Source organism: Taudactylus pleione, unplaced genomic scaffold (genome assembly GCF_031769625.1).
Source record: "Taudactylus pleione unplaced genomic scaffold, aTauple2 ptg000642l, whole genome shotgun sequence".
NCBI lineage: Eukaryota > Metazoa > Chordata > Amphibia > Anura > Myobatrachidae > Taudactylus > Taudactylus pleione.
In genome coordinates, this window is record NW_028285044.1 from 4,172,840 (window position 1) to 4,317,018 (window position 144,179).

Below are 144,179 nucleotides of genomic sequence, written 5' to 3' on the forward strand. Positions count from 1 at the left end.
CCTCCCATACTCCAAAAATATACTAGTAAGTTAATTGGCTCCCACCAAAAATTAACCCGAGTGTGTATGTGTGTGCATGTACATGTGGTAGGGAATATAGATTGTAAGCTCCACTGGGGCAGGGACTGATGTGAGTGGGCAAATACGCTCTGTAAAGCACTGCGGATTATGTGTGCACTATATAAATAGCTGGTAATAAATAAATAATAAATACTGTCTAATTTCATATTTTTAGGTCTATGCAGACCCTGGATACTGTCGAGGGCATGGCCTAATTGTGCTGGCATAGACACGCTCCTATTAATAAAAAAAAGTATGAAAATGATTAATTGTGGTGCCATACAGCAGCGCCGTGCTCCAAACAGGTGGGGCAACGTGTGGAGAACTGGATGGGGGGGCTCGATCTGTGCAATCGCTATCCCCCTTCCACCTGTACTTAAGTTGCAGGGCAGGCAGAGGAGACTGCAGCTGAGTTCAGCATGTTTCAGTATTTTACTATGTAATTTTACAGGTTGAGTCTCCCATATCCAAATATTCCGAAATACGGAATATTCCGAATTACGGAATATTTTTAGTCTGACTGAGAAAGTGAAACCTTTTCTTTCTGATGGTTCAATGTACACAAACTTTTTTTGAAGCACAAAATCATTAAAATAAAGTATAAAATGACCGTCAGGCTGTGTGTATAAGGTGTATATGAAACATAAATGAATTTCATGTATGTACACAAACTTTTTTTGATGCTCTAAATTATTAAAAATATTATATAAAATGACCTGCAGGCTGTGTGTATAAGGTGCATATAGAACATAAATGCATTCTGTGTTTAGATTTGGGTCCCATACCCAAGATATCTCATTATGGTATGCAAATATTCCAAAATACAGATTATTCCGATATCCAAAATACCCCTGGTCCCAAGCATTTTGGATATGGGAGACTCAACCTGTATATACTTTACTGTGAATAAATGTATATAATGTGCATGACTGTATTACCGTGCAATACTATGTTGCTATGTACAACTTCCTATTTCTATATGTAAGTGTATAGCCTATTTTTAAGTATTACTGTCTATAACTGTTCATTAATGTGTATGGCTATGTATTCCAGTGTTCAGCTGTATATATTGTACATGGCTATGTATTCCAGTGTATTACTATCTATAACTATGTATTAATCTATAGATATATAGAGAGAGAGCAGATGAAGAAGGCCACACTCTGAGACTTGAAAAGTTATCTACTTTGCATTCGGGAAACTCTCTCCTAAGGAAGGCACCAGAGCAGTTTACCTGTATGTAAAGCCATGGGAGTGCCGGGTCATCTGCTATATTATTCTAATAATATATAACTGTATTTTCCATAGTATGAATACTATGTGTTAATGTGTACATATGTATATTTTTGTGCATGACTGTATTATTGGATATAATTGTATTACTTTACAAAACTTATATAAGTGTATGCAACAGTGTTTGGTAATGTATTAAGGTGCCTACACACTTGGCGATGTGCTCACGATCCGACATCGTGTACGATTTCTCTTGAACTCTCCCCAGCAGCCATGCACACGATTTGGTGTAAAAAGCCGCCAATTTGATACACGATCTCACGATCCATAGTGCATCGTGTACGATGTCCAAATCGTAAGATTGTGCACGATAAATCGTGAGCTTACCAAACAACACACAAGGATCTTCACGACTGGATGGAAATTTAAATAATGGGCGGGGCTAGCTAGGGGGTATAAAAAGCAGGCGCCATTTTAACTCTGTGCACATTCTGCTCTGCTACTAGTGAGGCTAGCTGTATTACCTGCTGAACCCTGTACATGGCTACTGTGCTCTGCTTTGTATTTGGCTTGCCTTTTACAAAGTGTGTGCTACCTGCAAGTGTGTGCTACCTGCATTCTATCCTGTTCCTGAAATCTGTGCTGATGGATCCCTATCGGTATAGAGTGTTGGGCGACCTATGCTGGGGTCAAGGTGATAAAAGGAGAGGGCCCAGCGAAGGAGGAGAGCATGCTGGACCAAGGAGTAGCTGCTGCAAAGGGATACTTGCTCTCACATGTCCCTGCTGATGGAGATCAAGGAGAACAACCCGGATGACTATTGCAACTACCTGCACATGGATGACACCACCTTCCAGGAGTTGCTGAGTATGGTGACCCCTCCCCCACATCCGGAGGCAGGACACAAGGCTGCGGAGGGCAATCCCTGCTGAAGAGAGGCTGGTGGCTACCCTGAGGTACCTGGCTACAGCAAGGTCACTGGAAGACCTGAAGTTTGGGACCCTCATCTCCCCTCAGTCCTTGGGGGTCATCATCCCGGAGACCTGCAAGGCTATTGTTAAAGTTCTGCAGTACCAGTATTGCAATGTAAGAAAAATAAAACACCCTACACATTTCTTTCTTGTGAAAGAAAAACTTTTTATATTTTTTTTAACTCTTTAAATAACAATATTGTCAGCCAATAAGGCTGCATTAACAACACTGCGCAGTAATAAATACATTTTTTTTGTTTTTTTCTATATAAATTTTAAACTATGCATATAAAATGTAGAAAACAGCATTATCACCAAATGTTATCAGTCCCAATAGCTAGGCTGCTGTATGGTATACGGTGGGTCAGATGCCAGACTGAACAGGCCAATACACACATGGCACAAGTACAGATTGTGGCCCCGGCTTCCATCAATCTCTACTTGCACCATGTGTTTAGTGACCTTGTCCAATCAGCGTCATCACCACCGTATACCATACAGTAGCTATTGGGAGTGATAACATTTGGTGATAGTAAAGGCAACAATAATAAAAAAAAAAAGACATTACATCTTATAAAAATCGGGCAAATCATCTTTTGCCTCCTGCATGGCACTGTAAATTTCCTGGCTTGTGGATGGGGTACTGGGTGGGGTAGTAGCTTCCAACTGGGCTGGGGTGGCCTTACAGAGGCAGTTGGGGCAGGTGAGCACATAAGAGGGTCTGCTATATATGTATATTCAGATTTGAATTTAGAGCCCTAATCAGCAGCTCATAGACCAACCTTCTGTGTTTGGCCTATCATTTTGCACACTGCGCTATTTATATGTGACATAAAGTCATCAATGTGGTCAGGTTTTCTGTTGAGGATTCGTTCCACTTGCTGCAGGAATATGACCTCCAGCTCGGTGGGTTGATGATGCTGCTGCTTTCTCCCCTGGCGTTTTTCTTTCCTTTGGGGAGATGCGGAAGATGTTGGGGAGGGGGGGGTGAATGGTCTGTGGGCATGGGGATAAGGTATCCACCTCGCTGTACCCGATCAGACTGATGTCCGGAGTTGTGGACAATTCAGGGTTTGGGTGGGAGTCTGTATAGGAAAAAATAATATTATGGTCCTGTTTTAACCCCTTTTTTAATATTGTTCCAGTTTCCAAACACCGCGGATGAGTGGAAATCTATGGCTGAAGTGTTTGAACAATGTTGGAATTTCTCTAACTGCGGAGGAGCCATTGATGGAAAACATATACGCATCAACCCACCTGCCAACAGCGGATCATATTACTACAACTATAAAGACTTCTTCAGCATCATTTTCATAACAGTGGTGAATGCCAACTATGAATTTTTGTTTGTGGATGTTGCCAAGAATGACCGTGCTTCGGATGGTGGGTCCCTCAAACAGACGGCATTCTATCAGAGACTCACCAACAAAACCCTCAACTTGCCATCACATGACGAGACAAAGCACCGCCTAAATTACGTTTTTGTCACAGACGAGGCTTTTACTTTACATGACCATGTGATGAAGTAATTTGCACAGAGGGGCCTGACTAGACAGAAGAAGATCGACAACTATCTTCGAACCCGGGCACGGCTCATTGTGGAAAATGCGTTTGGAATACTGAGTAACTGATTCCACATTTTCCACACCACCATAAACCTACGTGTAGACAAGATAGACTGGGTTGTGATGGCGTGTTGTGTGCTGCATAACTTTTTGCGAAGAAAAACTACACAACGGGGACCAGTCACGGCTAGGCCAGAAGATGCACGACATCCGGAGGAGATTGCCCAGTTTACATCAGTGTCTGCACCACCAATTCAAACAACATCGACAGCACGTGCCAAAGAAGTGAGGGAGGAGTAAATAGCCTATTTCAGTGGACCAGGTGCGGTGCCATGGCAGAAGGACTGTCTGAGATTACTGACTAAAGTGGACATTTCTGAGTTTTCTAAAATGTTTTGTTTTAAAAAAAAAAGTTTTGGTGTATGAACTGTGTCTCTACTTATCAAAACAGCCTCAGACGGTCCACTCACTTCTGCCGCCTCCTTTTCTCCTTCTCGCTCGGCCATCAACACCAGAGACTGATGTTGTGGTCCCTGCTCACTTATGAAGGACATCAGGTGGTAGTACCACAGCGTGGGCTGATATCGTCGGTGGCTGCTCTGGAATGCTTGGATTCCTCCACCTTCTTCTGTTCCTTCACGTACACCATGCACAAATTATGGATCTTGGTGTGGACCGTATTTATGCTAGCATCAGAGCAATACTTCTTGCTGTACTTCAGCAATTCCTCCAATGCTGCCATTTTTGTGGACTTATTGGAGTAGTCTCTACAGCTTATCCGCCATAGACATTCTTTGGAGCTCCAGGAATCCAGTGACAAATTCTTTCTCCTTATCCATAGACATTCAAAGGAAGAAGAAAAATATGGACATATACAGTTTTAGCAATAATTCTAAATAGTTTTGTGATTTTTAACATTGATATGTTTGGTTGTATTGTGATGTATATATTTTAATTTTTAGGTACATTTTTAAGTGTGTTTGTTCATGTTATGGTGTTGTAATATGTTTGTTATGGTGTTTTAATATGGTTTTTATGGTGTATTAATATATTTGGTATGGTGTTTTAATGTTTGTTATGGTATTTTAATTAGGGATGTGCAGGCTCGGATAGGTTCGAGTTTGCACGTGGAGTTCGGATTTTTCCCTCCAAAAAAACGGAACTCAGAAAGAGGCAAAACGTCATCTTGCATGGACGAACATCATCATTCCTGGACAAAAGTCCAGGAATGATGATGTTCATCCATGCAAGATGACGTTTTGCCTCTTTCTGAGTTCCGTTTTTTTGGAGGGAAAAATCCGAACTCCACGTGCAAACTCGAACCTATCCGAGCCTGCACATCCCTAATTTTAATATTTTCTAGGTAATTAATAGGAGGACAGTGGGTGGTTGGTGTACAATGCATGACCCAGCCATCGACCACCTCATATAGGCGGGCGGTGACTGGGTCATGCTTTATACTTTTAGGAGGACAGAGGGTGGGTGACATTGGTGGACAGTGGGTAGGCAGTGTCTTACATAGGTGGACAGGGTGTATAACGCATGACCCAGATGGTGATTGGACGTGTACAGGGATCTGTCAGTCAAGTTATGGAAAGTGCTATAGGTCGGGAGTAGATCTGCACCACATTGTGTACGAAATCTGCCCTACAGCACAACAGATCTGAAGATGTGATTTACGACCTGCGGGGACACGCATCCGCATCGTGAGTGGACCCACTAACGATTTCGGCATATTTTACACAATTTGTCGTCACGATGCATCGGATTTGGGCAAACTGCTTAAAATACCGTTAAGTGTGTAGGCACCTTTAGTGTGTATAACTGCATATATTGTTTACTAGTATGCATTGATGTGTATAATTGATTATTACTTTGTATAGTTATGTAACTATATGTTTTTGTAATATTGTCTCTAATTGTATATTACTCTGTATGACTTTTTATTACTTTGTAAAAAATGTATGTTATTGTTTGACTATATATTACTGTTTGCAATATTATTTAACAGTGTATGATTGTATAGCTATGGATAATTGTATATACTATTTTTAGCTATGTTTTATTCTCTAAGTAAATAGTATGTATGACTATGGGCGGTATCCAATTAGCCCAGAACATTGTTCGGGCACTAATAAATCTCCCAGGGCTATTCAATTAACCCCGACCTCCAGCTCGACGCCTGCACTTATCTGAGATTTTTTTCCGGGACCCGATGTGTCCAGAAAAAAATCCCTGAAACGTGCAATTTTTTACCAGCGCAATGGCGAAAACACATGGGTCCATGAAATTATCACGGATACTATGTGTTTTTGGGCAAATTATCCTATTTGTTCACCGGAATCAAATAGGAAAGGGTGAAAAAAATTGTTGAAAGGCTGATGATCGGCGAAAAATCCCTGTTTGGGGCTAATTGGATACCGCCCTATGTATTCCAGTGTATAACTATACTGTTATGTATAACTATGTGTAATATTATATACTGTATATGACAATGATACGTAGTGTATAACTGTATGTACTGAGTATGACTACTATGTATAATTGGAAATACTGTACATGTCTATGTATTACTTTGTGTAAATGTAGAACTGTGTATTTCTGTAAACAAATATATTACTGTGATTTACCACTGTTTATAGTTGTAAGTTACTTTATGTATTATATATTACTGTGTATAACTGGTACTCACACCTGGTGGAGTGGTTCTTTGTAAGGAAAGAGTGTCATGAGCAGTGCTTAAAGTGGTCCTAGAGAAGTGGTGGAACTCATCCCTCCCCAATCGGCGCTTTTAAAAAAAAATAAAAAGACAGCGCACACCATAGACGCGTGCTAAAAAAAAGGGGGCATGGTCTCAAAAGAAAGGGGCGTGGTCACACAATAGTATTCCCAATTCAAATTACACCACACAATAGCACCATCTTCATTCACCCAATTCACACTACATCACATAGTATGTCCCTTATTCATGTATGACAAACAGCAGTGTCCCTTTTACACAATGCCCACATATGTGTCCCTTATACACAATGCCCACAGTAGTAGTGCCCCTATATAATGCCCACAGCAGTAGTGCCCCTTAAACATAATGCCCACAGCAGTAGTGCCCCTTATGCAAATGCAATACCCATTGTAGTGGTGCCCCTTATGCAGTGCCCCCAGTAGTGGTAGTGCCCCTTATGCAGTGTCCCCAGTAGTGGTGCCCTTTATGCAGAGCCCACAGTAGTGGTAGTGTCTCTTATGCAGAGCCCACAGTAGTGGTAGTGCCTCTTATGCAGTGCCCCCAGGAGTGGTGCCCCCAGTAGTAATGCCCCCTATAGTAGTGGCCCCTGAGTAATGTCCCCAGTAGTATTGCCCCAGAAGTTAGGCCCCCTATAATGCCACTTACACAAAAAAAAAAACCAAAAACAACAATTACCTTAAGCCCCACTCCTGCATGCTGGTCCGCCTGGCTGCTCTGAGTCCTCTGAACTATGGGAGAGACGTCATGATGTCTCTCCTATAGTGCCCGTAGGGGAAGCGGAGCTGGAGCTCAAGAGTAGCTGTCACTGGAGCTGCGGGGAGGGAGCCAGGCGCCTGCCAACAAAATTTCAGCGGATGCCCGGAAAATGTAGCCTCCCTGCGGCTCTGGGCTAAGATGGGTCGGTGGAGGCAGAACTGGTTCCATCTGCAAATAGAAGTGATGGAACGTAGTTCCGTCCCTTGTTCAAGCCCACTTTAACCCCTGGGCATGAGGCATAACTAGGGTATTTGGCGCCCAGGGTAAGATGAAAAATAGTGCTTCCCTAACTGTGTGTGCACATCTTTGACGTGGGGGTCATAAATGAGTGTGGCCACATGCCACAGGGAGTGTGGCCACTGGAAATGGGGGCGTGTCAACATGACACACCATCATTTCTCATCACTCTGGGAACATTCCTTTCCATTCCAGTAGGAATCCCAGGTATGACTGTATTTTAGATTAATAAGAATGTGTAGTAGCTTGATATAGTTAGAATTCACAGGCTTTCACTGTAGTAGCAGGTGGTTCCATTGGTAAGGTGACTGACTGAAAAGCATGAAGGTGCTAAGTTCCAAACCTAGCTATGACTGCCACGACGCCCGCTAGTTATGCCACTGGTCATGAGTACAGCAGATCCATAGGCTAAACAGAGTGTCTGGCAAAGCCATAACCAGCCACACAGAAAGGAGGGCGTACCACCATTCCCAGCACGGGCAGACAGCTTGGCACTGAGTTAATCTGCATCAAAAGAGAGCATTCAAAATTATGCTGAGTTCTGAGTGGCCTGTAAGCCAAAATATTCTCAGTTTGTCACCATATATAGTTCATCCTCATGCCCTGTTACAGGGAACTCTTTTACTTTTGGATACTATTGTCAGTTTCTCTTTGATAAGACGGTGGATTCCGGACTCCACTGATTCGTTTACATCAGATCAATACCTTCTTTTTATTTATTTTTTTGTATATGTAATCAGTTTGTTTTGTATTTGTCCATAAAAAGTTTTTTTGAGTTACACACACCACTCTTCTCCTTTTGTACAAGGATGGACTATATATGGTGACAAACTAAGAATATTTTGGAATATATAAAAGAAACCTTTATGAGCAGACCACTACATACACTGAATGTAAGTAGGGTACGCAATATTTTCATCTTTTCCTCAAAAATCCCTATCCAGTGAGTGATCTGTGTGGGAATTTAATGGGCGGAAGCATTAAAGAAACCTATATGAGAATATCCTCACACTATAATATGTGAGTTCGGGTACGCATATACTGCATACATCCTATTTGCGGGATCAATACTTCTTTCTCAATCCATCATATAGAATTGACATTTAACAGTGTTCATAAAACCATTAAGGAATCCTTTTGTATTATATTTTTCTTTTTATACGTACCATATGGAGAACATCAGGAATCATTGAAATTCTAAAAAAAGTGACGAGAGTCGAATTTACCTCTGTGAAAAGGACTGTATTTTCCTTTATTCTTCTGTATATGTTCTGCCATTTTAACCCTAGTTGATGATAATGGTTCCTTGCAAAATGATGGTCAAGCCACCCTAGACCTACTCTATACTTTTTAGTCCAAATTATATTCCCAAGAACATATAGGGCCATATTCAATTTGGAGCGAAAAGCTGTTCTCGGCAAAACTTTTTCGCTGATGACGTAATATTCGCATTTCTCACTTATCCCCATATTCAATTGTAGCGTCTTTTCGCCGGTGCGAAAACGCAATGCAATGTACTGTAATAGGTGAAAAGTTTTGCCTATGAATACCCGGCAGAAAAAAGTGCAGAATTGCGGTTTTGGGGTGCAGAGGTGCGGAAACCACAGCCCCCCTTGATGCTAACTGCGTAAAAAACACAAAGGACACCCAAAAAAGGTACTTTCATTTTGGGGGCAAAAAATAAACATTGGGGGACAATCTTCTAAACTAGCAAAATAGACTCGGGGGGTCCCCAATGTGTTTTTTTTTATTGCAGGTGGTTGCGGCAGATGGATTTTTCATGATTTTTAAAACTTCAGATTAGCTACTTTAAAATGTGCTAGTACCCATTTTCATATACCCCAAATTTGATGGGACTACTTATTTAAAAAAAAAAAAATTGCGAAATGCTATTCTTCACCACTTTCCCAAAGATGCTAAATAGCACCTATTGAGACCATTTAAAGACCCCCAAATACCTTTAGCAGAGCTATTTGGGGGTACCCATAGTGAACCCCCATGTCAGAGCATCTTTTGGGGGGCGTCAGTCTGATTTCCCCAAAAATGACAGGACTTGTTGCTGATTTCGTGTTTGCCGGGTCACGTTTTCGCCAATTTGGAATTGAATACGGGGATATGCAGGGACAGGCGCGATAACTTTTCGACCCTGAAACCTGCGATGACGGCAAAAAGCCTGGCAATGGACTTTTCGCTCCAAATTGAATATGCTCCATAGAGTCGGCAAACAAGCCAGCCTTCTAGAATACAGTTTCTCTCCCATTTATCAGATGAGCAACCTATTACTGACCTAGAAGTCACCTCTGCTATCAAAAGCCTCAAACCTGACAAATTTCTGGGTCCTGGTGACTACCAGTCCTTTTTAGTTACCCCTCTCACAAACCGTTATAATTCTATCTTTTTGGTAATCCTCTTCCTGTCTATTTTAATGGCGCTATTATAAAAGTACTACCTAAACCAGGCAGAGATCCTACTTATCCTGCTTTATACTGTCTAATATCATTATTAAATGTAGACTACAAACTCTTCATGAAAATAAAATCAGGTTTAAGCTGCTGGTACCCTCACTGGTGCATCCAGATGAAACTGGCTTTATACGGGGACGCAGTGCAGTCTCTAACATTCGTAAAGTTCTAGCTGTACTAGAACACTTAGGAGAATGTGAAGGTTATCATCATGGATTTTCTCTATCACTTAATGCGGAAAAGGCGTTTGACTTAGTAGTGTGGGATCACCTGTATGAATATTTAGGTAGATATGGATATTCTTCTTAAATTATAACCCTTGTTCAATTACTAAATTCGACCTCCTGATCTCGCATCATGGTAAAGAACTGTATTTCACCTCTCTTTTCAATTCAAGGAGGTACCCGGCAAGGATGTCCTCTCTCCCCACTACTGTTTGCCCTTGTTTTAGAACCTCTGGCTATTGCCCTTAGAGCCAAAGCTATACAGATAGGCACAGTTGATTTAAAAATCTCTGTTTACCGCTTCTTTTTATTTCTCAACTCACATTATCTATACCTACAATTTTGAAGGAAATTTCCAGCTTTGGTTCTTTTGCTGGATACAAAAATCAACATTATGAAATCTAAAGTTTTGCCATTAACTAGACCTGATCTGCTGCACCAATGCCCAATTCTTTCTTCTACTTTCCCTATTACCATTTCCAGATGAAAATTTCTGGGTATATTCATAACTCTTTGAATACACCATACCTATGCGGCTCATTTCCCCCAAATTATCCATAAATTCCAACATTGGATGTCCCTACCACTTTCCTTATTAGGAAGAGTTGTGGTTATTAAGAGTGTATGTTTCCAAAACTGGCCTATCCCCTTCAGATGATTCCTATATTTTTCGATAGCAGATACAAAAATTTGTATGTCTATCTTTCAAAGCAATTATCTGGAATTGTAAAAAATCAAGAATAGCGAGAAATGTACTAAATTACGCTAAAGATAAGAGGGGTCTGGGGCTGCCAGACATTCACACCTACTCTTGTGCAGCTGCATTTTGGTACATCTCCAACTGGTGCATGAATCAATCTCTTTTTGCTAACCTTCAGCTTGAGGAGGCATTATTTTCTCCCTTTTCCCCCATAGCTTATTTACACTTGCCCCGCTGACAACATCCAGAGGGAATCATCCATAACCTATTTTATTATGGACACCTATAGGGTTTGGTCTGTTCTACACAAATGTCTTGTCTCAAATCCTCATGTTACTAAGTATATTCCATTGTGGACAATCCAGATTTTCCCCAACAATTTCAATAGCCCTCTATAAGAAATGGAAACAAAAAGGGTTTATGGCAATTAGAAATATATTCGATCCTGGATGCACTCTCTACTCCTTCCAGCAACTAATAGGAAATACATAATATACCTAAGACACTATACTAATAGCAAGATACCTTCTGGTTCCTATGACTCATTATTAGAACCTTCCACTCTATCTCACTTGAACTCACTTTTTACATTAGTTTACAATGCGAAGTATAAATTTAGATATCTATACAACGATTTTTACCTAATGATGAAATGGGACTATGGAAAAAAGTAATGGAATCAGGATTTCCCAGACTTTGATTTTCCAGAGCGCATTATGGGTAAGCTCAGCTAAATTACAGGAAATTCATATTAAGTTTCTAAACAGGGTATTCATATCACAAGCCCAGTGAAGTCGCATGATGCCAAATGAACCCTTTCTCACAATGATGGTCAATTTAGAAAAATTATCCTACAAAGATAGATCTCTAAAGGAGCTCCTTCCCTAGAAATGCTTAAGTTAGAATTACTTAACGTACTTTATTTTGATAGACGTACAGCAAAGTATGACATTGAAAAGGGTGTAATTAAATTCCATAATAAATGGGAATCTCTCGCCTATCTACCTAGTAAAACTTCCGCACAGATTATGAAAATATTTGAAAACAGCACTTGGGTCTTTATTAAGAAATATCACCTAGATATATGTAACCAATATGAAATAGTCCTATAACTAGGACATAGTCAACTCACCCAGCACACTCTCCATGGTAACCCCCTCTAATACCTCCTCCCCACCCCCCTTTAATTAAAAATAGAATTCTTAGGAAACAACTGGAACATATAATCCCCAAATAAATACCCAGATTGTATGAACTCAGGGCCTGATTCAGACCCGGTCGCCAGCACTGTGCGCTCGCAACTGGGTCAATGGTAGGCCAGTGCGCAAGCGCACGACGAAGCCGGCTCCGTCGTGCGCATGCGCGAGACCCGGACAGCGACGGCCAAGCCGTCGCTATGGGTCTCGCACCAAAGGGGGCGTGCTGTCGATGTTGAGTGACAGCACACCCCCTTTGGAGGGCGGGCCGGGGGCGTGGCTGCCCAGACGGAGGCTTTCCCAGGTCAGTGGGAGAGCTTTCGGCTCAGTTAGAGCCGAAAGCTCTCTGGGGCTTGCGGCAACAAGACCCTACCACAAGGGTCTCGTCGCAAGCCCGATGGTCGCGATGGTCAAGACCATCGTGACCATCATCATGGCCGCTCGCTATAGCTGTGGGTGGTCACCCACAGCTATGCAAGCGGCCAGGAGGAGTGTCCGGCTCTGAATCAGGCCCTCAGTCAATTTGAAAGGTTTTCATCATCTACACCAGACTCACATGATAACATATGTTACAGTTCCTATGTTCCTATTTTGCTTCCTTAATTTTATACTTATTATTTTCTGTTTCCATGGTAACTATTGTATGTTACTTGTTGTATTTGTCTGACAATGGAATGTACCATATATTTTTCTATGATTTATGTAATCTTGAATTAAAAAAAAATAGTTTTTCTAATGGACAAGAAAATGAAGAAAAGGCACAAGGTTTGTCCATTCTTGCTTTTCAATGTATACGAGCCCCTAAGAGAATTAGTCCCTCCAAATGTACCATTTTGTTTTTTTAATGGTCTATACCAGCGGTGGCCAACCTGTGGCTCTTGAGCCACGTGCGGCTCTTCCGTTGTTCTGATGCGGCTCCCCTGCCGTCTCCTTTGACTGATACTGACTGGGCCACCTCTGATAGGCACGCAGCTGTTTAGAGGAGGCTCGTCCTTTGTTGCAGCAGTCTACTCCACTCTAGAGGCATGTATGGGCGATGTGGTGATATAACACCACAAACAGGAGGCGGAGCTCAACTTGTGACAACCACGAGGACGACGCAGTTTATTTGTTTTTTCATTTTATTTGTGACATGTGGGGGGGCTGGAGGGGAAGGGAGCAAGACTAGAGTGGCCTGGGGAAAGAGGGAGGGGGGAGCTGGAAGGGCACATGAGGGTCTGCTTGAGTGATACATGGGGGGCTGAAGTGACATGATGGGGGACTGAAGTGACACATGGAGGGGCTGGAGTGACACCAGTGGTGGTTGGATTGTATTATGTTAATCTGTTTTTTTTTTTTCAATATATTTTTTGGTGAATGTGGCTTTCAGTGTATTTTATGTGGATGTGGCTTTTTCAGTGTATTATTTGTGCATGTGGCTTTTTCACTGTATTTTATGTGGCTCTGGCTTGTTTTAGTGTATTTTATGTGGATCTGTTTTTTTCAATGTTTTTTTATATTGTTCTGGCTTTTTCTTTCCCTTTAATAGTTACCTCCGTGGTAACATTTTCGTATGCGTCTTTGGCGTGCGCATGATCTCGGCTCTTTGACATACCTACAGATATCTTTGCCTCTGACTGGTTGGCCACCCCTGGTCTATACCGACAAAAGGGCTGCAATACAATCAACTTTGGTGTTGGTTCCGTCTACAGTTGATTTTCCAGGGCCACTTTTAGTTTCCAATCCGCCCCTGATTGGAGGTACCTGGTAGGAACTGAAATTTCGCCTCCCTGGTTGCCCCATGGAAAGAACTGCGTAGAAAGTTGTTTGTTCTTTTAAAACTTAATCTTTTTCCATGAGGAAGTGACACCCCTGGGTATGAGCTCAAAGCCCTAGGCCCTGGTATTGGGCACCTAAATAAAGGGAATGATTACTGAACAGTTAGTGAATCTGTCATTTCCCCTATGACTCCTAATGTTTATGGGTCCAAAATGTCTAGCAAAATCCCCTCTGGAACATTGCTCACTCCATGTTGACAAGGGGTGTTGGCAATTTAACCCTGACAAAAGAGAGGTCCTTATGATAGGTCATAGGACAAGACTACAGCATAGCCAACCAACAGGACTTATGTTTGGGGGTACAGAACTACAAAACAATGTGCAGAATCTTGGTGCTGTCCTGGATAGTGGCTTGACGCTTAAACATCAAGTATCAGTAACAATCAAATCCTCATTCTTTCATTTGAGAAACATAGTAAGAATCAAGCACTTAATTCCCTTAGATCTGCCTAAAGTCATACATGCATTTATATTATCATGCCTAGACTACTGAAATGCCCACGACCCTGATTTTAGCTAAAATTGGGATGCGCACAGGAGACAGAGCTCTACTAATTTGTGATAATATAGGATCAAAAGGTGAGGTAGGAGGAGTTGGAAGATGAAAAGAGTATAGATACTTCATCCTCATTTGTGGAATCAAATTAAGAGAAGGACAAGGAGGAATTTACCAGGTTTCTGGCGGAGGAAGAGCATACCATTTCATTGTGGATCTTATCAATCTTCTCCTTGAAATAGGAAGCAAGATCTTGGACACTGACAGTAGGCTGTGGAAGGGTGAGAAACTATTTAAAAGCGTTAAAAAGTCACTTGGAATTAGAAGCTTGAGCAGAGATGAGAGCTTGGAAATGTTTGTTCGGCAGTATTTACAACCTTTTGAAAGGAGTGGTAGATAATCTTATATTTGAGAAAGGCATCCTGAGTACAAGATTTATACCACTGTCTATTTTACTTGAGTTTTCTTAGGTGTCTTGTTTACATCTACGTGGATTGTGAAGGATAGCTGGAGCTACTCCATAGACTATTTCTAGAGTTTAGTTATGGTGTGGTACATCAAAATCAGCAGAAGTGAATGTAGAAATTGTAGAGAGCAGTTATTGCAGATATATAAAACATTGTTAAACATTAAGTTTATATTTCTGTGTTTGAAGAGGCTTCATAGAGTTCACTGTGAGCTCGAAGTAATGGCAGAGTGTGCAGGTGATCGGGTTGTGATCTGAGAGGGGGAATGGAGTGTTCATTAAATCATATACTGAGCAAAGTTTAGTGAATACAAGATCAAGGCAGAGGCCATCCTGAAGACTACTCAGTCCACTAGGAGAGGTTAAGAGAGGAGGTTAGAGGGATTAGTTTGGAGACCCAAGAAGAATATTGTCTATCAATAGGAATATCAGTAGATAAGAAATGAGGGAGCAAGGTTAAAAAATGTTCAAGAAATTGTTGGTGTGGTCCAGGGGGAGATAGATCATAGTCTCATGCAGTGAGAATGAGTTGAAAATCCTGTATGTACTTCAAAAGACATAGATGAGAGTGATGGAACCTGTGGTAGAATTGTGAATGTGCAATATTGGGACAGTAATAATCCAACCCCACCTCCTTTACTGTTTCCAGGCCTGGGGGTGTAGGTGGAGACCACCGTGTGAAAGAGCTGTATGGGAGGCTGTGTGTTATTGCCAGAAGACTTGTTAGAAAAATGTATCACTCGGCATAACTAAGACGAATAAAGTTATAATATGATTATAAGTACACAAATGTGTATGATTGTGTATAACTATCAAGATGTGATTATTTACCCTGTATAGGTATATATAATAATATACAGTTAAACACCATAATATAACTGTATATAACAATGTATTACTATATATAAGTGTTTTACTGTGTTTGAATTATGGATGTGGTATATTTTGTTGACATTCATCATTGACCATGTCAACATTCTGCATGTCGACACTTACGATATGGTGGCATTAGAATATCTACAAAATGTTTCTGGTGGTCCAGTGGTGACTTACCTGGTACAGAAGGTCTGGCAGCTGTTCCTGTGGTGCTTACAGCAGTGAGTAACCCTAACCCTTCCCTCCCGTAGCCTAACCTTAACCCAGTCCTGCCACAGCCTATCCCTCCAGTTCCTGCACAATGCCAACATTTCCATGTTGACACCATAACTGTTGTAATTGAGGTGTTGATGGAATAATGTGATGAACAAGTCGTGAACTACGGATCGGAGGTGCACACTATACGATGCATACGATATATCATTCCGATCTGCGTCAGAACTATCTATTGTATATTGTGTACCCAGCTTTAGAAGCTATCAATGACAAAACAATGCTGGGGAATGTAGGGCATGTGGCAAACATCTTTACAGCATGGGGTCAATTCAATTAGGCATGAATTAGATGCATCTGCTAGTAATTTAATCTATATGCCGCACCTACAGTACCGCCAGACACACTGACTTCAGTTAGCAGCCCTACAGGAATGCGTACAAAAATCTACGAGTCTGGGGAGAGATTGTGTGAGTTGCAGGACAGTTGGCAACATTTTCTTGCCATTACAATGGCAACTCGCCCCTCTCACGTCTAATTGAATTGACACCTATGTGTGTTAGAATTGAAGCCCTCTTCTCCCCATTCTTTCCATCCATATCCCCTATAGACACTAAGCTCGCATGAGCAGGGCCCTCTGCCTTTTATTTTTTCTACTTAATTATACTAGCTGCACAATTTATATACTGTCTATTAGTTTGTACTTAGGCTAGGTTTCTTGACAGTTTTATGCTAAATGTACATTATAAAAACAGAAAATCATCAGAACTATTTTTCTAACGACGATGTGTTGATACCAGTATGGATGTTAATTTTATCTGTGAATGTAACAAAATATGTTGGAATATATTATGATGGACATAGAATATTATTCCTCCTAATGTACATGTTACTATAGTTGTGAGCTACATCACCTTATTGGCCAAGTTAGAATAACGTACGCTTTGATGCCGATTGAGGAGTATTGTATGATGTAGAAGCCAAATGTGAATACAAGGAAAGGCATGCTCTACTGCAGGTCTGACAGTCATACTGCTGTGGAACTACACATCCCAGCATGCCGTCAATTTTAGCATGCCCTAAGCAAAACTGCATCAGGGCATGCTGAAATGTGTAGTTCCACATTAGCAGGAGCGCCACATGTTGCCGACCCTTTGTGGGTGTATTAGAATGAGCAATTCATGGTTTTGATTAAATCAAAATCAAAAAAATATACACAACCAATAATTTCACCTGTTATATCTTTATTGAGATTATACACCATCAGAGTAACCAATCTCACATGGTACATGTAAGTAAAGGCAGAATACTCATTATATAATGTGTACATAAACAATATTATAGACTTATTTTTATAGATGAATAAAAATTTATACTTTTAAAGGCAGTGACATTGGGAGAACTCTGGCTTATAACAAAAAAATATTATTCAAAGTTTTTTATTTCTTTTTTCAATATACTCTTGGAAAAAATGGTTTGCTAAAGAACATAAAATGCTAAGGGTAGATAGAATATAGTGTGAGAAGTTAAATGTCAGAATAGATATAGCACATGAAATCATTCCAATTCAAACTTTACTTGTGTAGATGCAACATCTATCATTAAGAATGGAAGCTATTTCAAGCGGTTACTGAACTAGATATTTGGGAGATGTGGATTAGAAGACACCACCCAATAGTGTTTTAATTTGGTATGTTCATTAAAAGTACAGTACACTTTATTTGATTCGGTCATGGTAAAGGGACCAACAAAGAAGCCTAGGAATAGTCAGTGCATGACCCAAAGACTCAGATTTTAGGCAAAAATCAACCAGCCCAAATACCTCAAAATTAAGTTGTTTATTAAATACACTATTTGGAGTCTCTGACGACTGGCGCTGGGAAGCTAAGCCTTAATCTATAACGGACCCAAGTGTTATTAGCTTTCATTAGTCTGCCAAAACTAGACTTCAAAGGTTGACTAGTTGTCATGGATTACAACCTACCATTGCTCTCTGCATTGTGTTGTCACTGACTGTGTGCTATTAGATTCATATATCCTGATTTACAATTCCTGGCAGCTGTTCAAACTTCCATATTGACGATTTTTATACTTGAGAACAAAAAGGAAGTGGTTTGTTTTTAGTACCATAGGTTGAGGAATTTCCAAACAAAACTACACTTATGCATTATATACTAGCTGAAAACAGAAGATACACCCACTGCCGGCCAATGACTCTGTAAGGGATATGACACGTATGTAATTAAAATTTATATTATTTTATGACCAAAATTAAAAAGGATGTCACAAAAATGTTTTAAATAGAGTGCTTTTTAAAATGATGACATACTAATTCTAAGTTTCAAAAATAAAAAAGCGAATATAGAATTCTTTAAAATAGCAAAAGATAAATACTGCAGTAAAACCATTTCACAATTACCACTAAAATTTGGAATAAACTAGCCTGACTGAGTTCTGAATGGAACAGACATATACACACAGATACCAAATGGGAAAATTTTTGCTATAAAATATAATTGATCCCTACGGCAACACATTTAGAAGTAAAACCATTAAAGAGCAGAATGGTCAGCACTTTTGAACCTGCCGCTCATTGCTGTTTGTTTTCACCTTCAAACCATCGGGATTACTATTCTGTGATTTGGAGGATGGATTGCCCTTCGGCGATGCCTATCCTCAAATGGCCAATGATTGCTGCATCTATGCCAAGTTGAGAACCCCCAATACACTTTTAAAGGAGGTCAAACATTAAAAATACTTATTGGTAAATATTTTTTATTAGTCTATTTGTGTTTAAATATGTTTTATTTGATTAACAGAGCAATAATATTTCTTAATTATAATAAAGGTGCAAAATTGTTAATGATAAAAATGTATTTATGATGGGGCAACATTTATTATTTTATGTCTCTATAATTGTTGTCCCCATTATAATACATTTGTATTAACAATTAATTTTGCCCCTTTAACATAATTTATATTTTAATATAATTAATATTGCCCTCTTAATTAAAATTATATTTTTTAAATAAAAAAAATAAAAATATTGCCCACATAATTCTATTATTTCCTACTTTATCCATGTTTGCTTTCATTAAAGTGTATTGGAGTCAACTTCTGATAGGACAGATAGTTCAAACAGCATGCTGATTGAGCTACTGTATCTTGCCTGTCACAATTAAGGCCAGTATTCAATTTGAGGCGAAAAGTCCAGACTTTTCGCCTCCTTCGCCTGTTTTCCAGATTGAAAAGTATTGTTCGTGTGCCCAATATTCCCCGTATTCAATTTCAAAGGACACCAAAACTGGACCCGGCAAACTGGGAGCGGCGAAAAATGATGGAAATTTTCGGGAAAACATCCTTGGACCCCCCTAATGATGTCCAGATATTGGGGGTCACAATGGGTACCCCGTTTTTGCATGCAGACGGGAAGTCAGGTTTTTAAATAGCCGTGGCAGGTGCTTAAATGCGGATTTGAAGAAGGTGATGCAGAAAAGCATTTAGCTATATTTTTGGGGAAAAATAACTATGCCCATCAAATTTGGGGTACTTGAAAATGGGTGCAAGCATATTTTTAAGTCGCTAAAATTATTTTTTAAAATTCTGCAAAAATGCACCTGCCGCTATCACCCGCATTGAAGAAAACACCTGCCGCATACTTTGGAACCACTCTGCATTACATTTAGCTATTTTAGCTTTTTTTTAACCCCAAAATATAAAATTTATTTTTGGGGTGTCCCAATTTTTTATTTATTTTTTTTTCTTTTTTTTTGACATACATTAATTTTTGGGACCATTCCCAGGGGTGCAGGCTATTTTTTTAAGCCTGCACCCCTAAACACCAATTCTGCACTTTTTTTCACCAGCTAAAGGCTGGAGAAAACTTATCCCTGTTTTTCTACATAGACTTTTCGCACCGGTGAAAAGTCTTTGTAATTGAATACGGGGATAATGACAATAGGCGAAAATTATGTCATCAGCGATATATGATCGCCTATAACGGGTTTTCGCCTCAAATTGAATACTGCCCTAAGTGTTTTCTATTCTTTACTAATGAAAAATCAGAACAGCGATCTATATTGCGGTGGTTTCTAAACTTTCAAAATTTCTGGCAGTTTTTCTGAGGTCTTGCCTTTAGTAAATTCTGCAAAGTGCTCTTTACTAAATATACCCTTTGGTCTGTTTACATGATAGCAGTAGGGCACATACCAGAGCAGAAAATATTGGTTTAAGCTACAATTTCCAGTGCTGCCCATGCAAGTATTTGTTTGAGCTACACCCAATATCAAAACTACAAGGCAATATGGTACTAAAGTAAGATATGTAACTCTTTAACTGCCTGACTTACAAAACAATTTATAGATGTCTTGAGTTAGCTTCTTTAGTATAATAAAGTTTTTGTAAATCTCATTTAATCAGCCTTGGGCCCGTCTCCATGTGTGTTGGTAAGTCAGGGAGACACTTTATCCAGATCAATGAATAACCAAGGGTGGACAATTTATATAAAGACTACACCAACCTCCCACATTTACTACAAATACATATATACAATATTGCTCAGGAGACAACAGGGTTTTTAAAAAATAAAAAAAAAAGTTTACAAAACATGTATCCACAAACAAAAAAGGCATATGAATTGTCTCTTGCAGTGAACTCTGGGAAATGTTGCATTTGAAGCTCCAACAGAGCTATGTTGTCCATGTAGAATCATGTTATTTAGCCAATCAGCATCTTGTTTTTGATAGGTCACTATGTATGCACCTCAGTATGACTGATATGAGGCAGTCTAATGGCCGGTTTAAAATAGTCTACCTGCTCTGGCCTGGCAGGAAATTAGAATGAAATAGAGAACATTACACACGTGAGAGGTCTTGTTACCTTACTTATTGACCCACCCTTGTATATATATGTGTGAGTGTGCATAATTGGAAAGACATGTCCTGTATATATTAGACTTATACAACACTCAAACATTTGAAAATAAAATATAGATTTTACATGTAATCAGTAAGAAAACCAAACTATAGCAAAGTGGAAAATGCAGATAAAACAGAACATTTAATAGCTGTTAATTAGGAAACTAAGTTTTAAAATGGTAAGCTCTGCATAATATACTGCTATGCAAAAGGCTTTCAAATAAACAAAATTTGGTAAAACAAAGAAAGAACCTCTCAGAAGCAAGAAAAACAAAAACTGTTTACATTGCATCCTCCTACACAAACATTTTTATATATATATATATATATATATATATATATATATATAGTATCCAAGGTATAGCGGCACTCACGGGACTTGTTTAAACCAAGAAATTATAAACTGCTAGTCGCAGGCTGAATTCAAGCCTGCAACTAGCAGTTTATAATTTCTTGGTTTAAATAAGTCCGTGAGTAGCGCTATACCTTGGATACTATTTGGACACAGATCTTGTGCGTAGAGGGCATCTGGGCAAGTACTATTTTTTACTATGAGTGCCGACTCAAATGGGTTCTATATATATATTATATATATATATATATATATATATATATATATATATATATAATTATCTGTATTTTCCAAGTACCTTGCATAAAGAAATATATTTGCTTTCTTTACTTGGTATTATCATTTTAGTTTGGTAAATTCTGCTACTGTCTTAAATGTTCAGTATCCATAACAAAAAGCTATATAATATAGTTATTTTTCATTTATTATAGAAGAACTCTACTTTTACATAAAAAGATATACAATGTAATGTAAATTCCTTGTTGAATTGTGAAATATGAACTACTTCAGGGGACAAAAAATATACTTGAAGTCTGGCAGCAAGTTAGTGAAGTGGTGGTTTAAGTAGAAGTTACAAGAAGGTTATTATCTTAAAAACAGAACATTAAAGCATCACATTCCCTTCACGAGCTGACTCTTAATGCACCAGCACGCAGCTAACTGGCCAATCACAAATAAGCAGCTAGAGATGAGCCATAGGCACATTCTTGTAGCAGGAAAGTACTTGTACATTCACACTTGACTCAAATTGCAATCAACACTAAAATAAATATAAGACTTGAAGTTAAGTGCATCCATGTTGTAGATTGCAATATACACTTTATTCATGTAATGATCCTGTGAACCTGAAACTGCAATTTGCTGCTGTAAAAAGCATCGTTTCCGAATTGCTGTGTTCTGTTTTTCTAATTATCCATGTAAAATTATATGGTTAAATGATTGTAGTTTAATAAATATAAATACCGTAAAAGATTTATTTGTTCTAACAATGCTGCCCCACATATATTTTGAGTTTTGAACATCATAAGCCAAGTTATCACTATGGGGAATTACTGAGATAGTACTATACTCATCTTTATATAGGAGTAGTCATTTTACTCCACAGAAAGGAAACAAGAAAAAGCAGCGTGACCCGATTTGTGATCTAGAGCTTTAAGACAGCTGACCAGTGACTGCTTTGCACCTTATACCACCCCCAACTCCTGCTGGAATGAGCCTCGGCCTAAATCCAGGCATTGGAAGAAATGTGTTACGATGAAAGCATCCAGATACTGTAGTTCAGCAGCCTAGAGCTAGGTAGCGTGCTAGGATATTTGTAAGACAGCTATGCTTACAGTGTATGAAAATGAATGATACAATTCATTATTTTCTAAACACTCCTTTATATAATCTTTTGTATACTGAACTTCAATGCTGTGTGTGCACTATAACATTAGGCACGAGAGATGTCAGTGAAATACTTAGCATTGTCTTGTACTAAAAAAGCAAATGCAAGGCTATCCAACTTACCCACACTAATGGGCCTATTTATCATTCAATATCTGTAGCATATTCCCCGAAAGACACAAATTTTGGGGGGATACCCACAAATATTAAGTATCGTCCAAATGTATGAAGATGGGACCACAGCAGATATATCTATGGAGGTATTCAATTAGCGGCGGGGTTTAATTGCAGCCCCGGGAAATAGAGCTACATGAATAGGTCGCCGCAGTCAGATTGAACCTCGCAGCTCATGGAGATGCGAGGTAAAGTCCGCAGAAAAACCACAAAATCGGGTTCAAGCACGCAGAACAAAAATCATTGAATCCGCAGGTTACATGGAATAAGTGAGTTTCCGCGCCTGAATCCCGATTTTTCGGCGCGAGAAAAAATCTATTTAATTGCATAGCCTTTCCACGTGCCCCAGGGATTTTTGCCAGTAATTAGTTATGGGGGAGACCCTGTGGCTAGTTGAATACCCCCTAAATTTGCCACGGTCCATCTATTTCCAACAGCAGAGGCAATCCCCATAGGTTTCTATGGGGGCTAACAATCTGTAATTTACCAATTTTTCCTTTAGTACCCCAATAGCTGAATCATTTCTTCTCCTTTTAGGCCTGGACAATATACTATACTATATATTCTGGGGTGCACTACCCAGGTTAAAATATTTTTTTTTACTAGAGAATATAATATTACAGGAATGTATTGGGGTAATGGATTCTTCTGTGCAGATTTATTCCCAACCTCTCATCTAATTACTCACACAAAGGAACAGAAATGTTCCAGCAGCTCAAATGACTGCATTTTCTCCTTGGCTGCTAAGAAATCCTATTAGAGACTGTCCTAAAAAAAGTGTATGTGGGATTCAACGGTCTGTAGGGAAGGTCGGGTGGAAATATGTAATTTATCATCAATGCTATGTAATAAAACGTCAGATTAACTCTTCAAATTGTATTTCAGCTTCATGATTTAGATCTCAAAATTTCAATATTGAAATTTAAGTTCATATTCAACAAACAGAATATATTTGAGACTCACACCTCAATTAGAAGTCTGCATTCAAGGGTATCAGAAAATATGATCAGATTTTGTAGACCATTACTTTATAACTTTCTATAAAGTATTTATTTAATTTGCCAAACAGAACATGAGTTTCCTTGCTAGGAGAACCACAATTCAATAACCGCCCCTCTGACAGCACATACGGTTCCATGGTGCTCATAACCTCCTGCAGCTGTTGAATGGAGAAGACACATTGACAATATCTTCCACAGAAGTTTGCAGTCTCACCAGCAATGTGGTTAGGAGCACTATATTAGCGTAGGCACAAGCAGGAGTGAAATGGTTACTAAGCCAAGGGAAGCCTAGTGGATAACCATGGTTTTACTATTTGGATGGAGGGTTAGCTATTACAAAAATAATTTAAGAAAAAGTCATGGCGTTAATTTTTAGGGCAAGGTAAATAAGTAAAATTATAGACTTCGGAGTTGAACGTAATTGCTAAAGTACTAATATGGTGATGACTTAAGACTTGGAACTAACGTATAGATGCTAGATCAGAGTTTCCATGTATTGTGATATATCAGAGCTTTAGGTATTAAGCCACAATCTCAAAAAGCTGGTATTTTAATTCCTCGAGTGACATCACCCTTAATGTGAAATTTACCCCTCTTATTGCTATTTCAGTAAAGTATGACACCCATTTACTAATGGTAAAATAAGTGCATACATTTTCTTCGTTTACCTCATTTGCTATCCAAGATCATAGGTTCTTGGCATGGTCATTGATTAATGTGTTCCAGGAGTATCAACTCGGCCAAAAACACAATTTTACATGCGAGTTGCCGATAACTAAACTAGTGTTATTACTCCAGTCTATGGCTGAGGAAATAAACAAAAACACACATATACATACACACACTTTTTTCTTTACATAGAAGATCCTTGCCTTTAGATTTCCATCGAAAGAACTACAACTCCCAGCCACAGGTTATTTCTCTTCATTCAAGTAAAACACATAGCAATGTGGTGTTGTTATATTTAGGTATTGCAATGAAAAACATAGATAATGTTTTAAACAAGAGTGCAGTGCATAGTGACAAAGTATAATACTTTTTTCTCTAAAAAAAATAAATAAATCGTCAACATAAACTTGTCAGAAGCAGTGTAAAGCACCAATATGAAGTTGACTGAAAACATATGATAAATCATTTTCAATCAAATCCAGCGCTACTTTAGCATCATAACATAGAGAACGGTAAAAATATAACTCTGTACCTTTTAAATAGATAGCAATTTCCCTTTCTCATGCCGCTATTGAAGCAAGACTTTCTTCCTATTGAATAATGTTTTATTTAATACTTCGATGGATGCAAGTTAGATTTGGCAAATGACAAAAAGACCCCTTACGATTTTACAATGTTAAAACCACTAAATAGTCATGTGGTTGCTCCTCATTCTTTGGAATGGCCAATTAATGTTCATGTGTCTTTTTTTTCTAAACAACAGTTTTTATTTGCTACAAATAACAGTTTTGCCAGATAAAATCCATGTCACTATGAGTTTCGCTTTCTCCAGTGATGTAGACTAACTAATTTAGCAGAAAACAGTGCACAAATATTCTGCAGAGGCACCTTTCCGCAGCCCAACCTTCCCCTACCGCAGCCTAACCCTAAAACTTACCATCGGGATGTCACCGGTTGGCTTTCTGGAGCCGGTGTTCAGACTGCTGTTGGGATTCCGGCGCGGGGATTGTGATCGCCAGCATCCTGACTGTCGGGATGCCAACTACAGCCCCAAAGTAGGAAAGCGCATTGGAGTAAGACACACCGCCCTGGATAAGGGGCTGTGCTGACAGCTGACCCAGCTTGCCTTTCCTATGAGTCCATCAAGCCCTTGAGGAAGGGTGAATAACGGGGAGGTGCAAATAAGGAAGGGAACCTAAGGTTCTACTGATTCACCAAATTCTGGTGACAGACTAGCAATTTAAATTTTTTTATTCAAGACAAAAGACAACTCAGAACAGGGAAGCTTCTGGAAGTCGCTGGCTTTAGTAAATCAGAAATCAGCACCTACACAACAATGTTACTTGTATGCACAGAAAGCCGAACCTTTTCTACTATTTAGCTGCAGCGACTGAACTCAGCTTGGTTTAATAACTGAAAATGTGTGTTCATAGGAGATGGATGTTGCATTCAATATTTTAGTCCATCTTGGGGAATGCTCCTTTTTGCATATTTATAGCAGATGAGTATAAGCATAGGAATAAGTAATATCACAATACATCATATATTTTATCTCTTACCAGCCTGTATGTGTGGTCTGTGTGTAAAGAGCAGGAACTTTGGTGAGAGCAGCACTATGATGAATATAGTCTTAATGTAATGATCATACTGCAATATGTCACTTGGTTAGATTACCATTTCCCCATAAAATATTATCAAAAGTCTATAGTAGAGAGAAGTGGCAAAATTATCAGGGAAATGTCACAGTAAACTGATGTGATGAAGCAACTGCACTCTAAATTTCCCAAAAACCTGTAGTGGAAACTGTAAAGATTCACCACATTTGCTGAATCTGAATGTGCTGTTTAACCTGTGATAAAATGCTTAGTACAATTTGAAATATGATTCAGTGATGTTTGGGGAACCAATTGTTTCCCACATCTGCCCTAAGAAATACTGGCTCAAGTGGACTCTAAAAATGACATGGTGCAAACCTGGCAAAACTGCAAACAGCTAAACAACGAACAAAAACAACGTAAACTGTATTTATAAATCAACGTAAAAAGAAGAAGTAATCCTTCCCTGAACCAGGTCATAAAAAATAAGGACAAACTGTTTTAATGTTTCTTTCACTATCAGAGAGGCAGCAACAAATTTCAAAGTGAGGAACTGCTGGCCTGTCAAACAATGAAAGGTCCTTTAAAAGAGCCGTTTTAGTAATCCTGGGCCTGGTACCCCTGCGAGCCGGCCTCATAGGCATCTGCGGGAGGTTGCTGATAGCCAGTAGAAGGGTCTAAGTCATCATTGCTGGCATAAGGGGGATAAGGAGGGCCTTGATCTTGGCTTGGGTCCATGTAGTCCTGAGAGAACAGCGCAGAGTCGGAGCCCAGACTGTAGCGTTTGAAGGCCAGCACGGCTTGTCCCGCCTTGGATTCACGATGAAGGGAAAATAAAGGGTTAAGGAATGGGGACAGCATGGGGTGTGGGCCAACAGAGAGAGGGGAAAAATGGAGGGAAGAGAGACAGACACCCAGCACCGTGGTTAGTAATTGTTAAAGAAGCAGTACTCAACATAAGGATCCCCCACCTCCTTTATTATGGGCCGACTTGGTCCCCATTTATTAAAGACAAGTTTTTTACTGAATACTACAAATGTCACTAAATGAGCCAAACAGCATAATTTTATTGTGACCGCTCAAAAGCTTTGCTGAGTGACCAATTTGTGTCCATTTTTACAATAAAAAGAAAGAACTACATTGCAAGCGTTGGGGACCATATATTCAAATGACAATTTCTCTAAATTATGCATTACATGTAATGTAAAACAGGAAGCAGAACAAGCACATAAAATAAGCAGCACAGACTGAGAACGGAGAAAAAATAAAGCTTTGAAAACTGATATTTACATTTTTATTACGGTAACTTAGAACAGTGTCTTGACTAATAGCTATATAATTGCAGTCCAGCGACAACGAGGTAAACAGAAACCAGTTACTGGGAACAAGATCTTCGATATGATGGAGATGAAAGACGTACCCCAGTAGTAGTTTGGGGTTTATTATACATTGTAAACACTACTCTTCGAGACAAAATTAAACAATTGGTGCATCTAAGGTTTCGCAAACCATAAGGCACTGTAGTACATTGGCACCCAAAGAACAAAAGAGTGGCACTTCTATTTGCCAATTTAAGACTTTGGCATCACATCAACTGGCACTTATGTTGCATAGATATTTAAGAGTTTGCTCACAAATGTGCGATTCAGACCGACTTCTGTTGTGAAATACAGCATGCTGGATTGCATTGTAGTGAGCGTACAGTTGCCCCAAGTTAGACTTCTTTATCTACATGGTGCAGAGTACATAACTGTACATCTGTACTTCTAGTATAGCACAATGCTATTAAATAAGCATAAATTGCACATGTATGAACAATCCATAAGGCATTAAGCACAGAGATAGACAAAAATGACATCTAAAGTAAACAATTCTTATACATGGCACATGTAGGATGGAGTAGTTTAAGGCACTGCACATTTATCTTGCTTTGTTAATAAGTTAGGGGAAGGGTTGGGGATTAGGTGGGAAAAGTCTGCTGTATTCCTCCTGGAAGGTAATTTCCTTCAGATGCTGGAGTCTCAACACTGCTAGGATGCCCTGTGGAATGGATAAAGTTACAAGACGGTGAGATCCCTCTGCTTTCAGTTGTCAGTCAGCAGGATCCCATTTGTGGTGGTAAAAATTTAAATTCATAATCTGCGTTTCAGTCTAAGCATGCAAATTATCATTCTGTAGTAAAACACCAGAATATGTGCCAGAGTATTCTATGATAAACCAAGTTGAAATCAATCTAAAAAGTGCTAAAGAATAGTTTAACTGCAAAACACCATATGCAGTTAACGAGGAAAGCAGAAATAGTGTCATTATTCAATAATATTAAAGTTGCAGTAACTAACCACTAAAAGTAAGGTTATCTGAATCTGACAAATCACGCACGTGGTAGATAGAGTTCCCAATAATCAACTTATAGGTATATAAAATGGGGTTTATATTAAGACCCATTACAGTGCCACAATATACTGCATAATCAAAAAGTAGAAAAAATATTTGCTCAAGTTAAACACCTTTGGCTATGATTAGGTTACTATAGACCTGCAGAGAATCACCCATGTTAATTCACAGGTATGTATTCAAGCAATGTGGGCTCATGCTTGTTGCAAAGCAATTGATTCTCTTATGTTACACAATAATTAATCAATCAAATAAAATTATGAATGTTAATTTAATTTCCTTAAATACTCTATGGCAGCCAAAATGTACTGGTAACCCCTTAAGTGAGCAAAATAGAGACAGGACAAAGAAACATCCCCAGAAATATATAGTATGACTACCACTTCCCTTTGGTATATTGAGAATCTTGCCAAGCTATCCTACAAAACATACAGACGACACGAGTGGGAATATCCAACTGCCATGGAGTATTTCAAGGAAATTAAATAAACAGTAAGAATTTGGTAATTTCCTTTTCAACTCTATGGCAGCAATATTGTATGGCAAGGGTGGCTAAAGCTTGAATCGTCCAGTCAACCGCAGACGCTCGATCAGTAGATCGAACAGCCAATAAGAATGATGCCTCTTATAGGGCACCTTAATGTAGCCTTCCATGTCTGGCTTGTTCCCTGTTTGCCCTGGCTGGGTAGCTGGCACCCATTCCCTACCTACCTCCCAACTATCCCTATTTTGGCAGGACAGTCCCCATGCTGAGGCCACACCCCTTTTGGGGGTGTACCACTTGGATGTCCCGATTGGAAAGGATTTTCGTCCTTTAGAGTAGATCACCGACACCAAAAGTCTGGCTGCCTCCATTGTATGGGAAGTAACAAAGTAATAAATAACAGCATAGGGTGGGTGGAATATAAATCAACATTATAAGTGCTTATAAACTGAAAGGCGGCATTTTTAAAAAAATAATTTCTTCTCCCAAATGGAGCATCAGAAGAGGTCACGTCCAGAAGATAATGTAATAAATGTGCATTCTCTTCATACCTTTAACCAACTTCTGACCATTTCATGGCCTCTGTATGTCTGCACAATGCCATTATTGACCTATCTTGCCAGTATAGGTTTAGATGGAGCATGCCATTGTCAGGTTCCGACAAGAAGGTCAAAAAGATGATGTCATTTTTATTTACTGTTGGTTGCAGATAATAAGAAGTATTATTTAATAAATGATACAAACATTATAAAACTACCTTTGTAAAGTAGGAATAGTTTGCAACTTCTTTGTCCATAAATACATACGTTGGAAAATAAAGGTAATTCTCCCACTCAATGACAAAACAGAATTACTACCAGAAACAACACATTAAGTGTAAGCCACCTGAGGGAAACATCTTGCAAAGGTTCATCAGACGTTCGATCATCTAACACAATACTAAGATCCCAATGGCTTCATACAGGGACAAATTTCTCATTACTACTTAAACAAAACAAAATCTTGAAGAAGAATACTATTTATTATAGGCCAATTTAGTGTGTCCAGAAAAACACTAAATGCAGACACCTGCATTACTTTCAGGACAATGAGAGCAGCTTGTCTAATCCCATTATCAACAAAATCCAGAAACTGTGGAGTGATAGGAGGGTCAAAGTTTAGGTTTGCACCAGATTACAAAAGGTCTTCCAAATTCTATAATAAATTCAGAAATTCTGGCTTTATGAAGTATCTCAATTACTTTGACAGAGACTCCTTTGCATCTTAGCAATGACCAATCAATCTTTAAACCATCAAATTTTGAGAATTAGTCCGTTTTGCTGAATAACGGACTATAGTGGCAGAGGACAAGGATTTTTCAGAAGCCTTCCCCAAGTGACTGCAAAGCACTGGCAGTGTGGCCAAAATTAATGCACTGCTATGACCACTCCTGCTTCTTTCTTGATCTTCTGTAAACTACAAGCAATAAGAGAAAAAGGAGGGCACACATAGCCTAGTTTAAAGTTGCTTAGACTTGACAGAGAATCTATTCCTGTTGTTCTGGTGACCCTATGGCATGAACGCAATGGAATTACTTTAGTGTTTGAGCATGTTGCCATCAAATCTATTTGAAGGAATCCAATATTCTGTTTAACAGTAGAAAAACCTCTATAGTATAAAGCCCATGCTACTGGATGTATTTGAGATCGACTGACAGTGGCCAAGAAATACCAGCACTTTGTGAAGGTCCTTGGAGAATTGGACAGGCTAAATGGGAACAAAAAAATGCTGTTCAAGAACAAAGAATTTGAGAAAAATGTGGAAGTACGCATCTTGTAGATCTATTGGAGGTAAGGAATTCTCCTTCTATTGCCTGAAGAATGAATTATACTGACTTCATTTGGAAATGCCTTGCTTAAATAAATTGATTAAGCCGCCTCAGCTTGAGAACTGTTCAGACGCACCCTGAGGCTTGGAAAAGAAGACAGTCGTCCTCTGTGTCAAAGCAACAGGCCAAATTGTTTCTTCCTTCAACAGAGTCTATAAACTGTCCTCCAATGCCTCTATGTTCCACTAGAGAAAATAAAACTCTGGAATTCACCAAGATATTCCATGTGGGTATAGGGCTGATACTCTATGTTGTACCCTTGGTTGATAATGTTGCAAACCAATTGATCTTAAGGGGTGAGCATCCACATTTCTGCAAACTAGGAAATGCTGCCACCCAACAAAGCTCCGTAGAGACTGGACTAGAAAAGAGTCAGTACCTTCCTTCTTCATTCTTAAAGGAGATAAAAGCTAGCTTAATGTAGTACCAGAAAATTCCCCAAACCACTGCTTCCCAGGCCCACAGTTTTGTGCTTTTGTGAAAAGTTGGTAACAGGCAGATGAAGGAAAACTCCTAGCCCTCCTATTCTGCAGCAAATGGCCTCAGATTTGTGTTCAGTAACTTTTTGGATCATTGAGTCTTGTTTTTCCCTTAAACAGAAGATCGCCAACAAACGGAAATGTTGTTCAATGATTTTGTCTGACAACCACGGCCATAGCCACAAGGGTTTCTAGTGATTATTGTTAGAGGCCTACTCATGGATAAGAATGTGATTGCTTTTCTTGTAAAGCTTCACTAAATGCAAAACTCTTCTTGTACTAGAATGCTTATGAATATATGATCTGTTTATTTTCTCTTCCGTATCCTTATGAAGGTTCTCTGTCCAAAATGTAAGCACCATAGTAACTGAAGCCATAGCTACACTAGGCTTAAGTACTGTTACCAAGTTTTTTTTCTTTCCCATTTTCTTATCTATAGGATCCCTCAGCATAGCTCCATCTTTTAAAGGGATGGTTGTCCTAGTAGATATGGCTATGGTTGCATCAATGTTAGGTACTGCACTCCATTTATACCATTGCTAAACATGAAATGGTAAATACGGTTAAGTCTCTTGGGATTAAACGGATGTCTGTTCTTCTGTTACCATTCTTTATTAATGAGATCTTTAATAACTCAGTGTACTAGAAACACTTTGCCTTTCCTTTGATGATCCAAAACAAGTAAATCTTGAAGAGAACATGGGTTGGAGTAGCACATATCCACATGGTTTTGTTAATATGTTAACATTCGCAATATCACAGGAAAATTAACTGGACTCTTTCCCAGTCTCACCCAACTTATTGTTTGATAACCACTCAAGCACAATAATAGAACCTAGGTACCTACTGGCATCAGAAGGACCGGGCTGTATATCATCTATGTCTGCACTCTTATGTTATCTGGGTCTCTTCTGTCCTTGTATTTTAATTACATTTTCCTTAATGGAAACTTACAGTACATTGAAGTTACCACCCGTGAAATTAATGGTTTCATTTGTTCAGGAGGCTAAGCCAAGGTTTCCTAGGGAATACTCGTACAATCCACACATAGGAGCGGATTCATAGTTGGGAGTAAACCAGGCATATATTGCTTCAAAGAAGAGTGTACAAATAAAGTATATATTTACAAGGTTCCAGATGTGTATGCCTGATTTTCTATTATTCTTAATCATCATCAAGGTGCACTTGCACCAACCCTACACTAAGTGCAAAACATATGCCTGGAAATACGTGTATTTTTCACTTGCGTCCAACCCTGCATAGTCCTTAAGTGCAAAGTTGCTCCATTACCATCCAGTTATGATTCTTCGGTCACAACTGTAGATGTAATCGAAATGCGTATGATTCTACAACATCCGTTCTGGAACATGTGTAGTGCGAAAATATGCAAGATACGCAAACTGGCATGCATTTAACTCTGCATCAGCTCCATAAAGCACATTTGGAAATCATCAGCTAAAGGTCTATTACATACTGCTGAAACATGAAGGTACATTTTGCTGGTTTTCTTCTCCTAAGTAAGCTCTGAAAAAGAAAAGATTATGAACTAACTAAACTTATCTAGTAACTTTGTAAGTGCCTTACCAGCGAAGGGGGCTCTTGGTTTTTTTTGGGGAGGCCTCAGGCGTCACATAAAAACTGGTAGGGAGATCATAAAGGCACCTTAGAAGGGATGTTATATAGGCACCAGTGCCCGCTAGCATCTCTGCAATACAGAAAAGGAAGGCTGAGAACCTGATTCCGAGTCAAATGCTGTTGCAACAGCTTTAGCGTCTTTTGCCAAAGTTGTGTCTGCGACTTTATGCTAGTATCTCCCTTCCCCCGATGTACAAGCATGCGTTTGAATTTGCAAGGACTGAGACGCCCACTTTCAGCATCAGTATAAACACTGTAATACCACTTGGTGCGTCTTCAGACACAATTGTCGGTTGCATTATTGAAACTTCCACCAGTCTCATGCTAGGTACAGATTCTGAAAATGGCCTCCAATGTGAGCGATTAAGCATACGAGTTCTCAACCAGTTATGTGAAACGCCCACGTCACTTACATAACACACCCATAGACGGACCATCTTCATGTGTCTGAATAGCCACCTCCCAGACACCGGCCACCACATTCCTGACACCGTACCTCTCAATCGCACCTGCGCCTCTCTGTGCATAGAAAGTGTACAAGTACGTAGGGATTTTCGCACATGCGCGGTGGCAATAGGTCACTCAATTACGTGAACGTTGGCATTGTGTGGGACTCAGAATCAGGCCCTGAATCTCCAGCTCTGTATTTGCAGACTCACCTTCAAAATAGTAAAAAAATCTGAGGCCACTTCTATCTCAGCTTGCACGCCTCTGATGTGCCGGGGACCATGAGGATACGCTGGGAACAGATAAGCCACTTGGCTACAGATAGCAAAACTACACCAATGGGAAGCATGAGTCACTTTTGGGGGAGGTTTCTTTTTGCTGCCTACTGAGGGCACTATGGATTTAACTCCTACATTACGGCTGTCATGAAGGTGAAAAGGAAAGTGCTTTATCTACCACTGTAAGACAGGAAAGCCATAAAAGTGAACCTAGTGCAAATCACCACAAGTGGGTTGCATAATTAAAACACATTTAAGTAAAAAATTAAAGTGAAGGCAGTGCTGATACCTATAGGCTCTGTCAAGGATGTTGCCTGTGAGGTAGATAGGGGCTCACCTTCCCTAAATGTCTTTATCAATATAAAATACCACCTCTGGCGCTTCCTATATAAATCCTATGTCAATCAGCGACACGGTTAGAGTAAATAAGTGTAATACATTTAATTATAGTATAGGTAATACTTGTACATAATACACAATATATGCAAAATACAAAATAAAAAAAATAAGGTAAAAAACGAATAGCAGTATACAGATACATAGACATACATAAAAACGACAGTGCAGCCCCTAGGTAGATTGAAAAGAAGGGGAACAGATACACTGCTGAGCACTTTACTCTGTCCCTTCTGTGCTATATATAAAATGAGGTAAGTATCCCCTGTTGATAAAAATGAAGTTCATTTCAATCCAATATGCAGGGTAGTAAAATGATAAAAGTATAGTCTAACCGTACTTTATTATTATCATCCTTTATTTATATGGCGCCACAAGGGTTCTGCAGCACCTTACAAAGTACAGAAAAAATGAGCACACAAGACAACAGTTATTAACAGTACAGACAATGAAGGACAAGTACATGATTTATAAACAATGCTGCATAACACCTAAATAAGCAGCAGGGTGTCAATAACCAAGTTTTAGGTGCCATTATAAATGAAAGTAAAAGGAAGGCAAGAAAAAGCAGGGAAGAGGGCCCTGCTCGCGAGAGCTTACATTCTAAAGGGGAGGGTCAGACAAACAGGGATGATACAGATGGGCTAGATAGTGAGGAAGGAGCATAGAGTAGTGGGTTAGGATGAGCGCTGGAAAGCATTGAGGAAGAAATGGGTCTTGAGAGCCCATTTGAAGATTAAGCGCCAGGAAGCCAAGTGATGGAGGAATTTTGAACGAAGGCCAGGGAGACAGAAAAAAAAAAAAAAAAAGGGAGCTACTCGAAGAAGTTGGAAGAGGCAAATGTCATGAGTGTTGAATGGAAAGAATGAGATGGAGGGTTCAGAAGGTAAGATGATGGCAGGACCCAAAGACCACCACCATGGAAACCTCCAGGCCAGGGTGTGTGAGAGAATGTGAGGCCCCCAAAGGAGATAGCTGCAGGAGCAGTGGTGTCAGATGGGTAAATCCAGGGTTTGGTGATGGCAAGGAGAATCAAGGCGTTGCAGATGAAGTGCTCATGAACGGGGACCAGTTTATTATAGACAAAACTAGCTTTCCTTGATACTTGATAAGAGTTCTGTATTGTAACTCCAACAGTCCACCAGACAGAGAATAGGAATGGTTTGCCAGCAAACGAGGGGGTAACTGACGCACTGCAAGCGTCCTGGTGTACCACTCTAGCTATCAACGCATTTCACCTATAAAATAGGCTTCGTCCTGGTGAGACTATACTTTATAATTTTACTACCCTGCATATTGGATTGAATTGAACTTCATTCTTATCAATAGGGATACTTACCCCATTTTATTTATAGCACAGAAGGGACAGAGTAAAGCGCTCAACAGTGTATCTGTTCCCCTTTTTTTCAATCTACCTAGGGGCTGCACTGTCGTTTTTATGTATGTCTATGTACAGTATCTATATACCGGTATTAGTTTTTACCTGATTTTTTTCATTTTCTATTTTGCATATATTGTGTATGATGTACAAATATTACTTATACTATAATTAAATGTATTACACTTATTTACTCTAACTGTGTCGCTGATTGACGTAGGATTTATATAGGTCTAATATATAAAGCGTCAGAGGTATTATTTTACATTCAAGTAAAAGTCATTATTTTGATTTGTGGTTTTAATATTTGCGCTAAAAAAATGACTAGCAGTACTAGTGGGTGCAATTAATGTGTGTATTTTTACATATACTACCTGTATTATCAAATAATAGCATTTTGCACAACTAAGGGTATTTTTAGAATGACCTTAACCCAGTTAATAATTGTACATCTTACAGAATAATTTACAAAAATAAACACATATATAACACTGCTACTCACCCAGGTGAAAATGGAGAAAAATGAGAAGGCTATGGCTGCTCGGGCAGCATCTGCACCCTCATTCATTGGGATATCATTTAGGTCAGACACCTGCCATTGGTTCGCTAAAAAGCAGAAGCCGACAAACCAAAAGAAGGACCACAAACCTAGAACGAGGATAGAAAAAAAAAAAAAAGATACAACTTTCAGCTTCAAAAGTGGATACAAATTTGTCCAAAGATTAATAAAAAAAAACCAAAAACTTGCTTTTGCAAATATTAAGATGATAAGTGTCGGCCATTAGTGCTGCTACTGTTTTAGTTCTCGTAAATAGTGTTTTTTCTTGATATACTGTAGCTACTGCACATATTGGACTTTATCATTATCAACTGGAGAGTCTAATTGGATTTCTTATGCTTCCCATGTGTGCTCTTATCTGGCCTTTCGCTTCCATCAGTGACCCACCATATATGTACCAGATTTACAACACACTTTGGGCCAGATTTCAAGTTTGGATATATGTAGGCTTGCCATAGCATTCCTTTAATTTTGGGACACATGAATTACACAGATTCTGTGGCTGGCTGACTTCAAGTCTCTTATTTCACCTGGTTTTAATCAGTCACAGAACCTGTGTATTTGACGTGTCCCATGTCCCATGTCTCCCTCCTCAAACTCTCAGTTCTTAATCCGTTTTCATCATCCAGAAGTCCTCCTTTTGCCATCAGGAGGAATATGAGGGAAGACAGTATCTTTATAGGAGCTATTAAATACCTAATGGATTGGAATGAGTTTGGCCATGAAGAAGGGTGTTGGGTAGCGTCAGACGTTAATGATCCACAGCTTCTTTGCAAGTTTACAAAATGTTCCCCCATAATCTTTTTATGGGGTGTTCAGTGCCCACTTCTAGAGGGGAGAGAGAGTAATGTCACAGCGCGATGAAGCCCGGCTCTTAAGCTGGCCATACACCAGACCAACTTTCCTCCAACTAGTTGGTTGGTTGGAATGAAAATCTGCATGGGAGCAAATTACAATCAGCTATTTGCTCCCAAACACTGGAAAACGGATGAAAGCGGTTGTTCAGACAAGTTGTTTAAATCAAACAGATTGAACCAACTTGCCTGAGCGACCTTTTTCGTGTTTTCTGGTCTATGGGAGCAAATTGCTGATTGTCATTTGCTCTCATACATTACCGGATTTTCATTCCATTAAAACCATCTAGTTTCAGCCGTACAGCCATTTCAAGTGGGACTGCCTATATCAGGCCAAAAAAGCCCAGACCTGACCAAGGTCCACCACAGCACGGTGTATCAGCACGCAGAACTCAAGCATCCAAGACTGAGGGCCTGATTCAGACCCGTTCGCGAGCACTGAGCGCTCGCAAGCGGGTCGAAGGTACCCTAGTGCGCATGCGCACGACGGAGGGAGCTCCGTCGTGTGCATGCGCGAGACCCGAATAGCAACGGCCAAGCCGTCGCTATGGGTCTCGCACCAAAGGGGGCGTGCTGTCGATGGTGAGTGACAGCACACCCCCTTTGGTGGGCGTGCCGGGGGCGTTGCTGCCCAGACGGAGGCGTTCCCATGGGAACGCCTACCGTCTGGGGCCGGCCCCACTGACATCACTAGTGATGTTAGTGGGAGTGCTTTTAGCTCTGACAGAGCCAAAAGCACTCCTGGGCTTGCGGCAGCGAGACCCTACCGCAGGGTCTCGTCGCAAGCCCGATGGTCTTGACCATCGCAACCATCTTTTTGGCCGCACGCATAAGCTGTGGGTGGTCACCCACAGCTATGCGAGCGGACAGGAGGCCGCTCCAATAATAGGTAGGAGGGCCCTGATTCAGAGCGAGCGCTCTTGTCAGAGCGTCCGGCACTGAATCAGGCCCTGAGCCCACACGGGATCATGTGGCCACCAACACAAGAACTGTACATCCAGACAGAAAGTGAAGCTAACAACGCTCGGTAAGTAAGCTATCCACACCTCAATGCGGGACGCCGCCTCAGGGGGTTCCCCGGCATTATCGTACAAACACTAAGTTCCGTAGTCTGTTAGACCAAAGGTCTAGCAGGGGACACTTCTGTATTGCACGGAAAGTAGCCCCCTAAAAGGACTGACTTACCTCCCCACCGAGTCACAGCACCATAAGATGAGACTTGAACTGTTTTGAAGAACTTCTATCCTACATAGAAGATCTCTTTAAATAAACGCTTTGGACCCACAACCATTGTCTGTCATCTGTCCCTACACCACTCCTTGCCCCAATACTTCTTTACACATCCGTACACACCTATAATACATAGTGTCAATACCAGACAGCATACCCAACCATACCCCCAACCCCCCCACCCACCTCCCTCTCTGCAAAACACCAGACTTAAACACATGTAATATATCTTTCTATATATAGCTTCCTAAGTAGGACCGGACACCCCTACCTTCACAGTGCTGCATTAGTCACCCCCTATCCCTCTCTTTCCTCACATACCCCTTACCCCTATTTTTCACCATGTTTGTGAAGCGCAGATCACCACCCTATACCTATTTGCAAATCTTACATGTACGGTCTACTGTCTACATCCATACCAACCTTGTGAGAATTGTGACATTATTCATTAAAGAAGGAGTGGAGCATCCAGAAAATTATTTTTAAACCGCATAGGTGAAGACCATACCAGCTTATATCAATACACAAGTCAGATGTATCTGATGATGCATCCAAGTGTAACTAGGATGTATCTACAGATGATGTGCTACATGTATGTGTGCCCCTCTAGCCACGCGGCTTCAAGTGCAGCTTACTTTCAACTCTAAAGTTGGTTGCAATTTTTTGCACAATGCAAAGAAAAGCATAACTATACTTATCGATAGGCTTGCCATATCATTCCAGTGCAGCTGGACTTGAATAGTAAGAGCCAGGCTCCGACAAGCGGTGACAAATAGCCAGCACTATTGCATAGGCCGATTACCAATAAAGCAAGGAAAACAAGAGATATGGTAAGAACTTACCTTTGTTATCTCTGTTTCTACGAAGTCCATAGGGTCCACAGGGTGACCTTGGGGTATAGCTGGATCCTGGATCCTCGGGCACCACGAAGTTAAAGCTTTCAGCTGCTCCCAGGATGCACTTGGGTCTAACCTCCCCTATACCCCGCCCCCGAGCCACAGGCACCTCAGTTGGTAAGCAGCCCAGGCCGGAGGAGGAGACGAAACAGAGAGAAGGAAGACTGGAACACACAAGAACCATACTCACAGAAATGAGAGACGGAAAACCGGTGACCAGTCACAGAGCCCATATGAAGCCAGGTGCGTCAGGGCGGGTGCCCTGTGGACCCTATGGACTTCGTAGAAACAGAGATAACAAAGGTAAGTTCTTACCATATCTCTTGTGTTCTACTTCAGGGTCCATAGGGGTCCACAGGGTGACCTTGGGGATGTCCCAAAGCAGTCCAACTAAGGGCGGGGACGCTCCTGTGCTGATAGGAGAACCCGGCGCCCAAAGGATGCATCCTGAGAGGCAAAGGTGTCAAACGCATAGAACCTCAAAAAGGTCTGAATGGAAGACCAGGTGGCCGCCTTACAGAGCTGAACAGCAGAGGCGCCACGGCTAGCAGCCCAAGAAGGGCCCACAGACTGAGTGGAATGAGCCTTAACAGAGGGTGGAACAGGTAAACCCTCCTGCATATAAGCCTCAATAATAACAGAACGAAGCCAACGGGCTAGAGTCTGTTTGTTGGCAGGCCAACCCCTCTTGTGAAAACCAAAGAGGATAAACAAAGAATACGACTTCCTCACAGAACTAGTCCGGTCCACATAAACCTGGAGTGCACGGACAACGTCTAAGGAAGCCTCCCCAGCCGAAAGATCAGGCGACTGAAAGGCTGGTACAACAATTTCCTGATTAATGTGGAACCTGGAAACCACCTTAGGCAGGAACTCAGGACGAGTGCGAAGCACCGCTCTGTCCTGATGAAAAATCAGAAAAGGGGGACGACAAGAAAGCGCCCCCAAATCTGAAGCCCTCCTGGCAGAAGCAATTGCCAAGAGGAAAACAAAAGTTAGCCACTTGAGCTCCACTGACTCCAAGGGCTCAAAAGGCGGACCCTGTAAGGCCCGAAGAACCACCGCCAAATCCCACGGGGCCACAGGTGGCACAAAGGGAGGCTGGATTCTCAAAACTCCCTGTAAAAAGGTGTGTACGTCCGGCATAGCAGCGATCCTGCGCTGGAACCACACCGACAGAGTAGACACGTGCACCTTCAGCGAAGAAAGACGTAATCCTAAGTCCAAACCCGACTGAAGGAAAGCCAGAATACGCGAAACCCGGAACACCTGGGGATCATAGTTTCTGGCCTCGCACCACTGAAAGAAAGTGTGCCACACTCTGTGATAGATCCTCGCGGAAGCAGGCTTGCGCGCCCTCAGCATGGTGGTAATAACGGAGCTAGAAAAGCCCCGAGACCTCAGGACGGCTGTCTCAAGAGCCACGCCGTCAAAGATAGTCGACCCAGATCCGGGTGAAGACAGGGCCCCTGAGACAACAGGTCCCGCCGTTGAGGTAGGAGGAACGGAGCGTCGATGGACAGGCTCCGCAGATCGGAGTACCACGGCCTTCTGGGCCACGCTGGGGCCACCAGGATCAGTGTGCCTCCGTCCTGTTTGAACTTGCGCAGGACCCGAGGCAGCAGAGATATCGGAGGGAACAAGTAAGCCAATTGAAACAGCCATTTCACCGACAGCGCGTCTATCAGACTTGCGCCTGCGTCCCTTGTCCTTGACCCGTACACAGGCAGCTTGTGATTGTGACGGGACGCCATCAGGTCCAGCTCTGGCAGCCCCCACTTGTCCACGAGTAGTTGGAATACCTCTGGATGAAGCGACCATTCCCCGGGATGCACGTCGTAACGGCTGAGGAAGTCTGCCTCCCAATTGAGGACTCCTGGGATGAAAACTGCCGAGAGAGCTGGAAGATAGCGCTCCGCCCAAGCCAGGACGTGGGACACCTCCGACATCGCAGCTCGACTGCAAGTCCCTCCCTGGTGATTGATGTACGCCACCGTGGTGGCGTTGTCTGACTGCACCTGAACGGCCCTTCCGTGAAGAGCGGTGCCGGACAACTGCAGGGCTCTGTATACTGCCCGCAGTTCCAGGATGTTGATGGGAAGAAGCGCTTCCTCCGCCGACCAACGACCCTGAAGTGACAAGGAGCCTGTCACCGCCCCCCAACCCCGGAGACTGGCATCTGTTGTGAGCAGAACCCATTCCGGGATCCAAAAGGAGCGCCACTCTAGGAGATGAGCCGTCTGCAGCCACCAGGATAGGGACAGACGCACCTCCGAGGACAACACCAGCATCTGAGAGCGGATCCTGTGTGGCAATCCGTTCCATTCCGAAAGAATCAGCCCGTGCAGGGGCCTGGAATGGAACTGGGCAAACTCCACCATGTCGAATGCCGACACCATGGACCCCAAAACGCTCATCGCTGAGTGCACCGACACTCTGCCACTGCTCACACAACTGTGAATCCGCAGCTGTAAGGAGGAGACCTTCTCTGGAGTCAGAAAAATCCGTTGCTGACGAGAGCCCAGCAGGGCCCCCAAATGAACCATCCGCTGTGATGGGATGAGGGAGGACTGCTTCCAGTTGATCAACCAGCCGTGCGCCTGTAGACAAGCGACCGTCAGGTGGAGATGCTGGATCAGTACCTCCGGGGAGCTTGCCAGCAAGAGGAGGTCGTCTAGATACGGTAGCAACCGTATTCCCTGGCTCCGAAGATGAGCCGCCATGACCGCCATCACCTTGGTAAATACCCTTGGTGCCGTGGAGAGACCAAAGGGTAGAGCCCTGAATTGGTAGTGGTTGTGGAGAATAGCAAACCGCAGAAACCGTTGGTGCGATGTTGCTATAGGCACATGGAGGTAGGCATCCTGGATATCCAGGGAGACCATATAGTCCCCTGGTTCCATCGCCAGAATGATGGAACGCAAAGTTTCCATCCTGAATTTGGGAACCCTGAGAAACCTGTTCAGGGACTTCAAATTGAGGATGGGGCGATGAGAGCCATTGGGTTTCTGCACCAGAAACAGCGTAGAGTAATACCCCATCCCACGTTGAGACTGTGGCACGGGTATAATGACCCCCGCCGTCAGCAAGGCCTCTATGGCTTCCTGAACCTGCAAGGCCTTGGTTTTGTCCTGAGAAGGACTTGTGCAAAAAAACTGGCCAGGCGGCCTGTGCCGAAAAGACAGGGCGTACCCCTGGGAGACCACTTCTCGCACCCAGGCATCCGTGGTGGTATTGTGCCAGCACTGGGCGAATTGAAGAAGTCGGCCTCCCACTCTGGGGTCCCCCAGAGGGAGGCCCGTCCCATCACGCAGAAGGCTTATCTTCTTGCTTGGAAGAAGGGCGCCTAGCACTCCAGGCTTGCTTCTTTGGCTTTGAGGCGGTCTTGGGTGCGGACTGCCTCGGGAAGGACTGACCCTTTGCCTTGCCCTGAACCCGAAAGGAACGAAAGGCCGAGCTCTGGACCTTAGCAGGTGTAGTAGCTTAAGGGAGGAAGGCTGACTTGGATTTTGCCAGGGTATCTACTATTTTGTCCAGGTCCGGACCAAATAGTAATTCTCCATTAAAAGGTAAGGCCTCCAAGCCTTTCTTTGAAACTGCGTCTGCTCTCCAAGACCGCAACCACAAGGATCTACGAGCAGACACTGCTGCCGCCGAAACCCTAGAGGTCAACAGGCTAGCATCCAACGATGCTTCTCCAATGTAGGAGGCGGCATCTCTCATCTGTCCTAACAACGCCCTCTGGACGTCTGGAGCTTCATCTGTAAACGTGTCCTCCAAGGCTTTGGCCCACCCCTCAATGGCCTTGGCCACCCAGGAGATGGCCATGGACGGCCGGGCTACAGCCCCTGAGAGAGAATAAATAGACTTTAGACAAGTCTCCACCTTCCTGTCCGTAGGATCCTTCAGCGAGGGGATATAGACGGCAATGGCAAAGTAGCACTCCTGATGAGGCGTGCTACATGGGAATCGACTGCAGGCGGAGTTTCCCATTTCTTACAATGCGCTTCCGGGAATGGATAATTGGACGCCAAGCGTTTCTGTGGCAGGAAACGCTTACTGGGTGTCTGCCAGGCCACCGCCATGTGATCAGTCAACTGATCAGACAAGGGGAACGCTGCAGAAGTAACCTTAGCTTTTTTAAAACTAGGATACCTCGACTTGGGAGCGGGTGCCTCATCCTCAATCAGAAGAATGGCACGCACCGCCTTAACCAGAGCCCGCACATTGATGGAAGACTTAGTGTCTACCTCCTGGACTGAGGCATCTGAGGCTGAGTCATCCTGCACCTCACCATCATCCGAGGACCCCTCAGAATCCGAAAGATGCGCAGCCTGCGCCATGACTGAGCGTTTAGACGCCCTGGAGGGCACGTCACTGCGCAACATTGACTGAAAAGCCGAAGATGCTGCCGCCAAATCTTGGACAGTGTGGGAAAGCGCATCCACCCAGGGTGGAGGAGCTGCCACAGGACCCTGAAACGGCACCACAGCCTGCTGTGCCACAGGGGTGGACTGAATATACATTGGCAACCCCGCATAGGGACCAACAGGCTGAGACCCCGGGGGAGTCTGCAATAATTGTGGGACACCCGGGGAATGGGGGATGGCAGGCAGAGGCAACGCCCTAGTAGGGGCGGCAGTCGGGACCGACAGACGGTCCGCGATGGACACCAGCACCTGGGAAAACATCGCCCATGGTGGCTCCTGCGACATGGGAGGTTTAGACATACCAGGGAGCGCCTGGCACCGTCCGCACAGGCCGTCCTGTGACAAATCTTCCCTATCCACTCCTGCAGAACCACGCCTGCAGGAGAACAATACCGGAGCCCCGGAGTGCTCAATCTCCTCCTCAGACATGACTTAGGAAGAAAACGTGCGCACTCACCAGTGTGCTGAACAACAGCCCACAATATGGTACTGTGTAGCACACAACTGTATGTGACGGACCTCACCAATACGTGATCTATATAGGTGAGGTCAGTAGAAACACCCTTCCCCCGCACACCTGTAGGGCTTGTAGGAGAAGGAAAGGGATAGGTATAGGCTGACAGTAAGTAGAAAAAAGACACAGACAGGCAGCACTAGCAAAAGTCACATACCATGCAGGAAGATATACTCACTGCACCTTTCCACTACAATCAACCTCCCAGATTCAGTGTCTGGGAGGGCTATAGTGCTGTGTACACTGTCCTTGTCGGGGGAGAGGTACACAGGGGGACCGGTCCGCGTGCTCCCTGAAGATCTGCGCTGCCAGTAAGAAAATGGCCGCTGGAGACCTCAGAGGAGGAGTGGCCGAGTAATCTGCAGCTCAGCGATGCCAGACTCCGTGCTGAAAGGCGCGCTGAGCTGAGGGGAGGAGCCGCTAGACAGGGAAGGCTTCCTCCCCTGGCTAGCATATTTAACCCCCGGGTTGCCGGCATCCCGCTTGCCGCATAATTTACCCTGGTGGTCTAGTGGTCTGGCGGGGTATGTCTCCGCTGGAGGGGGGGCCCGCCGCCACCGCTAGCGCCCCCGGTCTGTCCCCTAGTCCGGGGGCATGGGACTGCATTTACAAGGAACCCGCGCACCGCCGCTAATCAGCGGTGCGTGGCTTACCTTAATCTCCCCGGCGTCTTCCGGCAGCAGTCCCGGGGGAAGCCAGAGTCCGGCTAGTACAGACTCTGGCTTCCCCCGCCGCGATCCCCAGTTCAGTGCTGGCGTCGCGGCACCAGCAGGGAGAAGGAGCGGCAGCGTGGGCGTCTGTACAGACAGCCCAGCGCTGCCGCTCTGGAGAAAAAAACCATAGTAAAAAAAAAAAATTTAACTAAGTTAAAATAAAAAGCTTTAGGGGGCTGCTCCTGCAGCCCCCCCCCCCCCCCCCGCAGGGTGACCCGACTCCGGCCGGGCACCATCTTAAACTGAGGTGCCTGTGGCTCGGGGGCGGGGTATAGGGGAGGTTGGACCCAAGTGCATACTGGGAGCAGCTGAAAGCTTTAACTCCGTGGTGCCCGAGGATCCAGCTATACCCCAAGGTCACCCTGTGGACCCCTATGGACCCTGAAGTAGAAACAGCAATTGTTGGGTCACCTAGAAAGAAGGTAGACTTTCCAGGCTTGGCTGGTCACATTATAACAGGGGGAGCACAGCATGGGGTTGGGTATGCGATGCCGGCGGTCAGGATCCAGACGCTGGCATCCCGTCAGGGTTAGGATACAGACACCTGTCTGTCAGTATCCTAACCCTCTCCCTAAACCCCCGCTGCCTAAGCCGAACCCTTCCCCCTAGTGCCTAAACCTAACCTTTCCCCCCTAGTGCCTACACCTAACCCTCCTCCCAGTGTCTAGCCCTAACCCCAGTACTTACTGTCGAGATGCAGGCACTGGGATTTTGACAGGTGTCGGGATTCTGGTGCCAGCATTCCAAGCGCTGGCATCCTGTCGGGATTATAACTATATGTAACAATACTGCCATCTACTGTACTCTCATATATAGTTATCACATATTGTAAACGTGGATAAAGTACTTCTACCACATAATGTTAGGAACTTTCATATTTTATTCATTCATACATTTTAAACTCAATATTTCACATTAAATACATGTTTCTGGAAGACTGATATTGAAATATTTTTGGAATATGAAACAATCTGTCAGCTATAAGCTGATTGCTTTAATTGGCTGGTGCCCACTGATTCTGCGAATACTTTTTTGTTTGTTTGTTTTACTCATCAAAAGTCATGGCCTTCTGACCTTTACTTAGCTTAATATTAACTTAATATTTAAACATTTGATATGGCTCTACTGCCTAAAGTCCTAACTCACATTTTTATCCTTATGTGATTTTCACTGAATGATGTGGAAAAGAAGAATAATTTTGTGTGTGTTTATTGTATCAACGATCGCTTAAAAAGTCTTCGAAACAATTTAAAACACAAGTGGATGTGTACATTTTTGTCTTCACCAAATGATAAATACATACATTATCCATTTACAATAGCCTTGCCATCGCAGGAGTGCACTGATCTCTCTTCAGTGGATCAACTCCTTCACTGCGGAGGGTTTATCCACAAATAAAATATAACTGAATGATCTTTATTAAATTTCACTAAAGTGAACAAAATGTAAAACTGGATTTTTTTTTCTAAAGACCACTAAGAAATACTTTGCAGATCTTGCTTCGGCATTAATCCACCTTTTTATATATCCCTAATAAGGCCTATATTTTTTTTATTTAGAAAACCTACTGCTTTAAATGAGGGGATTTATTACAAATATTTTTTTTTTATTTGATATAAAATGGGGGAGAACTGGGCTTTAGGCCATCACAAAAATCTGTGCAAAATTGTTTTATTTCTGTATTTTGTTTCAGTCATTGGGGAGTATCCAATTAGCAACGATCGGCGAAAAATGGGGATTTTTCGCAGATTATCACAGTTTTTCGCCTATGTTTTTTACCCCCTATCCTAGAATTGAATCCAAAATAATAGGATATTTCTCCCAAAAAACACATATGATCCGTGATAAGCTCACAAACTTATGCATTTTCACCATTTCAGGGGTCAAATACGGCACTTTTCCAGAATTATTTCTCTGAACACATCAGGTCCGAAAAATAGCTCGATAAGTACCGACGATGGGCAGACTTCGGGGCTAATTGGATAGTCCCGGGGGATCCATTAGCGCCCGAACAATTTTCGGGGATAAGATTGGATTACCCCCCATTGTTGAATGAAAGGGATGTAGTCAGCATCCCGGCTGACGGGATGCCGATGGTCTAAATACCAGCGCCAGAATCACGTTAGCCAACAGAACAGTGACCGTTGGCATCCCGAAGGCAAGTATAGGGGGTTAGTGGGAGGGTTAGGGGTTAGTTAGGCACTAAGGCGAGATGGGGTGTTAGGTTCAGGCACTGGGGGGATGTTAGGGTAGGGAGAGGGTTAACAATTTCGGGATTCTGACCGCCGGGATCTGGACTGCCGGCAACCCATACCCAACCCGAATTTACTAAGGTGGTACAGCATTTGAAAGAGGAAGCTACACTTTTTAAACAATTGTGCCCTTCATGCTTGAGGTCTTTCTACTCAGCATCAGACTATGGCATTTGTTGGATGGGATATTTTTGTTTTCAATTACTTCTAAAACTTTACAGCTGCACCTAGGACCTGTATTATACAGTTTGGAACATGTTTCGTAAGATACATGCTACTCACCAAACTGCAAGTTTGAGTTTGTTTTGGGGTCTACTCTCAGGATGCATTTTTATGTTTATAACACCCATTTGGCCAAACTAAACAAAAATCTTGTAGTCGAATGACTGAATTAAAAATCCAACTCTAACATGGTCACACGGAAATTTCACGTTCCGGCCTCATTCAGATGTGCATCATTTTTAGACCGGATTGCGTAGGTTATCTTTTTGAACCTACGGTAATCATATTTTGATTGCATAAAACCTTATTTTGCAGAAAAAGCCAGGAAGGGGCAACACCTGTACAAATATGGTGACCTGTTGCCTAATTTATGAGTTTCCAATTCTTTACATGTCTCTTTTGGCAGTTACTTACAAATTTGTATTACACTTTCCTATATAATACATGCTGTTTTGTCTGAACTTGCATGACGACACGTGGTTGCATTGTTAAAGTTATGCCATTATAGTCAGGGCTTATTTAATGATTTATAAATCCAGTCAGGCTTAGATGTCAATACAAATTCTATGTACTTCATCAGGGGTGATGATGAAGTAATTCTGCTGAAACCTGTTGTCTCCTAGATCTTATTTGTCAAAGCTTGGACTGGTCAGCCAGAGGATTGGAATGGATGCCCAGAATGATTGATGTAAATTATCGTGAGCAGATTTTATATTGGAAAGTTTAAATAAATACTTCTTCGTTTTCTACAAATTTCTTAAATCATTGAAGCATCTACCTTATTTGTGTGAAATATACACACACACTAATATATATATTATATATACCCACACACACAGCAAGAGAAAACTTTGGAACACAGCTAAATGTTAGGAGGCTATAAAGACTTTGCTCACCAGACACTGCAATATCACATATCACAGTTTTCTTGCGGTCTTTGACACTACTGATCTGCGGGAAGTGGACATCGACTGCCAGGTACAGAAGGCAAGTGAGGAACGCCAGCACTCCTACAGTCACTCCATAGGTGCAGGCACTTCGGTTTTTGTTGAAAATGCAATGCTCCTCCTCCTCATCTGGGAGATTAATGTATCCCTCATTAACTATACACCCGAAGACCACAATGGAAAAGACCTGAAAAAAAAAACCAGAAAATAGAAGTCAGTGACTGGTATTTAACCGACAGATAGATTTGTAGCTCGAGTCCTTAAAATAGTCAGCATTTAGAAATCTACAATTCCCATTTAACTTCAGATACAGCACATTATAGAAACAGAACATATCTATTTAATTTTTAACCAAACGAAATAGGAATTGCTGCCAATGAATATACAGTCACCTGTACTGTTCTAGTTGTTGGGGTCATACATAAGTTTTGTCGACAAGCAGTATGAGGACCCAGGAACGCAGACACCGTTATGTTGAAATGTGATGGTGAAGCATTTTACCCGCGTTGGCAGTGCAATTGTAAACATGATGGTAAATTGTCACCTTACAGTTGTACTGTCGAAGCACATGAAATGCTCCAAATACCATTTTGCACATATTGACCTAATGCTCCGTCCCAGGTTCCCATACTGCTTGCCGACATTGTGATTGTCGACAAGACGACTACTTCCCCTGACACTGGAGTTGCCGGCTTTGCTTGTGTATTACAAGTTGCCTATCACTAGTTTAGCCACTCTAATACTCCTCATTTCTAATTTGCAAACGCAACAGAATAAAAACAAATTAGACACAAGAAGCCACATGTGGTAAACAATAGCCAATGATGAGCCTTCACTTGGAGCATATAGCATTTAAAAGAGTAATCATTCATCTAAATAAGGCTCTTCACCAGGGCAGAAAAGTGTTTGCAGGGGTAAGCTGCAGTATAGGTTTGGAACAGTTATTAATTTAGCTACTTTGCCATTCAGAAAGATCACCTCTGCTGTCTATTTTATTTTTACAAGGGCTGCAGGCTTGGATGAAACCCCTTTTTGAAATTTATTGAGGGTAGGACTCACTTACTTCATATCCCTATGATAAAAAACAAATATAAAAGAAAACTTTTGAAAGCTGACATACCAGGTGAGATACACACTGTATAAAGTCCTCATCTAATCTGGTTCCATGTTTTAATCTGAATACCCAATAGTTGTCATGTAAACTTATGACACTTCTATCAAATTACTTTTTAAAAAGAAGTAATAGACTATGGGGGGAATTCAATTCCCAGTGTGACGATGTAGCAATTCTACATGGTCTAATTCTTTCTGCATGCAGCCGGGTGTCCCGATCTGTTGTGTGAAGGATGGGTGAGTTGCTGGACAGATCTCTGTGCAGCTGACTCATCACCAGTGACGTGTTCTGCTCTCCTGTGCAGAGCAGAGCAGGAGAACGGAAAGGTATTCTGCACAACATCGAACATTGAACGGAAGGTATTCTGCACAACATCTCACCCTTCTTTCAATGTTTACAGTTCATTTAGGCATTTTATAGGGACAGAAAATACTCTATTTTTTTAGGGGAATTTTGGTTTTAGATTACTTGAAGAGGAGCTTTTTTTTTTTTTTTTTTTAATTAAAAACAAAATGTTTATGGTTTACGGCAATTAAAATAAGGTGTGAAAGAAAAAAATGTCCCAAAAAGGTTATACTCTAGGAGTTGTATAAATTATTTGCACATATTCTATAGCTGATAATCTGTGTACAATTCACCACAGTTAAACTTAAAAATAAACTACTGCTGCAGTTTACAGTGGAAAATTATATATATTCAATAACTAATATTCTTGGAAAAATGTCCTGTATATTGATTTTCAGCTATTATTTTTATTATTGATAGTGAATACCCAGGTTAGTGTTACTGTTAGTATGACACAGGACAAAGACTTTTGGAGGATGGCCTAGTGAAAAACATCAGGGACAGACTGATATTCTGCAAAAGGTACAGGGATTGGACTGCTCAGGACTTAGGTAAAGTTATTTTCTCTGATGAATCCCCTTTTTCAGATTGTTTGAGGCATCTGGAAAAACACTTGTCCGGAGAAGGAAAGGTGAGCGTTACCATCAGTCCTGTGTCATACCAACAGTAAATCATCCTGAGACCATTCATGTGTGGGGTTGCTTCTCAGCCAAGGGAGTGGGCTCACTCACAATTTTGCCTAAGAACACAGCCATGAATAAAGAATGGTACCAAAACATCCTCCAAGAGCAACTTCTCCTAACCATCCAAGAACAGTTTGGTGACAAAACAATGCCTTTTCTAGCATGATGGAGCATCTTGCCATAAGGCAAAAGTGATAACTAAGTGGCTCGGGGAACAAAACATCGACATTTTGGGTCCATGGCCAGTAAACTCCCCAGATCTTAATCCCATTGAGAACTTGTGTTCAATCTTAAAAAGAAGTCGGTGGACAAACAAAAACCCACAAATTCTGACAAACTCCAAGCATTAATTAGGCAAGAATGGGCGGCCATCAGTCAGTATGTGGTCCAGAAGTTGATTGACAGCATGCCAGGGCGAATTGCAGAGGTCTTGAAAAGAAGGGTCAACACTGCAAATATTGACTCTGCATAAACTTAATGTATTTGTCAATAAAAGCCTTTGACACTTATGAAATGCTTGTACTTTTACTTTAGTATACCACAGTAACATCTGACAAAAAGGTCTAAAAACACTGAAGCAGCAAACGTTGTGAAAACCAATACTTGTGTCATTCTCAAAACTTTTGGCCACGGCTGTAGGTCCATAAAGATCACAGAATGCAGTTTTTACAGTGTAGCTAAATTTTTAAACAATGTCTCAGCAACCTTGGTTGGTACATAAATCAACTGCATGGGATGTAGTCGGGAAGCCGACCGTCGGCCTCCCGACTGTCTAATCCCGGCAAAGTACTAATGACAGGCGTCGAAATCTTGATGCCTGTCATTAGACCTATGCCGGGAGACCGACGCCCGGCATACCGAATGAAGGAAAACTGGGCGCGGACAGCTGCGGGGGGGAGGGTTAGGTTTCAGGGCTCCCGGGGTGACCTAGGGTTAGGCACCCCCCCGGGAGGGATAGGGTTAGGGGGTGTTAGGGTTAGGCAGCCCCAGGGAGAGGTTAGGGTTAGGCACCCACCAGGAGACTTAGGTTTAGGCTGCGGGGACGGGGGGGTGGTTAGGTTTAGGCACTTGGGGGGGGGGGGGGTTAGGGGGCAGAATAGGGTTAGTATACTTACCTTATTAAGCAATCGGGATCTTCACCTCTGCCAGGCTTCCGCTGTCGGGATTTGAACCGCCGGCCAAGCGGCCGCCAGTATTATCTACTGCATCCAACTGCATGTGTATCAATAAATTTAACAGAGGTTAAAACTGAACTTAAGCTTCTTAAATGGTCACACGAATCAGATATTAAAAACATATGCAGTAGTCTTGAGAATCAAAAACACATGAAATGTATATTTTATACACATGCAGTAATAATAGAAATCACAAAAATTCAGTAACCATGCACATGTACTGAGACGTTAAGAGACCATACAGTAGCTCTGCTGCATGCTGGATCTTAAATGTCTTCACTGATCTCACAGAAATTCAATTACCCAATAAACCTGCAGCTAAACAAACGCATAGGAAAACCACAATAGTAAAGGTAATATTGACTAGAAGTGTCATTGCTGTGTCTACAGCAGTTCCAATGCTCATAAAAGAGGGGGCGATTAAATCCAGGAGGGAGCTCCCTGGGCTATTCAATTCACCGCACTGTTTGGTCGGACTTAACGTAAGGATTTCTTCTTGCACCCTCCTGGGGATGTGAGGAGAAATCTGACTAAAGTGCCAGCCGCGCGGCCGTTTTACTGCTTAGTGCCGGGACTTTAGTCGGAGAATGCCAGGTTAAGTCGCGAGAACTGGCATTCTCTGACTTAACCACTTGCCGACTAAGCAAACAGCGCAGTGAATCGAATAACTTCAAGTGCTCCCTATCGGAGCTGTTCAACATCGCGCTGAATTGAATCGCCCCCAGAGGGCGGCATTCAATTGTTTTAGCGCGCCCGATCTCCTGTCCAAAGTGACGGGAGATCGCGGGGCGCTATTCAATTGACGCAGATTATCGCCCATAGAGGTCGGGTTTAGCAACGTAAAACAGCAACACCCGACCAAAGTGCTGGGCGCAATTGTGAAAAGTGCCTAAACCCAAGTCCCCCCGGGGGGTGCCTAACCCTGACCCTCCCTTTCCCTAGCCTAACCCTAACCCTCCCGGGGGGTGCCTAACTCTAAGTCCCCCCCGGGTGCGCTAAACCTAACCCTCCCCCACACGGCTGTCCGCTCTCGGCGCCCGGCATCCCTTCGATTGGGATGCCGGGCGCCTGTCTCCCGGCGTCGGGAAAATGATAGGCGCCTAGATATAGACGCCTGTCATTTAAAACCAACGCCGGGATAAAGCAGTCGAGAAGCCGGCTGCCGGGATCACGTCAGCCGGTTTCCCGATTGCATCCCAGTGGAGGGTTGTGGGGGGGGGTGCACAATGTGCTACTGCTAAATTCTCCTCCACTACCTGATAATGATAATGCTACCCGGCTGTAAAATAATTTATGGGGAGAACACTGCATTTTCACCTGTGTGTGCAACAACATAACTGTATTTCATGCTGTGTAATAGTTTCATGCACCAGGCAGTGCAGTTACATCCTGTAAAGATTGTGAAGATGTGGTACTACAAGCATCACCCATACAGAAAACAGAAGGTTCCATGTGTAATGGCCAGGAACTATAAACTATGGCTAAAGTCTACCAGTGTGCGTGCAATATAATACATGCAATAACATGCATTGTGCAATTACCTCCCCCCCCCCCTTCTATCCATCACAAACCTTGGTAATATCATAAATAGGCTTATAATTTAGGATGTTCACCGCAAGGTCTAGGAAAAACCAAAGAGGCTCCCTACACTCTGCTCAAAATTGCCAACATGTTTTAATGTTATGCCAATTTTTCTTGTATGTAAACCCTATGATAATTCTATTAAAAGTATCAAAATTCTGTAATATATATTCATTTGTAAAATAAAATAATTAAAAAAAAAAAAAAAGAACATAACTCCCCTCTCTCCCCAACATATTAGATATCCTTAAAATATATTACATATCCAAGACTAACATTAGGAAAATTCGTGGGGTTACCCAAACTGTATGAAAACAGCAAAAGGAAAAATTATGTTTTGCTCATTTTGACAAGTAAATATAAATTATATAAAAAGTATTCCACGAAATACAGTTTATCAAAAAATAAAATAGATCTACAAATCACTTCGATAACATACCAAAAAAATATTATTTTCAGAAAGGGGACTTGGAGCATATTTATAAAGATAAGAGTGTAGGTTACCGGCACCAAATACTTCTTGGGGAACAGGTGAGGGAAGAGATATGTGCAGTCAGGAACTGCAGTAGCCTTTCAACTGGGCTCCTCAAATAATGAGGAAAAAGACGTTGGTTCTGCAAAACACGTTGCTACAAGTCGCATTAAACAACACGTGAGGTCTCTGCAACTCTGTAGAATCAAGTGCAACTTTTTACCTTCAAATGCATCTTATTTGCAAAGTGATGCAAATTGGTCACACAATCAGCTTCTGCTGATTAAAATGATATGTAGCATGCCTATATTCTGTGTATCTGCATGCAAACTGCTATGTTACAGTGTCAGCGGCTGAAATGTAGCAAAATGCTACGTTACAGTGTCAGCGGCTGTGACACTAACACTGCAGATACACCTGCAGTCGCACACAGAATATAGGCATGCTACATATTTTAAATCAGCAGAAGCTGCTTGTGCAACCTATTTGCATTGCTTTGTGAATAAGATGCATCTTAGATGTATTTGGACACATCTGTATAAGAATACAGGAAAACAGACATCCTGTGGCACATGCGTAGGCCGACGGCCGTGCATGCCAGTGATGTACGGTCAGGTGAGGCAGAGCCTTTCCTGTCATTTTTAGGTATACTCCACAGTTTTTACTATAAAATTTATAAGAAAAAAAAAATATTACAGTTATGGTAGACTTACCTTGATAACCCCTTTTCTTCGAGGTCCATAGGGTCCACAGGGATACCATGGGGATTAATGTGGTTGGAGAGATTTAGGCACCAATCAGTTAAAGCTTTCAGCTCCCAGGATGCTCGGGTTCTCCTCCATATATACCCCACCCCTAGCCATAGGCCTTCAGTTTTGTTGATAACAAGCCTCAAGGCAGGAGAAGGAAACAAGAAAAAGAAGATGAGGGAATCAGTGACCAAAAGAAAAGAAAATTTACCCAATGCAGCCAGGTGTGTCAGGTTGGGTGCCCTGTGGACCCTATGGACCTCGAAGAAAAAAGGAGTTATCTAGGTAAGTCTACCATAACTCTAATTTTCTTCTTCAGGGTTCATAGGGATCCACAGGGATACCATGGGGATGTCCTAAAGCAGTTCCCCTAGGGTGGGGGACGCTCCTGAGCAGAAAGGAGAACTCGTCGCCCAAAGGAAGCATCCTGAGAGGCAAAAGTATCAAAGGCGTAGAACCTAAGAAAAGTGTGGACAGAAGACCACATGGCTGCCTTGCACAACTGTTCAGCAGAGGCACCACAAATAAATGCCCATGATGGCCCTACATATCGAGTAGAATGTGCTGTCACCGTGTTTGGGACAGGGAGATCAGCCTTTGTGTACAGCTGGAAGATAGTCATGCTTAGCCATCTCGCCAGAGTCTGTTCGTTAGATGGCCATCCTTGTTTGTGAAAACCATATAATACAAAAAGAGCATCTGATTTTCTAACAGAGTTTGTGCGCTCCACATAATAAGGAGAGAGCACAAACTACATCCAGGAAGGCTTCACCTGCAGAAAGATCTGGCGCCTGAAAAGCTAGAACTACAATTTCTTAATTCAAATGGAATTGGGACACTACCTTAGGAAAAACAGCTCTATCCTTGTGAAAAATCAAAAATGGGGAGCAACAAGAGAGCGCTGCCAGATCAAAGACTCTGCATGCAGAAGAGATAGTGAGGGGAAAAAGTGTCTTCGCTGTCAACTCTCAAAGTGGCCAGGCGGAGACCGTGGTCTAAACCTGCCTGGAGAGAAGCAAGTACCTTGGAAATCCTAAACGCCTTAGGATCATACTTTCTGTGGGAACACCATTGACCAAAAGAATGCCAAACCCTGTAATAGATGCGGGCAGAGGCAGGCTTCTGTGCCCTAAGCATCGTTTGAATTACAGAACTGGAAAAACCTTTTGCTCTTAAGATGGAAGATTCAGGGAAAAGCGGCTTGGATGATGTGCTGTCTCGCTGCCCTTCTATGTCATTTTCCACTTCTATGCTATACACTTATATACGCCGAGAAATAAATTTGGAGGTGGAGACAACAGGAGTTGCCAAATGGCATTCTACACTCCCTAACATACCCTTATCCACCATTTTAAATTCTTTTATTAGACTTAATAAGCAATTAATCTCGGCTTCTTACGCTAAAATGCAATATAAATTACTACATCGCGCCTATTTCACCCCCAGGTTAAGATTAATTACAGATACTTATACAGACTCAAATTGTTTCAAGTGTGGACAACCTGATGTGGATCTAATGCATTGCATGTGGCACTGTGCGGAGGTACAGAGGTTCTGGTCCTTAGTACACACATATATATATCCACCACGTTGGAAATTGGTTTTGAACTAACACCAGAGTGGGCTATGTGGGATATTGTACCATCATCTGGGTCATCCTGTCCCCCTGGAGGTGCCCGTCTACTACTAGCAAAGATTGCAGCAGCTGCCACGAAAACCATATTATCCCAATGGATTTCCGCTGACACTTTAACACTCAATCTTTTACAGCCTAGAATTGTGTACCTATTTAACATGGATTGGCTAGAACTATCCCTTAATAAAGACAAGGAGGCAGAGAAGTTATTTAACATTTGGCTTCCGTATGTTCACACATTAACACCTCAGGTTAAAGACACGCTCCGTGCTGCAGTCCAACTTACAGCCTGGTAAAATGAAGAAACCTTGTCCTCAGGTAGACCCCATTTTAGGTCCTGTAATGCTACGTTCCTCATTGATGGATTATATTATATCTTACTGTTGTAATCCCTATTGATGTCTTGTTACTTTCTGACCAATATGCTGTATTGCTCATTGCAGTCTTACAATAAAAATATGTTTTAAAAAAAGATGGAAGATTTAAGATCCACACTGTAAAAGCCAGACGATGTAAGTCAGGATGCCGGCAGGGACCCTGCGTTAGCAGATCCTGCCATAGAGGAAGAGGATACGGACTGTCTATGGATAGATTCTGTATGTCAATGAACCAATGACGTCTGGGGCAAGCCGAAGCCACCAGTATTACTGTTCCGCCTTCCTGCTTGAATTTACTGAGCACTCTTGGGAGGAGGGAAATTGGAGGAGAGAGATACGCCAGCTTGAAGTTTCATCTTACTGCCAGTGCGTCCACAGAGGCTGCTGATGGGTCTCTGGACCTGGACCCGTACCTGGGGACCTTGTTGTGACATGATGCCATGAGATCTCTCTCTGGTATGTCCCCATTTGTTTACCACTATCCAGCGTGTATGTCCTGGCGACTTAGGAAGTCTGCTTCCCAATTGAGTACTCCCGCTATGAATATTGCCGAGATGGCTGGAAGATGACGTTCTGCCCAAATCAGAGCCTTTGTCACCTCTTTCATGGCTGCATAACTTCTTGTGCCTCCCTGATGTTTGAGATAGGCCACTGTAGTCATGTTGTCGGACTGGATCTGGACCAGCCTGCCCTGGAGCAAGTCCTGTGCCATGATAAGCGCTTTGTATACTGTTCACAGTTCCAGAACGTTTATTGGCAGATGACTTTCTTGATTTGTCCATCTTCCCCTGAAAGGTTGTATGACCTGTCACTGCCCCCTATCCGCGAAGACTGGCGTCCGTGGTGAGAAGCACCCAATTTGGAACCCAGAATGGCCGTCCTTTGTTCAGATGGTTCTTTTTCAACCACCACAGGAGGGAGTGATGAACCTCTGGAGTGAGAAGGATCCTCTGGGACCTTATTAGATGATACTGTCTGTTCCACTTGGAGAGAATCAATTTTTGCAGAGGCCTGGAATGGAACTGAGCATACCCCACCATGTCGAAGGTGGATACCATTGATCCCAGGACCTGCATCGCTGATAGAATTGATACCTTTCGCTTGCGTAGCTGTTTGTGCACTCTCAATGATTGGACGCAATCTTGTCCTCTGGTAGAAAGACAAATTGTGTTTGAGAGTCTAGAACTGCTCCCAGATGTATCATCTGCTGTGTTGGAGAAAAAGGATTTCTTCCAATTTATGATCCAGATGTGCTTCTGTAGGCAGGCTATGGTCAGCTGAATATGGCGTTGTAAAACTGGAGTTTGTGCCAATATCAGAAGGTTGTCCACATATGGTAGTATTCTGACTCCTGAGATAGCCAGTCATGACCGCCATTATCTTGGTAATTACCCAAGGGGCTGTTGATAGGCCAAAGGGCAGCGCCTGGAATTGGTAATGTTGCTGTAGGACAGCAAATCGTAGAAATTGTTGGTGGGGTGGCGTAATGGGAGCATGCAGATATGCATCCTTAATGTCCAGGGAAACCATAACATCCCCAGGTTCCATTGCTAAAATAATTGACCGGAGAGTTTCCATACGAAACTTGGGTACCCGGATAAAGTTGTTGAGGGTTTTTAGATTTAGAATAGGGCAATGAGACCCATTCAGTTTCTGAACCAAAAATAGATTGGAATAATAACCCCTTCCTTGTTGTAACATAGGGACCGACATTATTACACCTGCCTGCTGCAGGGAAAGAATGGCCTCCTGAAGGGCCACCTGTACCGCACCTGATGGAGGAATTGTGCAAAAAAACTTCTGGGGAGGATGCCTCTGGAAAGTGAGAGCATAACCCCTGAGAGACCACTTCTTGGACCCAGGCATTTGTTCTTGTTTGATGCCAGCAAACTGAAGAAGTTGGCCCCCCACCCTGGGATCCCCCAGGAGGAGCCCCGACCCATCAGGCAGAGGGTTTGTCATCCAGCTTAGAAGCTGGACGTCTAGCCGGCACAGACCGCTTTAGTTTTCACAGGACAACCAGACAACAAACTGACTGCCTGGAGAAAGACTGTTCCTTTGCTTGTCCCTGAGGACGAAAAGACCGAAACGAAAACTGCCTAGACTTCAATGTAGCCATAGATGGTATACCTGGAGATGTTGAAGCTGCCAGAGTAGCTATTATCTTATCTAACTCTGCTCCAAAAAGTATATTTCCATAAAAGAGGTAAAGTTTCCAGAGCCTTCTTTGATCCTGTATCAGCTTTCTAGGATCTTACCCAAAGGAGCCTGCGCGCCACTACTGACGCTGCTGATGTTTTAGAAGCTAAAATTCCAGCATCTATTGCAGCTCCTCCCAAATAGGAGGCCGCTTCCCGTATGTGGGAGTTATACTTCATCTGTTCTCTGGTAGCATCTGGTAGAGAGTCCTCCAATGCCCCCGTCCATTCCTCAATAGCTTTGGCTACCAAGGCTCCCGCCATAGCTGGACGAGTAGCGGCTCCAGATGATGAAAATATTGCCTTAAGACATGTTTCAATTTTCCTATTTGCAGAATCCTTAAGAAAAGATGGCGATGGAATAGGCAACGTAGCATTTCTGACTAAGTGCGTCACATCAGCATCCACAGTAGGAGGTACCTCCCACTTAGTATATTCAGAAGCTGGAAAAAAGGATACAACGATGTTCAAGTTTCATGCACATAAATCAGTTTATCAGAGTTACCCCATGCCTCTTCCATAAACTCAGTGAGCTGCTCAGATATAGGAAACTCTGTTTCGACCACCTTCTGGGAGCTGGTTCATCATCCTGAATATCTAGGATTGATTTAAACGCCCTCACTATAGAAGAAACATCCACTGAGGATGGTTGCTCCTCCTCTCCAGAGCTAGACCCTGGAGAAGAACATTGCACATCAGCTGATTCGTCTGATGATGCGTCTCTGAATCCGTATGCTGGGCAGACTTATACAGTAAAAAGATAACTTGCGTTTGGGCGCCTTAGTAACTACTGGTCTGCTTGCAACCGCTAACTGAGCCATAATCTGATTTGAGTGGGCATAAGCATCCATCCAGGAAGGATCTATAGGAGGTGTAAACATAGTATGCGGTGGGTACCCCATACAAGGAGGCATTATGGGAGTAGCCATACAATACACAAATTGCTTCATAACCTGAGACAAGGAAGACACCCAAGATGGCTCTTGTACAGTGACTGGTATACTGGACTGGTGAGGTGGCTCTTTATAACAGACAGCACACAAATCATCCTTAATCAAATCCTGAGAGGTCAAGCCAGCTAAACAGGCTTTACATGAAACCAGCACAGGGCCCCCCTCCTCCTGATTGCCTTTACTTATTGACATATCAATTTCAAAGGTACCAATGCAATGTAATGTGACAACCTTCACAAATAACAAATTAAATGTGAATTATAAGAAAACCCCCACACACCTGCAAAAGAGGGATGAGGAGAATAACAGTGATAGCTATAACTGACAGTCAGAAATAAAAGGCAGTATAAACACAGCAGCTAGCAAACAGTCACGTACTGTACAATGCTGTCGAAGCTGAATAATTGGCTGAGACTAGTTCAGTTTAAGATTTAATCACGACGACACCATCTTGCGATTGGCCGCAAGACACCATCTTGACGATATCGCAAGACGCCATTTTGCAAATGGCCGCCTAAGCGCCATTTTAGATAAACTCACATTTTAGTACATTTGGCGATAATACTATTAGCACCATGCTATTGCATCTTTCACCATTTCTCATACACACATTAATACGCACAATTGCGCTGTTAACTAGTCGCATATCAGCGAATGCATAGGATTTTGTATGAAACCATGAACAACTGTTAGGATGTTGCAGGGGGCGGGAAGGGAAAGATCCCCAGCTGTTAAGAGGCAGGGAGAGTCTATTTGAACCAGCCTGTTAAATGCTCTGTAACAGATGCTTCTCCCCTGGGAACCAATGACATCAGCAACAAACTTCTCTATTGTCCTGTCTATTCTTGGGGGGGTATAAATATGTGTGCTCAAACACTGGGTTCTTAGTCTTCGTGCTGAATGACGAGGGGTCTCTTGCTGATGCCTATCTTCGGGTCTGGAAGCGCTGCGTATGTATACTGTACTTGGGTCTGTATAATTCCTTTTGCGCCTAAATTGTGTCTGGATCAATTGCGTGTAACTGTCTGAACTTTTACTTGAATAATACTTGTGCTTTGGACCCACAGATTCCAGGTCTAAGTCTTTATTTACTGTATGACTGCATATGCAAATTAGCGTCATCCTTAGAGGTTTATAGGAAGGATTTTAGAAGGTACAGGCAGGGGTATATAGAGGTTCATTTTAATATCGTTAGTGCATATGCAATTTAGTTGCCATGGGCTCTGAATCAACTACTCAAAACACAATGCTTGGTAGGATATAGAGCACTATATACCTGGCCCATGGGAAAGGTATACAGGGAGACCGACCCAAAACCTACAGAGACCAAAAGCTACTGCAGCACACAGATAAAGGACTGTGAGCGTCTCATATACACGAGGAGGGTAGCAGGAGCGACCAAGACATGCCAAAACCTTTGATGGGACAGTTTCTGGGTCGGGGGAGAAGCTGCCAGGGGAGCGCCTACCTCCCCTAAGCTGCGTCAACCGACCGGGTACGCTAGCCTCAAGGCAGCAGAAGCATCTGCTGCCAATCCCCAGCGTCAGACAATAAGGCCCCGGTTCCGGGTCCTGACTGCAGCGGCATCCAGTGCGTCTCCTACGCTGGAAGCAAGGACTGCCGCGCGAGATTCCCCCGTAAGTGAGGAATCACCTTACCCGACATCTGTGTTCATCCGGTTGAAGTCAGAGTCCCAGCATCGCGGCTAGCACGCTCAACCGAGACCCGACGGAATCACCAGCTCTATTACTGGTGTTGCAGCCTGGCAGAGGTAGAAGGAGTCACATTATATGCGTCTTAAATCAGATGCTTATACTGCTAACCCAAAAACATAGAAAATAACAAAATCTAAAAATAAAAGCTTAGGACTGTCTGAGCAGTCCCCTGTTACAAAGGTGCGTCTGAATCCTGCAGCACCAAACGAACAACTGACGGCCTGTGACTAGGGGTGAGGTATATATGGAGGAGGACCCGAGGCAACCTGGGAGCTGAAAGCTTTAACTGTTTGGCGCCTGGATTTCTCCAACAACATTATCCCTGTAGATCCCTATGGACCATGAAGAAGAAAATAAATATATAGATCTTCTATGTATTATTCTAATCATTGTCATAGTCAAAACTTTGGAGTAAAAAGTGTATGGCAGGTATGTCTTCCGCACATGTCTGATCAAAACACACCAAATTTCCAGCACTATATACTGCTGCACCTTTTATAATGCCCACATGAATCCTGGAGTTCATATATGTATCTGTAAATCTGGTTCAGATACTAGTCAGTGCCTCCCCAGCCATTTACCTCACCGCACATCACTGGTACCTGCACAGTACACATGCTGGATCCGTACTTGAAAGCAGATGTGGATTGTGATAGTTTGGGCCCTTGGAGAAAATGTGAAAAATGTTCTGTCATGAAGGTGTTAATGTAACTTTCCAACACCATGTAATCTAGCATAATAGAATGTACTTATAAATCACTAGGTTTCGCCCATTTTTAGGACTATGTGCTTACTTCCTCTTTCATACTCATTAGCATGTACTGAAGCAGATCCATGTAAGAGGTTTTAGTCATGCTTTGGTCACGAAGAGATTATCTCTAAAGGGAATAGCACCAACGACAAGCATCCACCCCAAGCCTGATACTCTTGAAGTAAGTTTGGGAATGTAAAAGCTTGCTGGTGATTAGTGGGGGCTGTCTGGGGTGAGGGAACACTGTGTAATGTGATTTTCATCATCATGTGGGAGAGGCAATGAACGTGATAATGCTAAATGAGTCACTATGCGCCTGCCCATTCAGGGACTAATGTGTAGTTGACCGCATTTTAAGTAGCAAAAGCACTGGCGAAGAATGGATCCAGAACTACAAGGGTAGCATGTGTGCCAGGTTTACGCCAAGAGAAACTAGTAATATATTTATACACACTTTAAGGGTTCTATATTTAAAATCGTATCTCTTGACTTAATATTAACACTTTAATCCAAAATGTAATTTACCAGGTAAAATACAATTAAATAAAGATGCAAATACAACATTAAAAAGGGGATCGGTATGAATGACAGCCGGACCTATGCCAGGCGGTTCAAATTTTCGACAGCAGAAAACCGGCAGGCATCTAAATCCTGATCGGTAAGTACACTAAGTACACTGTCTAATCATAATCTTCTGCCACCCCCCTAACCCAAACCTCCCCCCCCCCAGTGCCTAAACCTAACCCTCCAGTCGCTGCTGCCTAAACCTAAGACCTAAGGCTCCCAGGGTGGTGCCTAACTCTAACCCTCGGGGGGGAGCCCTGAAACCCAACCCCCCCCCTCCCCCTGCAGCTGTCCGAGCCCGCTTCCCGGCTTACCTTCATTCAGTATGCCGGACATCGGGCTCCCGGCGTAGGGATAATTATAGGGGACTAGTGATAGGCGTCGAAATCCAGACTCCTGACGGTATTAAACAGTCGGGAAGCCGGCGGTCAGCATTTCGACCATCAGCTTCCTGACTGCATTCCCATTAAAAGTACTAAACTTAAAATAAATGCAAACACTCTCCTTTCCTGCCACAGACCTAATACAAATATCAAATGTAAATAGACAGCAGCAGGCACACTTAGAATTCATATAGTATCAGTGGGAGGGAGCAAGACGTAATCAACCAGTCAGAAACAGCCGCCGATCGTGATCATCATAATCCATAGATATTTTACACCAAGGGCTAAGCACTCGCAAGATACAGTATAAGCCAAACACACATTCGTCTGTTTTGTAGTTTGCCTAAAGTATATTTGTGTTAAGGGCAATATATTGGACCTGCGCTTGTTCACCCTCTCACTCCCCTGTTCCACATTTTCAAGCTGAGCAGTAAAATTTGGGAGATGTGAATATCAGTGCAGTATAAAAAGGTGTATTTTATATATACTTGCCTACTTTTGAAAAAGCATTTCAGGGAGATTGTGAAAGCACCACCTATGAGCGGTAAAGTGGACGTGTACTGTTACATCTGAGAGGGGATGTAGTTATTATATCTAGCATCTGGATGCCAGCTGGCGAAATCCTGGCGTTGGTATCCCGAACTGCGAACAAAAGAACGGGCCGGAATCCTGACATCAGTGGAGATGTCAATCGTAAGTATAGCGGGCGCCGTTATCTGTTAGCAGTGGGGGGAGGGATGGGAGGAAAAGGTTAGGCTGCGGACAGGGGGGGTTAGGCACTAAGGGGAGAGAATTAGGTTTAGGAACTAACCGGGAGGGTTAGGGTGCGGGGTAGGGAGTGTTAGCATGCAGAAAAGGAGGGTTAGGATACTTTGCCTAATCCCTGTCAGGATACCAAGCATCGGGATGCCGCTGTCGGTCTTGCCGGTATCCCATACCCATCCCATCTAAGAGGCGTGCCATAAAATTGACTTACATCCAAATGTAAATGGGCCCCCAAGCAGTTAGTAAGATCTACTTGTTAAACACACTGATACTTTTCAGAAAATGCATGTAGCCATAGGTATCATTGTGCCTTATAACCAGTGCAGGGAAATGACACTATTAATCCCATTTGAATGTATATATCTCTGGTTTGTTTTATATATAATACATTTATAATGGGGGTAATGCCGGGTACACACTAGACGGATCGGATGACATAACGGGCACATCGATCAGTGTTGCAACAAAAGAAAAAGTAATGAAGGTAGCGCTAGTGTCTCAAAGTCGAATGAGATGCTGCCTGTGAGGAAGAAATAATTAGGGGCTCACCTTCCCTAAATAGATGGATAGAAAACAAAACCTCTGGCGCTTCTCATATCAACTATATAATATGTAAAAATCAAAATCACAAAAATGAGTAAAATAAAAAGAATTTAATATGTAAATGAATAGTAATTCATATATAGCATAAAACTGGTAAATACCGGTACAAACAAAGCGGATTAGACCCCAGATGAGTCCATTCATTTGAAGACGATTACTTTATCACTTGTAGAAAGCGGATTAGACCCCAGATGAGTCCATTCATTTGAAGACGATTACTTTATCACTTGTATATGTATAATAGCTACATTTTATCAAGGTATACAGAGTAAAACGCTCAGAGGCGTATCTGGTATACTCTATCAATTTAGAATTGCACTGTCTTATGTTATATGTTGTTTGTTTGTACCTGTATTTACCAGTTTTATGCTATATATGAATTACTATTCATTTACATATTAAATTCTTTTTATTTTACTCATTTTTGAGATTTTGATTTTTACATATTATATAGTTGATATGAGAAGCGCCAGAGGTTTTGTTTTCTATACATCGATCAGTGTGTAGTCGCCATGTCGCCGTCGATGCACGCTCCCGCGCATAGTCAGCGACATCACCCGTCGGACCTCCATGCAGGTCCGATGGGCGATACAGTCAGCGGGGGCCATGCTGAATTTCCCGGCAAGTGTGTATGCACTTGACGATGCCAGCACCCCGCTGGGTCCCGCCGCAACCAGCATCGGCACTGGGTACACATCGCTAAGTGTGTACCCATCTTAAGGTGCAATCCAGTGGCGTATCTATAATGCGTGCAGGGCACACGGGCCCCTAGGTCCGGGGGGACCCACACCGCACCCATGTAGTCTTATACTTACCTGTCCTTAGTCTCGAGAGTAGCAATTTTACCGGTGACTCGCGCATAACCGGTACTGCTATCCCTGGGAAGATTTTCCCGGAGACCCGCATGGGCGCCATTTTCTCAGAGACCCGCACATGCGCAGTAGATTCTGGCACTAAGCCAGAATCTACTGTACCGTGGCACCACCAGAGACAGGAGGGGCCCACACTGAGTCTGCACACGGGCCCCCTCTTCTCTTAAAACTCCCCTGGTGCAGGGAGAGTTGGTAAGTATGATTTTATGTACCAAAGAAAAAAAAAAGTGGTTTCCATCTCTACATCATGCCCTTATTATTCATTGAGTTGGACATCGGTCGATGACGTGACTTGCTTTAACACGTTATGTCACTACTGACCTTACAGGTTAAAAAAAAAAAGTGATGCCGCCACTCACAGGTCACAGAAATTCTCCCTAATCTCAGTGTTTCCTGGCAGTGATCGGAAAATGCACTTCCTAGTGTAGATTATATGCAGATTGTAAATCACAGAGAAGTTATGTAGCCATACACTGTATATGCACAAGGCTTTAAGCAGAGTTATACTATCAACACAGCAAAAGTTGTCACAGTTGAACATGATTACCTTATGGTGAACGATTAAGTTGTAGGTGTAGTCCAAGTTTGTAAGACAGGAATAAAACTGTACTGCTGTGTTATGCTATAGGGCTATTTCATACCTGCTGGTTTTTACCGGCCGGCAAAAATCCGGGCTTTTTTTGCCGGGTGTGAAATTTAATGGTAGATTTGAAGCGGGTGGGTCCTTTCACACGGCACGGGCGCCGTGTTACAGCCGGAAATATCCACTGAGAAGGAGGGCTGCGGTGCCAGTGCCGTCCCTGCAAGCCAGTGGAGTATAGGAAACAATGTTTCCTTACACACACACACCGGCCAGTTTGTACTGCAGCTGCTGTGCATGCCCAGTATATAACTAATAAAAAAACAAAAAACACATTAAAAACTACTTAAAGCCGCTGCATGTGCCTAAAAAAAACGTCCAGCTTCTGCCTGGCTTTACGCCGGCAGGTGTGAAATAGTTATTAATCACCCTTCCCTATGGCCTAACACCATACTTCTCACTATACAGAGTTAAATATAGTTAACAGAGAATTTAAAGTATTTTATGTTGGGTGAAGGATACCTTGTGATGTGCTTTCGAAGCATTTCACAAAGACACATACAAAGAATTTTATGAGCAGTAGCACAATGAACACTGTGTGTGGTAAATGACAGATTATTAAAAATGCCAATCTGAATTCAGAAAACCTGCTGTTTGTCATCTACGAATACCTCCACTCACCCATACTAAAGGGAACCAAGCTGCTAGTATCAGATGTTGTGCAAAAAGCTCGGCATAGAATTTCTTTACACAAGACTGTAAAATATTCATTCACTCGTCTGTACTTTAAATACAGGATAAGAGACATTTAAAGCAACTCTGTTTCTGTAGCCTCCACAATACCCATTTTTAATTGACTAATGATTCTTTTTTTTTTGTAATTAGTCAAACTCGCCAGATCCTTCTCTAATCCGATCCGTAATGCATTCACATTGTGCCTGTAGAATGGATACATTTGTTTTAAACAAGATAGCGTGCAGAACTCGAGCTAGCTAGGGTTAAAACAGAGATTTTCAGCCCAGACTCAGGATCTCCTGAGTATCACAAGGAATCAGTCACGTTGCCTGTTATAATTCAATTGAAGAAAACTGCATTAATTTGGCATGTGACCTGCAGGAAATGATGTTATGGCCGGTATATCTCCCACATAATATGGCTGTTGTTTTGAGCTTAGTCTGTAAACACACAATATGAAGGGCTCTGGTTTCCTAATATAAAGAAAAGCAGGAAAAAAGAAACACTACAGTATTTAATGGGTGGAACAAAGTAGATAGTTTGAATTATTTATTTAGTGACAATAGAATCTGTTGACTGATGATATATAAACTGGCCTGGATAACGTGCGGCTCTAAAGGTGTTGGTGTACTGCAAGTCCCACCATACCCTGGCAGCTGTCAGAGCGGGACGTAGTCAGCATCCCGGAGTACGGGATGCCGGCAGTCGAAATATCGGCGCCTAAATCCAGACCACCGGCATCCCGAAGGTAAGTATCGGGAGTTAGGGAATGGTTAGGTACTAAGGGGGGAGGGTTAGGTTTAGGCACTAGGGGGGGAGGTTAGGTTTAGGCATCGGGGAGGGAGGGTTAGACTTAGGGTAGGGGTTAGGGCTACTATACTTACGTATGGGTGTCGGTAGTCTGACTGTCGGGATGTCGCTGTCGGTATTCTGACTAGCGGCATCCCGGCAGCCAGGATCCCATACCCAACCCGTCAGACTATGATAGCTTCCTATATGCATGTACACATGTGGATGGGAGCTGCCATATTGGTTTTCGCTCAGACTGATAGGGAGGCATTTCAATGGTTTTCACCGGCGGCTCTGACTAATAGACGCCAGACAGAGCAATGCAATTGTTGCTCTGTTCGGGTGGAATACCAGCTGGCGCCAGCATTACTGCTCCAAGCCTCCTGAGGTGGTGAGCAGAAATATGCGAACTGCTGTTTGGACGCCCTCACCAGCACTTTAGACAGGTTTAGCCATTTTACACGGCTTAAGCTGGTCTAGTGCAATAATTAATGGGCGCCCAAAACAACTGAATTGCTACATTGGGCACCCATTAATTAGCACACCTAAAAAAAACTGAGTCACCCCCATAAAGTGTACATGTTGCCTACACACAGTGAATACAGCCAGATTCCGGTCTGAATGGATATTCAGTTTATCAGCCACTAGGATCTGTGACATTACTGAGGCATGAAAATAACTGGCATTTAATTTGAAACACTGCTCAAATCAGCCTTAAAAGACTGGAGGAAAAATCATAGGGAGATTTATACAGGGAGAAGCTAGAGACTGTAACAGGACTCACACTATCCTAAGTACTGAAAAGATTAATCATTCTTCCAAACAAAATGCTCATCAACAGCGAAAAACCTTAACAAAATAATAGTAAATATCACAGCCGCAGTCTAGCATCACAGCAGGCTGGTGAGAGGGACAGATGGACTCTGCTCTTCTCTTCTGTGCTAATCCTTCCCTCTCATTACCCGCTCGTCTTAATCTCTATCCTGTTCTTCATTTGACATCTCTTGTGCTCTCGTTGCCCACTCTCCTGATATTTTTGTATTATAATATCAGGAGTGAAAGACACATACAATAGCCAATAGATATTCTGTATGTGGCAAAGTACGGTACATAAAGTTAGGTATAAATATATTATATGCAAAGGCCACTGTTACAATTAGTATACGTACAATTTATTACCACTTGAATCATTCAAATAAATAAGTTTATTGGTGGAAGTAGCGCTCAAGGTCCATCTGTTTGCAAAAATTGCAGTACAAGTGACAATACTCAGTGAAACTAGCAGCTATTCCATACTGTCCAACTTTTATGACCTTCAGGAAATCCTGGTGATATGATTCACATCATGAGGCCCCTGGCCCGCTTACTTCTCTAAGGAAGTGGGTGGTATCCGGGAGGGTATCCTGATCTCCTGGTAGTCTACTGGATATTCTGTGAGAGTAACCAATTAAGCACTATTTTGAGGCCCACTTAAACGGTGTTCACTTGGTAAACAGAGGGGGCCTGATTCACAGAACGATCCTGCAGCATCCGTGTGAGCTTCTTTTGCCGGTGTGGCTTCTGAGACTATGCAAATACTGCTACAAGTCATTCCCTGTTGTACATCCGTGCGTCTACACGTGCAAGGGCCGAGACACCCACGTTGAGGGTCTTTAGACACACCATCAATATATCACGCTCCGGCCCGCTCGCGCTGTGCATCAATCCTGGACAGCACAGAGGTCCGCTCACGTTGCACATCGCTCGCGGCTGGTGCTGAGGTCTGTCTGTGCTGCTCCTGCCCAGCCTGCTCAGTGTCCGGTCACTGAGCATGGAGATGGCACTCAGCAGCCCCTTACTCACAGCGTGTCTTCCCAGTATGATGGCACACAAGCTGCCCGCCAAAGTTCCCTCCTAAACCACAGTATGGGCACAGCTATGTTGGACTGTCACCTGACGCTCTTCTTCCACTCAGAGCACTGCTCCCATACCAGCTGATCACAGCATCCAATCTCTCGGGATCCTCCCCTATAAATTCCATTTCTTGACTGGCCTCAGTTGCAAGTACAACGTTGCTTCTTGCTGAAGTTACAGCTGTGTTTGCCGAGCTCCCAGGTACTCTATCTGTACGGTCCCAGTCTGTTATATCCAGTTCCTATAGCTGGTAAACAAGTCTCCTATATTATCTTGCACACCAGTCTGGTTTTACCACTGAGACTTGGGGGAAAATTTACTAAAGTGAGAGTTTTTGGAAGTGGAGATGTTGCCCATAGCAACCAGATTATAGCTATTATCTTCTAGAAGGTGCTAGTTAAATGTTAAGTAGAATATGATTTTTTGCTATGGGCAACATCTCCACTTCAAAAAACTATCACTTTAATAAATATATCCTATGTTCTTACAGCCACCATCGGTTCCAGACGATACCTCTAACTATCGGTCTCATCCGATGCTTCAAACATTGGACTCATTAAGTTCTTGATTCATCAACATCGGTCCCAACAAATCAAGTTCATCAACATCCGATTCTAATCCATCAAGGTCTCAAACTGCTCCAGCATCATCGGTCCCAATCAGTATTTTATATCCAGTTACATTCCAACCTGCTGATCAATAGACATTCTATTCCTGTTCTCGCCATCATCCACTACCGTATCTCTACATCCTCACATCTATACATGAGGAAGTCCTGGCTCAAACCACCTAAATTCATTCACGCCTTTCAAATCTCCTCTTCAGCCTCCCATGCCTGTTCCAACCCAGATATCCGTCTGAATAACGATTCTGCGTCTCTGTACACAATCACCATCAGCGACATGTCCTTGATGAAAACTGCCGCCAAAACGAGCTGGATACATACCAAGAACAGGAACCATAAACCCTGTTCAGTAACACTATTATTATCCATTATTTATGGCGCCACAAGTGTTCTGCAGTGCCTTACAAAGTACATGAACAAATAAGCGAACAAAAAACAGTGACTGACAGTTTGAAACAATGCACGACAAGGACATGGTTTATAAATATTGCTGCATTAACAATCATAACACTCAACAAGCAGTAGGGCGTAAGCAACCAAGCATTAGGTGTCATTGTGGTGAGTTAGGAGTAGATGATAGTATGAGTAAGGGAAGGAGAAGTACATGAAAGAAGAGGGTCCTGAACGTGACAGCTTACATTCTAAAGGGGAGAGGCAGACAAACAGGAGTGACACAGATGGGGTAGACCGTGAGGAAGGAGCATGGAGCAGCGGGTTAGGTGCTGGAAGACTAGGATAAAGTAATGGGTTTTGAGAGCCTGTTTGAAGATTTGTAGAGAGGTGGAGAGGGAGAGAGTTCCAGAGGTAGGGCAAAATCTTGGAGGTGGGAAGCAATCAGATGGCAGGAGAGGCGATGTGCATTTGTTGAGTGAAATGGGCGGTCAGGAGTGTGAAGGGAGATGAAGTCTGACATGTAAATGGGAGAGGAATGAGAGGGCTTTGTAAGCGAGTGTAAGAAACTTGAATTGGGTTCTGAATGGGAAGAGGAGCCAGTGTACGGCTTGTAGGAGTGGGTAGGCAGATGTAGAACAATTGGAGAGGAAGATAAGCCAAGCAGCAGCATCGAGGACAGAGTGGAGAGAGGTGGCAGTCAGGGAGGCCAAATAGGTGACCAGTGAGGGGATGAGGGTCTTAGCAGCATCCTGGGTGAGAAAGGGTCTGATCCTGGAAATATTTTTGAGATGGAAATGGCAGGACTGCGAGAGGTACTGAATGTGTGGTTTGAAGGCAGAGGGTGGAGTCATGGATAACTCCAAGATAGCACACTTGGGAGCTAGAGGAGATGGTTGTGCAGTCAAAAGATAATTAAATTGTGGGAAGTGAGGTTAGGCGGGAGGGTAGGAAGATGATCAGCTTAGACTTGTTACGTTTAAAAAAGTGAGACACAAAAGGAGGAGATGTAGATCTGAGTATTATCAGCATAGAGATGATACTAGAGGCCAAAATAGCTGAGGAGTTCACCTAAAGAAGATGGATAGGTCCAAAATCAGAAGCTTGGGGGAACACCTACCTTTACTGGAAGTGGGGGGGCGGGGTCAAGGAGACAGGGAAAGAACAGTCAGAGAGGCAGGAGGACAGCCAGGAGAGGGCAGTATCACGTAGGATTTTTAGGAGGAGAGGGTGGTCCACAGTGTCAAAAGTAGCAGAGAAGTCAAGGAGAATGAGCAGAGAGAGTAGTGGCATTTAGATTTGGCAGCAAGGAAGATCTTGCTGACTTTTGTGAGGGCAGTTTCAGTGGAGTGGAGATAAAAGAAGCCACAATGAAATGGGTCAAGCAGAAAGTGGGAGGAAAGAAAGCCGGTTGCAAACAATGCGCTCAAGGAGTTTGGAGGCAAAAGGGAGGAGAGAGATGGGTCAGTAGTTGAGGAGAGGGAGAGTTTTAGGGGTCATTTCATGTGACTCACATTACATTTCATGTTAATTTTTGGAAGTTTAAATGCATCACAAAAAAATGAAGCTAACATTCAACATGTTAAAAATATGACAATAATATGTGGGGTAGGTAGTCATAATTAATGCTTTCAGAAAAAAAAAAAAAATGAGATATGGTAAGAACTTACCTTTGTTATCTCTATTTCTACGAAGTCCACAGGGTTCCACAGGATACCTTGGGGTATAGGTGATGACGTCAGGCATCGGGCACCATAGAGTTAAATTTTCAGCCTCCCAGGATGCACAAGGGTTCCCCTCCTATACCCCGCCCCCGAGCCAAGGCATCTCAGTTACGTATGCTGAAAGGAGAATCCGCCGCCCGAAGGAAGCATCCTGATAGGCAAAGGTGTCAAACGCGTAATACCTCACAAAGGTATGGACAGTGGACCACGTGGCAGCCTTGCAGATCTGGCCTGCAGAGGCACCACGTCGAGCTGCCCACGAAGGACCAACAGACCTAGTGGAATGAGCCCTCACAGAGGATGGAACCGGAAGGCCTTCATGAAGATAAGCTTCTGAAATTGCCATACGAATCCAACCTGCCAAAGTTTGCTTTGAAGCAGGCCAACCCTTTTTACGGAAGCCATAGAGGACAAACAAGGCGTCCGACTTCCTAAACGAAGAAGTGCGGTCAACATAAATCCTTAAGGCCCGCACAACGTCCAAAGTGGCCTCATCCACTGAAAGGTCGGGTGAGTTAAAAGCCGGTACAACGATTTCCTCGTTGATATGGAAACGTGAAACAACTTTGGGAAGAAACTCAGGATGAATGCGCAGCACTGCTCTGTTCCCATGAAAAATCAGGAAAGGGGGTCTACAGGATAGAGCCCCTAAGTCAGAAACACGTCTGGACGAAGCGATGGCCAGAAGGAAAATTGTTTTAGCTGTCAGCCATTTAAGGTCCACTGAGCCCAGTGGTTCAAACGGCAGTCCCTGGAGAGCCCTCAGGACCACAGCTAAATTCCAAGGAGCCACTGGTGGAACAAATGGCGGCTGAATTCTAAGAACACCTTGCATAAAGGTGTGCACATCAGAGATTGTAGCAATCCTACGATGGAACCAGACGGACAGGGCAGACACCTGCACCTTCAGAGAAGCAAGGCGAAGCCCATGGTCTAGTCCCGCCGGCAGGAAAGCCAACACACTAGACAAATGGAACTCCCGAGGTGCATAACCTCTCGGCCAACACCACTGGAAGAACGTATACCACACATGATGGTATATTCTTGCAGAAGAAGGTTTCCGAGCTCTTAGCATAGTTCGTACTACAGAGCTGGAAAACCCCCTGGACCTTAACATGGCCTGGACCTCAACAGCCACGCCGTCAAAGACAGCCGAGTCAGGTCCGGGTGAAGACAAGGACCCTGTGGCAGTAGGCCCGGTCATAGCGGCAACCGCAGAGGAATGTCCACGGACAGACCCAGGAGGTCTGAAAACCAGTCCCGCCTGGGCCACGCGGGAGCCATCAACAGGAGCGTCCCTGCTTCCTGTTTGAATTTCCGGATTACCCGTGGAAGAAGGGAAAACGGAGGAAAGGGATAAGCAAACCGGAACGTCCACTGGACGGACAGAGCATCCACCAGAAACGCCTTTTCGTCTCTTGTGCGAGACCCGCACACCGGCAACTTGTTGTTGTGCCGTGACGCCATGAGGTCGATCTCTGGAAGACCCCACCTGTCCACCATTAGTTGAAAGACGTCCAGGTGCAGAGACCACTCCCCCGGATGAACGTCCTGCCGACTGAGAAAGTCCGCCTCCCAGTTGAGAACTCCCGGGATGAATACTGCTGATATGGCCGGGAGATTGCGCTCCACCCAGACCAGGATGCGGGACACCTCTATGAGTGCCGCCCGACTTCGGGTTCCTCCTTGCCGATTTATGTAGGCCACGGTGGTGGCGTTGTCCGACTGGACCTGCACGGGGTGACCTTGGAGAACCCACTGTGCCTGCTGGAGAGCATTGAAAACGGCGCAGAGTTCCAAGATGTTTATTGGAAGCTCCTTTTCCGCCTGAGTCCATCTGGACCCGTGACCGCTCCCCAGCCCCGGAGGCTGGCGTCTGTTGTCAATAGGATCCAGTTCGCCACCCAAAATGGACGACCCTTGTTGAGATGGGTCGTCTGCAACCACCAGGCAAGGGACAGGCGAACCTCCGGAGTGAGCACCATCGTCTGGGATTTTAGACTCTGAGGCAGTCCATTCCATTTGGACAGGATCAATTGCTGCAGAGGTCTGGAGTGAAACTGGGCATATTCCACCATGTCGAATACTGACACCATGGAGCCCAGTAACCTCATCGCCGAGTGTAGAGACACACAGCGACTCTGCAGACAACTGCGCACCCTCAACTGCAAGGCAGAGATCGTTTTCCCCCGTCACAAAGATCCTCTGCTGACTGGAGTCCAATAAGGCTCCGAGGTGCAGAATCCTCTGAGACGGGATCAGGGTGGACTTTTGCCAGTTTATCAACCAGCCGTGCCGTTGCAGTACTGCAATCGTCAGATCCAAGTGGCGTAGAAGGAGCTCTGGAGACCCTGCTACCAACAAAAGGTCGTCTAGGTACGGCAACATGCGGACTCCCTGCAGCCGCAGGAACGCCGCCATGACCTTGGTGAACACACGTGGTGCTGTCGCCATGCCAAAAGGTAACGCCCGGAACTGAAAGTGATCGTTGCGGATTGCAAACCTGAGGAACTGTTGGTGACACAAAAGAACAGGGACATGCAGGTAAGCGTCCAACGACACCATGTAATCCCCAGGTTCCAGCGCCAGAATGATGGACCGTAGGGTCTCCATCCGAAACCGCGGCACCCGCAAGGACTTGTTGAGGGCCTTGAGGTTGAGAATCGGACGGTACGACCCATTGGGTTTCTGCACCAAAAATAGCTTGGAATAGAAACCCTGGCCCCTCTGGGAGAATGGAACAGGCACTATAACTCCAGCCTGGAGCATAGTGTGCAAAACCTTCCGCAGTTCCATGGCTTTGTTCTGGTCTAAGGGAAGAACCGTGGTGAAAAATCGGGATGGGGGCCTGTGCCGAAAGGAGAGGGCATACCCATGAGAAACCACCTCGTGAACCCAAGTGTCTGTCGTAGTTGCCGACCAATACTGGGCGAACTGCAGCATGCGGCCTCCCACTTTGGGATCCCTCAAAGGGAGGCCCGGACCGTCAGGCCGCAGGCTTGTCATCAGACTTAGGGGCCGGACGTCTGGTACTCCAGGTCTGTTTCCTGGGCTTGGCCGATTTCTTGGGGCAAGCCTGTCGGGGAAAGGACTGTGCTTTAGGCCTACCCTGGGCCCTATAAGGCCGACGTACTCGAACTGGAAGGGACCGCAGCAGCCGGGAGACATGCAGACTTGGCTGCCGCCAGCGTGGCCACAATTTTGTCCAGATCCGGACCAAAGAGGACTTCTCTATTAAAGGGCAAAGCTTCCAATCCCTTTTTGGAATCAGCGTCCGCCTTCCAGGATCGCAACCATAAGGTGCCAAAGAAATGCGAGATGTGAGGGTACTAATATCCAAGGTCGCTTCATTGATGTGAGTGGCCGAATCCCGGAGGTTGCCTACCAACTCGGACTGTTCAGCCGAACAGTCGGAATCCAAAGACTCCTCCAAAACTATCATCCCAGCGCTCCATAGCTCTGGATACCCAACATACGGCCATAGCCGGTCTGGAAGCCCCCCCCCCCCGGCGAGGGAATAAATGGACTTTAGGCAGATCTCCACTTTACGGTCCGTAGTATCCCTCAAGGAGGACATGGAGGGCATGGGCAATGTGGCACTTCGGACTAGGCGTGTCACATGAGAATCCACCTGAGGGAATTCCCACTTAGAAAAATAATTGTCCGCAAACGGATAAGCCACCGCTAAACGTCTTTGAGGCTGATACAGTTTGCCAGGATGTTTCCACGCCTCCTCTAAATGGTCTACTAACTGACCCGAAAGAGGAAACACTGTGGCGTCACCCTTAATATCCTTGAAAAAGGCACATTTGGACTTTGACACCGGAGGATCATCATCCTCAATAACTAAAGCTGTGCGGACTGCACGAATAAGGCCAGGAATATAAACCTTAGACTTAGCGTCCGACTCTTTAGTACGGAGAGGTTCTTGGTCAGAAAGATCCAGAATCTCCCCATCATCGGACGTCACGTCGTCATCCTCATAAGGAGTGGACAGAGACGCCACCGGCCGCTTGTGAGGCCGCAACACAGACTCCCCTTGTAACACGTCCGACAAATGCTGTACAGAACTTGTCAGTGAATTAACCCACGCAGGCTCCTGAGAGACCTGAGGAGGAAATAGGGAGACAGTGGGGTACCATCAGTTGTCTCGGGAAACCCTGCATGGGTGACGACACCACTGAATGCTGGGACAATCCCATCTGGGAGAACGCAGGTTGCGGAGCTAACTGGCCCACTAGGGTTGTAAACGCTTTGGCGAGGCAAGCCCAGGGCGGTTCCTGTTCCTGTACTGACAGTAATTGGTCGCGCCAATAAAAAACACTGCCGACATAGCCCCTCCGCGTTACCCTCCCCCTCCGCTATTGGTACCTTGCACATAGTACACAGAAGCTGGAGAGGAAAATCACTCTCAGACATGATGGTAAGTATGTGACCCCTCTCACTGATACTCGTTAGTATAGTGGGAGAACCACCCTGCAATCACCGCACCGCAAGGGCTTTAGCAGAAGAAGAGCAGGGACAGTGAAATGGCTGACAGTAGAAAGTGAAAGTACAGGCAGCAGACGCTAGCAGCAGTCACATACAATGCAAAGAAATTAATCCCTGCACTATCAGCGCTGATCCTCAACTACGCAGACACAGAGCCTGGTAGGACACAGCGCTACATACACAGACCTGTTCCAACGGAGGAGAGGTATGCCGGGGGACCGAGACCACGATGCCAATGATCAGCAGCTTCCAGCAGCGTTCACCATGCTTCTGCAAAGATGGCCACCGAGGAGCAGAGAGGAGGCCGGCCTGGGGGAGGAGCGCTGCCACAGGGCCAATCAGCAGGTGCAGAGAGGGCTGTTGCAGCGGGGGAGGCGCCGGCTGTGTACAGGGAAGGCGCGCTCCCCTGACATGCAATTAACCCCTGGGACGCCGCAGCGCTACCGCTCAGCTGCGGTCCGCTGTCCCAGGGGGGTAGTGGAAGCGCAGGTTGGTTACCTGGCTCCACGCTGCAGCCAGTCCCCAGGGACCCCTCTGCCTGGGGACTCTGGACCATGTTTCAGCGGGGACCCACCGCGGGACCCCGCTGCTTACCTGCTGCCCCCTTGAATCCGGCCATGGTCCAAAACATCTGGGGTCACCGCTAGCTGTGACCCCAGATGCTTACCAGCATCCCCGGATCAGTAACGGCGTTCTGGTACCGGTGGGGGTGTAGGGAAGACAGCATGGACGTCAGTAGTGACTGTCCATGCTGTACTTCCAGATGGGCAGCCACAGCTGACTTGAGGGGCTATCCTTAGCCCCCCCTCTAAACAGGTGCTCCGACTCCGAGCCGGGCACCAACGAAACTGGGATGCCTTGGCTCGGGGGCGGGGTATAGGAGGGGGACCCTAGTGCATCCTGGGAGGCTGAAAACTTAACTCTATGGTACCCGATGCCTGACGTCATCACCTATACCCCAAGGTATCCTGTGGATACCCTATGGACCCTGATGTAGAAAGTACACTCTTAGTAGTTAAATTGTTTATATGCATGACTCATGTTACAACAGAATGGACATAGGAGCTGAGGGGACTTCTATATTTATTTAAACTTGCTCTCCTAGTTATTTTTACAATATGATTGTTATACTATACACTTATAAGACCCTTAAGTTATGATTGACACACAAACAAAAAACTGAAAGTTAACCAAACTATACTTTAAATTAGTTTTGACATTTGACTCATGTGAATTAATCAATGTAGGCCTGATTAGCTGTGAAGATGTATAAAATATTTCATCTGGAGATGAACATTTCCAGTTGCTGCCGATTTGCTCCATTGTGCTCACCAAGTGTTCACCATCTCTGAAGTCCTTGATCTCAACTGGGTAACGCTTTCCATCATAATCAATATAGAACCAGTCACCAATGTTACCTACAACATCTGAAGTCAATGTGACATTAATAGACTACAATCTTTTAGCAGCATAAATATACAAAAATATTAGCTGTTACATGAAATTTAATTTTCATGTATTGTGTCATTTCATGGCATGACCCATAGGATCAAGGGCAGGTTTTTTTAAGAATGGGGGAGACAAGGGAATGCTTGAATGCAGAAGGGACAGTACCTGATGAGAGGGAGAGATTAGAGGAGGTCAAGCAAGATGGGAACAGTCAGAAGGAGAGGGGTGGCAGAGGAGGTGGGAAGGGATAAGTTCAAGGGGGGAGGTAGAAGGGGAGAAGGACTAGGATGAGGGACACTACCTCTCCAGATACAGGGGACAAAGATGTCAGATGGTAAGATGGATGGGGAGGGGTGGTCAGGGAAAGGAGGGGTGGAGTGCTGGTGGGATATGATATCCTGATGTATGGAGCCAATTTTAGATGTGGTAAAGTCAAGGGCAGAGAGTAAGGTGGGGAGGAAAGGGAGGGGTTGGCCAAGGAGGTAGTTGAAAGTGACAAAGAGATGCGGGGGACGTGAGGACTGGGAGGAGATGAGGTTCTTGAAATATGACTGTTTCGAGAGGGAAAGGGCAGCGCTGTGGGATGAGAGGATAAATTTGAAATGGAGGAAGTCTGCCTTAAAGCAAGATTTATTCCACTATCTCTCGGTGGTATGTGAACATTTTTGTAGGTATCTGGTGCATTTAAAACGCCGGGGTTGAGGTGTGGGTCAGCGAGGGTGAGTAGTGATTGCTGAAGTCAAGAGCAGAAGTAAGGGAGGCATGGAGAGGGAAGCTGCTTGTTCTGAGCAGGAGAGAGAGCATAGGGGAGAAAAGTGAGTCAAGCAGGAAGTCAAAGGAATCGATAGCCTCAATGTTACGCTTAGTGATGGTGGCCTTACAGATGTGTCCACATACATCTATCCTCTGTGCGCTACAAGTCGCCCTACACACTTTGCCTGGGAGCTCGGTGTGACTCTGTAGCGCTGAGCATCTTTTCATGAGATTTTACCTTCAAATGCATCTTTTTCGCACACCGATGCAACTAGGGAGCACAAGGAGCTCCTGCTGATTAAAATGATATGCAGCATGGCTATATTCTGTGTGCGACTGTGGGTGTATCTGCATGCAAAACGCTAGGTTACGTTACAGTGTTCAGCTGCTGACACTAACGCAGCATTTCGCATGCAGATACACCCGCAGTCGCACACAGAATATAGGCATGCTGCATATCATTTTAATCAGCAGAAGCGGATTGTGCTACCTATTCACATCTCTGTGTGAATAAGACGCATGTGAAGGTAAAAAGTCGCACAAAAAGACGCTTGGTGCTACAGAGTCATGCCACTAGAAGAGCTGTTTAACACGCAAGGAGGTTAGATGTACGAGGACACATCTGTAGAAGACAGAGGTGGAGAAGGAGAACTTAAAAGAGAGAAGGTGATGGTCAGAGGCGGAATGGGGAATTTGTGAAATTAAAGATATCACAACGGTGAGTTAAAACCAGGTCAAGTGAGTGTACACTCACATGGGAGGGTGAGTTGGTCCATTGGGAGAGACCAAATTATGATGTGAGGGTAAGGAATTTAGAGGCAGATGATTATGTGGGGATATCAATACTGATATTGAAGTCACCTAAGACAATGGAGGGAAGATCTGAAGAGAGGAAGCCAGAAAGCAAATTACATCTTGTAGCCCGGTCCCAATCCCGATGCCTGCTCCCAACCCCCCACCACGTGGTAATGGCGACCGCGGCACTAAAGAGGTAAACCCCCCGGGCTGCGGCACCATTTTTAAAATGACAAAGGGTTAGGTGCAATGTTTTACAGGTAATAGCGGCGCTAGGCACAGTGTTTCAAATGTATTTAACTGCTTTATGTGCCACGGTACCGGATCTTCTCCGGCGGCCGCGGCGAGTGTTAACCACCAGGGGACTGTATGTAAGCACCGCAGCCCTGGACCATCTCAGGCGGCTACAACAAAAGGGGAACCAGGTGAGCAGAGCCACTGCAGCCGGGACTTGATCCCAGGCTGCAGGGCTGGATGCCGACCACTGGGGACCAGGAGCAGACCTCCCGACCCTCCAGGAAGTCGTTACAACTGGGACAAGTGTCCCAGACTGCAGGCTGAGCAATACACAGGGGGACCGGGTTAGCTGGCTCCCCGCACGGTGCTAGTTAGCCCCGGTGCGGGACTGTGTGCTGACTGCCGGGAGCCCAGCACTCCAAGATACAGTATAGTGGCCACATGCGGGGGGACAGAGCAAACTCCCCGGATCCCCAGCATTGAGGGCAGACAGTAGAGCCCCAGCAGTCCCAGACCGCAGGGCTAAGGGAGCTCAGTGCCGGACACTATGGCCCTGATTCAGAGCCGGACGCTCTGACCAGAGCGCTCGCTCTGAATCAGGGCCCACCTCCATAAATATGGAGCATCCTCCTGGACGCTCGTATAGCTGTGGGTCACCTTTTAATCTCCAACTCCCTGAATCTCCTAGCCATTACTGAAACCTGGATTTCCCCCTCTGACACCACTTCTCCCGTTGCTATCTCCTCAGGAGACCTCTCATTCTATCATACCCCCGGCCCAAGGGTTGACTGGTCTTTCTTATCCTCCAGTTACGCCTAGCAACTCATTCCCTCTGAACCATCCCTTACATTCTCTACATTTGAGGTTCATGCTATAAGTTTCTTCCAACCTCTTCACCTTCAAGTAGCTATGTGACTGGATGACCTCGCTTGCTGGCCGATCACAGATTGGGTTTCGATCCCACTGGATCTTGGCGTATCAGGGATTCCCTCTTACTGTCAGTAACCGCCTGTTACTGACTCCGCCCAATGAGCCGTGGGTGTGTAACGTTGCTGCCACCACCAAACTCCTATCGGAGTTTGGAGCCGCTTACTGCTGTGTTTGCATCGATTTGCTGTGACCACACCTCCTGATTAGCGGATACCCACTGATCCCTCGCAATGGACCAGGCTCTGCACGGTAGCTGGCATAGGGCTTGAGCTTGGAGAAGCTGGGCTCAATCCAGAACAGCCGGAGAACGGAATAGCGTTGGGCCCAATTCTGTTGTCGCAGGACTCAAGATGCAGTCGTTGTAAAGGCGAAGATGTTTATTGCCTGTGCATATATTGTGTTTTGTAATAGAACAGTTTTAACACATTCTTAGATTGTTGAAAAAGTATAAAAAAAAAGTATAAAACATATGTCAAACATCGCATGCCCAGTCTAAAAGAAAAGTGCCGATCCGTGCGGGGAAAACAATATACAAAAGTTACAAAAAAATGAAAAGTGCCTTCACACAATAAACATTATAATTTTAGCCACACAACATAAAAAAAAAAACGATAAATTTAAAATGGTCATGTTTAAGGCAATTGCCTATACACTGTATACTGTGGTGACTCTTGGTTTGTTTGTGTTGTGTTAGGGTTAGTGCTAGGGTTGTAATAATTGGGCCCCATATTGCATTGGCCAAATCTGTGTTCTGGGTACACTGGGGCCTGTGTTTGGATAGCCACGACCAAATGTGCGCTCACAAAAACACATCTGTCTCTCTTGCATATCCATTATTTGCCTCATAAATGACTGCTGCATTTGCCTTTCGGACTCTAGAAACCGATCCAATCCAGCATCCTCCTGCCTCTGAATATCGGCATCCAATTCACGGAGATGCTCCACGATCACAGAAGTCATCGCTCTAGCCGCTTGCTCCGACCTGTTGAGCTTCTTCTTTCTGGGTTGGCACATTGTAGACTGCAAAGGGGAAAAACAAAAACAAAAATATAATATGCACTGAGCTGACGTAAAGATAGCAGTGTTGTTTGCGTACATGTGCTTGTGGCCTTCTATCTACCTGCACGCTAGCAGCACTCTGCAACAGTTACCATTTGGATTTAAGTGAATGTAGTGTGTGTGTGTAATGTGGGTGTTTTTATTTTTTTAAATACTTACTATTAGCGCGTAGCGGAGGGGGTCTTTTTAGGGGGCGCAGTCTCTGAGCTTGTCTCAACTACCTCATCTATGGTGGAAGCGATACTGTCAGCATTCACAGATTAATCCATCCTGTCACCATTCACAGATGAATCCATCCCACTACTTTCTCCAGGCTCATCGGTCAGTAGGAGCTGTGATGTTGGTCTGCTTTGCGAGGACGGCAGGGTAACCTGTGTAGCCGGTACCTCTTGACTATCCTCCTGCTGGCTGGTGAAGGATGGCGCAATTGAGGACAGTGCTATGGGGTTTGACAGCGCTGTATTTCCAAAAGCACTGTAGCACAATTGGTAATGCACCCATTCCTTGCGGCATGCACCACTTTTGTTGCGGTTATGATCGTGCACTTTAGTGAACTGCTTACGCAAGGCCTTCAATTTATTGGCCACTTGCTGCTGCGTGCGTTTTATCCCTCGGGACTCCAGCATCTTGGCTATATTGTGGTACACTACTGCATCTTTCACTGTGCCAGTCATCTGGCATTTAATTTCTTCCTCCGCCCTGATGAACAGTAGCTCTCGGACATTCGGCATCGGTCCAGTTGGATGCAGCACACATGCTGTTGTAGCAACAAGCTGTGGGTCAGGCTGCTGTTATGGCTGTGTATCAGCCTGCGTTTGGAGCTGCTGGTCAGGCTGTGGTGCAGGCTGCAGTTCTGACTGTGGCAGCCTGTGTATCAGCCTGCGTTTTGTGGGAGTTGGTCAGGCTGTGGTTCAGGCTGTGTGCAGGAGGTTAGGCAGGCAAGTAATGGCTGTGTGTGTATCTCTCTGCAGGGCCCTGACAAATGACATAATCTGCCAGTGCCCCAGAAGCTCCAATCAGCTAATAGCAGAATGTAGCCAGGTAAAATAATCCGGGTAGCACCCGTTCACACTGCCACATGACACGGGAACAACCCGTGTTCAACCCTGCTCTCAACCCGAGTAAGATTCCCGGGTAAATCAACCCGGGAAATTTTTCTGGGAGCCGTTCACACAGAACATCGACCCGGCAATAACCCGGGTTATTCGGTTGGTGTAAAAGGGGTATTAGCCAAGCTGCAATTCCATGACTGTACTATAGCAAGCAAATACCAGACTTCTTCCAAGTACAATCCACGACTGACTAGTTTAAGAAAACAAAAATAAAAATAAAATAAAAAAGTCGTAATCTAAACATTGGCACCAGTACCTAAATAAGTAATGAATTAGGAAAACATATATGTGGGGATATGGAAACAAATAAGTCTGGTAGAAAAAAGAAAAAAGTATACATTATCTGAAATCAGTTACCAACAACCTGCTAAATCGGTAAAGCTGGGTACACCCCTAACAGGAGTTGGGTACGAGATGCCGGTGTTCACAATCCCGACACCGGCATCCCGACAGGGTTAGGATACAGACACCTTTTGGTCGGTATCCTAACCCTCCCACTTTTCCTACCCTAACCCTCCCTTCTCAGTACCTAAACGTAACCTCCCCCCAGTGCCTAACCCTCCCCCTAACCGTGCTACTTATCTTCAGGATTCCGGCGGTCGGGACACTGAACAACCATCATCTGTCATCTGGCTGTGGATCCTGCTGGCCGACCCCTCTCCCTCCCCGCAGCTTCTCCTGCAAGTGTACAGGCGGATAGCTGACCGCCTGTACACACAGCACGATGCACCAACATATCTGCAGATATATTGGGCATTGGCTGCGATATGTCTGTGAATAACATTGTTCACACACATATCGCTGGTACACACTGACCGACGCACACAAGATATATTTGCTGATCAATTGATCAGCCAATATATCTGTCAGTGTGTACCCAGCATTAGAACACATAATAAAGAGCAGACTAGTAGTGTGACACTCCTCCTCCTCAACTAAATGATGAACGCACAATACAGTCAAGTTGGTCTATTGTTTCCTAGCCACACTCACTTGCAGTGTGACTCAAAGCTACAGTTCTTTATACAGCGTGATCTGAGCACTAGAAGATTGAGAAACATTGACAAAAGGATGACCAAAAATATACCTACTAAATGCCAAACTTAGGATCTCGAGCAGGACATTTATAAAGCGCTATAGCATATACATCAGCTACAAGTGCATTTTACATGATAGCTAATGAGAAAGATGTTCAGAAACACAGTGGACAACATTTATAATAAAACTTGGCAGGATTATGGACCTCATTCAGAGTCGGTCGTTGCGGCCGCTCGGTCCTACGCCACAGATGTTCGCTAAACTGCGCATGCGTAAAATTCGCAATGCGCGTGCGCAAACTAGCTATTACGATCAGAAATTTCTCTCTCCTTCAACTTGGCCAGGTCGTTAGTTTGAGCGACAGGATGAGGAGTTTGTGGGTGGTAACAGGGGAAGGTGCTTGTGAACAGGGGAGTGGAGATCCGAATGCAGGCGTGCCTGACTATGCAAACAGCGTTTTATGGGAGTGCATAATTGACTAAGCAGTGTCATGGCACATGTGACATGGGAGGTTTTTACACTGACTTGATCGTAGTGCTTAAGAGAGGGTATGGTCAACCTCAAGCTCTACGACCAGCTCCGATGGTTCCCGATGGTCTCGATTAATCCTTATATGCCCGGAGATGACGTGTATTGCGAACGAGAAGGGGGCGTATTTTTAGTCTTACAGCCGCATGCTCCCCTTGCTCGTCTAGCTAACGATCCCAACTTAATGACGCAACTTGCGAGCGCTTCATTTGCATATCCGGCCCCTTTTACCTTACGACCGAGCGGCCGCAACGACCGACTCTGAATGAGGTCCTATATGCTTTGTTCTAGGGAAATAGGATAGTCTTTGCTTTTAATGGGGCTACCAGCTATTGGTCGTTTTTTTTTGTTAAACGCAGATAATGAACTCAGTTTTTCTGGGGCAAGAAAATGATAGCAGATGAGTTGTGTTTTTATAGCTCCACCCCCTCATCCCCCCGCCGCCCCACCATAGCTGTTTTAACTGCTTTTTTTTTCCGTCGTGGTTGTTGTTAGAAGGAAGGGATGATCAAAATTTGAAATTTGCCACGGACAGAGAGGAAGGTATCAGAAGGTTTTGAAGGTTGGGGAGAATGTAAAAACGAAAAGAAGAAAAGAGGGGGGGCCAAAGAGAAAAAAAGAAAAAGTAAAAAGAGAAAACGAATCAATAAGAGTGTGAATGACATGATTGTTGAAGAACAACCTTGTAGAATTTTTAATCTAAGTTCCAGAACTCTTACAAAAATTGAAGAGAAAGTTTACAGAAGGGACTTAAATTTGCGCCTACATGCAAAATGGACCCATTTGAAGCATATGTAGATGTGCAAAAGTTCATTCGGAAGATTACTTTAAAAAAAAAATTCTCTCAGCAAAGAGCTCAATGCAGAAAACATCCCCTCAGCACAACCAAGGAAATTTAAGAAGAAATCATCTTTTTATCTGGTGCATATTAAAGGGAACTTCATCGAAAGTTTTACAAAACTCATTCTGGATGATATAGAAAGTATTACCGACAAAAAATACATCTGGAAATGGAATCTGAGTAAGAAAGAAAAAGAGAAGCGATTAAGGCCCTCATTCAGAGCCGTATGCTCTGAGCAGAGCGCACGCTCTGAATGAGGGCCGGGCTCCATTTTCATGGAGCGTCCTCCTGGACGCTCGTATAGCTGTGGGTCACCACCCACAGGCTATACGAGCGTGCTTTGTGATGGCCGCGATGGTCGAGACCATCGCGACCATCGAATTTGCGAGCCGGAGCCTGCGGTTGAGGTTTTCAACCGCAAGCTCCGGAGTGATTTTGGCTCTATCAGAGCCAAAATCACTCCCACTGACATCACTAGTGATGTCAGTGGGCCGGCTTCTGACGGGAGGCGTTCCCGTGGGAACGCCCCCGTCAGGAAGGCACGCCCCCGGCACGCCCACCAAAGGGGGCGTGCTGTCAATCAACATTGACAGCACGCCCCCTTTGATCGGACACAACGAGCGAAGGACTTTCCTTCGCTCGTCGCGTCTGGCGCATGCGCACGACGGAGCTCCCTCCGTCGTGCGCATGCTCAGTGCACAACATCGACCCACTTGCGAGCGGACAGCCGCTCGCGAGTGGGTCTGAATCAGGCCCTAAGACCCTACAGAAAGAAAAAAATCGATAGTTATAAAACCATCGGATAAGGGTGGGAGTATCGTTATTATGAATAAGACTTAATATGAAAATGAAATATACAGACAACTCAACACAGCGACCTATACCAAACTTAAATCAGACCCCACGAATAAAATTAAGAATCTTTTTGCCAAATTTTTAGAAGTGAAGAAAAAACTATGATAACAAAACATGAGATGAAGTTTTTAGACACTACCAGTCCTCTAGTACCCACCATTTATGTATTACCCAAAATACACTAAAGTGAAACCAAACCCCCGGGACGACCAATAATTGCGGGAACCGGGAGTCTAACGAGTAAACTATCAGAGTTCATAGACTTTCACTTGCAACCGATTGTAAAGACCACAAAATCGTATAAAGATACCATGGACGCTCTTACAAAGATTAAAGATATCAAGTGGGATGAGAATATATTTATGATATCTGCGGACATTACTTCTCTGTATACGATAATCAATCATCAGGAGGGGATAAAAGCGACCAGATGGCATTTAGAGAAGACAGAAATGGACCCAGAACGCATTAATTTCATGGTGGAAAGGATCAAGTTTATTTTAAATAATAACGATTTCTTTTTTAATGGCGATTATTATCTGCAACGTGTAGGTACGGCAATGGGTACCAAGTTCGCCCCCAGTTACGCAAATTTATTCTTGGCAAAATGGGAAGACGACCATATTTGGAGTAGCAGATACTGGGGGACGAACTTGGTACAATGGCACAGATATATAGACGATGTTCTCTTTTTTTGGAGGGGTACACTTGTCTGACTTCTAATGTACTGAATTTAAAATTCACTTTTAATGTGGATAAATTTACATGTAATTTTTTGGATTTGAGCTTGTATATAGAGAATAATTGTCTTCAAACCAAATGTTTCAAAAAACCAACAGATACAAACAGTTTCATCAATCGTGATAGCGTACATCTTGACAGATGGCTTAAAGGGGTACCGAAAAATGAGGAGGGTGTGATTGGGTATGGAGTGTAGTCCACCTACCTCCCCAGTCTCATCACCACTCATCACTGAACCCCACCCACCTGCCCGGGATCTTAACAGAGCAGCATTGTGACTACTCAATAAAAGATTTTGCCCAAAATTACTGTGTCTCGCTGGCCTCATTTTGATCCTATTCCATTCCCCTTTTCACATTACTCCAAACTACACTCCATACCCAATCACACCCTCCTCACTCCCAAAACATCACCACCACCAGAAGAAACATTCTAATTAACACCACTAACAAACACACACAAGTCATCACCATCATCATTACTAGCAGGAAGAGTGCACCTTACCCCCCCTACCCCCATACGTTTTCAGTGTGGGAAAGGTACTCCCACACAAAGGTGCAGCACCCCGAAACCACAACACACCACCCCCTGGTCAACGAGAGCGCAGTACTACCGCCCATCTTCGTACCGAAAAATGAGTTCATTCGGGTTAAAAAAAAATTGCAGTAATCTGAAGGTGTGTGAGGAACAAATGGATGAGATGGAGAATAATTTTTTAGCGAGAGGATATGAAAAAGGTCAAATCGAACAGACAAAACCGGTTGTAAAAAATATGGATAGAAACCTTTTTTTAGAACCAAAAAAGGATGTACACCAAAATAAAAATAGCGAATGGTCGTTCATTACAAAATATGGAAGTCATTATAAAGAAATGGAATGAGTTTTCAAACGCCATTGGTATATTTTAAAGAAAGACCCGATTTTAAAAGATGAACTTCCAGAGAAACCATGTTTTATTTACTGTAGAGCGGATAATTTAAAGAGCAAATTGGTACGAAGTGCACTTGATTTTTCAACTAATAATCCAGTACGCACCAAAGTGGTTTCATCGCTGTGGTACCTGTAGCATGTGTATTAATGTTCCCAAATCTTGCTCAAAAATTACAGAGTTTACTGTCAAAGGCAAAACTTAAAAAAATATGAGATATGGTAAGAACTTACCCTTGTTATCTCTATTTCTACGAAGTCCATAGGGTTCCACAGGATACCTTGGGGTATAGGCGATGGCGGCAGACATCCAGGCACCACAGAGTTAAATTTTCAGCCTCCCAGGATGCACTGGGGTCCCTCTCCTATACCCCGCCCCCGAGCCTCAGGCCACTCAGTTTCGTAACAAGCCATAAGCCGAAGCAGGAGCAAAAAAGAGAGAGAAGACAGTCTAGAAAACACAAGAATCACATTCTCACCAGAAGGAGACGGAGAAACCGGTGACCAGATCAAAGCCCATCTGCAGTACAGGTGCGACAGGGCGGGAGTCCTGTGGAACCCTATGGACTTCGTAGAAATAGAGATAACAAGGGTAAGTTCTTACCATATCTCATATTTTCTACTTCAGGGTCCATAGGGTATCCACAGGATACCTTGGGGATGTCCCAAAGCAGTATCCTTTAAGGGTGGGGACGCTCCTGTGCTGTAAGGAGAATCCGCCGCCGAAAGGAAGCATCCTGAGAGGCGAAGGTATCAAAAGCATAATACCTTACAAAAATATGGACAGATGACCACGTGGCTGCCAATCACCGCTGAGGCGCCACGTCGAGCTGCCCACGAAGGACCCACAGACCTAGTGGAAGAGCTTTAATAGAGGATGGAACAGGAAGACCTGTGAATCCATCCTGCCAAAGTTAGCGTAGTGGCAGGCTAACCCTTTTTATGGAAACCAGAAAGGACAAAACCGAGAGTCTGATGTCCTAAATGGACTGGTACGGTCAACTTAAATTCTTAGCGCCCATACCACAGCCAAATAGGCCTCACCAGCAGAACAGGACTGGGGAATTCAAGGCAAGCACTGCCCTGTTCCTAGGAAAGATGAGAAAAAGGGAGGTCTACATGACAGAGCCTCCCATTCTGAGATCCTACTGGCCAAATTAAGAGCCAGAAGGAATACAGTCCTAGCCGTAAGCCATTTGAAATCCACTGAGCCCAGTGGATCAAATGGCTGTCCTCAGAGAGCCCTAAGGACCACAGCCAAATCCCAAGGAGCCACAGGTGGAACAAAGGGATGCTGAATATAACGTACACCCTGCACAAAGGTGCGGACATCAGGAAGAGTAGCAATCCTACACTGAAACCATACTAACAGGGCAGAAACCTGCACCTTCAGGTAAGCAAGGCAAAGACCGTTATCTAAGCCCACCTGTAGGAAAGCCAACCTCTGGATATCCGGAATACCCGAGGAGCCTAGCCTCTAGGGCGACACCTGAAAGATAGTATACCATACCCAATGGTAAATTCTTGCAGATAAAAACTTCAGAGCTCTTAGCATGGACAGAGCCCCTGTTAACTATAGAGCTGGAAAAACTCCTAGACCTTAAGAGGGCAGTCTCCACCGCCACACCGTCAAGGACAGACAACCCAGGTCTGGGTATCAGCCAGGATCCTGAGACAACAGGTCCGGGCGTAGAGGCAACAGCTTCGGAGTGTTAACTGAGAGGCTCCGAAGATCTGAGTAATAGTGCCATCTGGCCTACGCTGGAGCCATCAGCAGGAGCGTGCCTCCTTCTTGCTATTACTGGAGGAAGAAGGGATAACGGAGGGACGAGGTACACAACTTGGAAGGTCCACTGGACCTACCTACGTCTATCAGAAGAGTCTCATCTCTGAAAGGCTCCACTTGTTCACCAGAAGATTGAACACCTCCTGATAAAGAGGACATTTCCCTGAATGCACGTCTTGACGGCTGAGAAAGCCTGCTTTCCATCTGAGGATTCCTGAATGAACACTGCCGATGATGGCAGGGATATAGCCTTCCACCCAAGACAGAATTCGGGACACCACTGTTAGTGTCGCCTGACTTCGGGAACCTCCTAGGTGGTTTACATAAGCCATCATGATGGCGTTGTCAGACTGTACCTGCACGGTACTTCCGTGGAGGACCTGTCCTGCATGCTGGAGAACCTTGAATACTGCTCAGAGTTCTCAGATGTTTATGGGAAGCGCAAAAACTACTGGTGTCCACCTGCCCTGGAACAAGTGTGGACCCGTCACTGCTTCCCAGCCACGGATACTGGCGTCCGTCGTCAGAAGGACCCTGTCCGCAATCCCAAAGGGGGTGCCCCTTGTTTAGGTGAGCTTTCTGCAGCCACCAGGCCAGAGAGAGACAAACCTCCGGGGAAAGCCTATTGACTTTATCCTATGGGGCAACCCATCCCATCCGGAGAGGAGCAAGTTCTTTAGAGTGAAGCTGGGTACTCTCCACCATGTCGAACAGCGACATCCTGGAACCCAGGAACCACATTGCCAAGTGAATAGACACTCGGCGACTCTGCAGGCAACTGCGTACCTTTGCCTGTAATGCAGAGATCTTTTCCTCAATCACAAAGATCCTCAGATGTTGGGATATGGAGCATCCTGAAGAATCAGAGAGGACCATTTCCAGTTTATCAGTCAGCCCTAACGTAGCAACACAGATATTATCCGTTGCATATGGCACTGAAGTATCTCTGGAGACCGTGGTATCTTAGCCAGCCGAGGGCGGTCCCCTTTTTTTTGTGCAGGCACAGTGACAGAAATGGGGCGTGATATATAATACAACATGCCCTCCATAAACCCTCAGCGTCTACATATCCCTCCGCTAAGTGCACATAATATCAGTACATTATAGCTGGAAGAGGATATCCTCGTTCACTTTCCGACATGAGGAATGTGAATGGAGCGTATGTGACCTCCCACGCAGAAAAAACACGTTTACTGTGAGGTAATAAACACCCTGCGACACCGCACCGCAAGGGCTGTAGCAGAAGAACAGGGATAGGAAAAGGCTGACAGTCAGAAATGAAAGTACAGGCAAACAGCACTAGCATTTAAGTCACATACAACGCACAGATAACATCCTGCATTACAAGCACTGCGATCAACTACACAGACCAGAGCCTGGTAGGAAACAGTGCTGCATACACTGACCTTAATTGAAGGAGAGGTATGCGGGGGACCCGGACCGCAATGGCATCTGTATCAGCTTCCAGCAGCGTTTGCCATCCCCAGCACATGTAGTGAGAAAATGGCCACCGAGGAGCAGAGAGAAGGCAGGGCCCGGGGGAGGAACGCTGACACAGCCTGCTCAGACCGCTGTGGAATGGCACTGTGCAGCGGGGGAGATGCCGGCTGTGAGACAGGGAAGGCGTTCTCCCCTGGTGTGCTATTAACCCCTGGGACGCCGCGCTGTACCGCACATGCTGCGGCCCGCTGTCCCTGGTGGTCTAGTGGAAGGAAAGGATCAGTACCTGGCCCCACGCGCAGCCGGTCCCAGGGAGCCCCCTGCCTGGGGACCAAACAGGACTGTGTTACCGGTGGGTGCCACCGCGGGACCCCGCCGCTTACCTTGTTCCCCGTGCATCCGGCCACAGTCCAGGTAGCCGGGGATCACCGCTAGCTGTGACCCCAGCTACCTACCAGCATCCCTGGATCGGTACCGGCGTTCTGGTACCGGCGGGGTGTAGGAGTGACAGCATGGACTTCAATACTGACTGTCCTATGCTAGAGCACTCTAGTTGTGCAGCCACAGCTGCGAAGAAATATTCAGGGACCTTAAAAAGACCCCCCTCTGTACGGTGCGACTGGTCCGGTCAGGCACCTACGAAAACGGAGTGGCCTGAGGCTCGGGGGCGGGGTATAGGAGAGGGATCCCAGTGCATCCTGGGAGGCTGAAAATTTAACTCTGTGGTGCCTGGATGTCTGCCGCCATCGCCTATACCCCAAGGTATCCTGTGGATACCCTATGGACCCTGAAGTAGAAATTACGGATTTTATCACGTGCCATACCACCAATGTTATTTATTTGGTGGAATGTGTATGTGGATTACACTATGTCGGACGTACTTCAAGGGCCTTAAAAACACGCATGGGGGAACATGTACGCAATATTAAAAAAGGAATGGAAACACACTCCCTATCGGAGCATTTTAAGAAGTTGCATAATTGCTCAGCAAGGAATATTGTGAATTTCATGGGGATACAACACATTAAATCAACATGGAAAGATAGGGATGTTGAAACGAACTTTGCGAAGAGCGAAATGAGATGGATTATTAATTTGAAAACATTAGCTCCTGATGGATTGAACAAAGATTTTGAGTTGAAGTGGTTCATCCAATAGGCAGCTTTTTAATTCATTTCTTCGTTTTAATTAATTTTTTAACTTTTTTAACATATATATTATATTTTATATATTATATTTATACATAAAGGAATGTTTATAGTCTCACCTTATTTTGTGCCCCTATTTCCACTGAAGTATGTATTTCAAATATCTATAATCCTAGTTTTTTATCTACCGTATATACTCGAGTATAAACCGAGTTTTTCAGCACAAAAAATGTGCTGAAAAAGTCCCCCTCGGCTTATACTCGAGTCAAGTGTAGCGCTGACCGGACGGAGTTCGGTCAGCGCTACACACTGCCAAACACATAGCCGCCGGAGCCGGCAGCTATGTGTTTGACAGACTCTCAGCGGCTGCTGCTGCTCCCACTGCGGGAGCCATCTTCCGGCTCCCGCAGTGGGTGATGGGAGACACGTCGTCATGACGACGTCTCTCCCATGCAAAGCGGCCGGAAGAGCGGACAGCGGCGGGACCAGGAGCGGACAGCGGCGGGACCAGGAGCGGGAGTTTCAGGTAAGTTTTTTTTTTTTTTATTATTGTTATCACGTCTCTCTCTACTAGGGGGGGGACTACAGGGGGCGATGACTGCAGGGGGCACTATCAGGGGGCGATGACTACAGGGGGCACTACCAGGGGGCGATGACTACAGGGGGCACTACCAGGGGGCATTATCAGGGGGCGATTACTACAGGGGGCACTAAAAGGGGGGGAATACCACTGGGGGAACTACCAGGGGGGGATTACTACAGGGGGCACTACCAGGGGGGAATTATTACAGGGGGCACTAAAAGGGGGGATTACTACAGGGGGCACTACCAGGGGGGATTACTACAGGGGGGGATTACTACAGGGGGCACTAAAAGGGGGGATTACTACAGGGGGCACTAAAAGGCGGGATTACTACTGGGGGTACTAACAGGGGGGGATTACCACTGGGGGCACTACCAGGGGGGGATTACTACTGGGGGCACAACCAGGGGGAATTACTACTGGGGGCACTACCAGCTGTTGCCATTTCCCACACTAGGCTTATACTCGAGTCAGTAAGTTTTCCCAGTTTTTTTCTGTTAAAGTAGGTACCTCGGCTTATATTCGGGTCGACTTATACTCGAGTATATACGGTATTTATTTACCTATGTGGACCATATGAATGATGGTGAATGTTTCCGGGGAATCCTTAACAATAACACCTCTCATTATGGTAACAAGAACGACAACTTCCGGTTTTGGAGGAGAAAAACCGGATGTTTACATAGACAGCCCCTTAGTAGTGTGGAGGAGACTATGCAATGGAGAGAAAGATCGGTGACATCCCACAGAGGGGGACCTAGGAGGAGAGCAAGGGGAAGTGAAAAGTAATGAGATGCATAGAAAAAAATTTAACTTTGGACGGGAGCCGTGAACCGGATGTCGCGGGACGCGTCACTTCCGGGTTTCGTCATTGCCGGATACAGGAGGGACTAATTCACTTCCTGGGCAAGAGGTATATAAGAGCAGCATGGACAGAGACTCTGCATCCATCTGAAGAAAAGCCAGGTGGGCTCGAAACACGTTAAGGACGGCAGAGTCTATTCACTGAGAAGGACCCTGGACCCCCAGTACCAGTAATCATTGGTTAGTCACTGCTTGACTTGATCCGGACGGTCAGCATTGCACCCACAACGCAGTTATACATCTTGGATCTGGTACGCAGGGCTTATGGGCCCCTCCCTCTTTTTAAAGACATTATTATACCATGCCTAATAGGCATCTGTTTGGCTTTATTCAGCCTTTTTAGGATTGATTTATATGTTTGTGTGTTTTGATGAATAAATTCACTTGTTGTTTTCAATATCACACTATTGTGCCTATCTCTCTTTTCACATATTGGGAACTTCCCTGATACATCGTCCCAAGAGGGAACAGGAAAGGAAAGTATCCAATTTATTTGTCATCTTGATTGGTTTGGTTTAGCGCCACACGGTGGTCACACATGTTATCACTTTTGTCACTCATTTTTGTTTAGGGGTTTAAGGTACCCTAGTGTTTCCACTGTTGGCTGCTTTACTTTTGATGCGCTGAGGTGTTGTATTAAACAAATTTTGACTATCTGTCCCTCTCTCGCCCTGGCAATAGAACAGATAGTGGCCAATATTACAATCCCGATATTGCAGGGTTAAAAATAAAGTCTAAAAAGCAAAAAAGCTCACTTCATGCTTATGACACTCTTAAAATTATTGTGACCTATGACCTCCTTACGCAAATGCATTTGTATAGCTCCCTATGGTATACAAAATTAACCCTGACAAAATAGAGATTACCATATTGTGGCAAACAATTAGAATTACATATTTTACTTTAAATGACAAGCTTAAAAACCAAAATATGTTGGGATATGCATTACTAAATGATAAGACCTATTCACAGCCAACTCCCCCACGCCTTCTAAAAATGTACCTTGGATTTGATCAATTGGAATAAACACTCTCGTGATTTGGCAATAGGAACACCACTGAAATGAATCCGCTTTGTCATCTCCTATACTATGCCTCGTCCAAATTCTCACTACAAAAATTCCTCCAACATTTTTTAAGATTTTGCAGACTCATAACTCTTTAATGGCTTCACATGGATGAAGAGGTGACACAGGAGACAGAACTTTACATAACCATGACGACAGTTTTGCCATCACGAATTTTCAAAAGTACTGCCACAGATGTGTTCTCATACATCCAGCATCTATACGCCATATGTGCCCAGCGTGACTGAAGCGTTCTGAGAAAGTACAGTCTTTTCCTTTGATATTTTGCATGTTATTCACATGGCAGACACAGCGAGTCACAGATGAAGCACAATGGAACTTGGCATGAGTTGACTTCTGCACTGGGAATACAGGCAAACATTGAAGATGCCAATTCCTCTCTCCACAATTTGCTTTCACAAAAACCTCTCACACCCAAGTGCTCTTCCTGTCCAACAATATCTTTCTCATGTGACACTTACGCTGGGTACACACTGGCCAACATATCGGCTATTCAATTGAACGGCCGATATTTTGTGTGTTCGTCGGCCAGTGTGTACCAGCGATATGTCTGTGAACGATATCGTTCACAGACATATTGCATCGGCTGGGCTGCACAACCGTTGCTCAATACATCTGCAGATATATTGGTGCATCGTGTTGTGTGTACGGGCGGTCAGCCAATGCGAAATCATTTTGAATCATGTATTCTTTATTGAAAAGTTTTTAAAATAATTGAAATGAATACTAAAGTCATCAAATAGCCATTTTGAGTACCACAACAAAAAATAAATACAAGTGCAATTTGTCCATATAACAATATAGTACAGAGCAGAGAGCAAAAAATTGTAATAAAAAAAAATATTCTTTCCCCCTTTCTTCCCTTGTTTTTTTTTTCTTTTCTTTCCCCCCCTTCCTCTCTTTTTAACCACCAACTTTAGGTACAGTATACCTATTCAACAATCAATACATACAACTATCCTTCCCACTTACTACCTCCCTACTGCCATTTGTATCAGTGCTACATGTAATAGAAGTATCAAACTTCATATAATAGATATAATATAGTAAATGAATCTCAGTGCTCCACGTGTGTTCAGAAGATCTCAGTGCGACATTAAATTCTCAGTGCTCTGTGTGGCTAAACGATCACAATGTTCTGTGTGACAACGAGATCTTAGTGCCCTATCTAGCAAAATTATCTCAATACTCCATTATAGCAAATAGGTCTCTGTATGATAAAGATATCAGTGCTCTATATGACTGAAAATTATTAAAATCTTTAAAATTATCATCAATACTCTATATAATGTGAATATCGGTGCTCTATATAACGAGGGGATCACAATATTCTATACGAGTGGATCCCAGTACTCTGTGCAACAAAGGAACCTTAGTGCTCTGAATATCCAATATGTCCCGACGCTCTGTGTTATCAAATAATCGTTCTGATCCATATATTTTAATATATGGATCAGAAAGATTATTTGATAATACAGAGCATTATATAGAATATCATTTTGCTATATTGTTTGAATTGTCTATTTATGGACAATTCAAATAATATAGCAAAATGAGTTATAACAACAGATAAATCAAGATTGTGCAAAATAAACACAAAAGACAAAACAAAAATAAAAAAATAAATTTAACGGCATAGGCCCACCTCAACACTTCACATGCAACATAAATAAGTAATGTAACAGCTCCAATCATTCTGCCCAATCTCAAATTAATCCATCTATCCCATTTATTATGAAATTTGGACATGGAGTTACGAGACCTAAACATATGTCTTTGGTGCTTTATCACATAATTTACTAATGGGGTCTATCCATTACACGACTCTTTGCACGATCTGACCAAAACCAGGAGGTTTTGGTGGCATCGTACAGATAGTCGTGTAATGGATAGCCGGCAAGGACCAGCAATGTGCGTGTACGCTGGGTCCTTGCCGACCCCGACTATCTACTGAACATGCCCGTCAACCTGACTATTACCGTCAGGTTCAGCATGTTCAGAGATAGGAGGTCGGGCTCCTGCACTGAATGACGGTTCAGTGAACACCGCTCAGTGCGGGCACCACACCTCGGCGACCTGAAGGTCCAAACTAGTCGTTCAGTCTTTCAGGTCGCCTAGTGGATAGGCCCCTTAAGACTGTCTATTTAATGAAATCGGGGGAATCTGTTCGAAAACCAAGACCGTGCTATTACCACTTTAGTTAAAGCAGGGCCATAACTAGGGTAGTGTGACCTGTGCCATGGCACAGGGCACTGCAGGGCTGTGGGCACTGTTTGGGCCTGTACATTTTCCTGTTTATGATCATTCTCACTTGTAGCTTCCTCTTCTTTTATCCCCAGCATCTCCTGGCTTCCCCCCTCTCTTCCCTCGCCCTTCCCCATGAGGCCATGGCCCTTTATCAGACGCAATATCTTATGTCCCTATTTAAATAATGGGGGGGCACCACTGCTCTCTCTGGCACAGGGCACCAAAAAAAAGTCTAGTTACAGCTCTGGACTAACGTAGAGAGACACGACACATCATCGGTAAGTACGTTTCTTTTTAGTCAAGGCCAAACAAACAGATTCTAGAATTAAAAAGGTGGTAGAGAGGGAGCCGTAAGCAAAATATCCTTCCAAATTTGTTCCCAGAAAAAATAAACTAATGGACAACCCCACAACAGACGCCAAAACCCAGCATTCTCCTTCCTACATCTAGTACAAAAGGAATCCTCTCTCAAAAGATGCAGGTGTATAATACACTCTATGCAGAACATAAAAGTGTGCTTGTTGACATCGAAACAAGTAGTGTTCACTCTAGGTCCAGCGCCGGACCTAGAGAAAGGGCACTTCTGCGCGCGCTGAAAAGTGGGTGTGACCAATTAAAAGGGGGTGTGCCTTTATGACGCGTGCGCCCGGCATCCATTCGCCGGTGACCGCTGCACCGCCATTTTCTCCACCCACGGGACACTGCAGCCCACAGGAGGGGACGGCACCAGCATGCTGTTTCAGCGGGGCGCCATGCCGGAGGGCAGGGTGCTTTCTGCCCTTTAGAAATAGGGCCGGGCTCGCCACGCCACTGAAACAGCCTAGCAGGAACGCTACACAAGAAGTGATAAATTTAACAGAGCCCAGAATTTGTGCCCAGTGCTCATCAGAAATCAAACCTATGTCAACCTCCCACTTCGACTTAACAGGAATTAGTCGCGCTGGGAGAAATTTGGCATTGAGAGTGGCATAAACAGAGGATACCTTACCCTTAGTACCCATATCAGCCACTAAAGATTTAACAGGGAAAGGTGATAATTTAATAATGGTACCTGTAAACTGTACTTGTATGGCGTGTCGTAACTACAAGCATCTAAAAAACGCTGTATTGGGGATACTAAACTCACTTGCAGTTGCTGAAAAGACTTAAAATTTCCTTCACTATACAGTTGATCTATAGTTGTAACACCTTTTATAAGCCATATATTATCCAACGACAACTTAAACAATTCCGGATATGAATTTTTAAACCACATTGGAAAGTCTACATCTAAATCCGACCAATCAAAAAGAGTATGAACATACCACCATATCAACAAAATGTGATTAAGTAAAGGAGGCAAGCCAGTAGTAGTTATACCAGATAGTATAAAACAGGAGATATGGTAAGAACTTACCTTTGTTATCTCCGTTTCTACGAAGTCCTTAGGGTCCACAGGGATACCTTGGGGTATAGGTCTTGGCTCCACAGACATGGGCACCACAGAGTTAAAGATGTCCTCCCAGGATGCACTGGGCCCCCTCCTATACCCCGCCCCCAGGCCAAGGAACCTCAGTTTTAGTATCAAGCCATAGGCCGGGAGAGAGGAAAAAGGAAGAAGAAAGTCTGATACACACAAGATTCACATTCTCATAGAAAAGGGAGACAGAAACTGGTGACCAGAACACCCCCCTACGGAAGCACAGGGCGTCAGGGCGGGCACCCTGTGGACACTAAGGACTTCGTAGAAACGGAGATAACAAAGGTAAGTTCTTACCATATCTCCTGTTTTCTACCTCAGGGTCCTTAGGGATCCACAGGGATACCTTGGGGATGTCCCAAAGCAGTATCCTTCAAGGGAGGGGACGCTCCTGTGCCGAGAGGAGAATCCCCCGCCCGAAGGAAGCATCCTGAGAAGCAAATGTGTCAAAGGCGTAATGCTTGACGAAAGTATGGACAGAGGACCACGTGGCCGCCTTACAAAGCTGAAGAGTTGAGGCGCCACGTCGAGCTGCCCACGAAGGTCCCACAGATCTTGTAGAATGAGCTTTCACAGAGGGTGGCACTGGGAGTCCCTCGTGAGTGTATGCCTCAGAGATCGCCATGCAGATCCAGCGTGCCAAAGTCTGTTTATTGGCAGGCCAACCCCTCCTATGAAATCCATATAGGACGAACAAAGAGTCAAAGAACTGGTACGGTCCACGTAAATCCGCAGAGCCCGTACCACATCCAAAGAAGCCTCACCAGCTGAGAGATCAGATGAATTAAAGGCTGGGACCACAATTTCCTCGTTAATGTGGAAACTAGACACTACTTTAGGAAGGAATTCAGGACGGGTACGAAGTACCGCCCTGTCCGAATGAAAAATTAGAAATGGGGGACGACACGAAAGAGCCCCCAAATCCGACACCCTTCTGGCTGAAGCAATAGCCAGAAGGAACACTGTTTTTGCCGTAAGCCATTTAAGATCCACAGAACCCAGAGGTTCAAATGGAGGATCCTGTAGCGCCTTCAGGACCACAGCCAGATCCCATGGAGCTACCGGATGGACATAGGGAGGCTGGATGCGAAGGACACCCTGCATAAAGGTACGGATATCAGGCCGCATGGCAATCCTTCGTTGAAACAAAACCGACAGGGCAGAAACATGAATCTTCAGTGAAGCAAGGTGTAGACCTAAATCCAAGCCTGCCTGAAGGAAAGCCAACACTCTCGATATTCTAAACTCGCGAGGATCGTACGCTTTAGGGCGACACCACTCAAAATAGGTATGCCACACCCTGTGGTAAATTCTAGCTGAAGCCGGCTTACGAGCATGTAACATGGTATTGACCACCGCTCTAGAGAAACCCTTGGACCTCAAGAGGGAAGCCTCAAGAGCCACGCCGTCAAAGATAGCCGACTCAGGTCCGGGTAGAGACAAGGACCCTGAGACAATAGGTCCGGCCTCTGAGGTAACAGCCAAGGAGTGTCGATGGATAGACACTGGAGATCCGAGTACCAACTCCTTCTGGGCCACGCCGGGGCCACCAGCAGGATCTTGCCTCCTTCCTGCCTGAACTTTCGAATTACTCGAGGCAGCAGGGAGAATGGAGAAAACAGGTACGCGAATTGGAAGTTCCACCGTGCCGACAGAGCGTCCACCAGGAGAGCTCCCGTGTCTCTTGTTCGGGATCCGTACGCCCACAGCTTGCGGTTGTGTCTGGAGGCCATGAGGTCTATTTCGGGAAGACCCCACTTGTCCACCAGGAGTTGGAACACCTCCTGGTGAAGAGACCATTCCCCCGGGTGTACATCGTGGCGGCTGAGGAAGTCCGCCTCCCAGTTCAGCACACCCGGAATGAAGACGGCTGAAATGGCCGACAGATTGCCTTCTGCCCAAGTCAGAATGCGGGACACCTCCTTTAGAGCCGCTTGGCTTCGAGTTCCTCCCTGACGATTTAGGTAAGCCACCGTGGTGGCGTTGTCTGACTGAACCTGCACAGGTTTCCCTAGCAGGAACGGTCTTGCATGTTGCAGCGCCCTGAACACTGCTCGAATTTCCAATATATTGATTGGCAGGTTCGATTCCTCCGACGTCCACCGGCCCTGGAAGACATTTGGGCCTGTCACAGCGCCCCAGCCCCGAAGGCAAGCATCCGTTGTTAGAAGGACCCAATCCAAAACGGACGTCCCCTGCTGAGATGAGACTTTTGTAACCACCACGTCAAAGACAGGCGCACTTCCGGAGTGAGCCTGATCATCTGCGTCTTTATTCGACGGGGATTTCTGTCCCATCTGGACAGGATCAACATTTGTAGAGTCCTGGAGTGGAACTGGGCATACTCCACCATGTCGAACGTTGACACCATGGATCCCAGTAACTTCATCGCCGAGAGAAGAGACACTCGGCGACTGCTTAGAACATTGCGTATCTTGGACTGCAACAGGGCTATCTTTTCCTCCGTCAAAAAGATCCTCTGTTGCTGAGAGTCCAACAATGCCCCGAGATGGACCATTCTCTCAGAAGGAATTAGAGAGGACTTCTTCCAGTTCACTATCCAGCCGTGAGCCTGCAATACCGATATTGTCAGTTGTAGATGGCTGCAAAGGACTTGTGGCGACCCTGCCAACAACAGAAGGTCGTCCAAGTAAGGTAACAGGCGAACTCCCTGCAACCGCAGGTGTGCCGCCATTACTTTTGTGAACACCCGAGGAGCCGTGGAAAGGCCAAACGGTAGGGCCTGAAACTGGTAATGGAGGTCCAACACTGTAAATCTGAGGGAGCGCTGATGAACCCTGGCAATGGGGATATGCAGGTAAGCATCCTGAATATCCAGGGACACCATAAAATCCCCAGGCTGCATAGCTAAAACAATAGAACGCAGAGTCTCCATCCGGAACCGAGGGACCCTTAAAAACTTGTTCAGGGACTTGAGGTTGAGTATAGGTCGGTATGATCCATTTGGTTTTTGAACCAGAAAAAGGTTGGAGTAATATCCGGTCCCTCTAAGGGATAACGGAACAGGTTCTATTACTCCCATTTGAAGCATAGAACGCACCGACTCTTGGATCGCTAGAGCCTTCGTTGGATCTGAAGGACCTGCTGTTACAAAGAACTGATGAGGAGGTCTTCTGCGGAAGGAGAGGGCATATCCTTGAGATACCACCTCCCGTACCAAAGTGTCTGTGGTGGTTTTGAACCAACACTGGGCGTATTGCAGAAGTCAGCCTCCCACCCTGGGATCCCCCAAGGGGAGGCCCAACCCGTCAGGCTGAGGGTTTGTCGTCCGGCTTGGCAGCTGGACGTCTGGTACTCCAAGCTTGCTTCTTGGTCTTAGTGGTCTTTTTGGGACCTGAAGGTCTCGGAAAGGACTGAACCCTAGGTTTTCCCGGAGGGCGATAGGGCCGAAAGGAAGGATTTTTAGACCCAGACGGAGTCGGGGCTGAGGGTAGACACGCAGATTTGGCAGCCGCCAACGTGTCTACTATTTTGTCCAAGGCTGGTCCAAACAGGACCTGTCCATTGTAGGGTAAGCATTCCAAGCCTTTCTTGGATTCAGCGTCCGCCCTCCACGAACGTAACCACAAGGAGCGTCGAGCGGCCACAGCCGCCGCAGAAATCCTAGAAGTAAGCAGGCTCAAATCCAAAGCTGCTTCGTTAATGTACGTAGCGGAATCCCGAAGGTTACCCACTAACATAACCTGTTCGCTGGTACCCTCAGAAGCGAATGATGTCTCCAAAGCGTCCGCCCACCTTTCCATAGCCTGGGCCACCCAGCAGACAGCCATAGCTGGTCTAGATGCTCCTCCAGCAAGGGAATAGATGGACTTAAGACACACCTCCACCTTACGGTCTGTAGTATCCGTCAGAGAAGACATAGACGGCATAGGCAAAGTTGCGCTCTTTACTAAGTGCGTAACGTGAGAATCCACGTGAGGAGGAGACTCCCATTTAGTGAAATAATCTTCCGCAAAGGGATAAGTACGTGCCAGATGCTTGTGAGGTTGAAATCTTTTTCCTGGAGATTTCCAGGCCTCCTCCATGTGATCAACTAGCTGACCAGATAGGGGGAAAACTGCTGCAGCTCCATTAACCTCTTTAAAATAAGCATGAGTAGGCGCTGCAGGTATGTTGTCGTCAGTAATTGCCATGGCCGCACGGACTGCCCGTATGAGGCCTGGAATGTAAATACTAGACTTAGCCTCTGCTTGAGGAGTGTCGGTGTCCGACAAATCTAGAATTTCGCCCTCATCAGACGACCCGTCATCCTCATCATCCTGAGCGGGTGGATATGACAATAACGGTCTTTTAGAAGGTCTGGATTGATCCTGCTGTGTGCTCCGCACCCCAGAATCAGACAAACCTGGGTCAGCCTGATTAAGGACCTGTTGCGGGGGGTACTGTATTACTATCGGTCCCGGAACTCCCAGAATAGGAGGCGGGACTACCGCCTGCTGTGCAAACCCCAATTGTGGAAACGTAGGAGGGGCTGCAAGCCTATTTACAAGAACAGTCAGGGCTTGTGCAAAACAAGCCCAAGGTGGTTCCTGAGAGGTGCTGGGTACAGCAGAGTTACCAGGGACAGCCAAACATGCAGTACATAACCCATCCTCGAGTACCGCCCCCTCCCCCACACCTGCTTTACATCTGGAGCAGGAAAATAGCAGAGGAACAGAGTCCTCACTGGACATAGTGGTATGTGACTCTCCTCTCACAGAAATAAATCATAAACTGTGAGGTAAATTCCTACCCTGACAGTACTGGCACTGAGAGGGCTGGTCAAGAGGAAGAAATAGGGATAGCTAAAATGGCTGACAGGAGAAAAATCAGGCACACAGCTAGCATAAAGTCACATACAATGCAGAAACGCTGCACTAAGTGCACTATCACTTACACAGACTTACAGCCTGGCAGTGATAGCGCTACATACGCTGACCTTTACTGGAGGAGAGGTATGTAAGAGGCACCCCAGGCTCCGCACCATGTCACCACAGCGTCTGCATAAAATGGCTGCCGGAGGATGAAGGGAGGCGGGCCTGAGGAGGATCACTGCCTCAGCCCGCCAAAGCCTTAATGTAAGGCGCCGACAGCAGTGATGGGGAGGAGCCTCCTGTGCGCTACAGGGAAGGCATCCTCCCCTGGCAGGCCATTAACCCCCCGGGATGCTGGAGCGTGTTCCACAACGCTCCAGCCCCGTATCCCTGGTGGTCTAGTGGAGAGCGCAGGCATCCGCCTGGCTCCACTATACTGCCGTCCCCAGGGAGCCCCCAGCTCTGGGGACGCCGGACTGTGATTCAGCGGGCGCCTACCGCAGATGCCCGCTGCTTACCTGCTGCCCCCCGTAGGTCCGGCCACAGTCCCAGGCCCCCGGAGGTTCCGCTAGCAGGAACACTACCGGTGGTCGGCGCCGGCGGGGGTGTCGGAGCGGTAGCATGGACGTCCGCTGGACAGTCCTATGCTACCGCTCTTAAAGATCTTCAGGGGCTGTTACACATCCCCCTCTGCGATGACCCAGCTTCCCGGCCAGGCACCTACTGAAAACTGAGGTGCCTTGGCCTGGGGGCGGGGTATAGGAGGGGGTCCAGTGCATCCTGGGAGGTCATCTTTAACTCTGTGGTGCCCATGGCTGTGGAGCCGAGACCTATACCCCAAGGTATCCCTGTGGATCCCTAAGGACCCTGAGGTAGAAATAATAATGGAGAAAAAGAAGACCCCACTCGTCCAGTCAAAAATTCCAACAATGTCAACCCAGCAGTACCAGTTAGCCATTCAAAAAAATGGACTAGATGAGCGGCCATGTAATAAAACCGAAGATTCGGAAGGCCAAGCCCACAAAAAGCTTTAGCCTTATACAAAGTTTTAATAGACACTGTATCCAGTTCATTCCCCCATATAAAAGATGCTAGAATACTATCAATTACAGTAAACACTCTCTTGGGAATATAAAATGGTGAATGCTGCAAAATATATAAATATTTGGGTTGAATAGACATCGTAAATTATGATGATCCAGACACCCAAATATTTTGATCTCAGTGTCCACTGCATGGGGCAATTTGCCAGCTCTTTATCAGGAATATGATCTGAAATGGTAAAGCTGTTATACTTATCTCAATTAATAAGTAAACCTGAAAAAACACCAAAATGTATTAACAGTTCGTAACATTGACTCTAAAAGAGGTCCTTGAGTCTTCTAAAAACAAAAAGCTGCTCAGCCGAATTAGAAGCTCTGGAAATGTACAGAGAGGAAAAAGAACTACTAAACACCTCTGTAATATCAACCCCCGAATGACACAAATGACCCTGAGGGTTACGAAGACATTGAATAGTATTACAGGATTCCTCCCACCCATATAAGCCAAATATCTACCCCCAACTTTAGCCTGAAAATAGTGCTCATGTCTAGAAAGCAGCAACCTACGCCTAGATTTCTCAAAGAGGTAATCTGCCCACTCCCTCTGAGCACCCAACCATAATTCACGATCTAAAGGTGATTGAGATATTACATATTGGGCCTCTAACTGTTGACATGCATATTTAAGGAGGGCTTCCGCCTTTCTATTATACAGCTTAATTTCAGAGACTCTTAATAAAAGAGCCCTGTATATAGACCTTGAAGCCATCATGCCTAATAGTAGGATCTAACATTCTCAGATCCAAAACTCCCCCATGCAGCTACTAATTCACTGCCCGCCCCCATTAAAGACAACCATAATGGGTTAACTTCCAAAAACTAGCCCCCCTATTCTGAGACATATTCAAAGTAAGTAGCACAGGGGAGTTGTCAGAGATACCTCTAGACCACAGGTTCTCAAACGTGGTCCTCAGGACCCCAAACAGTGCATGTTTTCCAGGACTCCTCACAGAATCACAAGTGAAATGATTAGCTCCACCGGATCTTTTAAAATGTGTCAATAAGTAATGAATTCATCTGTGCACCAGCTAGGTGACCTGGAAAAAGTGAACTGTGTGGGGTCCTGAGGCGCGAGTTTGAGAACCACTGCTCTAGACAAATAGACCACTTCACACACTGCCGGTGATATGCGGACGAAGTCAATACTAGATCTATACGAGACAACGTGTGAAAAGAAGAACAATGACGCAAATTTTGATTAGCGAGAGTATTACGAACTCTCCAAATGTCAATCCAGACCATTTCAGCGATCAGACTGGCATATGGTGTGGGAGAGGGAAAGGATGGAGCACACCTACCACCTTCCTGCCATTGATCCATGCAGTGGTCCATAATATTATTAAAATCCCCACACACAAATCACAGGGGTATCCGGATATTGAGAAACAAACATAGCCGCCTCCTGGAGAATCTCATTACTATATGGAGGAGGAATATACACAGCTAATATATGAAATCAACGTCAGATGTATATTAGCATGAATAAATACAAATCTACCATGAGTATCAATCAGACTGGTATCTAAGTAAAACTGCACTGATTTCTTAAAAAGAACCGAAATTCCTCTTGCATTACTTGAAAATGTAGATCTACAGTAAAAAGGTAGACAAAGTCTTGATAGACACCAGGGGCTATATTTACTTTGTTTTCTGTTCGATTTGCCATTCGATTCTGGTTCGATTTTTTATGAAAGGATTTACTAAAGCCCAAATCGAATGTCAAATCGAATAGAAAAATGAATTTAAAATGTAATCGAATTTCTGAAAAACATTGATGTTTTTCCATAGAGAACTATAGAATCCCTTAATTTACTAACATTCGATTTGCAAATCGAATGAAAAACAAATTCTAAATCGAACTGCAAATCCCCAAATGAATAGAAGAACTTCATGCTTTCATTTTCAGCATGAGCAGTTCGATTTGACACAGATACATGCATACATCAGTGAGATGCATGCATGTATCTTATTGTAAAAAGCTTGTAAAGAGTTCATGTTATAAAAAAAAAAAAAGACGTGGGGTTCCCCCCCCTAAAACAGAACCAGCCGCAGACTTTTCATAGCAAGTCCTGGTTGTGTAAGTACAGGGGAAAAATTACGTAGGGTTCTCCTGTACTTAGAGCAACCACCACCAGGCTCTGATCTGGTCCTGGAATTACAGGGGAAAAATGCGTAGGGTTCCCCTGTAATTTCCACAACCTGCACCTGACCTTTTCTAGCAGGGGGGTAATGTCACAGCCAGTTAAACCCTATCACCGGGTTCCCCAGCCGAAACCTTACCTCTGAACACTAGTCAGCCCAGGCCGGGGATCCCTGGGGAGTTGGGGACCCCCCCCCGAAAAAGGGGTCCCCCTCTCCAGGGCATCCCAGGCCTAGGCCGATAGCCCGAGGCTATCCCCGGCACCCGTGGGCAATGGGTGCCGGGTCGTTAGTGTTATGCTGGCCATACACGGGACGATTGATCACACGATTAGAGCAGTTTCTACAGGTTGGACAGACCAATCATTTGAAAATAGCTGCATTTTGAGTCTTCTGCGACCCCGATGCGCATCCCCGCCGTCTAGTTGGATCGCAAATCAGATGGTTTTGCAGAGAGATCTCAACTGATCGTGTAGGAATTGACACACATTATGTTATGTGATTGGTCAAATCGTATGGCCTTATGTGAAATAGTTTCATTTCAAATACAAATCGTCCTGTATCTGAAGGGAAGAATTTTCAAGGGAAATCGTACAACTGATCTAACCTTAAAAGTGTAGTGTAAAAAGGTCCGGGGCTGGTTCTGTTTTAGGGGGGGACCCCACTTAATTAATTTTTTTTTTAACAATAAAGGTGCATACACACGGTACGATCTGTACCACCAACGACATGAAAGATATCTTTCAGTGAAGTCCTCCTGCTACATCTCTGAACAGGCAAAGTTGACGATATCGTCCAGATTGGACTGCATTTACGGACAATCGTAGATATCGTTATCGTTCATGCGGGAACGCGCATCGTTGATCGTTCACTGATTAAAAATGACAGATATGAACGATTTATCATTGAAGGATATCATTATCGTTCATATCGTAACGATATACCGTACAGTGTGTATGCACCTTAACTCTTTACAAGCTTTTTACAGTAAGATATGCATGCACCGGTGTCAAATAGAACTGCTCATGCTGAAAATGAAAGCATGAAGTTCTTCTATTCATTTGGGGCTTAGGAGTTTGTTTTGGAGTGGGATTTGCTGATTGATTTGGACATGAACATGCAGAAAAAAAAAAAAAAAATCCCTTCTTAAACTGAAACAAGATCGAATTTGAGTTGAAAATGGAAAGCAAAATTCATTAGTAGTAAATTTGAGATTTGCTAAGGGATTTTGCTGTTCGAGTTCAATTCGATCTCAGGAGATTCCAGAGATTCATAAAAATTAATCTCTAATCGAACTTTAGTAAATTTACCCCCAGATGTTAGACAGGCAATAGGTCGACATGGACAAAGGGTCGACACATTAGAAGGTCGACACTTAAGGAGGTCGACACGAAAATGGTCGCCGCATGTTTTTTTTTTTTTAGAGTTAGGCACTTACCCCAACAGTTAGGGTTAGGCACCAGGAGGGAGGGCTAGGGTTAGGCACCAAGGGGAGGGTTAGGGTGAAGATTAGGGTTAGAAAAAAAAAAAGGTGTTGACCATTTTCATGTCAACCATATGCATGTCGAAATATTGTTCCTGTCAACCTATTGTCTGTCTTACATCTGGTGTGTATATAGACATTTGTCTACCTTTTTGCTGGAGATCTTTCAATCCATAACCATGTAGAATGGTACATATACCCTATCGAGGGCTTTTTAAGGGCTAATACTTTGCTGCCATATAAGTGGTTTTCTGAAAAACAAATATCAGCAGGATTTCTTAATTTGGGACATGAGAAGGGATCGCTTTACCCTGTCATTTAACCCACGGATGTTCTATCCAAGTATGCTAACCTCCTTATTTCCCTCAATCATAAAACTTCAATGGAACTATATGAGAAACAGAACATGCTAAACTGCTTAAAAACCCCTACAGGATGACGCAAAGCAGGCCTGCACCGGCAATACAATACAAATAATATATTTCACCCTGAAAAAGATCCGGACAATAAGAAAATTAAACAAATATAAAGAGACAATTGCACTCATTTGTACTGATGACATATAGAAAAAAAGAATCCACTCTGTATAGCCGTCAAAATCTGAGGTATACTTGATCCCCATGCCCTAAAAAGAAAATAGAGATTTTTAAAAACCCCAAACCCTAATTAGAGCAAGAACAACAGGGGTATAAGGAATTACACCCTACAGCTATATTTAGCAGAAAACTCCCTAAGCATAAAACTGGAACTAGTCCCCTGGTGTACCAATGAAACATATAAAGGACATACGACTAATTATATGCCGGCATTATATATCATTCTATAGAAATCCATTATGAAATACGCCTAAATAGATTACCAAAACATGTAAACCTATACCATCCACCACATATACTGTTGACGTTATTCAGGAAATCTTTTTTAAAGGAGAAACACATACAAGACATCTGAGGAAAAACAAAATTAAACCTCGGCGATGAGCACGGAGCAGACGGTCCAGCCAGTCCTCCACATCTTTGGGATTAGCAAAACAGTGAATGGATTTATCATACACTACTCTCAATCTCGCAGGGAATAGCATAGAATATTGACTATTATGATCCCGAAGCTTGCGCTTGACTTGCAGGAATTGTAAGCGACTATTATGTACCTCCAGCTCAAAATCCAGAAAAATTGATGCAGTATGACTTTCAAACTGTAGTTGAGCATTAGTGTGGGCCAAGCGGAGAATAGGGTCCCGATACTTAAAGTGCGATAAACGGGCAATAAGAGTTCTAGCAGCAGGAGCACCAGGTAGAGCAGGCCTTGACGGGCGCCAACGGGCACGCTTCACAGCGAATTGTGTACTGAAAGCCTCCCGGGTAAACAGCTGAACCAGCCACTTCTCTGTAGAATTTCTTAGGCGCCGTGCCTTCAGTCAGTTCAGGAAGCCCTACGATACGGATATTATTTCATCGAAGCATCCCTCAACATCAAATAGCTTGGCCTGGAAAAAAAAACACCTGAGATAGCAATTCCTCAACTTTATTCTTTAAAGAAGTGGCATCCGCCAAGTTTGAAATGCAGAGTTTCATCTACTCTCTCCCTTATTTTTTGTAAGTCTTGGCGAAGTAAAGACACGTCAACCTGCACCTGGCCGATCTTATCTGTGACCCTCTGCTCAGAATCAGATATGGCTTGTAATATTTGCTGCGTATGATGCAGTGTCCCACTCTGTTCGGCGTCATCCTCGGTAATCGGAGGAGAGGGGGAGTTAGGTACACCCCGATTTGATACTCTAGAAGCCCAAGTTGTTCTGTCTAATTTCGGTAGCCTAGCAGCTGCTCCAGCAGTATGACCAGTTTTCCCCATGGTATCAAACAAAAAAAAACCCTCCACTCAATAGGGAGAGAGAGGAGTACTGTAAAAATCAGTAATATTAAAAATCTAGGCACTTTATCCTGCTCTTGTCTGCTTGATATATCCCAACTTACAAATACTGTATAACAAAATCACTTGGTTGGGACAATATATCATCATCCAGTAGGCACCAGCTTTTTTACACAAGTTCTATATCACCATAGAAGAGCATCTGCAGCTGGGATGTATCACTAGGCTCCAATATCACCCCTCAGTGTTGCCTGATATCAGCGCCTTAGACTCTCACAACGGTGAACTCCCTGCAGAGGGAAACCAAAATCCTCCCAGAATGGCTGCCACACAGGGACTCACCGGTCCGGAGACTCGACGGGGACACGATGGCAACAGCGTTCCCCCACTCCACCATCAGCTACAGACAGACGGAGTCAGAGAGCCAGCAGTACACAAGCGGGAAGCCCGGCCGGGAGGACAACACCCGTGACCGGAGGTCCAGACGAAGCAGCAGACCCCGCTACACACCGCCACAGACACAGGTACGTCCTGGCACTCAGAGTGTTTAGCAGCTTACAGCAAGCAGATGCATAAAGGCGTCCCACGCCAGCTGAAAGCGAGCTATCCCTAGACCACCAGGGAAGACAGGAGATATGCTGGACCTTTCAGCGGGAGCTACAACAACGTGCTGCTACTCCATGCTAAACCAAGCCACGCCCCATGAAGGGAACTAAATTTATTAAGGCCAAAAGTGACCGCCCATACACTTGCTGTATGGGCCAACGGTGATTGACAGCTCAACTGGGCTAGCGCATGTAACTGCCCGCCCAGTTGTTACCACCCGGGGATGCAGATCAGTACTGTGTAGAGACCCATTCCATTCCGATGTTCCTGGGCAGTGAAGATGCAGTTTCACTGGCATCGGCGGCCATGTACTGTCGGATTTTCTAAGCAACTATAGCCCAGTCGGTGGGTGTCTCAGTAGACAGCTAATCTGGCAGCGTCATTAGCATAATTTGCAGTAGTGACGGCAACATAAGTCGCAGCTGCATTAGCGTTCATCTCTGAATAAGACCCACTGTGGCCAATTAGGTTAATATACGCAGATTTATGGTAGTGTCCTTCTGGAAATAAAAATCTAATCAACCATAAAAAATGTCTGATATAAAGGCCTTCATATTTGCTGCTGCCCCCTACTGATCTGCGACGTCTCTAAAGCAGCCTACACATTTGGCAATATTAATGAGTGAATGAACGACTATGACATCGTAATCATTCAATTGCTCATTAATCGTGCACCATAATGTCGGAAACTACCAGCGATGCGCGATCACACTGGTCGTTTCCGACATCTATCATCGCCTGAACATGCAGGTCAATCTGCCGATAACGACAGATTGGCCATGTTCAGGGATGAGGGAGGGTGCCTGCACTGAACGACACATCATACTGTCTTTCCTAGTCGCCAAGTGTGTACGCTGCTTAAGTGCAACAATAAATAAGTTAGGAATAATAGCAACTCCGCTAAATATTTAATTGTCTCAAAGTGCAAAGACAATAAAATCAGCTCTCCCCCCTATAAGTGCTATTGCTATCTATATTGTTTGACACACCTGAAGTTCATGATTAGCATCATCCAAGACTCAGATTTCATTGTCAGCTACCTGAACCCCATTGGCTCAACCATTTCCACTTGCGCCCACCATTTTGTAGACCAACACATGTTTTTGTCCTACTCCACTAACACCCTAATTTTAATAAATGGAAAAATCACTGGTGAAATGACAAATTGAGTTCCCCTGGTAAATACACAGCATATAGACATATCCCAGACCTCCATCACTTCCCTGCATAGAAATAAGAAATGCACACCCCCCCACTCTAACCTGTTGACAAAACAAACCACGGTCCATGAAGAGCTGAATGGAGACCCCTTTAACATGTCTGAATTTTGGATACTAAGGTTTTGAGATTGAAATATGAAATTGATCCATACGACTGCTCAATTATCTTTCAGTGTAAAAACTAGTGTACACACTAGTCAATGATAGTTACGATTGGAACGATATAGGATAACACCTCATTGCTGCTGTGGAAATGAACTCATCGTTTTGAAACAAAAAGTTGCTCATGCAGCCCAGACCAGATAAGCCGATCCAAAATACAGTCGGTCCTGGGTGCTGCGTACACAAAAGGAATCTCAAAAACCTGCTCTTTGGCCTGATTACTGCACAATGTGTGCCCAAGCTTACCATATCAATAGATTGGACTGACTCATTGGCCATCCAAGTTCATTACAGATGCTTTTTTTTGTAATGCTCATGTAAGGAAGAGTATCTAGGATGGAGGAGAAAGATGGTGGTAACGAATAAAACAATGATTGCCCAACCGCATCTGCAGTCATAGAATAGACTTTTCTCAGTATCCAGTCAGAGGGATCAACTGGCCACTGGCCACTGACAATAGAGCCTAGGGCTGGGTCAATATCTGGAGTGAAAAAGACCAGGATATCTGGTAATCCAAATACATAATCTTTCTAATAAGAATGAGTGACTGAAGTACACACACCTCGCATTATGCTCCAGAGGTCAATGTGTGTGACATAATTTAGCCGGTTGGGGCTTACCGCTAAGGCCACTCTGGCCATTTCAATCTTGCAGAGTTCATCTGGCTTGGACAAGATGGAAGTTCTTGTTGCCAGTGTACAATGCGATAGGTACCGGAAAGGCCATCTTCCTCAGCATGTGGTTAGTGGTGCGGTAACCATTTCTATTGACTGCTGGGCTCTTCAAACTGGCAGCTCAGGCAGGAGTGGGATACCTGCTACAGGCAAGGATAGGCTGCCAGCTCTGGGTGGTCCTGGGAACATGGTAAATGCACATGAACAAGCAACCATAAGGAAATGATTAATTAAAACATTTTGACTAGAAACCATGGGCCTTGACTGATGGGACATCATTTTTTATAAACAAGCTGCATGCAAATATAACATTTATGTCCATATGCTGAGGCACACGTATTGCAAGATGTGTGCAGGAATGCACCATCACAGGTGTGCCCTATTTTCAGGTATATATCCCATACACTTAACCATATGCTTTGCCTACATATTTGTAGTTAGGTTTCAATAAAACTTTAAAACACTCTCTAATACAGCAGGTACATCTTTTCCATTTTGTGTACAACAAGAAAAACACACTGAGTAATGAAATCTGTAGGTTTCAGGTGGAGCTGGGTATATTCATTCTCTGTGTATATGTAAGAGGTGTATTCAGATTATCTGTGGGTCACTGGGATGTAGTTATACATGACGGACAGGATGTCGGCTGTTAAAATCCCGGCCTAGGGATCAAACATAGGCACCTAAATCCCGACACCAGTTTAGACTGACACTGGAATCCCAACATCCAGAACGCGAGTAAGGTGGGGCGGGTTAGGTGTAGCCTTGGGGTAGGTTTAGGCACCACAGGGGGGGGGTTTGGCACTAACAGGGAGGGTTAGGGTGCAAGAAGGGAGGGTTAAAGGCAGAAGGGGGAGGGTTAGCATAGTTACGTACCCCTGTCGGGATACTGAGCATCGGGATGTCACTGTTGGTATTTTTGACAGCTGGTATTTCATACTCAACCCGGGTCACCGATGCGCTCTGCATTATATGGCGCTCCCTGCGATGCATTATATGGCGCTACCTGCGATGTGCTCTGCATTATGTGGCGCTCCCTACGATGCGCTCTGCATTATATGGCGCTCCCTGTGTGTCCACCAGCTGTGGCATTACACCTCGGCTAGTAAGAGCCCGATGCTGGTTGAAGGAATACGGGGTAAAGTCAATACGGGGGAACCAGACGCATTTTTTTTTCCCGTATTTCCTCAACCACGACCAGCTCAAGTTCAATTAAATACGGGGGAACTTCACGCTTTTTTCCGCCTGTATTTTCCTGAACCAGGACCAGCTTAGAAAAGCCCAGTGCTGGTTATGCTTGGGAGGCGGGATCCCATGCCATTTTTTTTTTTTTTTTTTTATATATTAACCATTTATTTCCTTTATTCAGAAACATGCATGAATCACACTGAAACAGGCTGTTGGGCCTCTGCTGCCGTTTTATACACTTTGTGATGGAACTTTAATAAATCTACTTTCCGTGACGATTATCCTGAGTGCTAGTCCTGCATTCTTCTCTGAGGAGGGGGTGAGTGTGATGATATGTATATAGTTCAAACAATTCAAATGAAGGAAGGTGGGTGCAACATTTTATAGGACGGTTTAATCAATTGAGGATCTCCTTAATGACTGAAAAATGAACATAAGTTTAAGATGCGATGTTGATATATGCAGGAGGACTCTATTGAATTAAAAACATTAAAGCACTAGATTTTTCATATTTTGAGCAGTGCTCCTCCATTTGTAGGATTAAACGGAGTCCTTTACCAACCAATGAATAACATACGTCTCCAAGTATAGGCACTTCAATATAAGGTATGATTGAGCAGGAATTACACTTATAATTCTGCAGTGCTCTTACATATAACTGGGGAAACAGAATTAAGAAATTGGTACAAATTCTAAATGAGACATTATACAACAAAAAACAAACAAAAAATCCTGTACTGTAAAGCTGAAAGGATAATAAATCTGAGCACGTCTGAAGCCCAGTCATTCTGTTGCCTCTCATACTGTAGGTGACCTTGACTTCCCACCACATGTAATTACAATAAGGCCCTTTACTGAGCTTTCTTTCTAGCATGTGTGAGAAACAGAGTCATTAAGTCATTGCCTCCAACAACTCAAACTACCAGTGGCCTGTAGTACGCTGGTAATCGTAAGGTTATGAATGTTTTGTGTAAAAATACAAAACATTTATATCTGCACTTGTGATTAATATAATCCAAATTGTCCTTTGTTCACGTACAGCAGGGGTGGGGAACCTTTTTTCTACCGAGGGCCATTTTGATATATTATACTATTATTCGTGGGCCCGATGCGGGCCACGTCCCCTCCGTGTGATGTCACACAGAGGCGGGACCACAATCACCGTTGATTACAACAATGCCTGGAGCATCCTGTGGATGCTTCGGGGAGCTGTAAGGGCAGCGGTGTGACTATCTGAAGCATCCTAAGGATGCTCCACTTGGCACTGCTGCATAGATTCTGGCTGCAGGGTGCCACCCTAGGCACCCTGCTAGGCAGATGAGGCTTGCAAAAAAAAGCTCAGAGGGCCAGACCAAATGATTCCGGGGGCCTTATACGGTCCCCAGGCCTGAGGTTCCCCATCCCTGACGTACAGCCATTCCATGCTGGTTCGTTTCATGGCATGGCCCATTATTCCTTTTAGAACACTAAAAAAAAAACTTGTGTATTTCGTGGGGGGGGGGGGGGAATGGTATTAAACCAATGGAGGTCCACTATGGTTTCATTCTACAGATACTATAATGTTAGTTTGTACAATATAATCATCAACATATATCAAGGCTATTTTGCTAGCGCACAGTCAGGGGGATTATGAAGTTTTTAAAAGCTACCATGTAGTTTAAGTAATAACTTAAAGTTGTAGCAAGCAGGGATGTAATTTTTACTTCATTTATTTTGGTACTTGTAATTAGCATATGAAGTTGAGGAACACATTTATATGCATATCTTTCACACCATACTTTGCTGGCCCCTCCTCCGAGAGGAGGCAGCCAGGTCAGCACAGAGGGGGCATGGTGGCCGGACAGGAGCTGTGGAGGGTGCGTGGCGGCACAATCGTGTCATTGTGGCCCTGACCCTACTATATAGTACAGAGAAAACAGGTATTGTATAGCAGGGACTGGGCTACGATGACACGACTCAGCGCAAACAGCATCATTGCCCCCCCCGGACCGCCTACTTGTGCTCTCTAAGTGTAATGCCATGCTCCTGCATAAAGGCGTCAGTAGAAGTAGGGAAAATGTATACGTCCCCAGTACATTAGAACCTCAAGAAACAAAAACAAAAAAAAACACTGCTATGGGACCCACAACTGTATAGTTAGAATTCCCAATACTGCAAATACTAGAATTTTTCTTTTAATTAAAAAAAAAGTTTGATATGTCGCAGAAGATAGGGGAGTTGTACTAAAAGTATGCAGTCAGAATGTCTCCAGTTACAACGTCAACATTCATAGGGCGGAATTCAATTGATTCCTGCCCCCATCGCGCCTGACGGAGCTATTCAATTCTTGCTCCTGTCGGGCACGATCAGCTGACAGCGCTACATTTCAGCTCGTAGCCCAAGGGGGGTGAGAGCTGAAATGTGCGAAAAGTGACATGTTTGTGCGCCCAAACATCACTTTTCGCGATCGCACCCAGCACTTTGGTCGGGTTTAGCAGCTTTACGCGGCTAAACCCGACCACTTTGGGTGCGATCAGCACGAAAATCTGGAACAATTACATAGCGGCCCGCGAACTCCTGTCACTTTAGACGGGAGATGCGTGCCGTGAATACAATTGAATTCCGCCCATAATGTCAACAGCAGAATGTCAACATTGACGATATCGATATATGGCTAAAATATTGACATAAATGTCAACATTTCTATTAAGGTTAGTGTTGTTAGTGCTAGCCATAGAATTAGACTAAAACCACATTGCCGACAGGGTTAATATCGACATTATTAACATGTTGAATACCAACAAAATCCACAACACCTGTACTCCTCCTTTGTGCCAGAACAGAAGCTAGGTTAGGTCTAAATTGAAGTGGGCTGCAGGATCTCTGATGTCACAACCATGTGACCCACGGCAACAGGGGGAGGAGCACGGTTTCAAAACATGGGGCCCAAAGTGTACCCTCACGGGCTCGCTTTGCTTGCTGTGCTTCGGGCACGGTGGCTCGCTTTGCTCATCTTCAGTTAATATTCCTACGTGTACCTACCTGCCTTGCCTCTCCCCCTGCCGATGAGGGTTAAATGGTTGTGACGTCAAAGGTCCTTCTGCCAACTTTGATCTAGCATCAACCTCAGAAGCTACTCACTGCATGCTGCCATATTTCTGTCTCACATGATCAGTAAAAGCTCTGTTAGCAGTACAATTGACTTATGACAATTGTTATCCTTTAGGAAAGTAAAATGACTACATAAATGTTATTCCCAAAATGTTTGAGTATGTATACATATGGCTAGATGTTTTGATTGTGAAGAAGAAATAGTGAGATTTATTTACGAAGCTTCAGCTTGTAAAACCCAGAGCTTATGATCATTTATGTCTGATATTTAGAAGGGCAATGCTTTTACTAGCCTTGTCTTTAAATATTTGGCATAAACATGAATACATTTTATTGCCTTTTCTTCAAATTTATGCTCAAGGCAGTGGTTCCCAAACTTTCATCACAGCGCCCTAGAGTATCAGCATTTTTTTACGGCACCTCTAGGCCAAAAGATTCTGATAAAGAAATTCAGTGGAGGGGGGAAATTCAATTAAATTCGATGTTAAGTAGCGCTGGGAATGAGTGCCCAGATCTATTCAATTGGCCGCACTGTAAACCCGCAACTAGAGGCTTTCTGCACGCATCCATCCTGAGGTGTGAGCAGAAAGCCGATTAAATTAATGCAGCAGTGCTGGTTTCGCACTCAGCGTATGCGCTGACAGCATCGCTCCTGGCACTTAATTCGGAGAATGCTATTAACCATGACTAAAGCCCTGTCATTAGGCGCGGTAAACTTAAGTGCCAGTCACAATGCAGACAATTTAATAGTTACGGGTACTCATTCCCAGTGCTATTCAACATCACATTTAATTGAATTCCCCCAAAGAGTATTAAAGTAACAAAAGTGTGCTTACCCGTCATCCAGTTCTGTGGTGGTGGACAGGCTTATGCTTATCCACATAATTTATAATACACAAAATCAGTGCTGGTTAGTACCAATCACAGTGACCATAAATTTGATTTGGTCCTGGACCACCAACCAATGGCACCCCTGCAAGTGCCCCATGGCATCCAGTTTGGGTACCACTGGCTTAAGGAGTGCTTACAGCACAATTTCTTAAAAACATGTTTACTACACATAGTATAATGGTGCGTACACACGGAGCAAATTAAAAGAACCATTTGAACAATAACGATATCGTTGCCGTTATCGTTCAAATCACTCATTTAAAAAGGACCCTTCCAACTTACCATCGACCAGCGATGCGCGGCCATGTATGGACAACAGCGATATCGTCCGTGCATGCAGGTCAACTTGCTCGACATCGAGCAGGTCACGATCGCTATCGTCGTCAGTAAGAACGTGGTGTTCTGGATGTTAGATATCGATTATCCAGCACACCAGGGAGGGTGCATAAAGATCAGCCAGCGCTATCGAATCGCTGGTTGATCGCTACCTGTGTAAGAACCTTAATAGGCACTTTAGTTTAGAACTGAGAGTTTGCATGTACTCTTATTCCCCACATGCCATGTTATATTCAGCTACAGCAGGTTGAGAAATTGCAAATTTGTGCGGACAGTTAATTAAAGTTAAATTAAATAAACAGTAAAATTGTGTTCAGGAAAATGTACTTCTTCAATGGATGGTTATTTACATAAAAAAAAAACACAATTGTATGCTACAGTATCTTGTCCAGATGTAGATACGAGGGAATATTTACCAATAATAAATATTTTCAGCGAGAATATCATGGGTTTTCTAAACACTTTTATTCTTATTTACTTGTAACTCAAAACTGCTGAAAGGTGACACCCTGTCTCAGATTCATTACACGGTAACCCTGATGCCTATGACAACATGGAAGACACTCATCAGATGAAATGCTCAGCATTAGCTCTTGCAAGGATGGAACCTCTTGGTTAAATCTCATGGTGCAGCCAATCCTGCCAACTTGGAGCAGCAAGATCACGACTGGAATCCCAAAGACACAGACAGGATTACATTACACAGAATCATAATAAAGCCAGCTGCTAGGAGATACTTCTGCCATAAATTACTCACAAAAAAATAAATAAATCAAGATGCTTTAACAAAGACTAGAGTGGGACTTACCCAGGACACCATCCTGAGGACAGTGTGAGGTTGCCTGATGAAAGTCTGGGGGTCAAAGGCTCCACCAGCCTTACCAGCTCCATAGGCACCTCCCTCCATACTGAATACCGAAAGCCTCCAAAAAAACCTTTATCTGTAGGTGCAAATCTCCAGCACAGATGTCCTTGCAGGGATGCTGTTTGAGGAACGACAGACAGGTCAGATAATGGCTACACTGCTCAAGGGCATGGGAAGGCTCCCTGCAGGTGTGCCTTGAAGATCAAAATAAGGGTGCAACTAGACAGCATACATATAATATAGGGGGGTAACAGCCGTTACCGAAACAGGCAGGCTAAGGCTGGGTGCTGGCTTAGAGATTCGGATCTTTGGGGAGAGGCGGGGGGAAGCGGCCGAGTGTGTATGAGATGAGTTGCAAGCAGCTGATGTGATAAGAAGAAGCAGCCAAACCCTGATCAGAGACAGTGCGACAGCTACAGGCAACTGCTGCTGCTGAGTGTGTTGCAGAGTCTGACGCGTGCGCTCTCGGCCATCCTTCCCAGCTCAGCTGCCCCCCTCTGTGTGACCGACCACGTGATCCCAGCGCCCGCCGCCATCCTGGACTGGGACAGCTACTTATCTCCATGGCAACTGCGAGATGGGGGAAAAAAAATACATTTGGTCTCAGATGAGAGACTGTGGCAAAATGGTGACAACAGCATAAATGAGCGTTAACAGACAATCATACAATTTTTCACACGTCAACTGCTTTGTATGTCATTTGTTAACACATACATTTTATATATATATATATATATATATATATAGTTAGTGTGGGTTCAGGAGAGTGCTCTGTGCTGTCTCCAGTCCTCGTTGCTGCCAGGTCCCTATAGCAAAGGAGGCGAGCTGTCGTTGCTTGCACGACCTCCGACCCAGTGCGCGACTGTACCATTGCCATTCGTCTTGCTCTCTATTCTCCGGACAGTAAGGAATTGCCCCTGAGTGTCACCTGAGGGAGACTGTGCTACAGACGTAACAGTCCCACCAGGGCAGTAGCTAGGGTAGTGCGGCCGGTGCCATCGCACAGGGCACCACAGGTCAGAGGGCGCTGTTTGTGCCTGTCAAATTTTTGTTTATTATCATTCTTACTTATAGCTTTCTCTAATTTCATTCCCAGCATCTCCTGGCCTCCCCTATCTCTTCCCTGGCCCTTCCCCATGAGGCCATTCCCCTTTTTTGGGTGCATTATGTCCCTTTGAAAAATGAAGGGGTTGCCAATGCTCTTTCTGGCACAGGGCACCAAAAAGTCTAGCTACGGCTCTGAGTCCCACACATACATACCTCCCAACATGGCCCTGTTCAGGATGGACACTATGCTCTGTTCCTGGACTTCCCTGGTAATTTATGATTGCCATAAGCTGTGGTGAAGTAGATAACTGATAAGAAAGGTGTTTAACCACAGGGAAGTCCAGGAACAGAACATTGTGTCCCTCCTGGAGAGGGTCATGTTGGGAGGTATGCACATATATGTACAGCGGCACACTATACGAGTTCTGTTTAAAAAGTTCGGTGAATGTTCTGATGTATCTGTATGCAGTGCTTGCAATAAGGTCGCTCATGTATGGGCCTGCCGACAGTCGAGGTTTGCCCGAGGCCGCACAGTACTGCCATTGGTTGCATTCATTTCAACAGAGTGTCCCGAGCAGTGTGCGTAGAACAGAAATGGAGTAATGACACAACATTAAGTTCTGCTTCAAATTGGGTAAATCGGCGACGGAGACGCACAAAATGTTGGTGAAAGTGTACAGGCAGGATGCTGTAAGTAGAAAATGTGTGTACGACCAATCGTACACACATTTTTGCACGCTTTCGCAGTGGCAAGGAATCGCATACCTCCCAACTGTCCAGCGGGACAGTCTCGTTTTTCTGGGACTGTCCCGCTGTCCCACCTGCAGGCCGCAGTGTCCGAGGTGGGGGGGAAGTTGCGGGAGCACAAACCGCTGCTCTGCTATGCAGAGCAGCGGGTGTACAGGAGGAGAACAGATGCCACACGTATGCGCACGGCATCTGATCACCAGTATACGGAGAGCCTGGGGGCTGCGTGCTGGGCACGCCCCATAGTGACGAAATAGGGGGAAGTTGTGAGGCTCCGCCCTGTTTTCCAGAGGCTCCTCCCACTTTCCATGAAGGTCCACCCCATTTTGGTGACACGCGCCTATGGCGCGCAAACTGTTACTCTTCGGGGGACCTAAAAGTTGGGAGCCTCGTCCCAATGCTCCCTTCTGTCCCAACCTCCTCCATGCAAATGTTGGGAGGTATGATATATACACACACATGTGTGATGTTCTTTTGCACTCGGGTTTTTAGAAGCAATTTATTTTAGAATATAGTATATTGGTCAAGGGGTCTCGCCTCTACTTGCCAAACCGACATCCTACATTCCCCCAAGCAAGCTTTTCAATTTGTATTGCCCTTGATCGGACCACCAATTGTCTGGTGGTCTGGACAATGAGATGCTAATCATGACAGCAGGACCAAGCCCTCAAATTGGAACTGTCCTGCTGAAATCAGGAAGGTTGGGAGGTATGCTGTTAAGGTGCCCCCAGACATAACGATGTGCTCACGATCAGCCAATGTGTACGATTTTCCTTGAAACTCTCCCCGGCAGCTCTGCACACGATCTCCACACGATCTGCACACAGTTTGGTGTCCAATCTTCATACGATCTCTCCTGCATCCAGACTTTTTACAGTGCATCGTGTCCTAGATTGTCAGATCTGTCCTACTGCATGGTAGATCTGACGATGCGATGTGTGACCAGCGGGGACGCGCATCGTGATCGTGAGGTGAGTGGGGACTCACAATTTACTCACGATTTGGCCATATTTTACACGATCTGTCGTTCCAATGTGTCGGAATCGGCCAGATCTAGTAAAATATCGCTATGTGTGTGGGCAGCTAAAGGAATCGGTATGTAATGCCGGCGGCTATTTCCCCTCTCTCCCCCTAACCTTCCCTTAGTAGTGCCTAACCCTAACCTCCCCCCTAGTGCCTAACCCTAACATCCCCCTGTTAGTGCCAAAACCTAACCCCTATCCCCGCACCCTAAACCTAACCCTCCCGGGTGGGTGCCTCACCCAAACCCCACCCTAGTGGTGCCTAACCCCCCCTTTCCCTACTCTAACCCTTCTGGGGGGGGATGCCTAACCCTAAGTCCCCCTGGGAATCCCTGAAGCTAACCCCCCCCGCGGCTAATGATAGGCATCGGGATTTTGATACCTATCTTTAGTCCCATGTCGGGACGTGAGTGTCGGGATATCGGTGGGTACCCTGACCGCTGTTATATGCTAACTAGCTTTAGAAATGCATTTCGCTTTGCACACAAATGCTAAAATTATATTTAATCTTGCAGAAGGAATTATTTAAATGAACCCTAAAAGGTTTAGATTGCTGATTTACGTTGGCATTTCTGGGTTAGCGGGCATTTGCAATCTTTTCACTTGTTATTTATATGCCTTCAGAATTGAGCATTGGTCAGTATGTCCATAGATAAGTGAACAAATACCAATGTGCACTTAAACATACCAAAAAAATTACTCCTGTTAAAACATGAGAATTGAAGTATTTGAAAATTTGACTCCAAGTATTCATAAGAAAATAATATAACAATAAACAGCATGCAAGCCAGCCATTTTGTGTCGCAGCACAAATCGTAAATGACATTTAAAAAGGTTTCAATCCTGTATCCCTAACAAAGTACCAACTGACTGGTATATTTTCACTTCCAGACTAAGCTAATCTAATGCATATTCATAATCATTCATAGTACGTCATTTCAAATCAGTCTATCGGTAATTGGTCTTTAGGTCCATCGTCTTTAGCTCACCACATCAATGAAGTTATTTCTCTTTAGTTGTCAACTTCAGGATTCTGAACCTTGGTCTTAAGGCAGGTATCCACTACAAGATCTGAAAACGACTGCACGATTACGACATTGTAATCGTTCAGTCGTTTGTCAGTCGTGTGATGGAATGTGTATGAAGTCCCGGCGGCTGAAGCCCAAAGGATGAAGATGTCGACAGAGGTGGTAAGTATGCTTAACCTACCCCTCTACCCCCTCTAACCCTTCCTTAGTGGTCCCTAACCTCCCCCCAGGTGGTGCCTAACCTCCCCCTTGGGGTGCCTAACCCTAACCCCCCCTTCCCACACTCTAAACCTAACCCTTCCAGTGGAATACCTAACCTCCCCCTGGGGGTGCCTAAGCCTAACACCCCCACCCCGTAACCTAACCCTCCCCGGGGGTGCCTAACCCTAATCTCCTCCTGGGGCCCCTATAATTAACCCTCACCCACTGTGACTAACAGCTTACCTTCATTCGGGATCCCGGCTGTCGGGAATTCATCATCAGGCTAAAGATAGGCGTCAGCCTGTCATTAGTCCCGGGTACGGGATTCTGACTTTTTTCCAATGAGATGCAGTTAAAATACAGAGCGGGGGATGCTGGTGGTCAGAATACCATCGCCGGAATCCCGACACCTGTCAGAATCCCGGAGCTGGCATCTCGACTGCTGGAATCCCGAAGGTAAGTACCCGGGTTAGGGAGAGGGTTAGGGGTTAGGATTTAGGCACTAGGGGGGAGTGTTAGGGTTTGGCACTAATGGGGGAGGGTTAGCTTTAGGGTGCGGGAAGGGAGAAGTTAGGTTTAGGCACATGGGGGGAGGTTAGGGTTAAGCATCGGGGAGGGAGGGTTAGGGTAGGGAGAAGGGGAGGGTTAGCATACCGACCGACAAAGTGTCGTTATTCTAACCCTGTCGGGATGCCGGTGTCGGGATTCTGACCGCTGGGATCCCAAGCGCCGGCATCCCGTACCCATCAACTTCAGATATCAGGTAATCTTTATTAATGTTTGTAGCTAAACATAACATCTGCTTTCTACAGTCATATTTCAGTAGTTTTGATACAATGTTTTCAAAAGTAATGTTAGCTTGCTGGTTCTGACGTTTATTCCTAGTGTATATGTTGTAGACACTGCGACGCAATCGGTACTGTGACAAAAAACACTGAAAGATTGTCAAGGGGAGATCTATATACCCATATAGACATTAGCTTCTGTGGATGACACAAGCTGATTAGGAGCCCTAATTGCCAGACAACCTGTGAGAGACTGATAAAGGGTGTGTTTTGTGAGAGGGATGTTTGGGCCCTCCATTTCGAGAGAGAGAATCATTTTGTTTTGTTAGAGCCAGACAGTCGAGATTTACTTTTATGTTTTGTTTATTTTTGTGCTGTGAATAAAACTAACTGCAGTTACCTGTACTGAGGCCCTGGACTGGTGTACTACTACTTGGCTGTTGCATCATAAGTGTGACGTTTTATCCCAGGAGACTGCACCCTTACCCTGATCTGGCTACAGTACATTTAATCATATATGGCAGGACTGCCCCAGGTTTCTTATTTTCGGGACAAGATATCTGACCTCATACACTAGTTAATTTCCTTGGACTTCACTATTGACCCTCTTGTTATGTTACTGTTGCCTGATTCAGAGGTGGACACAGTGTCGTTGTTTGTGCATTTGAGCAATAATTTTCTACTGCACATGCTCGAAAAGTCCTGGAAACCCTACCACTGAGTGTTTGCAGAAACTGCTGTTGCTTGCAGGACGCTTCCATTTGAGCTGGCTGCAGAAAGCCATGAGTGTTCCTGGGAAGTGACTAGGCGGCGGCCTGAAATGAATGCAAAAATCTTCATCTCATGGGCATGTTATGAGAGTGTCACGGATGTGTCGGTGAATGTGGCTGCATTCTCAAACACAGAGCTGTAGACACAGAGGCCATTTTTAGAGAAGGTTCAGTAGGAGACACTGCGCCAGCCAGTATGGCAATGTAAGTATCAATGGTGATTGCAATGGTGCCCAAAAGTAGAGAGTCCATCGGTGGATTTGCACCCTTACCCTGATCTTGCATACATGGTGAAGAATGCGAGTATTGCCTACTATTCTGGAACAGCTGGGAGGCTCCCAAAAATCGAGTGGCGCGCCCAGCAATCCGGAAGAGTGGGCAAGTCTCCCAGATGGCCGCGGGAATGCTCCAGGCATTGGCAGCGGGACTTACCAACCTCCGGCGCCCAGCTTAAACACCGGAATCAAGCCCTAACACTTGAGAGCACTGCCGTGGCCACCATCTTAAATCCAGCCTTGTGTGCTAACACAGCTGCTTTTACTTGGCTGTGTCTCCTCACCCCCTCTAAAGCCTATTTCATGTTGGCGGACTGGTGAGCAACCCTTCCTCTGCTAGAGACAATAGACCCCTCATTGCTGGTCGGCTAGCCATCCACACTACTCCATTGCTGGTGTACTGCTCCGAAATGACAGTCACCATACTACACCACTGTCTCCCACACCTCTTCAGCTGTAGGGGCCATCAGGTATGCTTTTCTACCTCAGACTGTAGAGTGCTTCCCTCCTTTCTTCCTACATGCCACAAGTTTCTCTTGGTGTCTTCTAATATTTGCCTCAGCTACTGTTTTCTGTTGTCAGGATTTCTCTAGTTATCATCATGGAGAAGTTTGTAGCCAAACAAACCAGGGGCCTCAAAAGAAATCAGGCTAATAAAGGCAAAGACAAATCTGCTTCAAATATTGAGGTGGCTTCTCCTCCTGCATCTAGATCCAGCGGAAGACCGAAGGCTCTTCCCTCCAACTGCTTACATTGGGCCTGATTCATTACCGATCACAACTGCGATTATGCACGCAACCATCCGATTGTTGCATTCTGCGCATGCGTATGCATTACAACGCACGTGCGTGAACCGGCCACTGTGATCGGGACTGCGATCACAGTGACTACACAGACCCATCGCAGAGTGATTGACAGGAAATGTCGTTTTTGGGAGGTGACGTGGGTGGGATAGGCGAAATGCAGGCGTGCCAGTGCATTTGAACGCCGTTGCAGTGACGTGCATAAATTATCCACTGTGATGCCTTACGCAGCTTGAGTACTCATAGCGTGTGATGAAGTTAGCAATTCCTGAGTAAGGTCAGAGCTTGTGCAAGTGTGCATGAGGCTGCAATGGTACTCGATGTTACCGATGGTTTTGCAATCTTGCTAGGGTTACGGATGTGTGCAAGGTAAAGTGGGAATGCTTATGTTGTACTGCAATGGCATAGCGATCACAATGGATTAGCATACTATCGCAGTGAGACTGCGTGTGTAATCAAAGTTGCGATCCTTAATTAATCAGGCACATTGTGCGAAGCCCTCTCCATCCCTGCGTAACACGCACAAAATTACTGAAATTTCTAATTTATTAGATCAAAAATTAGCACCCATTAAAGATTTGGTGGGCTCAGCCTTTACACAACTTAATCAACATAAACGCCATCTAACGAAGGCATAACAGCAAATTTCTAAATGTGAAGATGAACTATAGGAGGCACAATCTTGGAGACAAGTTGGAGTACTTAGAAAACAGAAATCGCAGAAATAACGTTTGTCTCATTGGTCTCCTTGAATCTGTTAAACTCAAAGATTTGATGCAACTGGTTTCTTATTGGTTACATGGCGAGTTGAGCTGTGCTTTATCTACAGAGTCACTAATTAAAGGGTAAAGGATCCATTGTGTGGGTTTCAGACCTCCTCCAATCATTATGATAACATTTAATTATGCTAATAAGATCATGCTATTGGAGGCCTATAGAAAGCACTTTGGACTCACTTACACTAGTGATTGACTTGTACTATACCAGGACTTTCTACTTCAGGTTCCATAGGGGGTCCACAGGGTTGACCTTGGGGTATTGCTGGATTGGATCCACGGGCACCACGCAGTTAAAGCTTTGCTGCTCCCAGGATGCACTGGGTCCATCCTCCAGCCACAGGCACCTCAGTTTTTAGTTGGTGCCCGGCCGGAGTCGGGTCACCTTAACGCAGGGGGACTGCTGGACAGCCCCTAAGCTTACATTTTAGTTTAATTATTTTTAATTTTTTACTATTTTTGAGTGGCAGCTTCAGATTGTCCATTGGACGTCTTAGCTGCCGCTTCTTCACCCCCGCTGGCGCCGCGACGCCAGTACAGATCTGGGGATCGCGGCGGGATCCCAGAGTCTGTACTAGCTGGGCTCTGGGCTCTCCCTTTGACTGCCGCCGGACCGCTGGGGGAAAAGGTAAGCCGCGGGTCACTGCTTGCGGTGACCCGCGTGTGTCCGCCTGTTAAGTGCAGTCTTCTGCCTCCGGTCTCTGGGGATAGACCGGAGGCGCTAGCTGAGTGGCAGTGGGCTCCCCCTCTAGTAGGCATACCCCATGAGACCACTACACCACCAGGGAATGCCATGCCGGAAGCGGGAACCGGCGTCCCTGGGGTTAAACGGTAGCCAGGGGAGAGAGCCTTCCCTGTTTAGCGGCTCCTCCCCTCAGCTCAGTGCACCTTTAGCTCTATGTTCTGGCCCTGCTGAGCTGCTCCTCCTGCGGCCACTCCCCCACTGAGTTCTCCGGCGGCCATCTTTGCTTGGGTGGGCAGCGCAGATCTCTCCGGCGGTGTGTTGTCGATTCCCCTGTGTACCTCTCCCCTCCTAAAGGTTAGTGTAAACAGCGCTATAGCCCTCCCAGACTCTGAATCTGGGCAGCTTGATTATAGTGACCAAGTGCAGGCTGTTTAACTCTGCATTGTATGTCACTTTTGCTAGTTCTGTCTGTATCTGCTGTATTACTTTACTGTCCATCTATACCTGTCCCTTTCCTTCTCCTCCAGCCCTGGCAGGTGTGTGCGGAAAGGGCTTTGTCAATTATCTCACTTATATAAATCAAGTATTTGTAAGGTTGGTCACATACTGTTGTGTGCTACACGTTGCCATATTTGTGGACTTGTGTGCTGCACACTTCTAAGCGCCAGCTTCCCGGATTCTTTTGCTATATATCTTTGGGTATATATCGTTATATCTATTGGTTAGCATGTCTGATGAGGAGGTTTAGCGCTCGGCGGCCCCAGTCTGCTCACTTGTAGATGCTGCGCTGCAGTGGGGAGTATGGATGTTTTCCCAAGTGCTGGTTTCCATTGCGGACCGTCTGGTGGTTCCGACCTCCCTCCCCCATAGGGGCTTAACACAACCAGCCATCCCTTCTTCTCCGGGTGTACCACAATTGTTGTAGTCTCCCCCTGGGCCTCAGACAGTTCATCCATATGTGGGATTCTCTATGTGCAGTCTCCTCCTATGACGCAGCAATCCGTCATCCCTTTTCAAGGTCACCCGCAAGCTAATCCACCGTGGGGTGTTCTCCAATTCTGTACAGAGTTTGGCAGCCTCATCTTCGGCTTTTCAGATTCCCCTGCTCAGGAAGTGGAGGCAAGGTCTAGTTATCGGTTTCCCGGTAGCCATTGCAAGAAGTGGCAAACGATCGCTTGTCTCCAAGTGCACGGGTGGCTAGTAAACTGGAAGAAGTCCTCTCTCATTCCATCACAGATGATGATTCATTTGGGAGCCCTTCTAGACTCCCGTCAGCAATGGATCTTCCTGACTCCGGAGAAGGTTGCCTCTCTACAACTGCGAGTGAGCAGTTGTCTAAAGAGTTCCCAGGAATCAGTGACCTCGGCAATGAGAATTCTAGGGTCCATGGTGTCGACATTCGACATGATGGACTATGCCCAATTCCATTCCAGGCCCTTGCAGGGGATGATTCTATCCAAGTGGAACGGGTTGCCTCACCGAATCAGGACGGAATGCTTGTATTGCCTCTGGAGGTGCACTTAACATTGACCTGGTGGCTTCAGACAACTCATCTCACCAAGGGCCGCCCTTTTTGGATCCCGGACTGGGTCCTTCTCACGACGGATGCCAGTCTTCGGGGTTGGGGGGCGGTGTTGGGTCCTCTTTCACTTCAGGGACATTGGACAGCAAAAGAAACGGTTCTTCCCATCAATATTCTCGAACCTACAGTTGTCCGGTCACGCTCTTCACGGAAGAGCGGTACAAATTCAGTCCGACAACGCCACCACAGTGGCGTACATCAACCGTCAAGGAGGGACTCGCAGTCGAGCAGCGATGTCAGAGGTGTCACATCCTCTCCTGGGTGGAGTGCCACCTTCCGGCCATCTTGGCAGTCTTCATTCCAGGAGTTCTGAACTGGGAAGCGGACTTCCTCAGCCATCACGACGTGCTTCCAGGGGAATGGTCCCTTCATCCAGAGGTCTTTCAACTGCTCGTGGACAAGTGGGGACTGCTGGAGGTGGACCTCATGGATTCCCGTCACAATTACTAATTTCCAGTGTACGGGTCCAGGACAAGAAACGCCGGCGCAACCCTAGTGAACGCACTGCCAGTGAAATGGACATTTCAACTAGCGTATCTCTTCCCTCCGATAGCCTTGCTGCCTCTGGTCCTTCGGTAATTCAAAGAAGACGGCGGCACACTTCTGCTGGTGGCACCAGCTTGGCCCAGATATCCTGTCACAAGCGTGGAATTTAGGAGCTGTGTTCCCGGACTGGGCCTTGGATCTGTATTATTTGGCGCAGACGCTCGCTGGAGGAGGCTTGGCTTAATGAAGTTTCTCCGCATGAGAGGGTGCAGCGGACTGACAGGGGTTTGAGGAATGCGGCAGTAACGAGATAGCTAGGAAGCTGCGTGGAGCGGCTGGATAGCCTAGGGTAGACGTTGGTAGCTGAGTGGCTACGTGGAGCGGCTGGATAGCCGTGGGTAGACGTTGGCAGCTGAGTGGCTACGTGGAGCGGCTGGATAGCCGTGGGTAGACGTTGGCAGCTGAGTGGCTACGTGGAGCGGCTGGATAGCCGTGGGTAGACGTTGGTAGCTGAGTGGCTACGTGGAGCGGCTGGATAGCCGTGGGTAGACGTTGGTAGCTGAGTGGCTACGTGGAGCGGCTGGATAGCCGTGGGTAGACGTTGGTAGCTGAGTGGCTGGATAGCCGTGGGTAGACGTTGGTAGCTGAGTGGCTACGTGGAGCGGCTGGATAGCCGTGGGTAGACGTTGGTAGCTGAGCGGCTACGTGGAGCGGCTGGAGCGCAGTGGGAAGGCTACTTAGCTAAACTAAGAAACTAGTTGCACTGGCAACTAGTGTGAGCATTGGGGATCCTTTTATAGTGGACACTGGGAGCTGACAGGCTGAGAGAGAAGGAGAAGGCTCCTCATTGGTGGAAGTGGGGTCACATGGGCAATCCAAGATGGCCGCGCCCATGGACCGGAGGACAGCGCTTCCTGGAGGTAGTCAGCGGGGACCAGCGGTGAGCAGGAGCCGGTGTGGGAGCAGCACAGCAGCGGGACCCTCCAGAGGACAGCAGAGTACAGCGCGGGAGCCGGAAGACAGCGCGGGTCAGCGCCCGCACAGGTAAGCGACGGGGTCTGATTCTGGGGTCTCCAGGCCGGCGTGTGACATATCCCTGGTACTCTGATCTTCGGAGTCTATCCATCGACGTTCCGTCTCTTCTGCCTCAACGTCAGGACCTGTTGTCCCTGGGGCCCTGCCTACACCCGGTCCTGGGTCGCCTGTCTTTGACGGCGTGCCTCTTGAGACATCAGTGTTGAGAGCCCAGGGCTTTTCCAGCTCAGTCATTGGCACAATGCTACAGGCACGTAAGCCAGCTTCTGCCAGGATATACCACAGGGTGTGGCATACTTATTTTCAATGGTGTGAGTCCAGGAGCTACGATCCTCAAGCGTTTGTAGGATTTTGGCATTTGTTCAGTCTGGTTTGGACTTGGGTTTACGCCTTGCTTCATTGAAGGTTCATGTGTCCACACTTTCTGTTTGGTTCCGGCGTAGAATTGCTACTCTGCCTGATGTCCGTACCTTTTTCCAAGGTATCCTCCGGATTCAACCTCCCTTTGTTCCACCAGTGGCTCCTTGGGATTTGGCTGTGGTCCTTCGGGCCTTGCAGGGTCCTCCATTTAAGCCACTAGAGTCGGTGGACCTAAAGTGGATGACACTTAAGACTGTTTTTCTCCTGGCAATTGCTTCAGCCAGAAGGGTGTCAGAACTAGGTGCACTTTCTTGCCGTTTGCCTTTTCTGATTTTTCACCAGGACAGGGCGGTTCTTCGCACCTGTCCAGGTTTTCTTCCTAAGGTTGTCTCCAAGTTCACATTAATCAAGAAATTTCAGTCTCGGCTGGTGAGGCTACCTTGGATATTGTCTGTGCTCTCAAGGTTTATATTGATCGCACTAGTTCCGTTGATTCTTTGTTTGTCCTCTTTGGTTTTCATAAGAGGGGTTGGCCTGCCAGCAAGCAAACTTTGGCCCGTTGGCTTCGTTTAGTTATTAGTGAGGCTTATTTCCAGGTGGGGTTGCCTGTCCCAGCCTCTGTTAAGGCTCATTCCACTCGGTCTGTCGGTCCTTCGTGGGCTGCTGGCTGTGGCGCCTCAGCTGTTCAGCTGTGTAAGGCAGCCACTTGGTCATCCATACAGACTTTTCTACGATTCTATAAGTTTGACACGTTCGCCTCTCAGGATGCATCCTTCAGGCGCCAGATTCTCCTTTCAGCACAGGAGCGTCCCCGCCCTTAGTTGAACTGCTTTGGGACATACCCAAGGTCAACCCTGTAGAAAACAAGAGATATGGTAAGAACTTACCTTTGTTATCTCTATGTCTATGAGGTCCATAGGGTTCACAGGGCGCCTGCCCTGACACACCTGGATTCAAATGGGCTATGTGGCTGGGCACCGATTTTCCGTCTCCCTTTCCGTGAGTATGGTTCTTGTGTGTTCCAGTCTTCCATCTCTCTGTTTTTATCTCCTCCGGTCTTGGCTACTTACCAACTGAGGTGCCTGTGGCTGGGACCGGGTATATAGGAGGATGGACCCAGTGCATCCTGGGAGCAGCAAAGCTTTTAACTGCATGGTGCCCGTGGATCCAATCCAGCTATACCCCAAGGTCAACCCTGTAGACCCTATGGACTCGTAGAAACAGCGATAACAAAGGTAAGTTCTTACCATATTTCTTGTTTTTCCTATATGTTGGCAATGAAGAGGATGGAGTTCTCGCTAACTTGCAAGCATCTTTTTAGAATTGGGTCATTTCTTCGCAGTTTTGTACCCGGCAAAGCTGTGAGTATCACATGTGGGAAAACCTTACTTCTTTGACACCCCTAATGCTGTCAAGAATTTCTTGGACTCTCTCCCTGTAGCATCCTTTCATGGCGATGCTGACTAATTTGCTTCTGATGTTACATGTTTACCCCTTGTATCAAGCTGATGTGTTATCATATTATTCCTTGATAAACCTCATAGCTGCCCCCTCTGTGATTATGTACTCCCTTATTCCCTCCCTTCCACCTATTTCTCATCTCCCTCACTTCTGCCTGCCACCTCTTCCCTATTTCCCTTCTTTTTCCTCTTTTTCACACCTGTTTAATTTGTCTCTGATTTATAGGCAACACTGTTGGCTGCCCGAGTTGGTCCACAATGTTTATTTTCTTATTTAAATTTCATGTGTAGATTATTTATGTTCCAATCCCTCACATGGTGCTTGTTACCAGTATTGAATTTACCTTGCTTGCTTGCTGGGACAGGCAAGATTTTTTCATTGCTAACTTTCATATCTTTCATGTGGCCTATGGTAGGAGTAAGGTTAACATGAGTACTGTCTTGGTTTGCCCCGTATGTTGATGACTGCTATAAATTATGTAACGTGGAATGTGGAGGGTCTCAACATCCTGCTAAAATGGAAAAAAAGTGCTTCATCACCTTCAACGCTTTAAGCCAGATATGGTAGTTCTGTAGGAATCACATTGGCGATCATCTGACCATGACATTCTACATGACAAATGGATCGGTGATTATAAGACAGTCTCCTTCACCTCCAAGCACAAAGGAATGGTTATACTGTTTGGTAAACACCTACAATATCAAATTCGGGAGAGCCTAGCTAATCCAGGGGGCAGGGACGGCTCTAGGGGTGTTCGACCAGTGCGGTTGCAGAGGGGCACCACCCATAGAGGCACACCTCCCCAACATCCCGATTTCAGCGGGACAGTACTGTCCCGCTGTTCCACCGGTGGGCCGAAGTGGCCCGTGGGTGGTCAAATCAGGAGGTTGGGGACCCCCACCGCTGCAGCTGTGTGGCGGTGCCAGACCCCGGATTCTGAATGGATACTGCACGCATGCGCGCGGCATCCTTTCAGTGATGGGTGAGGGCTGGGGGAAGCCCAGCTAGTGAGGCTAACCCCCAGCCTGACGTTATTTGGAGGCATGCCATGCGGGCACGCCTCCTAATAACGTCACGTAGGGGGCGTGGCCTATGGTAATTTAAGAGTGCCTTATTAAATGCCAGCACAGGCTGCTCCGACCCCTGGAGCCGACCCTGCTAGAGGATCATTTTTAGTTTGTTAAATTTTCTCTCATTAGTACCCTGTACACTATAGCGACAGTTTATGCTCCTACTAGTCCAAATGCACATTTTTTCTCTGATTTCTTTGCTTGTCTTCAAGCAAGCATGGGCGGAAGGTGACATCATTTTAGGTGGCGACTTTAACACAGTTAAATCCCTTGGGCTGTACAGATCATAGGATATAGTTAGGGACCAGGGAATATCATCTTCCTTAAATCTTTTGACTAACAATCTACAGCTGTGTAATCCCTGGAGATGCCAACATCCCACATTGAGGGAGTATACTTTCTGTTCCCACCCTAATCACAAGTCCTCCCTTATTGATTTTTGGTTAATTCCTTCTTCCCTATTGCCATGTTTAATAAATTCTGGTGTAGATGTGATAGCTATTTCAGATCATGCACCTGTCTGGTTCATCTTTGCTTTACAATCCCCCATTACTACCTCCTATAATTGGAGATTTCTAGCTTACTTGGAAACGGCTGACTTTAGAACACACTTGAAACGTTCTTTCTGCAATTATGTGGATGACAATCTTGAACACATTGATGATATTAATTTGTTTTGACCGACTTTTAAACCGGTGCTGAGAGGATAAACATTGGCTAGGAAACATAAGTCTCTGGCGACTAGAACAGAAGACCTTAGCAGGAGGTTATCTTATGCTTATGATGTCCTGCTTTAGCACAAATCCCCAGAAAATAAAAAGGCATATGCAGATGCTAGGAATCTTCCAGATACATTGTGCACTGAAAGAGCTCAATTTAATATTGATCACCAATGCAACCATTATGTTGGCTGGGACAATAAACCTGACAAGCTACTGATTAATCTGGTTAGGAACTACTCTGCCCCATCCCGTATCTTCGGTTTAACATCCGCTACTTCTCAGTATATAACTGACACAAAAAGCATTTCTTACGAATTTCTACAATATTATCAGACCTTATATTCAGCCTTCCTGATGACCAGGCATGAGCAAGCACTTTCTACATGAGGCTGGGTTACCTACTCTCACGGACGATGATGGAGCCTCTTTGGGATATATATACTAAAGTGAGAGTTTTCAGAAATGGAGATGTTGTGTCACAAGTCTCGGACGGATTGCGGATGTGGCCTGTATTGGGGAATTGGCTAGACCTAAGTCTGAGACGCGGAGTCTAATGTTCTGGCGGTATTCACCAGGGACCCTCGCAAGAAGGTATGGACTTGGCTGCGTCCGACACACAAGTCGTGGCCCTCAGGATAGGTTCCCCTATACAGGTGCTGGTGAACACTGGATGTAGTGCAGGAGAACAAACGTAGTCAGCAGGCCGGGTCAATACCAACAGACGAGACAGTACCAGGGAGCAGACTTAAGCAGGTCACAGGGAGTAGCCGAGGTCAGAACCAGATATCAGATGCAGCACTGAAGGGTCAGACGAAATTGGAGTCACAAGCAAGCCAAGGTCTGTGTGCTGCCAGAGACTCCCTCTTACAGGAAGGACTTGAAACCCCGTCCCAAACGCGATTAGCGTTTGGCGCACTTGCCCCTTTAAATCTAGAACAGGACGGCGTGTGCACTCCTAGGAGAGCCGTGGCTGCCTGTCACAGCCACTGGAGGGAGCCGGAAGCATCGGCAGTGGGTGCCCTGAACCCCTCACCCGCTGCCTGACAGTCCAGTGTCACCGGACCCGGTAAGTGCACCCTGGAGTCCGGCGCACTGTGACACTACCCCCCCTCTAGGGGTGGGAACCGAAAACCCCACAAATGGTTTATCAGGAAACTTCTGATGGAATTTATGACGTAATTGAGGTGCATGAATGCCTGAAGCCTTGACCCAACAACGTTCCTCAGGGCCATACCCCTTCCAATCAACCTACAACTGAACAGATCCCCTCGACAGTCTGGAGTGTAAGATCTGTTTTACCTCATACTCCTCCTGATGGTCCACTGAAATTGCTGAAGGGGAACTGCGAGGCACTGAGAAACGATTAAGCAGCAGGGGTTTTAGAAGGGATACATGAAATACAAGTGTACCAGTTAATTTTAAACAAAATGCCACTTGATTGATCACCTGAAGAATCTGGAAAGGGGTAACTCGGGTAACAGTGGGTGCAGACCATACTGAGTTAAAAAATGGGGATTGTCCTGATGCTTCATGATACAAATTGTTGTGGGCAAACTCAGCCCAAGGCAGCAGAGAACCCAGTCATCTTGATTGGCAAAAACATACATTTGAATAAACTTCTCTAATTCTTGGTTTATTTGCTCCATATGGCCATTGCGCTGTGGATGGTAGGCCGAAGAGAAGTTTAACTTGATGCCAAAGCACCTGCATAGAGTTCTCCGGAATCTAGAGGTAAATTGTACCCCTCGGTCAGAAACATTATCTTTAGAAAACCTGTACAATCTAAAGATTTCCCCAATAAATACTTCCACTAACTTAGGTGCTGAGGGTAGTCCTTTTAATGGAACAAAGTGAGCAGCCTTGGAAAATCTGTCCACCACCACCAGGATAGTAGTGAACCCTTGGCATGAAGGTAGATCCGTCACGAAGTCCATGGAAATGTGAGTCCAAGGACAATCAGGCACTGGTAGGGGCAACAGAGGACCAGATGGAGAGTGCAGAAGAATCTTGTGCTGAGCACAAATTTGACAGGCTGCCACCAAGTCCTTAACATCTTCATGAACTGTTGGCCACCAATACCCCTTGAGAATTAATTCCAGAGTTCTATTGACTCCTGCATACCCGCTAACACATGAAGAATGTGCCCATTGCAGCAACTTGGATCAGGATTCAGGCGCTACAAATGTCTTCCCTGGTGGAATCTTGACCTTGTTGGTAACAGCCACGAAGCAAGCAGGATTTAGAATGGCCTTGTCCTCCTTTAATTCCTCCAACTCATCAGAACTGAATGCTCGAGATAGTGCATCGGCCTTCACATTCTCATTACCCGGCCGATATGCAATCACAAGATTAAACTGATCAAAAAATAACGACCACCTAAACTGGCGGTAATTGAAACAATGGGCCGTCTTGAGATACGTCAAATTCTTATGATCGGTAAATATTGTCACCGGAAATTCTGTGGATGCTAAAATAGGCTGGGGTACATCCTTTCCCTTCAAATGGGCTGCAGGTTCCATTAAATACTTGGGTTTACATATACCATCCCACCCTTCCCAATTATATTATGGGCAAATAAACACCCACGCATTTCTTTGTTCAAACTGCAGCAACCCCCTACTCTTGGAGGTATTAACCTCCCTTGTATACACACTAGCGGCTAATTACCACTACGCACTAGACTGGATAGGAGGTATTGATAAATTTACCAACAAGACAGTGGAACAAGATTTTAGTCTGCATATTGATTTAAAATATTACTATCAGTGATGGAGTAGATCAAGCATGTAAAGATTTTCCTTGCACAGTCAGGTGATTCTGGGGAAGTCTGTTTATGCTGCAGAATAATATTTGTAATGGCACAATCAGTAAAGAATGCTCCTTTGTCTCATTTTGCCTCCAGTGTTGCAGTTGGAGAATTTGTTTGCTTCCTGCTCCATTCATAGTGTCACTACCAGTATTCTGCCTGTCTCAGTTTCAGTAATCTGACCACTACCTGCACTATGTTACAGAACCTCCTCCACCAGCGTCCTCAGTCAGCACCGGTACTAGGTTCCCATACCTCAACGTCTCCGGAGTTGTGCTCTGAATACTCGGTGGGGTTAAGCTTTCATTTCTTTTTTTTTTTTTTGGATCTCCATCCTCTGCATCATCCTGCATATTCAGAGACATTCATGAACAAGTACCTCCTTCGTCCAGCCTCATTCCAATATCAGGAAACTGCTTGCAGGGACTTCCTTGCACCCAGTCCGGGTCCACTTCCCACTCCGGACGTGACAATGTTAAAGATACCTTTACATGCTTGATCTACTCCTTCACTGATAGTGAGTGGGGTACGCTTAATTTTAATTCCAGGTGTACACACATGGTAATCACTCCAAGTGGTCGGTATCTCCATAAAGAAACCTTGATATGCATGATACCGCTCGATAGTGTGTGAGTTGGGGTATGCCTCATTTCTCAATATCACTGCTCTTCTCTTCAACATCACGAGGATGGAAAAGATCATATTGCCTCATTGTTATAGACATTTCTACACATATATTGTTTTGTGTTTCTTTTTATATTACACATATATGAGAAAAAGAATGAGTGGAAAGACAAAGTGATCTACTAGCGTCATTGGCAACGTAATCATAAAGAAGGGACGTATTGTATATAATTTCTTTATTTTATTATTTTAGCGCCTTGGTTGTTGTCCATCCAATTCATTTTGCTTCTATTAACATCCTGGTACAACCTAGAAACTTTGGCTACAGGGTTCCCTCCTTTTTAGTACTATTTTATGAGTCGTAGAGATGGAGCAACTTTTCATCTCGTCTTGCACATACGGATGATTTTTTTTTTGTATTTACCTATTTGGTAGTTCCTCTGTTACTTAGAGCTTAGACTTATATGTAACCATGTTTTTACAGTGTTTCTCCCTTACTCCCCCATATTTAGCAAAAACAAGGGTTGGAATTTTCCCCCAACCTATGATTGTTATACATTTTATATTGTATGAACCTTTCAATTAACACATTTACAAAAAAAACCTCTGAAAGAATTTAGCAGCAGTTCTTCTAGCCAGGGGTATCTGATTACTGTGCATCCTGCCTTGAGTGTCAGTACCATGCCCCCAGGTCACATTATAGAAGTCTGCTTGTACCATTACCTATTATTAAGGTCCCAGTTTAGAAAATAGGTATGGAATTGGTTGGACCTTTAATAAAGTCTGCTCAGGGTCATCCATATATTTTTTTGGTAATGGTTTACAGAAGTGATACCATTGCGCAATATGTCAACAGGGACAATTGCTAAGGAACTAGTACATGTCTTCAGCAGAATGGGAATACCTAAGGAAAACCTAACTGAAAACCTAACCCCATTTATGTCAAGAATCATAAAAGAGTTGTTCCATCTATGTTTGCTTAATCAGCTAAGGACTTCCGTGTATCACCCTCAGACTGATGGTGTAGTGGAGTGGTTTAACAAAACTTTAAATAATTTGCTAAAGAAACTGGTGGATAAAGATGGGAAAGATTGGGATTATTTGTACCCTATTTATTGCTGCCCATTAGAGAGGTTCCAAAATTTTCCATGGGGTTCTTGTCTTTTGATATTCTGTATGGGAGACACCCAAGGGCAGGGATGGATTGGGCAACTAGGAGATCAGGACACTTCCCACTGGACCGGAGCCCTCCCTCATCAAATTAAAGGGAAGAAATCTCTCAAAGGGCCGCCCACCGCCAATTGAATAGGCAGTTATTGTCAGGGACTGCTGATCTGATCAGCGGCAATGGCCCTCTCTGTCAGTGAACTACTCTCTGAGCTGTGTGAGGGGGTGTCTGGGTGTTGGTAGTGTTTGAGAGGAGTGTCTGGTTGCTGGTAGTGTATGAGTGAGGTGTCTGGGTATTTGTTGTATATGAGGGGGTGTTTGGGTGCTGTTAGTGTATGAGAGGTAGTGTTTAGGTATTGGTAGAGTATGAGAGGGGTGTCTGTGTGCTGTTACTGTATGAGGGGGGTGTCTATGTGTTGGTAGTGTATGAGGGGGTGTCTGACAATTTGTAGTGTTTGAGGGGGGTTTCTGGCAATTTGTGGTGTATGAAGGGGAGTCTGGGTATTGGTAGTGTATGAGGGAGTGTCTGGCAATTTGCAGTGTTTGAGGGGGTGTCTGGGTGTTGGTAGATTATAAGGGGGTGTCTGGCAATTTGTAGTGTATGAGGGAGTGTCTGGGTATTAGTAGTGTATGAAGTGATGTCTGGCAATTCGTAGTGTATGAGAGGTGTGTCTGGGTATTTGTAGTATATGAAGGGGTGTCTGTGTATAGAGAGATGAAGGATGCATGGAGAGAGACAAGGGGATAGGAGATGGAGAGACACAGGGGGTCCTGGAGATGGAGAGACACAGGGAGCCTTGGAGTGACACAAGGGGCCCTGGAGTGACAGAAGGGGCCTGGAGTGATGCAGGGGGGCCACAAGAGCCACATGGAGACCTGGAGATGAAGAGACACAAGAGGGTCTGGAGAGACACAGGGGACCAGGGATGGAGAGATGCGGAAGTGCCTGGAGAGACGTAAGGGGGCCCGAAGATAAAAAAACATGGGGAGACTGGAGAGACAGGGGGGTCTGGAGAGACAGAGGGGGGGCTGGGGATGGAGTGATGCAGGGGGAAATGAAGAGACACAGAGGAGCCTGTAGAGAAGCAGGGGGCCTGGGGAGACATAGAAATTCACATTTTGCTCTGCACACAATCTTCTTTTACTATATATTATCTGGTTAAACCTCAGTTATATGATGATAACATTCGTTATATTGCTACAACATCTTCCAGAAAATCTTCCTCAAATTCTTCAGATGTTCTCTGTTGCAGAAAAACCACTATATAGGTAAGAAAAGACTTTCAAGCTGACTGGCCCGTTACTAGAGTAGAGGGATGGGGGGAGAGTGTCACCAATGTGACGTTGACAAGATTTCCGTTGCCATCCCTGCTACCTCTCAGTGGCTTGCCACAGACCCTCCATGCCCTATGTAGAGGGAGTATCCTGCCCTCCTCCACAGACCTGGCCTATTAACAGTTCATTAGAGCTTCTTCCAGAAATTTCCTGGTCTGATTTTCCATCCCAATCCGCCCCTGCCCAAGGGAATTGCTAGATATTTCAAAATAGACATGGGAGAGCCAGCCCAGTCCTTACAAGACAGTTATTGAGCACATTTCTCAGATGCAGGAAAGAATAGCTGTAGTAGTGCCAGTAGTGAGTGAGGAACTTGGAACAGTCCTGCAGGCACAACAACGGGTGTACAATCATAATGCCAAATTACACACCATTGCTTCTGGGGAATGCTTAATTTGGTTCCCACGGTAGAAAGTAAATTCTTGGCCAAGTGAAAAGGACCATGTGAAATCATATAAAAAGTGGGTAAGGTTAATTATAAGGTGTATCAGCCTGCAAAAGGAAAGCCAGAACAGATCAACCATGTAAATCTTATAAAACCTTGGAAAGATAGAGTAGCTCGGTCAGCTATCCTGTTCCATCTGGTGACCGCAGTACCTTTGGTCCTGCAGTACCAATAAGCAAAATACTCTCAACTATTTAACAGTATAAGGATAAAAAATGTTTTGCAAAAAAATACATATTTGTTTTCTGAAATACCTGGTAAAGCAACAGTCATTAAACATGACAATCACTGAACCAGGCATTAAAGTTAACCAAAGCTCTAAAATACCAGAAGCCCAACGGAAAATGGTGACTAATGAAAATAAAAATAATTTGGAAGTAGATATAATTGAAGAGTCACATAGTCAAGTCCCATTGTTCCTATTCCTAAATCAGTTGGGTGCTTATGCCTCTGCAATGATTTCCATAAATTGGATAATGTGTCTAAGTTTGATGCCTATCTAATTCCTTGTACGGACAAACTTATTGAAGGGCTGAGAACAGCACGATACTTACCCATTCTAGATTAAACCAAAGTGACGTTGACAGACAAGGCTAAAGAAAAGACAACTATTTCTGCATCGGAGGGTCTGTTTCAATATTAAATGTTGCCATTTGGGTTACATGGGGCACTCGCCACCTTGCAGAGGATGATGGATTAATTTCTTAGTCCTCATAGACAATATGCTGTTGCTTAGCTTGATAAAGGCGTCCTATCTCTTTAAAAGATAAAGAACAACAAGGGGATTGTATTATCCAACAGGAGAACTTGTTTTTTCACTGTGTTTTTCAAAAGAAACCTCTATTTTGGTGAGATGCGTTCACATAAAGGTTTCTTTAATAGCCCCTTGTTCTTCCTTCCAAGAAGAGAAGTATTCACACTCTTACAGAATTGTACTCACCTGGGATATAAATCCCTTTATCCCCAGGTGTTCCAAGGTATGAAACCCAAACCACTAATAGTCCATAGGTTTCCAATCAAATTTCCATACAGGTTTTATTGCATACAAATGATAAAAACACCAAACAATAAAAAAATAAAAAATATACAAGAAAAAACAATAAAATACCCCTGTGTGTCGATATGGTATATTCCACTCTATTCTTTAAGGCTAAACAGAGGAAAAAAGAATAGAAAAATCACCACTCCTCACCCCACTGTCCCAGGAAATCAGTAGGGCTGGAAGGTCCTCAGGATGCAACAAAAGAGGCTGGATATCAGCAAATAGAAGTGGAATCAACACCTCAGGGGTCCTCTAAACACCAACGCTTTTCGGAATGCCTTCCTTCCTCAGCCTTTATGTGAACGCATCTCATCAAAATAGGGTGAGATTAGAGGTTTCTATTGAAAAACACAGTGAAAAAACAAGTTCTCCTGTTGGATAATACAATCCCCTTGTTGTTCTTTATCTTTTAAAGAGATAGGACGCCTTTATCAAGACATCCGCATTGAGTTCTAGCAGCGCTTGTGGCCTACTTTTTTATTTTTGTATACGTATCCATTCAAGATTTGGTGCTCTTGTAACTGGGACCGTGCAGCAGCTAGAGGGCGCAAGTTACTCCATCTATTGATTGATTTTGTTGCTTAGCTTGATGTTGTAGTCATCTATAGTGCTGATTGGCATTCTCACTTAACCAGGGTACGAGCAGTGTTGGACTCCATTCCTCAAGCATGATTGACAGCCAACTGGTGAAGAATTTTGGATACACCATAGGTTGGATAAAGTCCCATCTTAATAAAATGTAGGCATTTTAAAATTGGCCACGATTCTTAAATATGAAGAAGGTGAGAGCTGTCTTAGGAATCACAGGGTATTACAGAAGATATATACCCAATTTTGCAACTATTGTTGTCCTTTTGAATGACCTTACCTAGGGTAAACAGTCAGTTATAGTTAAGTGGAAGCCTAAGGCAGAAAAGGCTTTTCAGGCGTTGAAGGTAGTGTTGTGCACCCAACCAGTTTTGATGACACCTGTCTTTAAAAATGAAATTGTTGTGCAGACAGATGGATCAGATGTAGGAATAGGTGCTGTGTTCTCTCAAAGCAAAGATGGTGAAGAGTATCTTCTAATCTATTTAAGTAGGAAATTGAATATACATGAGAGAAATTATGCCACTGTTGAAAAAGAAGCATTCACAATTAAGTGGGCATTAGAAGCACTAAGGTAATACCTTTTGCGGTGCAAATTTAGATTGATTATGGATCATGCTCTGTTGAAGGATGGCTGAGAATAAAGAGACCAAAGGGAGAATATCTAGTTGGTTTTGGCATTGCCAATTTAAAGTTTTCAGTAGAGCATAGGCCAGGAAGCCATCTGGCCAACGCAGATGCGTTGTCTCTTATTTTTTGCTTAGCGGCTACAGGTGTTCTGCCTGGGGGATATAAGACAAAAACACTGCAAAGGTTGCCAAGGGTAGATATTTATGCCCCATGATTTTAGCATCTGGTAGCAGCCTTGATTGCCAGACCAACTGTGATAGACTAATAAAGGGAGTGTTAGTCTCTGTAGAGAGTCTCTCACTGCCTGAGGAATAGGTCAGAGGCTTGTTGTGAGACACTGTGATTATTGAATGTAAGTGCTGGCTAAATACTTCTGTTTTGTAAGAGGAAAGTTAGGTCCTTATACTTTCAGAGAGGGAATTATTTTGTTTAGTTCGAGCCAGATAGTCCAGGATTTACTTTTATGTTTGGTTTATTTTTGAGCTTCTAATTAAACTAGCTGTGGTGACTTGTACCAAGTAACCTGGACTGGTGTACTACTACATGGCTTGCTGCATGACAAGTGCAACCATTTATCCCAGGAGGCAGCACCTTAACCCTGATCTAGTCACAGTACATTTAATCATATATAGCGGAACTGCCCCCAGGGTCCTGATTCCTGGGACAAGATATCTAACCTCATACACTAGTTCCTTCCCTGGACTTCACTATTAACCCTCTTGTTATGTTACTGTGGGCCTGATTCAGAGGTGGCCGCAGTGAATGCGGCTGCATTCTAAAACGCAGAGCTGCAGCCACAGAGGCCATGTTTAAAGAAAATTCAGAAGACCCGGCACCAGCCAAAAGGCGTCGTAAGTGTTGATGGTGAGCGCAATGCTGCACCAATTGTGGAGTGTTTGAGTTCATTGGCGCTTCAGGGCTTGATCTTTGTGACATACATGAGTACACAAGAGGAAGGCTTGTACTAGCATTTGCACATTACCACCGCTAAGACTCGTGAATGCATTAGACTCCACATCTGAATCAGGCCATGTTTCACTCCGTGAAGACACTCTGCAAATCTAATTATAAGCTGGTACAGCATATCTGCTCTTCTGCAAAATTTCAATTTGATAGAGAGTCAAAAAATCCTAGCTCTATAGCATGGTGATTTTCTGCATTTGGTATATAGCTTTAGTGAAATATATCACCGGCCTGCTAAATGACAGGGTCAACTCCTTCAACAAAACATGGGAGCCAACACAACTGCTCTCCGCTTCCTGATATCACCTGAATCCCTGTGTCTCCACTTTGTGACCATTTGGGCGTACTTCTGTTCCCCTCCCCGGTCCCTTGTCCTTCTCTTTTCCCCTGACAGGTTGGTCTCCAGGCTCCTTTTTAACTGGCACCTGGAACCTCTCAGACTTTCATTGTGCACCAGCTAGGAACTATTCCGGTAACTGTTATCTTTTCCTGGTCTCAGCAATGGCTCTGTCCACTCACCTCACCAGGAATTGTTGACTCTTCATGGGTAACATGATTGCCCTTGGCTCAGTCCAAGAACATATGCCTTTCAGCTTCTGGGGTGATGGTATAACATTTTAGGAGGGCTCCTTTTGCTATATTATAGTCCACACATATCTCTGTGTCAGGATCTGTTGCTCCGATCAGCACCTATTTGCATACATCTTCTTTTCCATGCCCGTTGCTCTCAAAGCCACTGCCAAGGTCACATGTCTAAGGAGCTGTCACGATCCGGTGCAAGTGTTCCTCTGTGGAGGACGGTGAGCCGGGGGTTTCGGATGACTAGGGAAGTGACTTTAGCTAGGTCTCCTAGTTGCGGCCGAACCCAGGTTTGGCTAGACCTGCCCAGAGGTGCGGAGTCTAACTCACTTGGTGGTTTTCTCCAGTGACCCCTCCAATTGGGATCGCCGCACCAAGTGAGCAGGTCGCGACCCTCTGGACAGGTACCTGGGAATGGCAGAAGAGCGAGACTATATTAAATGCTAGAACACTGGTGGTTAACAGAATGCTTGAACTCTGGAGATGGATCTGAATGCTTAAACACAGGGGAAGAATCTGAATGCTAGAACACAGGCATGGACTGGAAATAGTTAAATATCCAGGTGCTGATTTGCACAAA

At 44.8% G+C, this 144,179-nt stretch overlaps 1 protein-coding gene across 2 annotated transcripts; it reads right to left on the reverse strand.

Annotated features, from left to right (window-relative positions):
* Positions 1-24,779: 24,779 nt before the first annotated feature.
* On the reverse strand, positions 24,780-119,102 carry SYNGR1 (synaptogyrin 1). Of its 2 annotated transcripts, none has more exons than XM_088455083.1 (4): positions 118,509-119,102; positions 48,033-48,270; positions 35,969-36,114; positions 24,780-26,918 (listed from the first exon to the last, which is right to left on the reverse strand). In XM_088455083.1, exons 1-4 carry the CDS (start codon positions 118,605-118,607, stop codon positions 26,706-26,708), a joined length of 696 nt encoding a protein of 231 aa, XP_088311209.1. In that variant the 5' UTR covers positions 118,608-119,102; the 3' UTR covers positions 24,780-26,705. The 2 variants fall into 2 exon arrangements, with proteins under 2 accessions (XP_088311209.1, XP_088311210.1); XM_088455084.1 differs by lacking the exon at positions 24,780-26,918 and adding an exon at positions 27,389-28,148 and having other exon boundaries at positions 118,509-119,096.
* Positions 119,103-144,179: the final 25,077 nt, after the last annotated feature.

Bases quoted from the DNA above. Each gene is read 5' to 3' on its own strand.
- SYNGR1 (XM_088455083.1), bottom strand. From the start codon at position 118,607: ATGGAGGGAGGTGCCTATGGAGCTGGTAAGGCTGGTGGAGCCTTTGAC. The intron at 48,271-118,508 runs GTAAGTCCCACT...TTTTTTTTTCAG, and splicing joins TCCTCAGGATGGTGTCCTGG to GTCTTTTCCATTGTGGTCTT. The intron at 26,919-35,968 runs GTGAGTAGCAGT...CGTGAATCCAAG, and splicing joins TTTTCTCCATTTTCACCTGG to GCGGGACAAGCCGTGCTGGC.